We start from the raw sequence: 144,179 nt of genomic DNA on the forward strand, positions 1-144,179 counted from the left end.
TCATATTATCTAGATCCCAGAATCAATATTGTCATTCAAAAACTATGTTATAAATATTTGCTAGGGAATAAGCAAAAAAATGTTTTCTTTGGTCAGCAACACATTAAATGAATTACTACAGGCAAAATTGATGCTTTAACAGTAATTAAACAACTATCAATGCTCCAAAGGTTCGTGAAATACAAATGCTTAAATCTATTTCAGTGTGTGGCAATTTTTCAAAGAACACATCTACCATTTAATTATAGGAACAAATGTAAAATAATTACCAATTGTTTCATGTAAATACACTCAAGGACATGTCTCCCCCGAAAAAACCCTGTTATAAATCCAGGAATGTGTTTAGTATCCTGTATATATCTTGAATACTTCCCATCCTGAATAAATCCTGGTTTTCCTAATTTTCCCACATACTAGACACCCTGTGAAACTATCACTTTTCTTCCTTGAAATACAATACTAAATTTTATAGTTGCATTAGATTTGGTATGTTCAAATAAATATGTACAAATTATACACCAAGGCTATGCACTAAGAGAAAAAACCTCCAAAGTTTAATAGCAGGTTAAATAAATATGTTCCAAGGGATCTTACAATAATTAATATTCAAATATAAGGCCAGAAAACACACAAGGAAATACAAAAATCATCAACAACACTGAGTACTCTCCAAAGAAGACATTACCCCACAGCATACCATATTACCCAAAAGGAAGACAATCTCAAATTTAACTGTCTGCTACAAATCTTGAGGGCCTTCAAAAAATTTACTTGGACATCACTACAGCAGGTGCCCTAAAATATAATACGCGTAATTCAAAAATATATATATTTACACATTATTAAGATACAGTTTGCATAATATTCGCTTATACTGAAGAGCAAGAATAATAATTGTGATTAACATAAAATGGAGTATATAACTGTGTCACTTATCAAGGTATAAATGTAATTTTTTTTGCAGCCATGCAGATCATTACTTACTTACAACATACAGTAATCTCATACTCGGAGTCACAATAGGAATATTTTGAGATATTCACAAACCAAGATAGTTCTTAAAAGGAAAAATAATCCTAATAGCATTTCATGCACCTTCGAAAATGCTGAAATTTATTTTAATTTACACTTCCATATGTGGCATGAGAAACTACTAGATCCATTATATGTATGCTTAAAGGAATGAAAAAATATTTTCCAAGAAACCACATTTAAGGTATCATCATGAATTGCTAGACGACAGATCCTATCACTACTATTTTATAGCGAGTTTCCTGGATTTTATGAAGCATTAGCCATGGCTTTCAGGATAAGTTTGGTAAGGCGTAGTAAGCAGGAAACATTCAAGAAATTAAAAGAATGCATTAAATAGGTGGTTCAGAGTAGCACCTCCTGAAAGTAAAGGTGAAGATTGGAAACATTCATTGATCCAAAGTTTTCCATGGTGTTCATCTGTAAAGACCTCTACATCCTCTTTGGGTTCTCACAGTGTTGGCCAGGTTGAACTTCACTGAACTTCTTCAAATCAAAGCCATACCTAAGACATGAAAATGTTGACCGGAATGCCTATGAAACTATTTCAGCAAACTAAAACGCATACTGATGATCCAAAGAGAATGCAGAAGTAAACAAGAATCATTGATGCCAAAACCTCGAACGAATCTTGGAAAAATGAAACTTACCATATCTTATTATGTAGATTGCCTCTCAATTTCTCTCATTATCTTATGGCATAATAGACAAATTCCCTGAGCTCAGACAAATAAAAGTATGTATACAAGTTTCATTTCACTATGTTTTACTGCAATGGAAATGTTACAGTACAAAATATCATTTTTGCTGTTTTTTGTGTAGAAGAATCCTGTAAGCACTGTATTTTTAATGGTTTTCTTCTTAAAATGTTGGTCTGCACCCAGCCCTCACCTTTATATTTAATTCTAGGATGACTCCTTATTCTTTGATTATCAGAGAAAATCTCATCTTCCTTTCAGGTAATTATGAAATGCTGCGAGTGAAGCCTGTAAAAATGCTTCACAGATGTTCCTCTGCAATATCCCTACACTAAGTACATTCATTAATCACTCATGACTGAACATGATTCTAACCAGAAACCCTATATTGTCCATATATGATAAATACCAGAGCTTTTGAGTAACATATTTATACATATACACCAATCACTACACTTCTCAAAAAATAAAAATAGAAGCAAAGTACTATTAGGTAAAAAACACCTGTCTCAAATACTTTTGAAATGAGAGGAAAAAATCATTGCTAACTTTTTAAGTGTATATAAACCACATAAAAAATGGTACACGAAAAAAGTCTTCACATTTGTACATGTAAAATTAAACTCAATTCACCAACCTTGCAAGAAAATGCTACACATCACATCAAGAGCACATAACAAGGGAATTGAAGGAGAAACAGAAACATTACACCACGACTCACATAATAGAGACACACCAATGAGTTGCCCAGGAATAACAAAGCAGTGAGGTCCCGCCAAGGGACACTTGAGCAAGTTCCTCATCTTTTTGGGGACAGACTTCTATTTGATGCAAAATGGGAGACCAATCATTGCTGCGGTGGCGGCTGATAATTCGGGAATCTTCCCTGATCATAGCCACCATACTGCCCTTGTGAGGGAGGGGGAGGACCCTGCGGTCCGGACGGTGGGGGCATCTGTCCGGGGGCATGCCCACCACTTGCAGGTGGAGGAACAGGAGTGCGATACTGAGGATAGCCACCCCCACTGGGGCCAGGAGGGGGTGGATAGGATTGAGGGTACTGCCCATGGGGAGGAGGAGGATGTTGCTGGTGGGGTGGTCCACCACCATACCCACCATGGCCGCCCCCTGGGGGCCCATATCCTGGTGGAGGCTGACCTCCCTGCTGAGCTGGGGGTGGGGGCGGAGCACCCTGATTGGGTGGTGGTTGCTGCCCGCTGTACGTTTGGGCTGATGATGGGTGGGACTGTGTCGAGGGGGGCCCATAGCCCCCCCCTCCTCCTGGTTGGGGCCCTGCTCCAGATGTGGGGGTGGCACCTTGCTGGGAAGATGGTGGCAGCGATGGGGACGAGGTTGAAGGGGGAGGGGGATAGCCTGGCCCTGCCGATTGATTTGGTGGCTGCTGGTGCGGCGTGGGATGCTGCTGTTGGTAGCTCTGTCCTGGTGCAGAGGGGTAAGTCTGGGTGCCGGCCGATGGGCCACCCTGTGAATAGGGGGCATGCGAGGGAGGGTGGGGGGGGCCATTTGGAGGGCCGCTTGCACCACCGTGACTCGACACAGGTGGCCCATAGCCGGGCTGCGAACTGTAAGAGCTCTGAGCAGAGCCAGGGGGTGCATACCCGGAAGCACCACCGTATGTACCTTGCTGCTGCTGACCGGGATAGTTACTGCTGCTATTGGCTGTCGAAGCTGTCGAGACTGTGGATGCAGTCGTCGAGGTGGACACAGAAGTTGTGTATCCCTGTGAAGATGTTGGGGGGCCATATCCTGGCTGGGGTGCTCCATACCCGGCTTGGGATGTGGGTGGTCCATAGCCAACTTGCTGGGAAGAAGAGGTGGTCGAGTTTGGAGGTGTGGGGGCTGACGATGTGGGGGGTGGTTGTGCGGGAGGTGGGCCATAACCTGGCTGTGATGTTGGGGGAGGGGGTCCATAGTTTGGCTGTGGCTGAGAAGTGGCTGGAGGACCGTATCCACCCTGGGAAGGCTGAGGGGGTCCCCCGTAGCCCTGGGGTTGAGTAGCTGGGGGTCCACCGTACCCTCCAGAGGGCTGTGAGGATGGAGGGTATCCACTGGGGGGCTGCTGAGATCCTTGCTGCTGTTGTACAGGAGGAGGATATGACTAGCAACAAAAATACAATATCATCCTTGAGAGAGCCACTCTCCTAACAGGAAAGGATACTCCTGAAACCTGCATCTGTAAAATTATTCTTTCATGACAACAGACACTAACTGGGTGCCATGAATACGCAGTGCATCATGACTTCAGTGAAACATGAGGCAGATAAAAGAAGAAAAAGCAAATAAAAGTTGAGTTCCCCAAATTTTAATTTTTACTTATCATTATATTATAAAGCTTACTAAAATTTAAATATAGAAAACTTGAAGCAAAATGAATGCCAAAATAATTATCTTTTTCCACAGGAAATCCAAGGAAAAATCACATTTTTGGTATCATTTGGAATGAATAATGTTTTACCGCTATGTGGAGTGCTTTTCTTTGGCAATTTTTTTAGCATTAATCTGGTAACTATTTACTCACTGAGGCCGCCTGAAATATTTATGTTGAAGATGTTGTTCATATCATATCTAAAAGAATCATTCAATGATGAAAGAATAATTTGAAAACAAACATTTAATCTTACACCTAGTCACTTAAATTGCAGGAAATTAGTTTAAAAACGAACAGCACATTCAGTTATCAGCACAGATATCACTCTTTTCAGAGCCAATATCTTGTTTTACGAATTAAGTGTAGACATATTTTCATAAAATAAAAATATAATATGTGCCTACATTTATAGAACAAAAGCTTGCAACCTTAGTGTGGAAATTATGGGTCAGTATACAGTGAGTTAAAGAGTACATAATGTAACAAAAAATTGTGAAGTGGCTTCCTCTCTGATTTCTAAATATAAACAAACCTTGGCCTGAGTAGCTGTTTGCACTATTGTGTAACCTTTGTTACACAACTAAATTCACTGCATTTGGAATTAAACTTAACATCCTACAGTCTTCATATTCTACTGCTTCACTATTTTTCAGAATGTGATGAATATTAATTCATCGAAGCCTTACGCTGAGATTTCTTCATCTTAATTCTACCCATTAATAAATTAAACAAATGTTTCCTTTTCATTCATTGCAGTCTGATTCTCCTAATTAAACTATTCCATCAATCAACAACTGGAGTATTTAATTCCATAATACCAGGTACTCTGGTGCAAGTATGGTAAGAATCAAGATGGAATATATGGAAAGAGTTCACAGAGAAATATAATTTATGGCTATATACATATATTACTAATTTTTCATGAATACTAAAATACTTTCATAAGCACAATAATGTACACTATCCATAGAAAAAATATTCATATTCATCAAACAGTATTCATTTTATATAAAGTTTAATATCTACACGCCTAATCCAACGATAACCCACTATTACTTTGGGAGGAAATTACTTGGAATTAATTAGACGAGATTTCTGCTCACATGGATTTTTTACCCAGCATGGTACTTACTCGATAAAGCACTTCTTTAACAACCTTCTTGCCTGTATAATTTGCTAAATATTTAAAGCATGAACTGATGCATTATTATTAAAAAGCAATCTACTGGTTAAGATAAGTTTTGGATGGACACATCTACCAAATAAATACTTTGTAACTCCTAGCAAAACATAATCCAGCAACCTACTGTACAGCAAGTTCCTCTTCATCTCTGTGTACTTCCTTCCTCCCTTCATCCCATCTATCATCCCTATCCTGTTCCTGCCCTTTCCTCATTTGCCTAACATTCTCCCCTATATTACAGTCTTCAACATCCCACTGCCGATCAATATGCCCTTCATCCATTTTCCTGGTCTCCTTAGAAAAACTCCCAACAAACCCCTCTCCTCGCCCACCATACCTAGTACTTCCTCACTTGTTTTCCTTTCGGCCCATTTCACCTTCTCCATTCTTCTCCAAACCTACATTTCAAAAGCCTCCAATCCACTTCTATAATCCTGGTTCAGTGACCATGTTTCTGCACTGTACAAACTACAATCCATAACATAGTTTTCATGAGTCTTTTCTTAACATCCTTACTCAACGTCCCTGTCATCAAATCTCTCCTCCTTGTGAAAGCATCTTTGCCTACCGTGATTCTTCTCCTTACGTCCCTACTACTTTAACCCTGTTCGTTTAAAACACTTCCTATATACATAAACTATTCCACCTGCTCTAGTTTTTGCCCTCCTATTTTAATGTTTAGCTTGACCTTTTTCTTTCTGGAAAATCATATAACCTTTGTTTTATTAATATTGATTCTCATCCCATATCTATTACACTGAGTTTCAAATTCACTCAGCAATGCTTGCAACCCCTAGGCTGACTCACAAAATAGAGCTTGGTCATCAACTGATGCATACGATGAGAAATTATAAACATATTTACAAAGTGATAACCTTTAACATGCATTTTCTTACAACAGCCTACCTGTGGTGATGCCTGATTTTGGTTCTGGTACTGCTGGCCACTGTATGGTGGCTGCTGCTGGGAGCCAGGATACCCTTGTGGCCCTCGTGGATACTGCTGAGGTCCTGGAGTGGCCACGGGTCCTGAAAACATGGAACATCAAACCATGGATTTCACAGACAAATTCACCAATATTCTCTGTAGTCTGGTCCTTACACATTTTTATTAAAACATGTGTACATTATGGATGGTATAATTTAAGGAGGACTATAAATTACAGTAAACACAATGAACCAGCACACCGCATACAAAATAAGTGTATAAAAAATAAATATGACAATACTATTTCATAAAAATTAAAGAATTTTATTCGTTCACCCGGGTAATGCTTATCGATATGAAAAGAAAAACATTCACACACAAATGAAAGACTTACCCACAGCTTGATTATCTGGAATAAATCTCTTTTCTACTATTATTACTATTTTCCCATTGATAACACACACCTTATGTATAACGCGCACCCAGAACTTCGTAGTTATCATGAATTTGTATAGATACTGCATGTCCAGAGCTTCATAATTATCTTGAACTATAGATGATGCGCATCTGTATGTATATGTTTGTGTATGTGTATATATATAAGTATATATATATATATATATATATATATATATATATATATATATATATATATATATATATATATATATATATGTATATATATATATATGTATATATATATATATATATATATATATATATATATATATATGTATATATATGTATATATACTACCTTGATCAGAAAGTTCCCGGAATAACCACCGTGTGGCGCTCCCATCGTTCCGATTTGAGTTCTGTTTTTTTTGTTAAATTGGTACATCTGTTGTTGATATTTCCTTTAAATCTTAGGGTCATAACTTGACATTTGCAAAAGTTACGTAGCCAAGAGTACATCTATCTCTGTGTGTGTTGGCGATTTTTTACAATTGCAGAAATGGATTTAAATTTGCAACAACGAACTTGTATTAAATTTTGCGTAAAAAACGGATTTAGTGGCGCACGGACGTTGGAAATGTTGGAAAAGTGTTTCGGCAACGATTCTCTAAAAAAAACGGTCGTTTACCAGTGGCACGAGCGGTTCAGAAGTGGTCGTGAGTCAATCGAAGATGATGAACGCAGTGGCAGACCATCGACATCGAAAGTCGGTGAAAAAATTGATAAAGTAAAAGAAATGTTGGTCAATAACCGCAAATTAACCATCAGAGAAATAGCGGAGGACTTGAACATTGCCTATGGATCCGCCCAAGACATTGTGGTTAATGATTTGGGTTTCCGTCGTGTAGCAGCAAAGTTGGTGCCGAAAGACCTCAATTTCATGCAAAAAAGAGACCGTGTTGACGTCGCAAAAGACATGATTTGCGAGGCTGAATCCGATCCCACATTCATCAAAAGGATCATTACTGGAGACGAGACGTGGGTTTATGAGTACGACACGCAATCCAGACATCAGGCAAGTGAATGGCGTTCACCAAATGAGCCGAGACCAAAAAAACCACGTCGTTTTCAGTCAAAAAAGAAGGCAATTCTGACGGTTTTCATGGATTACAACGGTGTAGTGCATCATGAATTTTTGCCAGAAGGCCAGACAGTAAACAAAGAGTATTATTTGGGCGTTATGAGACGTTTGCGTGAAGCAATTCGCCGAAAGAGACCAGAAATGTGGGCAGAAAATTTGCACCATGATAACGCACCGTCGCACAGTGCTATCATTATTCGTAATTTTTTGACGAAAAATGCAACAAATACCATCCAACAGCCACCGAATTCACCTGATTTGGCTCCCTGTGACTTCTTTCTGTTCAATCGAGTTAAAAAACCATTACGGGGAACGCGTTTTAGCAGCCGAGAGGAAGTAATGGAAAAATCGCAGGAAGCACTGATGGACATACCGAAAACCGACCGTAACTTTTGCAAATGTCAAGTTATGACACTAAGATTTAAAGGGAATATCAACAACAGATGTACCAATTTAACAAAAAAAACAGAACTCAAATCGGAACGATGGGAGCGCCACACGGTGGTTATTCCGGGAACTTTTTGATCAAGGTAGTATATATATATATCCCTCCCCGGACTACAACCTTGACGTGGTGGAAGGGCTTGTGCGTTCCGATGACCCCTAGAGCTGTGCTGGCGGGAGTAATAATTATTGCTCCTGGTAGGGTCACCCATGCCAGATAGGTCGAAGGTTAGGAGCCAGACGAAAGGTAGTCCACGCAGCGTCTGTTCCTCAGTGAGGCGGCTGCAATGGCGTCTGACCCCAGTGGGGCGGCCAGTAAGTGATGGTGTCACGTTAAAAACACTATTGAGGAAGGCAACGGGAAACCACCTCAATTATCATTCCCTAGAAAAATATGATGGACAATAGAGATATTTTGAGTCCTGGCAACCACGGGGCTCGGCCCAATCGGCCGTGTGTCGTGCCCGGCAGCGGGGGAGGCAAGGCTTCCGCGGTCGTCATCCCACGAAACCCTTGCAAGGGAAAACCAGCAGCAGCAGGACAGAAGACGCAGGAGAAGAAGACAAAATTAGTTAGAATAGGAACGTGGAATGTTAGGACAATGATGAGGACAGGGAAATTGGAGAATGTTAAGCGAGAGATGGAAAGGGGAAATATAGATATTTTAGGTCTATGCGAGGTGAGATGGAAAGATAGCGGGGATTACTGGAGTGATAAGTATAGAATAATATACAGCGGTGGGGACGAGAGCCAACGAGGGGTTGCCATAGTATTAAATGAAGAGGTAGGAAGAAGCGTAGTCAACATAGAGCAGGTAACGGATAGAATACTACTAGTGGAGATAAAAGCAGAACCGACGAACTTAGTTATTATTCAGGTATACATGCCACCGAGCAACCATAAGGAAGAAGAGGTCGATAAGATATACGATCAGTTAGAGGACATGATCGCGTGTGTTCCCGCAGGGAAACATTTGATAGTGATGGGGGATTGGAATGCGACGGTAGGCGAAGGAAGAGTTGGTGATGAGGTGGGCGACTACGGTTTGGGCACGAGGAATGACCGCGGGGAGAAAGTAGTTGAGTTCTGTAGGAGACAGGGGTTAGTCATCACCAACACTTGGTTTAGACACCACAAAAGACGCAGGTATACATGGAAAATGCCAGGTGACTCAGGAAGATATCAGCTAGATTATATCCTGGTTAGACACAGGTTTAGGAATAGTGTGATAAATTCCCACAGCTTTCCGGGAGCGGATGCGGACTCAGACCACAATTTAGTTGTTATGAAATGTAGCGTACGTTTCAAAAAGATAAGGCAGGGGCGGCGAGTTAGAAAATGGAATGTAGAAGCATTAAATGGGTTGAAAAGGAAGGAATACAAACAGGCGGTAGAGAAAATCATGGAGGATGGTAAAGGGCTTATTACTATCGAAGAAAAATGGGAAATGATCAAAAAAGGGTTGTCTAAAGCCGCAAAAGACACTATTGGAACCGTTAACGCTAAAAGGACTAGGAAACCATGGATCACGAATGAGATGATTACAAAGATGGATGAGCGGCGAAAATGGAAGAATATAAACACAGAATTAGGCAAAATGAAGTACAAAGAATTGAACAATAAATTGAGGCGGGCAACAAATAAGGCAAAAGACGCATGGTGGAAGACGCAGTGCGAGGATATGGAAAGTCTGCAGAGGAAGGGTGAAATCGGTGCGCTGTACAGCAAAGTTAAATCGTTATCGGGAAGTAAGGAAGGAAGAGCTATGCTAATAGTTAGAGATAAGGCGGGTAAGGTAATAGTTGACGCAGGAAAGATCCAAGAGAGATGGAAGGAGTATATAGAAGAACTGTATAGTAAAGAACTCAGACCAACACAGTTAGACATTGAAAAAGAAAATGACGTAGAGGAAGACAGCTTAGGTCCAGGCATACTAGACAATGAGATAGAAAGGGCATTAAGGGAGATGAAACTAAATAAGGCCGTGGGGGTAGATAACATTCCCGTGGAACTTTTAAAATGCTTAGGAAAATGTGGGAGGAAGAGGCTATATGGGCTGATCCGTAGCATTTATGAGGAGGGAATCTGGCCGGAAGACTTTGTGAGATCAGTTTTAGTTCCGATTCCGAAAAAGGTAAAGGCCACGTCATGTGAGGGCTATAGGACAATTAGTTTGATATCCCACGCAGCTAAAGTTGTTCTCAGGATCATAAACAAAAGGGTAGAGAGTAGGGCAAATGATTACTTAGGGGATGATCAGTTTGGGTTTAGGAAGGGGAGAGGGACGCGTGATGCCATTGCAGTAATGAGATTATTAATCGAGAGCAATATAGAATACAACCAGGAGGTATTTGCCTGTTTCGTAGATTTCGAAAAAGCGTTTGATAGGGTGAATTGGGAAAAACTAATGAGTATATTGCAGAAAATAGGAATAGATTGGAGGGAAAGGAGGCTAATCCGCAACCTGTACATGTCTCAGACTGCTCAGGTGCGGGTGGGAAACGGGGAGTCAGGATGGGCTGTGTTAGGAAGGGGTGTGAGGCAGGGTTGCCCATTATCACCGTTGCTGTTCAACCTGTATGCAGAGGAAATGATTAAAGAGGCATGGGAAGAACTCGAGGTAGGAATGAAAGTGGGCGGGGAATTCGTAAAATCAGTTAGGTTTGCTGATGACCAAGCTTTAGTTTGTCAGTCAGCCAAGGGGCTACAAGCATTGCTGAGTGAATTGGAAATTCAGTGCGACAGGTATGGGATGAGAATCAATATTAATAAAACAAAGGTTATGCGATTTTCTAGAAAGAAAAAGGCCAAGCTTAACATTAAAATAAGAGGGCAAAAACTAGAGCAGATAGAACAGTTTACGTATCTCGGTAGTGTTTTGGACCAACACGGTCAAAGTGGTAGGGACGTAAGGAGAAGAATTGCGCTGGGCAAAGAGGCTTTCACAAGGAGGAGGGAGTTGATGACAGGGACTTTGAGTAAGGATGTTAAGAAAAGACTCGTAAAAACTTTGATATTGAGCGTAGCTATGTACGGCGCGGAAACGTGGTCATTGAAGCAGGAGGATAGACGTAGACTGGAGGCTTTTGAAATGTGGGTGTGGAGAAGAATGGAGAAGGTGAAATGGACAGAGAAGAAAACAAATGAGGAAGTACTTGGTATGGTGGGCGAAGAGAGGGGTTTGTTGGGAGCAATCCTATGGAGGCAGGAAAAGTGGATGAAGGGGGTGTTGACCGGCAGTGGGATGTTGAAGACTGTGATAGAGGGTAGAATGTTGGGCAAAAGAGGAAAGGGAAGGAACAGGATAGGGATGTTGGACGGGATGAAGGGCGGAAGAAAGTACTCAGAGATGAAGAGGGACCTGGTGTAGAGTAGAATTTAGGGTTGTGTTTTGTTAGTAGTCACAAAATATTTGTTTGGTAGTTGTGTCCATCGAAAAACCTACCTTAACCGGTAGATTACCTTAAAAAAAATATATATATATATATGTATATATATGTATATATATGTATATATATGTATATATATATATATATATATATATATATATATATATATATATATATATATATATATGTGTATATATATATATATACATATGCATGCACACATATATAAATATATATGTGTTTGTATACATATATATATGTGTGTGTGTGTATATATATATATATATACCTGTATATATAAAATATTTGTTGGTAGTTGTGTCCATCCAAAAACCTACCTTAACCGGTAGATTACTTAAAAAAAAAAAATATATATATGTATAAGGAAATATTTTTGCATTTGTGATCTGTTTGATTCCGCCTTCCCCACCTCTCCTGTGTTCGTCCTTTATGTGTATTCCTATCTTTTTTCCTTATATCTGTTTCTATATTAATGACTATTTGTTTGCCGTTTGGCGGGATTTCGTGTTTGAATGTTTATATATATATATATATATATATATATATATATATATACATAAATATTATATATATATATACATAAATATTATATATATATATACATAAATATTATATATATATATACATAAATATTATATATATATATAAACACACACATGCATATAAATAGAAAGTTTGCAGGGTGCCAGAGTGACTTTTGTAAAAAATGGATTTGAAAAATCTTTAGGCAATATTTCAACGCCAATGGTAAAAGAAAAGGAAGAGTTAACTTCGGAGAGTGAACTCAGTGATGTGCCTGAAGAGATAATAAATGCACTAAATTCATTCAATCGTAATTGAGGTGACAAATTTCTTGGATTCGAGTGATCTACCTATCCTATCATATATTTATATGCACGTGTATATAATACAACATACGCTACGTGTACGTGAAGCACTATGTTTTAGAATAAAGAAGTACTACATACTAGAATAAATGAAGTATAGAAATCATATGTTTCCTCTTTTTTTCATGGATTTATGAGATGAAATAACTGTACCAGTAGCAGATCTGTATAAAATACAATGCAATTAGGAAGCCATGCTCTCCAGACTAATTTATTTTTGCCAGACTATCATTTAAATCATTGTGTACATAGGCATGTAAATGTTTTCATTATTTCAATTTTCATTACATAACATGCATTGTCATTTTTGTCATTCACTTGAACATTTTTGTATAGATAATGGGCTCGTTATCGATGGGAAATTAAGATACTGTTAATACACTCACATTACACACAGGTATCAAACTCAGGTTTGATTTTCCATATCTCTACTAGAAATCGTTTAACTATAATTAACACCAAGTTTTATCCATATATATATATATACTTACATCTGTTGTGGTTGAAAACACAACAGGTGTAGGTACATATGAGGAAAATTCCAGGAGATATCAGTTAGATTACACTATGGTTAGAATGATTTAGGGTGGCAAGAAGAGCTCAATAAAAAAGCAATGATAGTCAACCTATTTATTGAAGATTCCACCAGTACTGGCTTGCAGGGTATTATGTCGATGTAGAGCTTACAACTAGGCAAACTCTACCCAAACCAATCCTCAGATTGAAGACGTGCTGGAGGCACTGAAAAGTTTCGATTATCCTATCAAAATCAGCCATTTATGTCACATGGATGGAATATGTTTGACAAGTACAACCAAAAAGCTGTTAGTCCCTAGATTAAATACCAGGGACATCATTGAAGATTCAGGCAAGATGGAAAGAAATCAGCCTGAAGACGCTGTAAGATAAGTATTAATTCTAATACCAGAAAGGCAGCAGTTTGTAATAACTAAGAGTTTATGTTTGATTTCACACTCACCTAGTGTAGCACTTAAGAGTCACCAACAAAAGGGTGAAGAGAAGTAAAAAACTGGATTACTTGAGCGGGGTCAAATTGGGTTCAAGAAGAGGAAAGTTGCAAGCAGGTAGAGAAACTTCCAAAAGCAGTACATCAGTTTGAGATTAAAGGAGAGAGTGCTCTTGGGCCCAGAGCTGTCATAATTCCTGGTTATCACCTCGTATTGAACATATTTCAGTCCAAATTACTTTAAGCCTAACCAGCTCGAACTATCATAATTTATGGTATGCAAAATGGTTTTAGTGCAAGTGAACTGCCATCTTGAAGAAGCTTACATCAGGATTCCATGATGATGAAGGAGGACCGGCCACCAGCTTCGGTTGATGTGACCACCATTAAAATTCTTTTCATAACAGAGATTTGGTAATGGTGGTCTCAAGAATTGGATTACTGCATGGCATTGAGATAGGGCGAGTTGGCAGTAAAACAAATGAATATGTACATGATCAAGAGAGTAAACAAGCTTTCCACTCAAATTAAAAAAAACAGAGCAGCGATTTACACTGCATATGAAACATGTTTATTGGCAAAATCACGAGGAATGGAAAATGAGAGCCAGCGTCACTTTTGATTAATTCCTGTCATCAGTCAATCTTTTGTCAATATTTGTCTTTTGCCAGTAATTTGTGCTTTCCTTCCTATTAGATTGGTTTATCTTCTTGACTAAATGTTCTGCTATTCACTAAATGGTAGTTCCATGTTCTCGTAAAATTATAATTTCAATCGGTTTATATCATGACCATATTTCCCATGCATTTCAGTTGTTTGTGCTTTATCATTCATCCATTAACTCAGATAATTGAGATTTTACTTTTGAAAATGGTAATAATAGAAAATACCATCTTAAAAATTCAATTCCAAAGCTTTTAAATTGAATATCAGACATAAAATCTCAATGCAAAGATTTCAGAGAGTAAAAATCATTCATCAATCATTCATTTGCAATCAATCATTCAATCGCATTAGCGGATGACTCCGTTAAAAGTCACTGTTGCGGCATCTCCTGCAGTTTCTTTGGAAATAAAATCTCAGACTTAACATTAGGTTGCTGGTATAATTACATTTTACTCAGCTTAGCACTTTGAGCCTGGAAGACCCAAGAGTGTGCCTAATAGGTACACGCTTCTCTGGTAGGGCTGGTGACACAAATGTGCATCTTAAGCCCTGAAAAGATATACCTTCAAGGCTGAATCACGCTCCCAGGAACAAGACCTCATTTACCAATATTTAATGCACAACTGTGGGTAATTCAGGGATTATTTTGCAAAAACGTGCACATACTTTGTTGCCCTTGCATCATTTGCTGTGGTCCTCTGGATCCATATTGGTTGGGATTACCGCCTGGAGGAACTTGCTGAGGACCAAAAACTCCCATCTGTGGTGGGACTGGAGGACCACTAGCGCCTGATGACACACCACCACCTGAGGGTGGTCCAGAGCCACTTCCACCGACTGGAGGGGATGTAGCTGAATTAGGGCCGTTTCCCATCATCTCTGGCATTGACATTGCTGGCTGCTGTCCCCCCACTGGCTGCTGAGGACCAGATGGCCCACCATGCATGCCATGACCACCAGGAAGTCCTTGAGGAGGCTACAATGAGATACATAGTTTGGATCAATGTCAGTTTTAAATAAATAATTTTGATGTATATTAAAAAGAGGTCAAAAAACATTAAAATCATCAGTACTTGCTTGTGGGGTATTACGTAGATGTAGAGCTTACAACCAGGCAAACTCTACCCATCAAACCAATCCTAAGATTGAAGACTAGTCCTGGAGGCACTGTTAAGTTTCGATTATCTTATCAAAATCGGCCATTTATTTCACATGGATGGAATATGTTTGACAAGTACAACCAAAAAGCTGTTAGTCCCTAGATTAAATACTAGGGACATCAAAAATGATTTAGCTTTAAAAATTATTTCAACATTTTTTTCCTGAAACAGAAAAGTTAAAAAATAGCTCCTACAACCCAGTGAGAGCTGGAGACCATGGTACTTAGTAGGATTGATGTGGTATGAAATGCCAAATGGAGAGAGTTCCTGGAGTTGGCTGCTTCAAAATCATTCCTCCAAAGATGCAGCATTGTATTAAGAAATATCATGTTATATAACATTCCTCCCAGAACATACTTTGGAAGTACAACTGTTCCTCAATTTGTTCCCAAGAAACTGGCTGTTAGTGAGTGTGGGATTGTTAAATGTGAATGCAGGAAAATGGAGGTAGGTGACATGGCTGATGTTAGACTACCAAGAAGGTAGAAATATGGGAATGTGGCATGTTAAATGTTGCACGAAATGGATAAATGGCCATATTTCCATTTCATGCAAAATTTATCATTAACATGTATCTTAATGTAGATTGAATTGAGATGATGTGATTTTGCCCAGATTATCTTGACTTTCTGTCAAACAGATTTAATATGTAGTCCTTCCAGGTAAGAACTGATTTTAAGTATCTTCGGCGAAAAGAACTTTTTATCTCATTTTATTGTATAGCCTCACATAATTCCAAGATTATTTAACAAAAGTATTACTTCTGTAATGAACAAATTAAAAAAATGAGTGCAACAGAGACATTGCATACCATAACACTTTTCCATTTAATTGTCATGTAGCAATTTTTGCAGACAAACCTGTTCAGTTTGTCTACAACCTACAATAAAGGGATCCAGATTCGAATACCGCTCAAGGTGAATGATTTTTACACTCTGATATTGTTGCAATAAAATTCCCTGATTATTATTATGTATACCACCACCAAATACATATTTTGTATCCCCAAACAAAACATCACCCAAAATTCTACTCTACAAGGACCTCTTCATCTGTGTACTTCTTCCCTCCCCTCCAACATCCCTATCTTATTCCTCCCCTTTCCTCATTTGTTGAACACTCTCCCCTCTATTGAAGCCTTTAACATTCCACTGCCGATCAATATGCTTTTCATCTATTTTCCTACCTCCTTAGGATTTCTCCCAACAAACCCCTCTCCTCTCCCACCATACCTACCACTTCCTCATTGGTTTTCCTTTTGATCCATTTCACCTTCTCCACACCCAAAAGCCTCCAATCTATGTCTATCCTCTTGCTTCAGTGACCATGTTTCTGTACCCTACATAATCATGCTCCATATCAACGTTTTGACAAGCCTTTTCTTAACACCCTTACTCAATATCCCTGTCATTAACTCCCTCCGCCCTGTGAAAGCCTCCTTGCCTCGTGCAATTCTTCTCTTTACGTCCCAACTACTGTGACCATTTTGGTCCAAAACAGTTCAGAGATACGTAAACTGTTCCACCTGCTCTGGTTTTTGACTTCCTATTTTAACGCTAAGCTTAGCCTTTGTCTTTCTGGAAAATTGCATAAACTTTGTTTTATTTATATCCATTCTCATTCCATATTTATCGCACTGAATTTCCAATGCACTCATCAATGCTTGCAGCCCCTTGGCTGACTGACAAACTAAAGCTTGGTCATCAGCAAACCTAACTGATTTTACGAAATCCCCGCCCACTTTCATTCCTATATCCAGTTTTTCCCATGCCTTTTTAATCATACGTATACACATATACATTGAACACATATACATTGAACAGCAACAGTGATAAGGACGACCCTGCCATACACCTCTTCCTAACACTGCCCATTCAGACTCTCCATTCCCCACTCGCACCTGAGCAGTCTGAGACGTGTACAGGTTGCGGATTAGCCTCCTTTCCCACCAATCTATTCCTATTTTCTACAATATACTCGTTAGTTTATCCCAATTCACTCTATCAAACGCTTTTTCAAAATCTATGAAACAGGCAAATACGTCCTGATTGTATTTTATATTCCTCACGATTATTGATCTAATTACTGCAATGGCATCGTGCATGCCTCTCCCATTCCTAAACCAAAACTGATCACCCCCTAAGTAATCACACAGTTGCACTACTCTCTATCCATTTGTTGATGATCATGAGAACAACTTTTGTTGTGTGGGAAATCAAGCTTATTGTTCTGTAGTCCTCACATGAAGTAGCTTTTACCTTTTTTGAAACAGAAACTAACACTGATCTCAAATAGTCTGTTGGGCAGGCATATGGGCTTCAAAACTGCTTATCACTGAAAGAGGGTAAGTCTCTTGTTAGACTTATCCTCTTTCCTCCCTTGGACCATCAAACATTATGATAGGGTGAGATAGGTCAATCTCAACATTATTTTTACCTAAGTTTTCCGAAACAACTTTCCTTTATTTCCAGGGAAATATTTTGCACAAATGCAATTGACTTCTTGAGTACAATATCCAAGGTAAATGCAACTTTTAGTAAGAGATATGTAAGAGAAAAGATGGTCAGGAGGTTGTGTCTAAATTTCAGTTTTCTTAAAAAAAAGAGAGGTCTTAGATGCAAGGAAAATTATTTACTGGGGTCATCATAATTAGTAGTCTGGTAGGCAGGTCCTAACTATCCTACTGTAGCAACAAATCCATGCCTTTCTCTTCATGTTCACTCAGCAATTCCCTTTTCCGATGCCCACAATTTTAAATCTTCTTCTTCCTCTCTTCACAGCTCTGATGACTGTTTCTTCCTAGATGTCCCTCATCAAGTAGTCACTTAACTGCAAGCAAGCATCTCTAAGCATAATCTTTTTTGTCTTTACGATGGCATTGGTCAAAGTTCTCTCTTCTTCATTCCTCCTTAGCACCACCTTTACCCTGCGCAACTACCCGATCTTCAACTTCTTTCTCAAAATCAACATTTCAAATACTTCTATTCTTTTCACATCACTTTTCCTCAAAAACTATCCCTCACGATTGATACAGCATTCCACTTCATTCACAAAATTTCAGAAATATCTTTCCAAAGAGTTCAAAATCCATCCTCATACTTGCCTAAATAATTATTACATCTTACAATTTCAGTCTGCTTCTTCTATATAAAACACAAACGTTTTTCGGGTATCTGATTCCCACTACCTCTGTTTTTTCTCAGCTAAGTCATACAACATCCTCATTCTTCGTTTTCAGATATTTCATCATATAAGTTAACTCCAATTCACTCTGCAATCAGAATAATGTAAACAACAAACTTCATGCACGCTATTTTCCTGACTTCTACGCATATACCCTCACCTTCTGCCAACACTCTATTACTATTTCTTCTACATAATATCAAACCGAGTCGAAGATGGACAGCAAACCTGCCTCACACCACTCCCTAGACCAAACCAGGCTATTTTTGGACACCACAGTCTCAATGATTCTGTCCACTTCATCTGTCCTTCTATTCCACTCCTCTCTTCAAAATTAACCAAGAACACAGTAATCAACCTGAAGGTCGGTTTGGTAGGTGATGGTAGAGTTTACCCAGTAGTAAGCCTGACGGCGTGTGAAATTCACACATCAGGGTATGGGAGCCAGTTCCTTTCCCTGGGGGATCGGGATTGGTGCGGTGGCTATCGTACTGGCTTCCCAACCAGAGTGCCCAGGTCCAAATCCCAGCGGTGTTGAATATTTTTCAGAGGTATCTCGGTCCCTACTTGAGGTGCTTTGTGGAGGGCACTTTGAGCGAGTACGCCTTCCGTCGGAAGGGACGTTAAGCTGCGGACCCCTTGGTGCCTTTCGTAAAGAGTAGGCCAATGCCGACGCCAGGTTTCTCTCCACCCTTCATCCTTTCCTGTCCATCCCCTATGGCGCAAATGACCTCAGCAGTCGGTCGCCTCCCCTAAATACTACTACTACTACTCCTTTCCCTGGGCTGGCTATGTTTTTCCAGGAAGTTCTGGTACCCAAAAAATCACATAGCTTGGGTGTGGCTGCAGGTGCCCTGAGTGGCTTGCCCGGGAATTGAACCCGGGCCCTCTGGTCAGTAGTCCAATGCTCTAGCCCCTGGTCCACCATGACCCACTCTCTTCAATATGTGCATGAACAAATCCCATTCAACATAATTAAATTCCTTCCACAAATCTACAAAATATGGAAATAATCCTCTGCATTACCATATAACTACCTGTAACAGCTCTTACCAATTCAATAGCATCACTTACATCAATTCCCTTTCTGAATATGCGAACTGTCCTTCAATGTTTTCTTCCATTACCTTAGCAACATTCTTGGCATAATTTTGGTGGCATGAAATATTAGGCATATGGCCCCTCAAAATTTCTGTCTCACTTATCTTTGCTAATAGATTTATTTCCAGTCCTCAGGAAGCTCTCATGCCACTAATCCATCTCGTATATTTTTTTACACAAAGATGTAATCTCCCCTGTAGAGTCAAATCTCGATACTATGCCACCTGTAGAGACCATGCATGAGTGGCATAGTAGCGAGAGTGGCATAGTAACGAGGGTTGGTAAACAATGGCTTTATTTTCTCAAGTTACCCATCAGTCCAAAGCTCTCAAGAATTGTTGGCCGGCACATCTTCTTTCGGCCGATCTCGTGCATCTTGTTGTCTAGCCGATCACATGCTTGCATCAACTGGGCTTCCCGCTTCTCTGTTTCATGAACTTCCGGACAGTGCTCCCAGTATGCTGAGCTTCCTCGACAGTTATCTTGTCATCTTCCCTTTCCACCAGCTCCGCAATGCTCAGTACCACCTCCGCAATCTCCAACAGAGTGAAAGACCCGCCAATCGTGAGGTGCTTGTCAGCTTCGAGAAAGTCAGACAGCTTGATCTACCTGTTCTCGGGCATCTTTTCCTAGGCAGGAGGAGCTCCCAGATATCGAGCAGCTCCGCATCCAGTACCTCAGTTTGGATCTCTTCAATGAACTTTGCCTTCCCAAAACAATTCCTGACCCTTGACTTGCCAACCTGCTCCCAAGCACGCTGGGCGACTAGTAGAGCGTCGAGCAATGTGAACTTGCTTTCCCTCGTCCATGGCCTCAAGCTGACAGCATAGCAGGAGCTTCTTGTAGTGGCAATTAAGGTTCTCTATGATTCCTTGATCCATTGGTTACAAATTGGCTGTCGTGTTAGGTGGGAAGAACAGGTGAATGTTGTTCAGCTGGAGCTCGGGAGGGTGGCCTGAGAAGTTATCAAGACAGACCAGCATTCTGCATCCCTGCTGGTTGAGTCGTCCTTCCTAAGCACACAATATGTCCTCGAAAAGCTCCGCCGTCATCCACATCCTTTGAGTGCGCCTCGTCCAGGTTGAAGACGTTGTCTGCTGAGATCTGCCTGAATAATGGCCGGAGAACATGTTATTGTCACTCAAGAAGGGATTGCGAATCCACCGCTCCAGCTTCGCCCTGCACCATCTTGAATGTGATGCCGTGGTGGTTCTTCAAATTGTCCAACCAACCGTCGCTCGCCATGAAGTCTGGGATGGGCATCAGCTCGGCCAGTTTCATCGCCTTCTCCTCAATCAGATCGCAGCTGACAGGCAGATTCTGTCCTCTTACTTGCTTCAGCCACATGAGCAATCCTTCATCAAGCTTCGGGTCGTGAGCCTGCGTCAACTTTATGCGCTTTGATGAAACCTTATCTTTGATTGCAGCCTTGATTGCACCCTTCTTGCTGAGAATGCCCTTCACGGTGGTTCTGTTAACTTTGACACCCCATTTCTTGCTAGTCTCCCTCACCAACCTAGACTGATTCGGATCCTTCTTCAAGGCATCCATGATCTCAGCTGGACTGTAGTTTGTCGCTTTGCCTTCGGAATGTGAGTGCAATAATACTGCACTGTGCAGAAATACAGACTTTTTCATGACTCGTGCCTTTAAACAGTCACACAATAGTGGCATAGAAGCGAGAATAGGAGGTGACATAGTAAATTTATTTTGCATTGGATTTTGTCGGGACCGAGCAAAAGTGGCATAATAGGGAGAGTGGCATAGTAGCAAGGTGGCATAGTAACGAGATTTGACTGTACTTGATTAGCTAAGCAGGAATGCCAGCCACAACTGGAGATTTTTCCTTCACACCCTTGATTGATGCTAATATTTCTACCATCACAATATTTTTCCCTTCCCCATCTCTATCTATATCATCTCCTTTTTCATATTCCAGAACCAGTAATATTTTCTTTATCTCTGCAGATTTCTTCTAGATACTCTCATCACATTTCAAAATATCTTTTCTTCATTTCAGCACTTTCCTACTCTTGCCATTTGTTTCTTTGAAGGAGATAACATAACTGCTTCTATACCAGGTTATGGCAAGTACTTTCTAAAACACTAAATTACTCCTTTTTTTTAAGCTCTACTGATTCTTTGAATTTTATCCTAAAGCCACCACTCTAGCTTTCTCAGTTCATTATTCAATCTCCTTTTTGCCTTCATTCACGTTTGTCCCATTACATGTACCTCTTTCCAACATTCTCATTATCATGTCTAGCTATTTTCATGGCTTTTTCTCTCTAACTTCCTTCACCTATCCATTATTCTCCACTGTAATCATGAGTACACCCTTATTTGTAAAACTCGAGGCGTTATTTATATTTTCTCCTTTTGAACATGACCTAAACTTCATCATCTCAATTTTCATTACATGTACTTTCCAACTTCATTAATCTCAATGTTCTTGAGTTTTCCTAGGTCACATTTCTTGTTTTCTCAATTCTTTTTAATTTTATTTCTACCTTCACCATCAAAACCACATGGTCACCATCTGCATTAGCCCTAAGCAGACAGGAGAGATAGAATATTACTGCAGTAAGTACACAAAAATATCTTCCATTCAATGGTTCTGCCTTGGAAACAAAATTAATGATCATAAAAACAATATGAAAAGTTAAAAAAAACTAGGTCTAGTCATTTTCATAAATATTTCTGCTGGAAACACAAAAATGAAAGCCAAGTAAAGTAAAATGCAAAACACATCTACTGCCAAAGAGACAGCCCACACCCCGTATTTGTGGGTCATTTGGTATTGTATCAGCACCTTACCTTTTTTGATTGCAGTAGAGAACAGACTTTAGGTTTTCACTTGGAATACTAGGGTCTAATTGCATGCCAGTGCATATGCGATGCCGCATCAAGACATTTTCCATGAGATTACTTTTTGGTTGCATGCCAGAGTTATATCTCTATAATAGAAGATACTATAACGTGGAACTCTAGCCTCCTTAATCCATGAAGGTGTTGGGTGTGAGTCCTTGAGAAGAAGAGACATTGAAAGCTGGGGTCGCCTCCTCCTCGAACACTTCATAGGAAAGTAATGGGGGATGAGAGTAAAGGGAGTGGAGATGAGGCGAGGAGAGTGAGAATGTTCCACGAGGTCTGTTTGATGCCACATTGATGTGCTGTTTGTAAACACACATCAAGTGAGTGAAAACTCAACAACAAAACCATAAAAACACCTGAGGCTGTGGGAACCATTTCTGTCATTCTAGATAAATGATCAATTATCAAATTGATATAAAATGTAATGTCCCTAAAATATTAAAAGGCTCAGGACTGCAAACCAGAACAGAAACACGTCCACGAGGGACCCCTACAAAACTCAAATGGGAACTCGCAGAACCCTCTGCCAGTCTGGACTATAGGACGTAAATGGAGTATTTTCATTGAATTGAATCAAATTTTACACGGTTATCCCAGTAATAATATAATTCCTTCAAAACAACGTGAAATTTATATATTTTTACTTTTCAGAGACAAAGGAGCATACTAAGGTCCTGCACAGGTAATTACTTGAAAGTATTCAGACACCAGACTGAAGCCAAAGGCTCCAAAGGAGAGAGATTTGTCACATCTGTACAGTGGCGCTAGAGTAACGTGTAACTTGCATATAAAGAAGAATTACAAAGGAAAAACAAGTAACATAAAATTCCACGACAATCAACCATTATCAAAACACGAAAAATTATATTTTCAAGAAGAGGAACGTTTCACTACTTCATATTAAAATGAACCACATTTAGTTTTAAAGGTGGAGAATTTGTTATTTTGGGTCCCAAATATTGAAAGCATACTTATGAAATCTGACATAGAGAACAAGAGACGTCTGAAAAAAAACCTCGGACAAAAATATCGCCGCTTAGTAAGGAGTCGTCAAATAACTAATGGTCGACGCTTCAAAAGATGGCTAAATAAGCCTCTGACATTTACATAACAAATGGATCGAGAAATTAAAACAGCCAGACTCCGTATCAATAAATCATGAAAAATGTAATGACTACTAAATGGACAAAGAGAATGTACTCACAGGAAGAAGCGCCTGTATATTCTGGTTGGCATCGGCTAACGAAGCTAAATAAACCAGATTCCGGTGAAGAATCTGTTGATAGCTGAAAAACATAGCATGAAATTAATACATGGAATGATAAACTTAATTAATAATTAATTATAAATATTCTTACTGCATGCATTCTTGGACTCTTCCTTTATTTTGATGTTCTTGTATGGTTTGTATGAGATGACTGTTTTCATCAAGCATCTAAACATAAAGAAATGGAAAGAATACGTGTTATTCATATTCTGAACATCACATCACCCATGCAAAACTTCATATTAATTTGAGTGGAATGTTAAACAAAAATTAATCCTGACTGACTGTTCATTAAGATATACTAAGCAAATTATGAACATATATTAATTACCTTTTGTATTTGAGCCGGACTCGGAGGTCCTCGACCGCGCTGAACAAAAGCTATGGACATTTCAAAAAAATATTGTTCGGCAGAGGGAAAGGTCTGATTTAGCAGGCGTAGTAAATCAGCAATATTTAGTTTCCTTCAGATATTGCTTCAAACTCCAAACAATTGTTTTTTCGATATTTTTACATCCTAACTCTTTAACTAGTAGTACACACGCAAAAAAATGCTTACTGCGCCATCTCAAAGATGCAAGCCGAAATTATGGTCACGTGATAACTTCAGCTGAGAGCAAATGGCGTCATCATAGGCGGAGACTACTTCGTCAAGATTTGAAAATGATGAATGAATACATCAGAAATACGTCAAAAGTACGTTATATTAGTGTTAAAACGATTTCGTAAGTACCATGAATATATATTTGTTGACCAAGAAGTTCAATGTTTTGTAGTTAACTCGTAATTTTCATTTTAAATTCACGTGGGCTGAAAGTTTGTAAACAACTACTTTCTGGCTGCGACGCTTCGGAACTTGAAACGAAACTTAAGGATACAACTCATAAATAAATTGATGAAGTTGTCATTATATCGTCTCTGATGGGTACTAAATCGTTGTCAATAAAGTAATAAGTGGAAATTATTGAGGTTGTTACATAAAAGATAGGTAATAGCTGGATGTTGACATTTGGCATTTTCATATCAAACTTTTCTTTATATTCATTTTCGCAATGATGCTATCGGTGAAAGCGAGCCGGAGTGGGTTAAACCATTCGATCCTTATCATACTGTAGTAGTTTTGACTAGCGTTGGTACAGGTTGATAAATAATTTTAGGCAAGAATTGTTACATTATATTAATGTCGAAGGGATTTATTTGTTAACTTGGTATTCATAGCGTTGAACCACTCAATGGTAGTACTTTTTGGATGCCTCACACACTTTTAAGGGGTTGTGGTTGAATCAATAGGGAGTGAATTATCTCTGATTTTGTTGTTTATGTTGTAAATAAGTTCATTTAATATATTTTAATATTGAATATTTAGTAAGGAACACTTTCGTAGTATATTGTCATTCAGGATATTGGATTTTTAGTAACTATTTACAATGTACAGCCTCCTCTATGTATGATACATCATTGGTAATTATTGTTATTATTTTTGTAATTTTGTATGATGAAGTTGCACGCCAAAAGTAAATACGTTATCTCATTTGTTTATTATATAGTGTGTTGAAACGGGCGACTGACCTTATACATGTCATTGGCACATGAAAATGGCAAGATTTATAATCGGTGAATTGATCATTGTTCGGCCACAAGATTCGCCCTGCTTACAAAATTTATTTGGTAAAATTATCCCTGCCCTGTCATTTTAACGTGTTATTTCAAGCTCTTTGAATAATGTGTGCCGGTTTTTGCATTTAAAATGGTCCTAAATTTCAATTTTTTGTTTTTAGAGGTAAAGAGCCAAAATGAATGAGATGAACCGTAAGCCAGAAGTTGTCAGTGGACAGGCAAATACCACACAATGGGAGGCAGGGGGTCAGCAACCTGTTGTAGGGACAGCAACTGCAACAGTGGGCCCTGTCGCACAAAACCAAGTGCGGCCAATCATCCCTGGGCATCAGATATCTCTACACATCCCACCACATCATATTCATCATCAGCCAATGCCATCGCAGAATTTGGCATCCCCTGTTCATCAACAGCATCCTCATATTCATCCAACAACACCTCAGATGTGTCAAACACCCCAGGTGAATATTTATTATTTAGTATCAGCAATAATTAACATAAATCTAAGAACTAGAAGAGTTCAGTTATATTGTCTATATTCTATTTAGAGTAGATATTTTTTTCATATTGTGTCCAAAATGTACTCCGTAATTTTTAAAGACTTATTCTTATTAATAGTCTTGATAATCTTATATTATACTGCACTGTGGAAAATAATAAATGTAATGTTTATTTGTTATTTTAAATACATTAGTCTGAATAAAAAATAAATGCTGGTCTTAGACTTTTTGACTGAGGAATTGCAAACTCAAGTTTCTTTTTGTTATTGCCAATAAAGGATCATTCAGTGAACACTACAATGCCAGTGATACACTCTTAGAATGTTTTCTGGTAATGATTGAAAAAATATTAGTTTTTCATTTTTATATTGTTTGCAGTGAAATGGTCTAATATTCAGCATTAATTATACTTGTGGCAATTCTTTTAAATCTGGAGAAAAAGTAGGTGCAGGCAACTCTGATATTAGGGAGCGGAAATATAAAAATACACTTGTGTATTTTTCTGATTTTCATATATTTCAGTTTCTGTTGAAAGTCTTATTTTGATACTTTGTTGAAATTTGATAATCACAGAAATTTCCCAATTTTAGGTGCGATTATTTTAAAAATATTCTTGCGTCCAAAGTTTCATTTTAATTTTTGTGTGCTATCCACTGGCCCTCTACTTAATCGTTTTATTATGCTCTGTATATTAGTTAACTTTCTTAGTAATACCCATCCCATATATTAGGATAACTATATTTTCAATAACAGTGGAACCTCATAGTACGAGCATAATCCATTCTTTGACCTTTCTTGTAAAGTGAAATATACATTTGGTGAATATAAATAACTGTAAAATACGTTAATGCATTCCATGACATAAAAGATTATGTGCAAGGTTAAGAAGATTCTATGGTAGTTCTGGGAATTATCATAACGTAGGTTGGCTTGTTGTGCCACAGTTTTGCCCCCAGTCCTGGAGGTGTCTTCAGGTCAAAGTAATCTTCATTGCAATTTGTATATATAGGAAATGTTGGGTGACCCAGAGTGCTCTGATTGGCTGTGTCTTGGCAGTAAGATGGAATTACCCTTTTCCACGTTGAAGTCATTGTGTAGCCGTTCAGACGGTAGAAATTATTAGGATTTTTCACTATTTCTACCATTTCTCTTATGAGTCTCGGTAAATATCATTTTTCTGTAGCCAGCACTTTTGTTTGGTCGAACTCTTGTCTTCCCTGGTTCCATCCATGCATGTTCGGCGATTACTGTATTGTATCAGTAGCCCTTTGGTGATCTTAAATTCTGCATCTAATGGACCTTTCTATTTGACCAGTATAGAATTCTCCACATTTGCACTGGATCTCATATACTCTTTCATGCATGAGATCAGGGATTCAGTCCTTAGACTTATGGATGATGTCACTGATTTTTTTCATTGTGGAGAACTTATTTATTGCATTATGCTTTCGAAGGATACTTACTTATCTTTTCAGCCATTCCTGCGACCTACGGGATTGTAGCATATGCAGTCAGTTTTTTCTTTTGAGACTTCCTGCTCTGTATCCTTGTCAGAATTGGGTTTTTTGTCAGCTCCATTTCAGGACCATTTACTCTGGGTATCCCGTTTTTTCCATAGACCTGAGATCAAGTGTTGCAGGCACGATGAACCAATGTATTGATTTGTGACCTCTTATGGTGATGTAATCGCGCATACAAATACTGGTCAGTACGGGTTTTCTTGCAATACACTGCATGGCCAAGGCTACAATTAGGTCTTCTACTCACAAATATATCCAGAAGTGTCAGGAGACCATTCTGTTCAATCTCAATAGAGAATTTTATGATAGGATGTTGCCGGTTTAGGTGTTTCGGGAGCCTATCTCCTTAGTCTTGTTCGTGTTCTTGAAGAAAAGGCCAATTGTCGATGTTGACTGATTCTTGATATGCATTCTAGATCAGCCTTAATTATACCTTGTTCCCCATTTTTAAATGATTTTTCTTTTCATTTCTACTCATTTGTTATTTTTGTTCTCTTATGGTTTTCTTCTTACGAATTTTTCTTCTGGGTCTATTTTAAAATTATGCACAAAATAATATTAAACATTGCCCAAAAAATCACTAATAATATGTTTGAGTGCAATTTTGGAAAAATGTGTAATCACTAGGTATGCTAAGATGCTAGTGGAATGAGTGCTAGAAACCAACTGCAGTAGCAGGCGCGCAGTGAATCATGGAATTCCCCACTCCTAATCACTCGTTATCCAAAAAGTCATTTTCCAGGACAAATATTTTTGTTTTTTATGCGAATTACTTGCTGTGCGAGGTGTTCGTTAAGTGAGGTTCCACTGTATACCACTTATAAGTGTATGAAAATTTATGAACAAATTTTTATATCGGCAGTTTTGGTAATTTTGTAGAAGACATAGGTTGCCTCAAAAAGGGTTCATTTTTTATCATAGTGTCGCGGGGTCATTAAACTAATTGGGGGGTTGAAAAAGAAAATCACTCTGAAATTTTTATGACAGAGAGAAAATGAAAAATTACCATGATATTGAACTAATGTTGTAGAATGAGAATACTTGTCATTTATCACATTTTATATTGGTGAATTAAGAATCTCTATGATTATCATAGTTTATTATATGAAAACAGTGCTTGTGCAGTGCCTTTAAATTCATTTCATGCTCATTTTAATATACAATAATTATTAAATCATTAAAAAATATAAAAACGTATAGTAGTAAAAAGGTTATATATGCAATAGAATGTGTAGATCTGATTTTATGTATGGATTTGTTTGATTCAGAAGGGGAAGGGGAGAATACCCCTGCAGGAAATGGGCATAATAGCTAGAAGTTGGTAAAAATTCTTTCTAACGTGGGTCGTTCAGTAAGTCCTAAGGTAAAAATAGAAAAGCAAATTATTTTGGTTCTTTATTTTTATTGTACAATTTTACATTTTAAGCTCGATGTAGTTTTTTCAGCATTTCTCCAACTTTTTTAATCCGTCCAAAAAGTAGGATTTCAAAATAGGTCCTCAAAATAGACCTCTGTGTTGGCAATGATCTCCTTGTTCAACGTGAATCATTTTCCTCGATTTTGACTGCAGTATTTTTCAAGAGCTGGTTCAAAGTTTGGTTTGTTTCTCAGGTCTGAGAATGGGTTTCTTGAAAAAGGAAACGTTATCTTTTAAGGTGGTATGATTGTTTGATAGTGCCCCTGGACACTCGGCTACACTGCAAACACCAAGGTACTCGGATACAGTATACGTTTAATGAATAGATAAAAAATATTTTCCATTATCGCCCCCTGGAAAAAGATATATTTTTGCTCTATTTAATTTGATAACCCAAATTTGTTTAATTGCTATCCTGTTTCCTGTCATCATACACACTCAAAATTTTACAGAGAAACCAAAAGATGTTTTCAATGATTTACACTGCATGATTTTTATTAATTTCAAAATTTTCACGATTGTTTTTGTTAAAGTTTTTTAACCATTCCAACTTCAAAAATGATGATTCAATTTAAACATAATATTTGACTGTCCTTGGCTGCAGAGTTGTCAGCATTAAGAATATGTAGAAGTAAATCAATAGCAATGACGAATTCATCATAGCAACTTTTTTTCGGTGTATTGTATGATGCCTGTGACAAAGTTCAACTTCTTTGTGAACTTTTGAAATGACTTGAATGGCACCAAAAATGATTTCTGTGTAAGAACTCTGACCTAAAAGATGACTAGTGGAAAGTTGAGGAGTGGCATCTTTATTAAATGTAGTAATGGTCATTAAAAGATTTGTTATGGAATACATTCAATTCCTCATAGCAAAATTTCTGTATATTATCGCTTGCCATTCATATGCAACAGTGTAGTTTTTGCTCACAGCGACAGACTCGAACAGTCTTCAATATGGACACTACTGAGTCCAACTCTGAAAACTGCCAGGTGCCATTACATGTGACAAGTGTTTCCACAAATTACAAATACTTAAGTTTTATAATTTATTCAAGTTTCTGCTAGTTGGATTTTGTACTTCTGTTTAAGTGAATTTAAAAAAATAAAGTCTGTTACATGGGGGCGTTGACAAATGCGTTCAGGAAGTGGTAGTAGCATTGCTAGGACATATAATACCGTCTTAATGCTTTATGTAATTTAAGTTTCTAATTATAATTTCTGCTAGCAACATATTTGTTTCTCCAGCAGTGGGATCATTAATTTACATAATATCTTTTGCCATTCAGGGGCCCCCTGCAGCTAGTGTAGGCTTCCTTGAGCATGACCTTCCTCATGAACTCTTGGTTCAGGGCTGGAGAAAATTTTGGAGCAAGAGAGAAAATCGCCCTTACTTTTGGAATAAGCTAACTGGAGAATCTCTTTGGGAAATGCCTCCAATGGTCAAACCTCAGGTAAGATGAATTTGATTTAAGGTTAGCTTGTTTATGCACTTAAACTTGTATGTTCCAGGTTCCACTTTTTTTGTCCTCTGATTGTAATTTTAAGAAATGTAGCAAACAATTTATTCAGGTAAAAAAAAATTTTACCAGTTGTTATTTTGCATGCACTTTTCAATTTTATCATCACAATTCTTTTAATACGTACTTTAAGTGACCCCATACACTTTAAAGTGAGCTTGTAATATTCAAAACGAAAATATCTCCCCTGGGAATACTTTTCCTTTACTATTTCAATTGCAGTGATGGTAATGTTGGTTACCTTATTTCACAACACAAATTGGGAATTATCTTATTACACTTATACATCAGGTTAAGTAATTATTTATTCCATTTAAAATGTGGTGGTGGCATTAGTAAAAATCTGCAGTAAATATGATCTACTAGTATCCTGGACCATGTTTTGTGATTGTTTAATTAAACACTAAATCTTCAATTATGTGGGTATTTCAATAAAAAATAGTCATAAAATTTTATGTTTGCTAAATTCATTCCACAAAAATTTAATTTTATGCTATATTGTGTAGGCTTGAAGTTTAATTTATGTTGTTTACAGGTTGCATTGATTAGACTCGTGTTGCATCAGTGGCAACCATTTCAAGTTGAAGCATGTTCAGGTCGCTCAGGGAATTGATGGAGATGACTCACAATATTACATTTAAATTTGCTACCCCCTTGAGAAGTCTGCTGAGGGCTACGTAATGCAATGGGATACTTCTCAACTGTCTGTTCCCCCATAGAGCACAGATAGAAGATGTTTTAAAAATGCCTAAAAAGGGGATGTAATAAATTTCAAAGGTTCCACATAACCCGCCACGGAATGGTAACCATCCCATAAAAATCAATATGATGTTCGCATCTGATCCCCCGTACAGTTCAGACCTAGCTCCATGTGACACTTCTTTTTGTTCCACTTAGTGGGGAAATGACTTAGTGAAAAGTGCCTTTCATCATCAGAAACAGGAGTAGGTGAACTGAACATGTGTCAACTTGCATTGGCTGCTGATGATTTAATAATAAAATCAAATCAATGAAACTTGTGCCACATATACTTTAAATATTAATCTAACAAGATAACATAACACAATAAGTTATGTATGTGTAAGAGTTTATGATCACTTTTTATAGTACAATCCTCATGATTATGAGGTTAAAAAAATTTGATGTCTCAGGCTTAACTTTATGGAATTTGCATAACATATTGAAATGATTTATTTCGTAATTCCACGCACTTAATTTGAAAAACACGATCCAGGTTTCGACGTTGAACCACCTGATGATGACATTCAATGTCAAAACTTGGGTTATGTTTTTCAAATAAAGTGTGTGGAATTACAAAGTAAATTATTTCAATTCAGTATATTATAAGGTTATTCTGTCTCCAGAAATGACTCATGGTTGGAGCTAAAAAATTCACCTTAGCAGGTGTTGGGCTTTTTGGTTGATCTAAGAAAAGCAGGTTTGAACCACACTTTGAGCATTGTGTGTATCAGTTAATATTTTACCATTGACTTTGAGGCCATTGCATTGCTTAATTAATCTTGCTATGGATTATGAAAATTTTAAATATTGAATGATCAGTATAGGTAGGATGGGTGCAAATAAAAAAAATCATATGGCTGATCTGATGACATGGGAGATTTGCGATTGTACATTTTCTTGGTCATATTATACTGCATTTTTTGCAGTCTGCATTCACTGTTAAAGGAGCCTTTGTCATTGGTGATAATCTCACCACTGTGTGTGTTTGCCAATTGTAGTTTGACCCTGTAACAGACCCATTGGGAATCCAATGTGGCCCAGGGAGCGGCGGTGTTATCCCACCAGGAATGGTTGGAGCTATGCCCTCTACCAATGGCCCAATGGTACCTCCTCCTGGTGGAGTCATGCACCCTGTAGCCAAGCGAAGAGCTTCTGAGGAATCCCTTGGGAGTCCAATGGCAAAGAAGTTTTTTCTTGCGTGAGTGTGGAATGGTTATTGAAATGCATGAGTGCTGTGAGTTTTTACTAGGGCTTCAGTAATTTGTACTTTATGTTCATGGTAAAAAAAATTGTGCTACCCCTTGATCATCTGTGATGTTCTCTGTGCAGATGTCTGCTTAAAATCCCATCATTCATTAAATGTACATAATTTTCATGATGCATCATTACATAACTGATACTAAAAAATGTCATTAAATATTTTGGCTTGAACCTCTGACTGGTGTACAAGTATGGTTTCCAGCATGATTTTCTGATGCATCAAGTTAACCATGAAAATTGTACGTAATGTACCCAAAAACCTGCGTACAAGTTGACAGAGAATCATTAAACCTTTGATACAGTCAACTTAAATGCTTAGTTATATTTGGGATGCATAAATCTTGTAATTTTGATAGAAATTAGCTGTATTAATGCTGAAGAATGCTGATGCTTTCATAAGTTAATTCAAATCAGTCACATATATATGGCTCGCCTATATTGAAATCATGCATTGTTTTCAGTATTCCTTTTTTTGCCACTCCATACTTAAGAGGATGTGGTCTGGTTTCTTAATTGTTAGAGGATATTTATTAATAGTAATTATGCATTGTAAAACCAGGCATGTATTTTACACTGGATGATGTTTAAATATATTGTCATGAAAGGATCTTCCATGAATTTTCATTTTGAGTTAGTGACTGAAGGAAATATAGCATCATTTGGATAATTTTATCTCTCTTATTGGTCATTTTAGGGGCCCTTGGGACTTAGAAGTTGTCACTAATGCAATTATTTATGAACGTCTACCAACGGCATTACCGCACCCCCATCCTGACATTGAGGCCTTAAGGTGCTCGTTGGCAACTAAGTTGCGGCAGACATACCAAGAGCTTTGTCATTCACGAGAGTCCATTAATGCTCCACGAGAATCTTTTAATCGGTGGCTTATGGAGAGGAAAGTGGCTGAAGATGGGGTGGGAATTGGTGCAGGTCTGGGTCTCCATGGCCTACCCCCAGCACCTGGACCTGGCAGCTCCCCATCATCCATCACGCAGCTGACTACACCACCAACAGATCCACTACTCCCATGCCGGTGTCCGCCTCCCGGCATATCTTTGTCATTGTACCGGGAGGTGATGAATGACATTCCCATCAAGCTCAATAAGCCTAAGTTCACAGCTGATGCAAGGAAGCAATTGTCACGGTATGCGGAGGCTGCAAAGAAAATGATAGAGTCAAGGTAATTTAATGGATTTGTCATTTGATATCAGGAAATGTCCTTTCATTAGTGACGGGAATAGCCTTTTTGGGGAAGTGCTTGGGGAAACAATTTTAATTTTTGATTTCAAATACAGAGTGCGGCAGTTAATTCCAAGCAAATGAATCTTTTGTTTGATAACAAATGTATTTAACAAAAACAAATGAAAATCCTTTAACATGCAAGTAGTGGTATCTGTCAAGAGTAACATTACTCAATTTAACCCCTTTCAGCTGTAATGACCGCCTCAAATCTTGTCCTGAATCGATCGCACCCACTCTTTAAAACAGCGCTGTTCATATTCGCGAATGCTGCTACGACAACGGTGTGTAAAAATCCGACAGTAGGGTGCCTCGTCTTATTGGTAACTCCTTCAACTACGCTGCAAGCATAATAGTCGAAGAGGTTCAAGTCTGTGCTATTCGAAGGCCAGAACTCCTTGACCAGAACATGTTAATGTTATCTGAGGGCCAGTTTTGGACTCAATGACTTGTATGAGCTGGTGCACCGTCCTGTTGAAAGACATATTGTCTCCCCGAGGCCGTAGTTACCATCCACGGTTTCACGGCATTCTTCAAAATTTGTAACTTTGCAAAAATTTGCAAGATTCCTCTGAAATCTGCACCTGAGCATTTCCTTTCCAGGTTAGCAAAACCTTCCCCAGTCTTCTCCAAAGCATTATACTTAGCCTCAATATCAGAAACAGTTGATCTGGGTTACCCAAAGAATCTATTTCACTGGGCGAACACTTTCGATAATAGCGTCTCTTCAATTGTACTCTGCACTTGTATGTAACATCTCGGCCATTTTTAGGTTATGGCTGTTTACTAGATGCCTATAGCTTTCAAGAATGCCAGTCATGACCTCCAGTGGAACTACGATATGGCAGGAAATTCAAATTGAAATTTGTCCGGAGATTACCGCCGCACCCTGTATATCATGCACGCAGCACTTATTGATAATTTTTCCCCCTGTTAGGAAAACTTTGTTGACTTAGGATCAAATTTGTATTGTGTAATAATTAAGTCTGAAAGTTAAATGTGTGACATATCTGTATGTGTGGGTGACTCTATATCTCCTTAGAATATCAAAAAGACGGCACTTTTATTATCAGAAAAGGTTTGCTTTTAGTAAGCGCTATCTCTCATTGAACTACTGTTGAAGTTGTTTTGTTTATTTAGAAAAATAGGTATGCACACCTATCCTTATCAATTCTATTTTTGTGTCCTGATACAATTTTGAATTAATTTTATTTTAGGAATGTGTCTCCTGAAAGCCGAAAAATAGTGAAGTGGAACGTTGAAGATACTTTCCAGTGGCTGAGAAAAACCATAGGCGCTAATTATGATGATTTCCAGGATAGATTAGCTCACCTCAAGGTAATAGGGAATTTTGTGACTTTTTCAAGTGATAAATATTCTGTAGTGAGTGGAAGCTTGTTGGGCTGACATACTGAGTTTTGGGGATGTCCATATTTTCTTCTACCCCAGGATCTAGCATCTTGCCTAAATTTATTGGCACATAAGTCAATGGCCAAACAACCAAGCAAGTGAAAGTTTTTGTTTTGAAAAAAGTGCCCTTCATTTGTTGTGTATTATATTATAAGGGAGAGGTGTCTTGGTGGCCTAGTAAATAAAAAATTCAGTCACTGACCAGGGGGATCTTGCGTTCAAATCTCAGATGATTTTTTTGAATGAGCACATCTAAATTTCAAGCAAGGCATATATCTGACATCTAGAAATCTGTGGAAAATCAAATGGAATGCAGGGGTAGAAACTGGGCACTATACTTACAATGTATATCCTTCATGCACCTTAAGGCTTATTTAACTGTGAAGTCTTTCCACGCATATCAAAATTAACTCTGCATCTTTGAATATTCTGAAAATTGTGTAAGGTAAGATGAATTTGTTTTTGTTTTGAACTGTTTTATTCTCTGACTGGAAAGTAGAACACACACCTTTCATGAAAATGTGCTTAAGTTTTTTTTATATAATTGAAAATTGACTGAATCCACTGGGGAAGGATTAAGTGGAGGACTTCAGTATGATCAGGCAACATTTTTCTTGGAATATTTTGAAATTCTGAGAAAATACCTACCAAGAACTTTACTTCTTTGACATTGTTAGCCATTTTCATGATCATTCATGTTTTCTTGACCTTTGATGCTCTTTCAGTTGGTCAAAAAATTGTTGAGCTAACTGTCTCACAATGTAAACAGAAAGTAATCAGTTGAAGGAGGAAATTGTTCAATGAAGAAACCTCATTTTACATTAATGTAAATATCATTTTATGGTAAACAATCATCGATCTTTACACTCTGAAATTGTTTTATTGAAATGCACATTAGCGGATAACTCCATTAAAATTTACTGTTGCAGCATCTCCCGCAGTTCTTATGGAGTTTTACTCTGCAAATGCCCCTGACATTATGGAGGGGAAATATATTTTAGCATTAGTTCACAAAATATATTGGAAGACATTTTAAGGAAGGTTTTGCCAGGAGATTTTAATCCATTGGAGCTAAGCACAATGGTTGGAGGTGCTTTTATGGAAATAAAAAAATACAGAATAAGATTTAGAGCTTGAGGGAGCAAATAAGGTCTTACAGTTTTGTGGTAGCGTTTTTCTTTAGAGCTCTACATTACAGAATTAGATTGAGAGTTATTGTGTTGTGATTGAGAGTTAACTCTCGTGCCCATCATTTTATGATGCTGTAAATCCCAGGAGGAGGCAATAGCTTGGTAAGAAAAGTGAAGGCCTTATAATAATGGTTATTTACTTTTATATTGTTTTCTCTGTTGTGATTTACAGAGGCAGTGTCAACCTCACCTCACCGAGGCTGTAAAATCATCGGTGGAAGGAATATGCTTAAAGATATATAATCTTTCATGTGAATATGCCAAAAAAGCACGAGAAAAACATTTAGATTTACTGAAGGAACATGGAATTACTGTACCAGGTTAGTATGAATTAGTAATTTTTTCCATGAATGAGAATAAGATATTTAAAAAATGGAGGTGTCAAAAGTATAAGTAAAGGGGCTCTACCAATATTATCGCTGTGATTTCCATAAAATGGATGAGTGTGACTCGTGCATTGATTAAACATTATTTTATGAATGGTAAATAATATCATCAAACTGAAGAAAAATGTGATAAACATTGTGCCTTCAATTAAAATAGTGTTGTAATTGATTTCAAAATTTTCAGAAGTGCCCTATGAGCATAAGTAACTGAACATTCTGGACACATAGTTGCAGTCAGAAATCACTTACTTAATTACTCCAGTAATCATTGATAAAATCCATGATAAGGTGTTAGATGAAGAGTGGACATGCTCAAGATTGATAATATCAGAGGAATTTTGAGTGAACTTTTATGTAATATTTTGCATCAATATTTGGAAGTAAGAAAACTCTTCACAAGATGGATGCTATCGTAGCTCACAATTGACCAATACATATATTGGGTGACATGTTCCGAAATTAGTTTTCAGCAGTTTCAGCAAAATCTTTGGGACTTTCAGCATCATGTAGTCACTATGGATGAATCATTGATACATCAATACATTCCTGAAGTCAAGAAGCAGTCCCAAGCTAGGAGTTGCCAGCAGGGTGTCTGCACCAATAAAGACAAAGGCCATTCCTTCAGCTAGGAAGGTTGTGGTGACTTTTGGGATTTGCAAAGAATAATCATTATTGATTAGTTGGAACAGAGTCCCAGTATAAAAAATGGATACTATGCATCTTCATTAAATTGTTTGTAAACTTAAGCTGCAAGAATATCATTCATATTGGCATACAAAAAAGTCCTTTTTCATCATGACTATGCACCAGTTCATTATTCTGCAGTTGTGGCATTAAAATCGATGAGTGTTACCAATCGAACTCATTACCCTTCCCACTATTCTCCAGATTTGCTATATGTTCTCAAATATGAAGAAATGAGTTAAATCAAGATTTTATTCGAAAGAGTCGGTTATCAAAGAAAGAACTGCCCATTTTGCCAAGTTAGCGCAACCCCATTATTAGTAAGGGAAGAACAACCTGGAGCAGTATTGTATGAAAGCTATAAACCTAAAAGGAGACTATGTTGTGAAATAGAAATGATTTATCTGTATAAGTTATGAAGTTTTCACTTTTGCACAGCTTTCCTAACCATTCTTGTACACATTTCCGAACTGGCTCATCAAAATAATTTTTCCCATCATATAATTCATGATCATAGCAAAATTACTTCAAGGTTGCTACCAAAATTATTTTTATTGATTCAAGACAGCTTACTTGTAAATGCAGGTGATGTTATTTTTGTCTTCATTATTTGAAAAATGAAATGTGAAAAATTACTGTATACTTTTCCAAAAATATGCATTTCATCGCCATCATGATAATGTTTGCTGTCATAAGTGGCGGATTGTATAGTTGATATTATTTACTTCTTGTGAGCTGGAAATTCAAAATGACTGAATACTAATAGTTTCGTGGCAAGAATTGGTGTAAATTTTATAAATTCAGTAAAATACTTAAAATCCCTCAGAAAAACACATTTTTGACTGTTAGTTGCCTGATTGGTTATTTTCAAGGTGGGGAACACAAAACCTGTGTCAAAAGTAAGCTGTTTTTTAAATCCGTCTTTTAAATGAGAACAGCTGTGAAATGTTCAAGTTTTTGCTCCCAAAGCCTTAACATTAATTACTTCCTTTTTATGTAATTACATGTCACAACTCTCTCACTTGCCAACTTTACAACTTCACCTTCTTACTTGATGTTCTCTTCCTTTCCTCTTCTCTTATTTACATTATCATTTTAACATAACATATAAAAATGTTTTCAGTATATGAATCTAAAGTAACAATTGGGCATATATGTAATCAAATAATACATGAATTTATTAAATTCTAGATCCTCCACCTGGACCTCTAATGGGAGGAATGTTAGGGGGTCGAAAGGTTTGGTGTTACCCAGTCCAGTTTTCCACTCTTTGTCCACGTTTACCGCAGATAGATTATCTGCCAGACAGAGATCATACATTACTCAGGTACCATGGGGACACTTTGACCATCAACACTTCACATCTTCAGAAACTGGTGAGTAAGACTAGACGTTAATGGAAGCTCAATTATTTTGATATATATGAATTAGGATTTGTTTTATATTCTGCCACCATGGGAGGTTTAGCAATTTGAAGTATCTACCTTTTTTTAGCAGCACTCTCAGAGTATTTTGGATTTTTCCCAGAAATGTATTGAATTCTTTCAGGTGTACTGCATTACATACAATATTACCTAAATGAGACAAGACTAAAGACTGATACAATCCCATCAGATTGATTTTTTAATGGTCATAGCAAGAAAAGATGCTCCATAGCTAGTTCCATTATTTTACAAATGAAGATGTAGTCAAACTTCCATTCCATTTCGTATGAATCTTGAACAGAAATTGTAAAAGCTAATTTGGCACATTTAAACCTAAATATTTTTGAATTACTGTCAAAGGTTTCCATTTCTAATTAATGTCCAATTCAACTCTGCTTTTAAACTTCAGTAGGGAATCTTAGAAAAAAGTGCAAATTACGGGAAACTGCAAATTGTGTGAATAGAAAAAATAATTTGCCATATGTTTTAAACATACCTGTATTTCATTCGAGTAAAGGTGAAAATGAGAACCTGGCTGAAATGTGAGATGTTTTCAAATCATTTCAATAATTTTATGATGCCAAAAGCTACGGTAATGATTGCGGTTTTCTGCTACATTTGACAAAGAATGAGCACTATCTATCACCATTAGTCCTTTTAGGGTAGATAACGGTGGCATTCTGGAATTAAAGGTCCATTTCTTCCTGTAATCACACACGGAATCAATACCTTTCCTGGTTTTCCAATAGCTTAAAATTGGGCCTTTGTTAGTCAAGTTAGTTTTTTTGGTAAAGGTACAGAAGCAATTCTTCGCTGTGATTCATAAACCCAAGAGCAATGAAATACTATTAGTAGTTTAGGTTATCTGTATTTTTAATCCTCTGATATTCGGTGCAAGACAGTTGAGAAGTTCGAAATAGGTTTTAAATATTCTGTCATCATGATGTCAAATACCCTTCTTGAAAACACTGATTATATTTACTAGTGTCCAAAAAAAACCAAAAGTACCACTACATATTTTCTTGTATCTGAAAGAGAAAACACAATTATTTAAAAAGAAAACTGTACCCTTGTGTAAAAGTTTACATCTCTATAAGGTTCCTTTTGTATTTATCTGTTAATAATTAATTTCTAAAATTTGTTTTTATAGTTCAGGTTGATTAAGAATTCGAAAAATAGCTAATACTTAAAAGACATACCTAAATATACAACCCTGAATCCAGTTTTATGTACTCAGTAGAGCTACATTGAATGTTAATATAGTTTTGAAAGGCTGACTGATATTTCGTATTTGTGTCAGTATATTTTGTATTTATAAAAATGTAATTATTATATGTGAAATGCATATTTTTATGGCAGGTCTTTATATACAAAAATAAATAATATTCTTCACAGGAGCACCTGTATCGCCACAATTGCTTTGATGACAAGAAATTTGAAATGTTCTTGCCTCGAGTGTGGTGCATGCTGCGAAGGTATTCAACATTCTTGGGTGGGGGGTCAGGGGCAGATGGAGGATCTGCTGATAGCAAGGATGGCGCAGGAGGAAGGGGGAGTGGCAATGAAAGAAACTCGGGGAGTAAAGGTTTACCAGGAATAAACACTGAAGGGCAAGCATCTCAGGTAAATAAATGTTTCCAGCAGAAATTAGTTTAGGGCCCCATGTTTTTTAGATAACTTTTCTTAAATATCAATAGCATAGTCGTTCAGTTATAACATTTTGTATGTTAAAGAAAACTGGTTTGCTAACTTGATAGCCCCATATCTTTTCTCAGTTAAATAATTCGATTCTGTAAAGGGAAACCTAGTGCGGCATGCCCCATTTAATGCTGTTTATCATAGATATTGTGGAACATATCATGTATAAGATGAATACAAAGAGCATGTATTGAACAACTTCATGGACTTGAGTGTTGCCATTGACTGTGTAGCGCACAAAATATAATATTTAAAAGATATGATTTACTGGGCATTAGAGGGGTTGCATTGAATTTATTGGCTACTGACATTTTTTGGCATCAGAGACTAGCTTATAGAAAAGATGGTGACTTATCTCTGTAATCATTCCAAGAGTTGGGCTTGGGGGTAACTGGTGATGCTCTTTCTTAGGGCTTAAAATTTTTAATTGTTATTTACTTGCTTATGAAACTGATGGTTCATCTGAAAAATAAACATCATACTTAACTGATATGAGCATTATAATTTTTAGTAAGATTTCGAAAAAATAATTGATTCAGGATTTAGTAACAAATGGCTGTTTGGTTGTGTTTGCAATGTAATGCAATTGCACTTTAATTTCATGTAGTTACAAAATGCAAGTAATAATTTTCTGCAAGACTTACTTGGCAATCAAAATATTTATGCTAAGATACATGATCTCAAGGTTACACTTTGTGTACATTTCAATTTATGTGGGGCATAAAATTACATATTTGAAGTGGTTAACTTCGAGATAGTACTATTAATTCTAATTTATATATTTAAGGTATTATTTAACATTATGTAATAGGTAAACCTTAAATTTTTCCAAAGTATGTATTTACTAGTTGTCTTTTATTATTTTTTATACATACAGGCATCTCTACCTACTGCAGTGTTTGAGTGTTTACATCGTGCTTTTGGTGTGACGTTTGAATGCTTTGCTTCACCTCTCAACTGTTATTTTCGTCAATACTGTTCTGCATTTCCAGATACGGATTCCTATTTTGGATCCAGGGGGTGAGTAAAATAGCTTCTTACATAATTTCAAGTGTTAAAGATTAAATTTTGTTTATTTTTTCTGAGTAAAAAGGGGATAGAAAATGTTTTGTGTGTCTTTTAATTTGGTCAGTTGGTGTTTGCTCTAGATGTGACCCTGTGAAATTGGCTCTTGAGCATTTTAAATTATCACTTCAATCCTTGTTACGTTGTGGTTCAAGTCTTGTACTTCAAATTTCATGCATTGACTCCCCACCTTGACACAACCAGAATTGACATTCTCTTAATTTACACCATGCGAGGGGTTTTTTCACCTACTATCCCATGTGGATGGTGTTACTGAGGCTATGGGCAAATGCTGTTTGCATCCCCCAGTATGACATTGCTCAGGGGTTGGGCAATAGTTTTTCCTATCCTTAAAATAAAAATAGTGCCATTTGAAGAGGTATGCATGTTGCATTCTGCTTGATAAGGAAGATTCAATCCAGGTATTTGATGTACCAGACATACCCACCTTGTTTCAAGTATCGTAAGAAGTAGTTGAGTGTCAGTAGTTGAAAGCTTAAGAGAAATCAAAGTAAATTTCTGGAACTACCATTTTCTGATCTAGGGTATTTTTGAGTTTTTAACTAATAGTTAGCTAAATAGATTATGTTCTATTAAACCATGCTAACACGGTGAAAGAAAATTGGAAGCTACTAACTAAGAAAGTTATGTTGTGTAGAAAGCCTTTTTAAATATTTTACTGAATTGAATGGTATGAGTTCGTGTCATGGATATCACCCTTGTTCTTATAAATGGTGATTGCTTTGGACACCTTAAGAGGGGATTGAAACACTCCTGATGAGATTGCAACTTAATAATGCATCTGAAATTCCACCTAATACAGAGCTATGTTTATTATGTAGGTAAACTACGTATGTGGTCTATCCAATAAATACGCAAACTGGTGCAATCTGGTGGCCATGGCACGGACTATAGCCCCACCCACTACCGGTGTTAGTTGCCTGAGAACCAATGAGCCAGCTGCCTGCACTTTATGGATCGTGTAGCTGTGTAAATGGTGCCAGTGATGTTAATTTCTGTTGTCCTAGCTTTTACTGTTTGTCAAAAATGGAAATTGACGAAATCACGGAGCGACGAATCAACATCAAGTTTTTGGTAAAAGTTATCAAGAAATTACTGATATTTTGACAGCTGTTTACGGTGATAATGCTATGAAGAAAACATCCGTTTTTAAGTGGATTAAGTCAAACCAAGATATCTAGAAAAAGCTGATGGAAAATCAAAGTCATGCTCCTGGTTTTCTTTGATGTTGAAGGTGTAGTTCATCATGAATTTCTGTCTGAAGTTCTCAGGCGTTCAAGTGGATTAAATGTTTCAAAGATGGCTGACAAGACCCCACGGATGATGCAAGGTCAGGACGACCTTCAACCACCTGTGTTGACGACAACATTGATCATGTGCGGTCCCTTGTCCTTACCGATTGCTGAAAAACTGTTCAAATGATAGCCGATTAACTGAATTTAGGAAAATCAACTGTACACACTATTTTAACCGAGCATTTGGGTTTTTCAAAAATGTGTGCAAAATTCGTGCCCAAGCTGCTGACGCCAAGTTAAAAGTTGAAAAGAGTTGAATCTGTCATTGACTGGAAAAATTCACTTGAAAATGATGCTGGATTTCTCAATAGGGTAATCACTAGTGACGAATCGTGGTTTCTCAAGTACGACATAGAACTAAATCGCAAAGCAAGGAGTGGAAAGCATAAGATGTACCTCGAACCAAAAAATTAAGAAAAAGCCGATCGAAAATCAAAGTCATGCTCCTGGTTTTCTTTGATATCGAAGGTGTTGTTCATCATGAATTTCTTCCAGAAGGACAAACAGTAAATTCTGAGTTCTACCTTACAGTACTCAAGTGTTTGAGAGATTGTGTGCGTCGTGCGCAACCAAATTTGACTCAAGGCTATGGATGGATCCTCCACCATGACAATGCACCTGCACATACAGCATTGATTGCTCGCCAGTTTCTGGCAAAAAATTCAATCACCATCCTTGATCATCCTCCTTATTTGCCAGTTCTCGCTCCTTGCAACTTTTCCCTGTTCCCAAAATGCAAAAATGTGATGAGAGAACATCACCGGAAAGATGTGGACACAATAAAGCCAGAAACAACTAGAAAACTATAAAGCTGAACAGCGGAGGACTTCCAAGGGTGCTTTAAACAGTGGAAAAGAAGATGGAATAAGTGCATAGTAACAAATGGAGAGGACTTTAATGGGGATAAAATCGATGTAGACTAAATTTTGCAAAATAAAGTTTTTATGGCCTCGGTTCGCGTATTTATTGGACAGACCTTGTATTTTAACTGAAACATAGACTTAAAGAAATAGGGGGAAAAGTCCTAGAATCTAAACTTTACAATGGCATGATAAAAGTGTGATATTTGTGAATTGATATGACATTTTCAGTATTATACGAGTCTAACTTCAGCAATCATAAAATAAGTTCTTGGAATGCACAAACAAATATTATAATTATTTATCCATCAGGAAAATGAAAGACCATTGTGAAAACTGGGAACAGAAGTAAATATTCAAGGAAAAATCTAGAATTTTTATCTTCAGGTACATTGTAACAAATGCTCTTATCTTCACAAGCAAAAAGTCAGCAGAGCAAAAAAGTTTGAGGGGAAGATATAGGTATTCAGAGTAAACTGAGGAAAATTCCTTGGCATAGTCCTTGTATTTTTTTCTTGTAATTATGGATTGAAAGGGGTATGACCACTAGAGGGTGTGAGCAAAGAAGGATGGGAAAAGAAAGTAAGACCCAGGAAGCAGCTAAGTAGAATGGCATTCAGCAGTTCTTTCAATGGAAGAAATATCAGTTGCTTCAGGGTGGAAAATTTGTTGAGAGTAGGTGAGAACACGGTGGAAAAAACTGGCATGTTAGTATATTCTCCATGCCCAAGGAGCATTTTTAAAAATATATTTTTTTGTAAAAAATGTTTTTCCAAGTGTTCAATTTTCTGTCTTTATGCCAATACTAAAAGTGAAAGCCCTTTTCCAGGCCAATTTTGGAGTTGTCTGCTGTTAGTGGCTCCTTTGAGGCTAATGGACCATGGTGTGAAGAACTTCTCGAAGAATCAGTGAAGCATTTTGAGAGACTTTTGGCAGCTTCCCATGAGCCCCTGTCCTTTGTGGTGTTCCTTCCTGACTGGGGAGGGGGCTCACCCCCTGGCTCCTGCAATGCCGGGCTGACAGTCCAGCACCCTCTCCCACCCTCCGTTTCCTCCCCACCCCTTTCATCTGCATCTTCATCATCATCATCAACTTCTCCAGGGACTGGGAACATACTGTCGAATCCCCCTCCGACACCACCGTCCCCATCAGCTACCAACAACACCGGGAGTGGCACTTTGCCAGCTTCCCCTGCACTCCTCCGTCTCCAGGGTTCTTCGTACAAGCGCCGTCAGATTCTCGTTCCCGCCCATGAGCACGAGTTCAGGCATGGCTATCAGCACCTGCTTCCCAGGTAAGTGATTTCCCCCTGAAGCATTGGCTTCCTTGATTAACAGTATTTTGTGCTGTTTATTATCAAAATGAATCAGATACAATTATAATGATAATTTTAATTCACTGCCATCACCTTAAATGGAGAAAATACTAAGTCATTCCAGCCCTTAAAGGAAGAGATTTCTCAGAAAATTTTGTATTGTAGAATGAACTGCGAGAGGAGATAATTTTAATGCTGTTCCTTCATTTTGCCTTGCAGTGGCAGTAAAGAAAACATTAAATGGACCTATGTAATGCAATAAGTTACTGTGTAAGAACCAATAGCCTAGACCAGGATATAAAATTGTATCCCTCTCTCCTGGCTGAGTGATTTAGCTAGTTAAATTAACGAAGCATCATCTTACACTGTAAATTTCTAAGAGTATTTAGCGGAACAATGTTTTGGGATGAATTACTGTATGTTCATCATTAAAAATCAATTACAAAAGGTGTTTAGCTTCATTGCATGAGGTTGAAGCCACACGGGTATTTTCCTTTACTAAATTCAAATAACCCAGTCATTCCATGGAAATCTAGGTCTATGGGATTGATTTTTAAACTCTGAAATTTTTGCATTTCAATGCACATTAGCAGATGACTCAATTAAAGTAACTGTTGTGACAATTTCCACTGTTTCTTGAATTTTTCAAAGGCAAGTATTCTGTTTAAATATTTGGCTTTAACCTTTTGGAATGTGGTGATTGCACTATGATTACTTTGTGACATTGTATGTCACGACATTTTGTTCCTTTGTTGTTCCTAGAAATCATAGTATAAGAGGATGCTTCAGGTGTTTAATTAGCTAAAGCTCTTGGCCAAATAATGATAAGTTACTGTCAATTAATAACTTGTGAGATAGTTTAGGGCGATACTTTGTGGAATTTTATTGTAAGGCACAAGGAGACCAGTGGAAAGTAAAAATTCTCTTCTGTGGTAACGCAAAGTTATTTGATTCTTTCAGGTGCACGTCAATAAATAATGCTAAATAGGTAGACTTATTGTTTTCATCCTATCTTTTTTGAGTGCTTTACCATTTCACGATGCCTCATTTTGTGATTTGATTCTTCGTTCACAGTTATCATCTTTCACTCTAGATTTAGATGAGATTGTTGGTAATTTGAATTTTCATTACTGCCCAATGACTTTAAATTATAAATCCACGAATGCCTGAAACATTTTTTTAATGAACTATTTTGCTCAACAAGTGCTGAATACATGCTGAATGGTGGACCTACTAATGTGTTAAGTATTTACGAGGGTCATCCGGAAAGTAGTACCCGTTCGTGCCGCATGAAGTGCTGACGACGCGAGTAGCCGCTGGACGAGGTCAGATAGCTTCAGTGGCTTGTCTGCCTTCTCTGAGCCAAGTTGTGTGACGCTAGCATTGCCTGTGTTATTTCTGTGATTGTTTACAATGTTTAAAAAAATTGAGAACGCCGCCAGTTGTGAAGTGAGGGCAGTGATTAAATTCCTCAATGCAAGAAACGTTCGCCCATGTGATATTCATCGCCAATTAAAGGAGGTGTATGGAGACAATGTAATGGACGAGTCGTCTGTTCGGCGGTGGTGTCGCAACTTCAACATGGGGAGGGGGAACACACACGACGATGAGTGTTCGGGGAGACCGTCTGTCATTACAGACCAACTGGTGAGCTCAGTTGACGAATTCGTGAGGAACGATCGGCGCGTCACAATTGATGACATCTGTGAGCATTTTCCCAATGTTTCTCGAACAATTGTTCATGAAATTGTTAAACACCATCTGCATTATGCAAAAATTTGTGCAAGATGGGTCCCTCGCGTATCTCAATGAGCTGGCGGCGAAGGACTATGCAGCAGGAATACAGAAACTTGTCACACGTTATGACAAATGCCTTAATTTGCTTGGAGATTATGTTGAGAAGTAGTTTAAAGTATCCTCTTTCAAATAAAATTTTTTATGTTTGTTAATATTTACTTTTGTCTTTTTATTTCACGAACGGGTACTACTTTCCGGATGACCCTCGTACATATTTTTCTATGTAAATATTTGAATTTGTGATGGTTTCCCCCTTGCATTGGGCAACTGGCAAATCTAATTCTCTGATTTACTCTGAAACGTCAAAATAAACTTCTATCTGGTAAAATTTTCCTTGCCATTTCATTGGAACCCTTCAGTTATGATTCATTTTTCTACCTTTTTATTTTGAAGTGCTAAATGAAGTGGAAAAATCTCATCATAATCATTTCCAGCTGGGATTGGAACCAAATAATGTATTTCCCAATAATTCTTATGCCGGTTTTGTACTCAGTGGGATTATCCAGAATGTAACCACCCCTATAGTTGAGGTCTACGTATACTTATTTTTGGTCGTGCAACTGAAAACCGTGTGGAGAAAAAGTTATGTGGTAGTCACATCAGATTTTTTTCTTAATTTTTACAGAGTAATTAATGTGTACTATTGCTTCAAACTTTGCAGGAGTGAGCTTGGAGTGAGATCCACGCATGGTACTCTGGTTGTGTGGCTGCAGAATGAGGCAGGGTACCAGAGGTGGGGCCCGTCTGAGGATCGAGTGGACGCATTGGTTGAGGCATTTCGTCCGGGACGTGAACGTGATAGGGACCGACAGGAATTACTCTCCCCGCAACGAAATAACAGCGGTGGCAGCAGCAGTGGTGGGAGTGCCAGTGCACCTGGGAACGCCACCAATGTGCCACCAAGTAACAATTGTGTCCCCAGTGGGAACAATGGTGCTAGTGCCCCAGTTGTTTCACCACCCACTGTGAACGCAGCTCCTGAAAGTGTTAGCAGTTTGGTAGTTGTGTCCCCTCAAGGTTCAGGGAATAGTGCAGCAGCTTTGCCTCAACCAACTCCACATGCATAACGCGATTACTTGATCTCAGTAGATGTTAGTCTACAACTTGAACAATCCCTTGGGTTGATTATTTTGGTGGTGCTTAAAAAAGATTGGAAGAGGTTTGTACATAGCTTTATGTATACATAGAAATATATATACATATTAGGTTTTACAGAATAAAGGAGTAGTAGCTTGAAGTTGAATGAGTTTTGTGGTTCAGGTAGGGATGGATGAATCTGATTGGCAAGTAAAACATCGATAAAATTGTGTTCAGCGTGCATGTATTTATGGCATTCGAAGCATTTATCAATTGTTTTGTTTTTCTTTGCCTCCTAATATTTTGTTTTGGGAATCAGCTTTATTCAGTTGATATCTTTCAATCTCTCCTTTATAATTTTATGACCCATGAAAGTTTTAAGGAACTTTTGTTGGATGAGTTAATGGTTGAAAATTCAATGTTTTAAATAAATGTTTCAGTTTTGTGAAACATGAAAATCAGAGAAACAAGTGTGGACATGTTACTAAGTTTTGTTGGTGCATAAAATTTTTATTTCAATTTTTTTATGGGGGGTGAAGATATACCCCCTTTTCTATATTTTTGAAAAGAAAATATTTAAATCAGAGATTTCTTATAATATATATAAGATGTACAGGTCCTTTATTTTTATTCCTTAGGCAGATGGAGTTTTGCCTATTTTTATTTAGTCTAATATCAAATGCCATTTTGTCAATTTTGAGTTTTACGTACATTTTTTTAAAAGTCCAAGGTATTTTAGTCAAAACCACATTTTTTTACCAGAGGTTTGAATAATTGCAGTATTTAGTTATAAAGAAATATGGTTATCCCTTTTACTATATTTGTAATCAATTCTTTTTCTCACTGAAGTATATAGTAGTCTCAATTTCATCCCGTGGATAATTTCAAGCACAGTAAATTTTAGTGTACACTTCTGGCATCAATCAGAAACTATTGCACTTGCCTCTCTACCAGTTCTCTAATCTGACAAATGTTCCTTTACTGTTTATTTGTGATAGTCTGCATTACAAGGTCTTATTGTAAAATCTTTCATCAGATATATTGGCTAGGTATTTATCTTCATCAGTAATTTCAACTGCTCAGAAAGGCTTTTCATATTTCATTGTATTTTCTTATAGTGAGTGATGAATTTTGTGCAATTTTGCCAGTCACATCCTTCCATGTAAAGTTCAAATATTCACCTCTTTTATCAATCACCACAACAGTCAAATTTTGTGATGCAGTGTTTAAAATGTTGTCATTAACTCTTGCGGTATGCAAAGTTTTGTGGTTGAGTGAGTTAATAGGGTGTGAGATTTAACTGTATTAATCATGCCGAAAGTCAAAAGTAATTATTAGTGGAATGCATCGTTGGGTAATTGGTTCACAGATTGTGTGTTTGTGTGTGTGTGAGAGCATATGTGTAGGTGAATGTGTATGAATGCAAGGTGATCATTGTATTCATGTGCTTAGGTAAATCAAGTACTTGATGAGTGTGGAGTGTGTATTAAAGTTTTCTTTTTCCTTTGCCGGGAGGAAAATGACTGAGGCGAATCATCCCTTCCAGTGATTATTCATGTTACTTGATGTGTTCATCTTTGTTTTTATGAACATGATTCAAGTTGTAACTGTGGTTCTTAATCACACCATATGCATAATAGCAATCGATAAATATTGTGACTTAATCGAAATGTATTGAAATTTACAGTTATTTGCTTGAATTAACTTGTTTTTATGTCTTTTTGTACATTTGGTATAAAATGATGTGTAATCCCCCCCCCCCAGTGGAAATCACATTCTTCACTATAAAGTACCTGACGTAATGAATTAAAATAGGTATAAGTGGGTCATGAGAAGTTAAGATCATGAAAATTTCTTAATGCACAAGTGTATATAAATTTAAGGTTGTGAGGGAGAAAGTTTTAAGGAGTTGTTATGGGACATATGGCCTACTTTTCTGATATAAAGGTTGCGTGTTTGTTAACTGTACATAATCATATTGAAATTCTCTCGGTTTTTAGAGGGAATGAGTCCCATAATTGATAAAAATGTGTAATGTAGATGTTTGTATGAATATGATGTCTGTCTGTTACTTTTGCTTATTGGATAGTCTGGTTTAGAGTTTGTATTTATCGTGGAAAGTTTCAGAACTCAAAATGTAGGCCACTCCAAGCAGGCCAACCATGTGACATTTCAATGGATACGTTTTTAGTGTCAGTATCTTCAAACCTGTTACCTATAAGTTTACTGTGCTCCATCCATGCGTGAATTTTATATTTTTTACTTCATTACAATGTAAATATGAATACCATTGCACTTTACTTGTTTTAAAATAGCAAAGCTTAACGACCTAATTGCCTCTTATACTTTCCCTTGTTCACAAAGCATATAATGAATGTAGTGTGCCATGGTTATGGGTGTGAACTCGATCATTAGGCATTAGATATTTGATTTAATGCTTCTAAAGTACTTGAATATAAAGATTTTTTTTTTAATCTGGCAAATATAACCGTGGAATGAATATACTTATATTTTATCCATTTAAAAATTTATCGAAATAGTTTCATGACAAATGAAAAAAAAATATTGTTGGTATAATAAAAGCAGAAATTCAATGAGTTAGTCAATGTTTCAGTTGGTATGAATCAAACATCTTTGCTGCCCATGGAATGCTTTTAAACTAAATGATTGTTAAAAGTTTTGTATGTATTTATCTGTGAATAGAGTTCATTTTTATTATTTTTTAATTCTAAGCTGTCATTATGGACTTGAAAAATAAATTCCCTGTGTCTAAGTGAACATGGATTTCATTTAATGGTTTTGCGATGGTGAAATGCCATGAGCTGTGAAGCAGATGGTGGCCATTTACACTAACCCTCGAATTCTCAAGTGATGCCCTATTACATCAGTGCACATTGATTTTCTAACATTGAAGTACAATTCTTTATCACTTCAACTTGTACATCTCAAAGTGTTGCAAATACATTGTGGTTTTCCCATACATAAAATAATACTAATTGGTTTTGTTATCATTATATGGTCAATTCAGCATAGTCGATAGTCAAAGTGGGTGAAAGAAATTTTCAGAGAACATTAAAACTACACCTAGTTTCATTGTGTTATTTTTTTATGAGTTATTTTCAATTTTGTAGCTAATATTTTTTTATTTAAACTATGTATGATAAATTTTTGTGATGCTATATGGCATCACTAGGTACTTCCTAGTCAATAAATTGGAGTGGTCGTATATCTTCTTTCGCATTTAGATTATTGTTTATATTGTGAATGTCATGATCAATTAAAAAAATATTTAATGATTTCACTCTGATAATTCTTGTTCTTTATATTAATACATTGAATGTTACTATTTTTATCTAAATGAAGATTTCTGAGTTAAATTTTAATGTGGTTTATTCCCTGCGGGAAATGCATGCATTTCAGTATTGAAACTAAGTGGCCAATAAATAAATGACTTAGGATACCAGATATGAATTATCATATTGTTTAAGGAACCTGAAAGAGTAACAACACGAGACATAGAAGAAAGATCACAAGCAGAAAAGATTACATTATTTTGATGTTGCAAAGGAAAACATGTATGGGCCAAAAGAAAACCTGTGAAAATGAAAATATGGATCGCAGACAAAGTACTGGAGTTTATAGAAGAGAGTACAGGAAACATCCAGCAGTATGCTGTGGAAAGGAGGTGGAGGAATGAAATCAGAGCCGAAAAGCAAGAAGAGCTAGACGGTAATGGAAGAAGCAGTGCACCATAACCTTATTTGTGGAAAAGTTGAAGTGGTTTGCCGAGCCATGAGATCTTTTGATAAATGTGGGGCAATTGCCTATGCCATTCAGGATAAATTTGATGAAAATGGAAGGAGAATGTTTACAATGGAATAGAAATGCATGCAGGAATACTGGAAGAAGAGAATGGTGATGAAAAATGAAACTACAACCTTGGGTCTGACTCTGCAGTAACTTAAGGGCAAAAACAAGCAGGGATTGATAATATACCCTTGGAACGTAAAAAAATTCTGAAAAGATTCACTCAACCTAATGTGTGAGAGGAGTAATATTGAGTGCGTTTAGGAAGAATGTAATTATTCCTCTATCAAACAAGAAAGGGAAAAATATGAAAAAACTTGAGAACAACTAGTCTGGCAACCCATACATTGAAGCCTGTGATTGGAACGACCTACTGCAGAATGAAGAAAAGAGTGGGAGAGTAATTGAGGGACCTATTAGAATTTAGAAGAAACATGCAGAGATATATGAGAAGCTAGTCTTACTCTCAGCTCTTAATAGAGAATATAGAAAGATCAATTGATCTACATTACTTTCTTTGACCTAGAGAAAGCCTTTGACAATGTGAACACAAATATGGTGCCACATATCCCAAAGGAAGTTTGAATCTATGACAGGATAATCTCTAACTGCAGTGACAGGAGATTCATACTCTATGTAGGGATTAGATGATAACGATAACATATAGTGAACAATGAAAGAAGCTAAAATAAAGAAGTATCCTAAAGGAGCTACAAGAGATTGGCAGGGAACAGACTAGTTTCCAAAGTTGCCACAAACCAATCCTTAGCTTGATAATATGTGACGATGAATTGATGACTGAAGTGATTCCATGAATTTTTAATTCAGGAAATAATGTATCAAAAGTTTACTTTAATGGAAACCATAATTTCAAATAAATCATAATAATAGAAAAATTCAGTGTTCACTAAGTCCGCATGAGAAACATTTTTCAGCGTGTACATGCTATGCTAATTTAAATATTAATGATGATTACCTTTAATTTACTGTTTCAGCAAGCATACATGTAAAGACATACATTTTTGCCCTAAAAACTTCACACTTGCATGCCAGGTGTTTAATGTACTCACGCAGTACTGTCAGTTTAATCAAAATGGTCAAGCCCAAGTGAAATGTCATGTTAACTTAGTAACCAAAAGCTAAGTTCATTGGGCTATTTTGTTTTTAATGCAATGGTTCACCTGATGATGACTTTAAGTCGAAACCTTGGTCGTGTTTAATAAAATATATGTGGAATAACTAAGTATTTCTTTTCCGCTATGAATCGCTTCCACTAAGTGATGCCTCAAACCATTCTATCATGGTTGTAATTTTTAAATGAAAAATAAAATGAACATAATTATTATTTAAAAAGTTAAACATTGACATTCTGATCACAGTATTAATGATAAAGGGCCATATTATAATTGTTTTATGCTTGTTTGGAAATGAAAATGCACATCTTATATAATTAGTGTTATTAATGGCATTTAAAAAATCAGTAACACACAAAAGCATGGATGCACTACATTTTAAACTTTCACATAGACTAATAGTTTACAATTCCAGGAAAATACTGGCAGCATCAACAATTTTGCAGATATGTAATCCCAAAGCTTTCATACAAAAATGGACATAGTCACAGCACTCAAGAATATTGAAAGACACTAGAGGCAAGCTGCCTCTCATCAATTTATGAGTCATTATATGGCTCTTCAACCAATGCAAAACTATGCCCACTTCCTGCACCAACAGCTATTACTTTTCCTGGTTGGGCAATTGTTATTTGAGAGGGCATCAACACATTTTTGTCATCCCCAGTACCACAGTTTCCATGCTCATTCCAGCCCCAACTTAATATGGAGCCAGATTCTGAAAAAAATCAAAGACATAATTTGATTAAGAGTACAGAAAATGAACTTTACTCTAAAAATGCATGAAAATTAGTTTACATTTCCCAGCACCAATAAAAAATATCAAGGAAAAAGTGAAGAAGCTCATTCATGACAGTGACTGTTGAACAAAAGTAAACGATAAACTCTACTCTCACTAATGGTTTACATGGAAAAGAGAAGCATGTACTGGTGATTTCCAAGTGAGTAGTGGCATAATTAGAATAATTAGCCATTAATACTTTACTTACACTAAATAAAGACTTACAAAATAACTTAATTCACAAATATGGCTTGATAATCCAAAGTTATTGAAATTTTCACCTTGATGCCAACAAACCCAAGTATTTCTGACCTTTTAACCCACTTACCAGTTAAAACCACATTGTGTTCAGCTCCAACAGCCATTCTACGGACACCTTCCAGTTTATCAATTAACTGAGGCTTCCATGGTTCAGGTCTCATACTTTCATGGCACCCCAATTGCCCATAGTTATTTCTGCCCCAAATGATCAATGCACGCGAGCCTAAGTTGAGAGCAATAAGACATGACAGAAAACCTATCTATGCATACATGCATTAAGTAAAAGAATTACATTTACACAAACTTTGAGCATAGAGAGTATCAATATCACCAACAAAATGGTGACAAATAGGAGCATGTATGTGTACATTGACACTTTATGAAACATTGCAGGAGAAAGTAAGGATAATTCAAGGTAAACAATTCCTATTCCCCACATTATGGTGCCAAACTTTACTGTTATCAGGATAAATCCAAAGTACATATTTACACACTGCCATTTAGGCATTTCTTGCGGGACCATAATTCATTGGTTTGCAGATCTGAAAGCTCAAATGTAGGGTCTTATCTATATGAGTGGCTTATCACACTGGATTTGATCACTTTTACCACTAGATTTATAGGTAAAAATGGAATTAATTTTGTATGAATGACAGACTATCATACCGATTAACACTGATACCTAGGAGATTTTGGATTTCACTCGGGGTCAAGTACAAACATAATATTTACATTGTGATTTTCATGACATTAGTGCATAGAACTTCCTGATAAGCGAGCATGGATGAAAAAATGATGGTGCTCTAATACGTTCTTCAAATTTTGACTTACTTGTACGAGCTGCCATGTGGGTCCAACCACAATAAATCTTTACAACTTTATTGGCAGTCAGAGCTGGGTCGAAGGTAGATGAGATGTTAAGACATTGGGGTACGTGAATATTTTTCAATGAAGCAGGGTCAATGCCCAGCTGACCATGATGATTGTCACCCCACACCCAAATCCGCCCCTTATTATCAAGGGCTGCGGAAAAATGTAGTCCACAGGCTATTTGCACAATGTCGGACAATTCTGGAACTGAAATGTTAAGGGGTTTAATGACCACAGTTCCACAAAGTGAAATGAATAAAACTAAAAATTTGAAAGTCCAAATTAGATTCACTGTGAAACATTTACGGAACGAAAAAACTAACCCAGCAATATGTCTTGCTGGTGCAATTGTCAAGGGCCAATTACAAATGAACCTCAAAACTGCTATAGAATCAGTGGATGGTGAAATATAATTAGGTAATTTTCTCCTCCCATTCAAAGGAATACCAATTAGTATTGCCCAAGACTATTTCTTTCACTATGTGCATCCAATACCAGCAGTTTACCTCAAAATGTTACAACACAAAGAAAACTACATTACAAGTAATGAGACTTTCAATGTTTAATCATGAAGTAAGTAATGGTGAGTAGTGTTCTGGGTTTGGGATCAAAGCACTTCAAAAACCTTGGCTCTGTGTTAGTAGTCAAGGAAAATTCCACAGGTGGTGGTGGTAGGGAATAAAAATTTTTTGTTCGTTGAGGACAGTACCCTCCCATAGACTATAACCTTGACTTGGCGGAAGGGCTTGCTTGTTCCAATGATCCCTAAAGCAGAGCTGGTGGGAACAATGATAATTGCTCCAGATAGGGTCACCCATGCCAGATAGATCAAAGGTTAGGAGCCAGACAAAAGGTACACAGTACACAGAGCATCTGCTCTGCTCAGATGTACACAGAGCATCTGCTCCTTAGTGAGGCGCAAAGGCATCTGACCCCAGTGAGACAGAGATCGAGTGATGGTGTCACATTAAAAACACTATTGAGAATGGCAATGGGAAACCACCTCAATGAAGACTTTTATGATGGACAGTATAGAGAAAATGAGTCCTAGTAACTACAGCAGCACAGAAAATGCAGAAGAAGAAGACCAAATCAGTTAATGAAATTAAGAATACAAAGTAACTTTCCATTGTTCTTTATTAGCGTACAACCGGTTTCAACGCTCAAGCGTCATCATCAGGTACCTGATGACGCTTGAGTGTTGAAACCGGTTGTACGCTAATAAAGAACAGTGGAAAGTTACTTTGTATTCTTTATTTCATTAAGATGAATTTCCACAAGGTTGAGCCAGAAACAATTGAATACCAAATCAGTTAGAATAGGAACTTGGAATATTAGGACAATGCTGAGGACTGGTAAATTAGAGAATATAAAGCAAGAGATGAAAAGAGTAACTATAGATATTTTAGACCTGTGCAAGGTGAGATGAAAGGATAGCGCAACAGAATATTACTAGAAGAGGTAAAAGCAGAACCAACGAACTTTGTTCAGGGATACATGCTAACAAGCAATCATAAGGAAGAAGAATTAATAGGGAATACGATCAGTTAGAGGACATAACCACACGTGTTCCTGCAGAGAAACATTTAATAGTGATGGGGGGATTTGAATGCCACAGTAGTTGAAGGAATAGAGAGTGATGAGGTGGTGGACTATGGTTTAGGTACAAGGAATGACTGCAGGGAGAAAGCAATTGAATTCTGCAGGAGACAGGTGTTAGTCATCACCAACACTTGGTTTAGACACCACAAAAGGCATAGGTATACATGGAAAAATCATGGTGACTCAGAGAGGTATCGGTTAGATTATACTATGGTTAGGCACAGATTCAGGAAAGTGTGACCCATTTGCATTGTTTCCTGGCAGTGGATGCTGACTGATCACAATTTAGTACTCATGAAAAGAATCATCTCATTCAAAAAGATAAGGCAGGGAGGTTTTTGAAATGTGGGTGTGGAGAAGAATTGAGAAGGTGAAGTGGAGAGAAAGGAAAATAAACGAAGAAGTTCTAGGTATGGTAGGCGAGGAGAGGGCTTTGTAGAGATAAATCCTAAGGAGGCGGGAAAAATGGATGAAAAGCATATTGATCGGCAGTGGGATGTTGAAGATTGTGATAGAGGAGAGAATGTTAGGCAAATAGGGAAGGGGCAGGAATAGGAATGGGATGATGGAAAGGATGAAGGAGGAAGAAAATACATAGATATGAATTGGGGCCTGTTTGTAGTTTAAGATTTTGGGTTGTGTTTCATAAGGAGAAACAAAACATTTATTTCGTAGTTGAGTCCATCCAAAACCTACCTCAACTGGTAGACTACCTAATAGATAGATAAGGACAAGGGAAGTTTTCCCGGTCAACCTACAAGCCTATAGTGAGCAGTTATTGACCACTTGGATTGAGGAGATCACAAGGGGAAAATGTATCATCTGTTGTACATTTACAAAAATATTTGTGCTTAATTAGGAAAATCCTCTCTATTCATATCTGCATTTATGTATTATTAACCTTATTGTTAAATAAGTAGTTGTTATGGTCATGTAAATAAAGAATTGATTATTTATTTGTGGAGTCACCTCAGTTAAACTTAAGCACATTTCTACTGAAAATGATCTGTTTAAAATACCTTCAGTTTCACAGTATCTCTATTAGAAACAAATTTTCGTTTGCCAGTAGCATCATCAAGCAGCCAGGCATGGTGGTACAGGCAGAGATTGAACAGATTGCAACTGCCTAACTAGGTTGTTACAGAGAAAGGTCACTAACTTGACGAAAACTCATCTAGCATCCACTGGACTCAAAAAGCTTGGTAGGATATCAGTGTGAATATACAGTAAAATTATGACAGGAAATTTTCTGGCTGAATAGTTTTCATCATGAATTTTTCAATTTGAAGAATAATTAATAACAAGAACGAAATCAATGTGTTGTAACATACCTTCACGAAAATGCTCCAGTTCTTTCAAAGGTGCTCTAGTATGATCTAGAATACCAAGTTGGCCCTTAGATCCATTGCCACATGCCAAGACATGCCCATCCTTTGTTAAAACAAGTGCATGTCGTTGACCAGCAGCAACTTGCTTAAGGTCACCCAATCTGGGTACCTTCATTGGTTTTACAATTGTAGGATGCTGTAAAAAGTTTGATTAATGCTGACTTTCAAGCAACAGAACATGAATAAGAATACATAGTAACAATAATTCAGTAAATTATTTTTTCATTGAAATATTCAAATAATTGGTGCATTAAGTTAGTTTGCATACGATATAGCATGGGGGATTGGGATGGTGTGGTGGTTAACGGACTGGCTTCCCACCCTGAGGTCCCGGTTTTGAGTCCTGACTGAGGCAAATTTTTTTCAGTGGTATCCCGATCCCTGCTTAAGGTGCTTTGTGGAGGGCACTTTGAGAGAATACGCTGCCCATGGGATGGGACATTAAGCTGTGGACCCCTTGTTGCCTTTTGTCAAGAGTAGGCTAATGCCAATGCTGGGTTTTACTCCATCCTTCCTTTCCCGTCCGCAGTGGTGCAAATGACCTCAGCTGTCGGTCACCTCTCTTAAAACTAACACCACAATAAAGCACGTTTAGCTGATAATCCTGCCCAATTGATTGTACCAGCACACATGACTACATGGTCACCAATGTTGGTTATAATCAAGTGTTCATCCTATTTCTTTATCATCCCTACCAAAGTGTAAATGAGCTTTGTTTAAAAATAAAGACACTTGATTAATTAGACAGTGAAGTTTTTTTTGCCACAGAATTCATCAGGGTATGGGCTCACTGTGATTTGTGGTGCAATAGGGGGTGTGAAAGCATTTCAGAACGACTAATTTGCGATAGAGCATTAATTTATGATATGCATAACATAAAGATGAAGCAGGAATGCTCCAAGATGAATTTTCCACTATAACTTATCAGAAATGACATATTTTCACAAATAAAACTACAGGCAATTCTTATAAGTCAGCAAACAAAATCTGCGGAACGTCACGAGTAAGTCAACAATGACAGATGAGAATGACCGATCATAAAAGAAAAACATAAAGATACAAGATGCTGAGCATTGAGGACAATCCATTAAACCATTTCATGCATCTTGATGATGCACATGAAATATAGGTGGCACTAAAAAGGAAATACAAATATTCTACATTTGGCAGCCATTTTTATTTGTGAAGAAAGTAATACACATTACAGTAGCAGGCCAAATGTGTGACAATGTTGATGCAAACATGGATGTGGTGACTTTTCTTTGTAGAAAATGTCTAGATGATGATGAGGATTTTTTTGCAGTTTTGCAGGTGAGCTAACCAGAATGATACTCAGGGCAAGTCACAGCACTTTACAGTCAAGATGAAACTGTTTTGAAGACATTGCCAGTAAAATAATGGATCAATCCAGAGGAGAATTGAGACTGGAAAATGTAGGAAAAGTAAAACAGGGAAAATAAGTAAAATAAGATGTCGTTTCTTTAAAATCTGAGTCATTCATGCATTGGCAAATTCTTTGAGCTTAAAAATAATGCCACTAAAAGGAATAGGTATGACATTTGAAAAATCTTTGGAAGCAGTACATGACACCAAGCCACCCTCTAAACATGAGAAGAAATGAACTAGATGTAATTTGAAGGTTGGTGTATTGATTTCAACTGGCAGAACTGAAACATGCTATATAACCCACAACTAGATGACAAGTTGCTATCATCTAAGAGGATCATCATTATCATCAAATGGTATTAAGCATTTGATTTTAAGATGATAATAGAATGCCACAGGAATCAAAATAACATCATGCCTGGAGAATGTTGTGTGTATGGATCTTCATTGTTCAACTACTATACAACAGCGACTAAAAGATATAATAGGGCTTGTCTGGAGTTCAACAATTCGTTACATAGGCAACCAGGGGCACAAACGTCTGACTAAGTAGTCAGCAAAAGAGATGATAACTGATCTGATCCAATCTTTGCAAGAGAACGTTCTTCATGACTACAGCCATTTAAGTTCGTTTATAAGCAAATATTGCCACTCATTTCCCATATTTGATACAAGGGTGTAAAGGAGTGCCAGGATTCAAAGGCAGTGATAACCCAACTTGACTAAAAAGACAGTTAAGTCATTATAGGCACGATTTAATCTGTAGGTTCAATTGACAGAATTTTCAATTTCTCTAAGATCAATGCATTGTAGTTAATAAAATTGGAGACCAAAAAGGGGTGAAGGCAAAACTTACTTCATTTTTTGGAATGCCCAACTGTCCATCTGTGTTACGACCCCATACCAAAAGTTTGTATCCCCACGTTATACAATAAGATGAATCCCAACCACAAGCGATTTGAATGGCACGATCCTCTTCCTCCAAGCTCACTAAACCAAGTTTTGGATCAGCATCATTTTTTCCCTCGCATTCTTTTCTTCCCAACTGGCCTTTGGAATTCCTTCCACACGAAAATAACTCTCCTTTGGAGTCCATAATTAAAGTGTGACCTCCTCCGCCAACTATTGATATGACATCTCTCATTGCGAGAGCTGGATCATCTGACACTACTTCCTTTGGAGAGAGGCAGCTTTCAGATTTCAATCCTAAACCTAATTGACCATAGGTATTGGCACCCTGTAAATAGATATCAATGTAATACGAGCCAGAATAAATTACAATGCATCGCAAAATATCTTCAAGATTCCTACCCAAGCTAGCAATTTAAACGGCATGATGCGATAAAATCTTATGTCAGCAGGAAGACAACTAAAAATTTTCTAATAACTCAAATGCAATATCTTCTCTTCTGTGTTTGCTACACTTTTGCTCTTATGCCTTACAGCATGGCTATAGTACGATAGGAATGACGGCGGTGACCCAATGCTACTGTTTGTAAACTTCATACACATTGCCTTTGTTTCAAAACCCCCACAAGAGATGGCATGGGATGACAGGATATTTTCATTCAGAGCGGCAACGTAGGAAGTTGATTAAATAAGCTTGCCATAAATACCCTTAAACGTTCTTTCAGTTCAACTCGGCGAGTTTTGTGGGATAATATGACTATCTAATTTTATGCATTTATATTACAATTATCGGACTTTCTCATATAGTAAAGGCTGTAAGATAAAATTATATGTTTTAAATATTGGATAACCTGCTTTTGGTGGGAATACGAAGGCGGGTTACGTTATTCATGTATTAGTTATGGGAGCATGGGTAATTCAAAGGAGCAAATGTTGTCTAGATTTATGAAATGTTTATAGAATAGTCGTTTTAGCCTGTCGCCATCTAGAAATAGCAATGGACGAAGGTTCGTTGTTTATCGATCTTAAGGCAGTTAAAGGAGATCTTCTAAGGGGAATCTATGAGTGTTCCCAAAGAGGATTGATGAATAGCGCCAAATGGTATGTCAATTGTGTAACTCAAATTGTAATATAAGATTAGATTTGGGAAACTATTCGAATTACACGTATTAACTCATAAATTCCAGGCTTTCCGAGTTAAATTATGCAGTAAGTGAAGTGAAATTAGAAGGCGCTAAACCAAATTACTCCCAAGATGAAGTTTCGACCGAAAGTGACAGCTACCTCCTTGCCAAGAGCTATTTTGATCTGAAAGAATATGATAGGTAATGCACTTTTTATTAGTTACAATCTTAAATTTATATTTTTGATCAAACTTTATACTTTCTGTTATAGGTGTGCTTTTTTTACGGATTCATGTCGCGTACCCAAAACGAGGTTTCTCCACCTATACTCAAGGTATATGGCTAGCGAGAAGAAAAGAATTAACAACATGACTGAAAAAACATGTAAGAAATAGTTAATATCCTCTAGTTACTTGTATATTTTCGATTGCTCTTAATGTACACTAATTTTAGAGGTAACCGTTCTTTCTTTCCTGATTACCGAAATCGGTCAGTCCTGTTATTCTGAAGGCGATAATCTTAAGATTTCGCCCATTTAAGATAGAATTAGATGTTTGACAACAATAGTGTTGCATTTCTTCAATCGCTAATTTATTTTTTAGATCTAATTTATCGGCTTTGTATTTAATGGAAAGCCACTCTAATCTCAATATGACTCAAGATTTACGTCGAATACTTATAATGTTTAAGTCGCAACAGAATATGTTACATTGATTAATTTTGATTTTGTAGTATCCGCAGTAATGGAGCCTTCGGAAATGGGTCCATTGCGAGAATTAGCATCTGACCTGCGACGGGAAAGATCGGAAGGTACTGAGTGGGGCTCCTCGGGTCTTGATGGTTTTGGACTCTACCTACTTGGCATTGTAGCTAAAAGACTTGACTTATTGGCTGAGGCTGAAGAGGCTTTGGTCGCAGCTGTGAATGCAGAGCCAACTCATTGGGGAGCCTGGTTAGAACTGGCATCATTAGTAACGGATCGTTCAAAGGTAATATGATAAAAAATATTAATTTCCGTCATATGACATTTGCTTCCAAAAGAATGCCACGGAAAAATGTAATGTACATTAATACTGGTAATTGAACCTTGAGGGTTTGGTTTGCAGACCACTTAAAAGATATTAAGTATAATAGTAGTATTAAGTATTAGATATTAACCTCTTTAATGTTCAGTTGTGGTATCAATAATTTAGTATCGTTAGCACTAATTGATGATTTATAAATATTTGAAAAATTTTATCATTTAGAAGTTTTTGAAATGTGACGAAGTGATTATACACATATTTTAAGAATGTCTTATTTTAATTTTTATTAAAATTTAAATATAGGCCATCTGTCTATGCAACCTGCCGTACTGGCTTTTGCTTACTTTTCATACAGTATTCTTAAAGAAATGGAATTGTGTACTATGTTTTGTTTAGGCATTAGTTTTACTCACCAAACCATATTATTTAATTTTGATCCATCAAAGATGGAATTAAAAACATATGAAATGGGTGCCGGAATATATAGAATTTTCTATCAAACATTTTATGCAAGTCAAAATTTAACTCTGGTTGAATTGAATTTATTTTTACATTGGATAATGCCAATGACACCATAATGTAACATATATAATAGCAGCTTATAAAAACAGCATAAACAGATAAAATTAAAGAAACAGAAAACAATTGATATACTCACATGTGTTATGAGATCACAAAGAAGTGTCAGAAATTGCTACCATTTGTTGTGTGATGGTGTGTGTGGAGGTTGGAGGTTGTGATTTTAGATTAATCATTGACTGTTACATATTTTTCTTTTTATATTATAAAAGATAGATTTGCTATTAATAAGGTAATTACATTCTGTAGGGTTGGAATTTAGAATAAATGCATCAGGGTGTTTGGTACCTATTTTATCATCAATTCGCTAAAAAAATTATAATGCATGGAAATTGTAGGAAGTGTACTTTTCAGTAAATAACATTTTTTTGGTTGCTGGGGTGTCTTTTTGCCAAATTGTATTGGTAAGGAATTCTCGCCATGGAGGAGGGGTTCCCCAATGGTTGATAACCTTTGCTCTAGTCATTTGAATTCATTCAAAATTTTGTTTCATAATTGTGATGTTCATCAATGCATTTGAATAATGTAAGCAACTTGTCTGTTAGAAAAATAGATAGGGCGCTGTCCTCCCATTTTCTAGAAAAATATTGGATTAGGTTTACCATTAAGAAGTTTACATCTTGTATTATAAATTTAAACGTACATTGAGCAATGGAAAACACAAAGTTCACCCTAAGAAGTATTTTGAGGGCATGATTAAAAATGCATATTAGGGTGAGCCAAAATTTTTCAGTTATAATTAAATTATTTTTTCTTTGAATTTGTGTTACAATTATTTTCCATTGATGCAAATGTTGCATTTGGCATGCATGCATGGCATATTTGGAGTTCATTGGGCAATTGCTGCCTGTGCTGCAGTGTTGGCCAAAATTCAATTGAGTTAAAAAAAATTTGTTAATAGTCAATTAATGATTTTTGCTGTTATACTTATTATTACTGAACTAAGTTTCTTCATATAATAATAATAATAACAATAACAAGTTTATTTGTCCAGAGACTGCATCATACAAAAAATTGTACACATAGTATAGGACACGTCAAGGGTTTAAATATGACTAGGCACGTCAAAACACGTTAAGGCATTAAAATGTTATATTATATTAAATATAACAAGGCACGTCAAGACACATCAAGGCATTAGATATCACATATGATAATTAAATACGAGGGTCATCCGGAAAGTAGTACCCGTTCGTGCCGCATGAAGTGCTGACGACGCGAGTAGCCGCTGGACGAGGTCAGATAGCTTCAGTGGCTTGTCTGCCTTCTCTGAGCCAAGTTGCGTGACGCTAGCATTGCCTGTGTTGTTTCTGTGATTGTTTACAATGCTTGAAAAAATTGAGAACGCCGCCAGTTGTGAAGTGAGGGCAGTGATTAAATTCCTCAATGCAAGAAACGTTCGCCCATGTGATATTCATCGCCAATTAAAGGAGGTGTATGGAGACAATGTAATGGACGAGTCGTCTGTTCGGCGGTGGTGTCGCAACTTCAACATGGGGAGGGGGAACACACACGACGATGAGCGTTCGGGGAGACCGTCTGTCATTACAGACCAACTGGTGAGCTCAGTTGACGAATTCGTGAGGAACGATCGGCGCGTCACAATTGATGACATCTGTGAGCATTTTCCCAATGTTTCTCGAACAATTGTTCATGAAATTGTTAAACACCATCTGCATTATGCAAAAATTTGTGCAAGATGGGTCCCTCGCGTATCTCAATGAGCTGGCGGCGAAGGACTATGCAGCAGGAATACAGAAACTTGTCACACGTTATGACAAATGCCTTAATTTGCTTGGAGATTATGTTGAGAAGTAGTTTAAAGTATCCTCTTTCAAATAAAATTTTTTATGTTTGTTAATATTTACTTTTGTGTCTTTATTTCACGAACGGGTACTACTTTCCGGATGACCCTCGTATAATTATAGGTAATTCACGTACTTTATTTGACATACAATTTATGCTTACATTGTGATACATATTGTATTAATACAATAATATATACAATAATACGCAATGTAATACATATACCTATTCTAAGTTTCATGTTCCATGAAATTCCTAATAGAACAGAACAAATTCCTTTGAAGAAAAGCTCTCAATTTCCTTAAATAAATAGGCAAATGTTTGTGCTGGATTTCAGGTCCTCATTTAGCTTATTAAACATAAGGAGACCCATAGATTTAGGGCCTAGTGCGGTGGTTCTAGTTCTTACGTAAGTTCGGTGCAGATCATTTTTAGACCTGGTCCCATAGTTGTGAATACCACAATTTGTGTCATACATTGAAAGGTTTACAAAAGTGTACACTAGTAATACATAAATATAAATACATGGCAAAGGTAAAATGTTTAATTTCTGGAATAATGGACGACAAGGAGCATTATTCTCTGCTTTGACAATTAGGCATATGGCTCGCTTTTGAATTTTAAATATTGTGTCTGCAAGCGGAGAAGAACCCCAGAAAAGGATACTATATACTATACAGGAGTAGATATTTGCATAATATATTGACAAAAGGACATCCATTGTTACGGTAAACCTGATGCTTCTAATAAGGAAGCAAATGGTGTTCAGTTTTTTGCCCAGGTGACATATATGCTCCCACCAGGACACCCGCCCGTCTAGAACTATTCCGAGGAATTTTGCATGGGGCGCTTGGGGAATTAGTTTTCCACCTGATTCAATTGCAAAAGTGGCCATGTTTTTGTTTTTATTTGCAAAATAAAGTAGTTGGGACTTTTCCACTTTTAAATTCAGCTGATTCCTGATATATTCTGCATATTCAGTGATTGGAAACATTTCTATTTTTATACTATTGAGTTAGAAATTATAATGTGAATTGGACCAATCACATAATTCATGTTATAACAATTGACACACCTGTTCCCTAATACAACCATTTTTTAGTCATTGCTTCAGAGAAAGGTATACATTTGTAAAAGATTTCATTAGAACAAACATTTTGGTTGTTAAATGTCGTTAGGATTGATCAACATTCAATACAAGGTGAGCTAATATGGTAACATTGCTGCCAATCTATTTAACCAGGATATTTTGATGGAATATTGACCACTCTCACCACATTAATATCAACCACAGCCAACCGTATAAAAATTGGATATCTAGGTTACAGCCCCCAAAAATTCTATCTACGCCATAAATATTGCAACATTTTGGCAGTAGTTTGTATTCACATATGCTATTGTCTCTTTTTGTCTCCAGGACAACATCAATTTCTTATTGTGTGGGCTCATCAATGGAGTTTTTGTAGTTCTGCAAGGCAGCTCAATTTTGGCCCCATCATATACCGGCATATAGTGATAAAATAACTGGTTCATCCTTCGTAGTGCCAAATATGATTTCTGAATGCCTTTGCAATTGCTGTTGAAATCATTGCATCCTCAAACTAAACGTACACTCCTTAAACATTAACCTCAGACTGTCTGTCAAGGGTTTCAACAGCCAATGGTGCAGAGAATCAAATTTACACTCCACGAAGAAGCAAAATCTGACAATACTTCCCTCTTAATGTGCTGATAAGTGGAATTAACACAAAACCTTAAGCCTAACCTAAGACTGAAGCCTTCCAACGAGCCTCTTTAACCTCTCTGGTGTTGAAAAGATGCCTCTTGTGGGAATATACCCTACCCTATCCCATAAATATCTTGGAGAGTTTCAGGAATTGTAGATAATCATTTCATGTTTAAGGGCATGGTAGTCCAGTTGGTTGAGCACTGGGCTCCCCACTGGAAGTCACTGGTTATATTCCAGGTGATGGCTTTTGGCACCCACATCATAACCCAAGCTGTTTAGTTTCCAGATGTGAAATCATCCTGCGAAATGTTAGCCCAGTGTTATTTAGGGCTTTGCCGATTTTCCGCCAGTGGTCTTTTGAAGAACAAGTGCAATCTATCCATAACAAAATAAGATTTCATTTAAAAACAATTAAAAATCATTCCACTCTTAATTTTTTGGCAAATTTTGTATTAATTTGCTAGCTCAGAAACATCTCAGAAAAAATGCATGGAAAAGAATTGGAAAAAAATGAATGATCAATTTCTCAACAGACATCAGCATTCTGAGGTTGGTCATGGTGAAGCTGTGAATTTTGTTGATACAAGTTCAACAAAAACTTGTAAAACAGCAAAAGCATAAATCATCTTTGGGTTTCTATCTGTAAAATCTTGAGTGTGTTTGATGAAAGGAAACAGGGTAAAAATGAAAAAATTTGGGTTATCAAATTTAAAAAGGGCTTAAACATATCTTTTCCCATGGGACAAAAAATTTTTCATGCACATTAATTAATGCATCAAAAAATTTAGATGAAACGTGTTTTACTGCAAATGAAATAAGGACAATTTGCACTTTTCCACAGTTTATTTAACATACGACGCGTTTCAACTCACAGAGTCATCATCAGGTACAAGACAGTCTTGTACCTGATGATGACTCTGTGAGTTGAAACGCGTCGTACGTTAAATAAACTGTGGAAAAGTGCAAATTGTCTTTATTTCATTATGATGAACTTCCACGACCTCAAGCCTGAATCTGTTGAACTTATGTTTTACTGCATTCAATCTGTGATCTAATTTGGAAGATACAGCTTCTCAATCCTACGTTTTTTTTACAGATAGTAGGGATTTTAATGAATGCCTGGGAAATGAAATCTTTTGGCCTTTTAAGTTCAAACTTCTAATCATATATTACATTCAAATTGCTTTCTTAATAACAACTTCAAAATTAGCATGAACAAAAGTTCAATAAACCCACATACAACGTGATGGTTATGGAGAGTACAGAGTTGCATTTTTGGATCACAAATTCTTGGAATTAATTAAGAAAGATATCTTATGGACATACAATAACCTATGTACTGAAAATAATTTTGCATGAATACCTATGTAAAGGGGCCACACTAATCCTGGAGCATAGCATTGGATTACTGGGGCCCTGGGTTCAATTCCTGGGCACCCTCAGCTCCACCCAAGCTGTGTTATTTTTTGGGCACCAGATCTTCCTGGGAAACCATAACTGGCTCAAGGAATGGAACTGGCCCCCTTATCCTGATGTCTGAATTTTATATGTCGTCAGCCTTAGTAATGTGTGAACTCTTTCATCTCTCACCAAACCCTAGTTACAAAAGTTTCTCTAATCAATATGTAGCTATCTCCAAATATTATGAAATCAATGAAAGCTGTGTCTGGTTACTTGAAGTTATTGTGTTCCAAAGGTTTAAAGATTCCTTCGCCAACTATTATTGAGATTCTTAATTAATGATCTAAATAGAATAATGGCCAGTACAGGAAGGCTGTTTAGAAACAGAAAAGTTAATGATGAAACCACAAGCAAAGGATTGCGTTGATATTAATTATGATATTTTAAACAATTTTCTAAACTCATAAATTAAAATACACATTTCAATTTTCATCAGCTAAAATTTTATTTAATCTGGGGCAATGATTTTTGCACCTATACTGCTACCATATGCCAATTATTGGCGCAGAAGAACAACAAAATTGCCGCAGTGAAAACATAAATGGCTGCATATTTATTGCTGTGAAGGCATAATATTGTCATTTTTTGGAAATATTGTCTTGAACTTGGGATATCATAATTGGTAGCATACCTCTTTCAAGAGGAATTTGTGTAATTTGGCATTCCTTCCTTCGATGCATATGTCCTCTCTCTTATGTTACAGCTTTGTAGTTCCTCACAGGCTAGTGCCATCCCGTCTTGCAATGCCTATACAGGGGAATGGTTCTTGAAATCATTAACAACCTAGTTACTCTTTGAGAGAATGCAGGCACCATTAGGAGGAGACTCAAAAAATTCTTCCTCGTTTCACATATGGGTATCTGTGCATATATGAGATGACTGGGGATCGAGATGGTGCGGGGGCTAACGTACTGGCTTCCCACCCTGAGGGCGCGGGTTCAAATCCCGGCGGTGTTGAATATTTTTCAGAGGTATCTCGATCCCTACTTGAGGTGCTTTGTGGAGGGCACTTTGAGTGAGTACGCCGTCCGTCGGATGGGACGTTAAACTGCGGACCCCTTGGCGCCTTTCGTAAAGAGTAGGCTAATGCCGACGCCGGGTTTCTCTCCACCCTTCATCCTTTCCTGTCCATCCCCTATGGCGCAAATGACCTTAGCTGTCGGTCGCCTCCCCTAAAAACTACTACTATGAGATGACTTCTGAGGGGCTTCATAAGTCTAACAAAACTTATTAGCGGTGGAAAGCAATTCATTAGTCTAATAGTTAATGCAGGTCCAACCCAAAAAAGAAGGCTTCTGTGATCATTTCATGTTGAATTCAGCACCAGGTCTTTATATTGGTGAAGGCAGTGGAATAACTGATGAAAGACTAAACCTTTTGAATGAAAATTTTTGCTCCCATTACATTCTCAAGATTATCAGCCTAAAATTTGCTTTCCTAGTCACCAATGTTACAGCCTCACTGCCTGAATCGCTTAAATGACTCCTGTATACTTTTTTTTAGAAATTAAACTACTCTTGGTGACCTTGACTTCTTTTATGTCCTAGACTTGGGATGCCATTTTTGATAATCATGTTCTGCTATAATTTACTTGGAGTGAAAACCTGAATTTCAGGCTAAATGATTTTTACGATGAGAAAATTTAAAAATGGTGGAAAATGTTCCTTTTTAAAAATCTGAAAGCCCCAAAACTTTATCTCTGCAGGGAGTGGTAGTCCTTTGCTGCTTTTTTGTTCCTCAGCAAGTGGGGCTAGAAGGAGGTTTATTATTATGCTCAGATATTTAACAAGGGAGGAGTTTCTTAATTAGTAGATCCTGTTGCATAATTCAAGTGTTCTTTCTCAGGGGAATAATATCTCTTGACTGGCCTTCCTTATGACCTATCAGAATAGAGTGATTACAATGAGCTACAAATATTAATTAGAATAGTTTATATTCCAGTTCAATGTTCAACTTGATCTACTAATTACTTCAAGTTAACAGTGTACATATGCTATGTGCCATATGGCTGACTGACTTTCCTCTCTGCCTGACTTGCAGTCCTGTCGCATGCATAAAGTACCTTCTTAGAAATAATATTATAGAAGTGTATGCATATAAGGTTAATGGAGTGATGGAATGTCTGAAAATGTTATTTAAATTCTTCAACAGAATTTTCTGTGCTAATTATAATGTACTTTTTTTCAGCTAGTTGATCTGAAACTGCCCAACCATTGGATCAAACATTTTTTCCTTGGTCATGTTTATCTGGAGATACAATTAAATGCTGAAGCATTGAGCACATATTGGTCTCTCTCTCATGCTGGCTTCAGCAAAAGTAATTACATTACAGCCCAGACAGCAATAGCTCACCACAATCAAAGAGGTAAAATACTGTTGTTTAACTTCATCATCCCTACTTCTGGATTCTGCATGTTCCATGCATGTGCATAATTGGGAAGAAATGTTTTTTTCATGATTTTATGAGTTCATTTTCATTTACTATTATAGTCTACTTATCTATGATGTTTCGTATCAGATCTTAATTTATAAATTTTTTTAATTCCTTGTATTTAGTTTCAAAAGTATTATTATGTTGAGAGGCATTGCATGTATCAAATATTGACCCATATGTAATTAAAGTAATAGGATATTAATGTTCCAGTAATGTAGTTAGCTATGTCCAAAATTGGAGTTTCAGTAGTCAAAGTGTTAATTGTAGCTTGGGAGTAGATATCTCGTGATAAAATGGGATATATATTGGCGGCACAGGATGGTCACAAACTTGAGAACTGAGAAAGCTTAAATTTACCACGTCCATGAAAAATCCGTTAAATCACCGGTTTTTAATTGTTTTAGAAAATACTTTGGTTTCTCTGATTTTTAGTATTTTTAGTGACGATACTGCACCAAGAGTCATTTCAGACAGTCACCATGTTAGTCAGTCTCATGAAATTTTATGCAGCCATCATACATTCACCCTTCAAGTTCCTTCAAGTTGTCTATGCCTTACAGCCTTATCTTGCCATCGGGTGTGCCTGTACCTATTATATCCTCATCTGCATGATAGTCTCTTTCTATATCTAACCTTGCTGGCTTAATGTTTTTATTATATTGATACTCGATGAATTCCTTCATCTGTCGTGAGAATTAGCTGTTTGAATTAATAATTTTACTGGCTCATCTTCGATTGTTTGTGCAGATGTTCCCTTGCTACCTTGTTGCAATGCTCTTCCGCATGGCGCACCATTTTCGCCCTTCCTACCGGTGCCCATTTCGTCTTTCTTCCATCTGCCTATTCTTCTCTCGCTCTCTTTTTTTTCTGCCTCAGAGTGCATTATTCTATTTCGTGATATGTACTAGAATATTTCTAAAATGAGAGATCTTTTCAGTTTAACATTAAAAGAACTCCATGTTGCAAGCTAAGCAAGCATGAGATCATTATTGCAGGACATGTTGTATTGACATTGGCTGTCTCTTTGCCAGCTATTAACCATGTCCTATGAACAGTTGCAGCAATCTTTTATCAGGCTTTTGTGTGTCTGAATTCTCCTGTTTGTTCCCTAGGATTAGATATGAATACCCATTTTGGGAAAAGCAATCATTGCAAGACACTCCAGTAAAAGTTGTTCTAAGGAAGAAATCTTTCGTCTATGTTTGGCATACTTCTAAATACTTGTCCTTAACCTCTGCTGCATGCACACAATCGGGTGCAAGCTGTATGAAAAGTAAATGGGCTTACTTTACAAATTTCATGTAATAGTTAGCAGTGGTAAGTTCAAATTGAGTACAGGCATGGAAGAGTTGTTTCTCTTGTATCCTAAAGTTCACCATAACAAATTTTTTCAATGAATACTGTTTTAAAAGTAAAGTTGAAAATTGTGTCAACTTTTTATACAGTTTGCACAGAAATTTCTGTACAGCATAAAATATTTTGTTTTACAGTCAAGTACAACTATGGAGGTAATTCTTATACAATTGAAATCTCATATGACCGGCATGGAAAGCAAGGAAATTTTGTTTTTTCGGGGTCCACATTTGGAATATTTTTTGTAATTTTACCTCGGTAAATGTTTTCAAGAATGCTGCATTCATTATTGAATTTTTTTTAATTCTGAATTTTCTTAGATTTTGGATAAAGATTGGTGTTGTGCCCTAGCTAAATTTGAAAAAAAAAACATTCTTTGGCATCTTAAGGCTAGAATATTTACTAAAACATACATAATATTAGTGTAGAAGAATAAAACCACTTTATTGTGTATTGGGTCATTGGTAATTAAAAAACTGTCCTTAATGGTTTATTTGTTCATAATTCCTATTAAGCTTTCCAAAGATTTCCAAATTCAGGGCCAATGCAGCAGGGGTGAGTATTCAGTGGTGTAAAATAATTGGCATAGATCCCAACTTTTTGTTCACAGAGGAAATTCCATCCGGAACAATCATCTTTTCATTATTGATATGTAAACCTAATATTTTTAATGTTTGTTACTGACTTTATTTTCCATGAGGTTTGCCAATATAAGGCATCTGCTATACAAGAAATTGATCCTATTTCTCTCTAATTTTGTCCCTCACTTCGTCGTTATCTTAATGGGCACATCAAATTATCTTGGTAGCCAATTAGTTGAAATTTGTGGACAAAATATTTCATTCCAGAGACAGCTGTGCATGTCACTGCAGTTGATATAATGTTGAAATTGAGAATATTTTTCAAAATATGTACCTACTTACCTGAATTGAAGATTTACACAAATAATTAATTCCAATTGATAAAATTATCCCATATTTAATGGTAGTGAAACAGTGAATACGCGTGAGAGAGTTTTCTTGGTGGCTATGAAATAATGAGGCAAATAATTCAAATGAGGTGACTAATCAAATCCAAAGTACAGCAACCTTGGAGGAACATGATTTTAGCCTTTGGAAAACATGGGGAACAATACCATGAGTCCATACTAAAAAGAAAGACTCTTACTTTTCCACAGATTTTATTATACGGTAGAACACGTTTCACCGACTTGCGGCATCATCAGGTAAGTCGGTGAAACACATTGTACCATATAATAAAATCTGTGGAAAAGTATGAGTCTTTCTTTTTAGTATGGTTATTAAATACTTCCACGAAGTGAAGCCTGAATCAATAGAATACCTTTGAGAAATAGAATCATGTTACCACCCTGTTGCAGTCATGCGTTGCAGATGAATACACAAATATAAGTTGCTCAATGAATGAAGTATTTACCTATGTATGTATGTTTACTATCAAAATTATTTCTGATGTGCCTCTCACATATTTGACTTCAAATAAATATGTATAAGGAAGGGAAATGGTTTAACATAATGACATTTTTCTGTGTGGTGCATTAACTAAATATTTAATTTTTGCGTAGATGTGGACCAAGCTATTGCTCTGTTCCAAAAACTTCAAAAGTCGGATCCATACCGATTGGATAATTTGGACTCGTATTCAAACCTCCTGTACGTGAAGGAATTGAAGGTGGAGCTAGCGAACCTGGCACACCACGCCACCCAAATTGATGAGTACAGAGCAGAAACATGCTGCATCATAGGTAAGTGGCAAGTGTAATTAGTATAGTTTTTCAATTTTTTAATTGCCTAACTAATTTAAGTATGGTGTAACATCTTTGTTGTGTTGTATTGTAAGCGATCCCATAGTATCAGAAAACTTTTATCAAATGCTTAATGTGGTCTCCTACGAGTAATGAGGAATTGCAAAACAAACACTAGATTATTCGACATGAGTTTTATGTAATCACAATATAAACTGATATAATCAAATTCCAACCGATGACGACAACAAATAACCAAATGTTTTGTAATAATTGATGTGTATCTAATCCACATCTTTACAAATGAGAGACTGACTTGCAATAGGATTTAGTGAAATATATTATGTTCAGGGGATATATGTTGTTCATAATTCATACCGATAACTGTTAAATATTTTAAGGTTTAAAAATAATTTTAATAATTATAGATGGTATAAAATTTACATTCTGAACTAATAAATTTGCAGAAAAGAGAATAAGAGGTAAAGAATTTTAGAACAATGTTTTTTTTTCTTTTTTAGTTGACCAAAGTTATCTTTAATTATTAGAATATTCTGTTATGTATAAACAGTAGAATATCAGACATATGTGGTGCTATTATGTGATAAAATTTCCTGCCTACAACATATTGTACACTTACCATCTTTGCATTTGGTCTTCATCACTCCTAAGGCAATTCCTATGTGACATTATCCAACATTACCAGCACTTTTGTTGAACATTTCCAAATAGCACTTAAATTCTAGGTAGGCAAGAACTTTTTGTAATTCGATTCTTAATTCCTTCCAAGGTGTCTCAACATTGCCCCTTAACTTCATTTTTGGGAACAAGGCATAGCCACTTGCGACTTCTGTCACAAGTGGAATTCTAGAGATGAAAGTTGAATTGTTATTTTCAGTTTCTCAATGTTCATGGCACATGCTTAAGTGTTGCAGTTTCTGTTTGTGTATCAGTGTGTGGGGATTAAGCTTGCAGTGATTCCATGTATGTTCAAACTATTTGCAAGGATTGCCTGGTAGGTTCCATAACGGATTCTGCTCATGTCTTAAATTTCTTGAAAGGTAAGAGGAATTGTCCTCTCATGAATGATTTGCCAAATTGTTTTGACATTTTCTGTGGTTGCACTAATAAGTGGTTATCCAAGTTGCTTGTCATTTTCAGCTGAATTTTAACCACCTTTGAAACATAAGTGGTAATTGAGAGACTGTATGGCCTATAGCTCCAATACCTTAACCCCAATGAATAATTCCGTTTGTCTCAGGTGTTGATTTCCTGAGTTTATGGAAAACTAGATGTACCCACATTACTTATTTTTTATAGCCTCCACAGGAGAGCCCCAAAATGAGTTCAGAAAAGCATAAACTGGTTCAGACAAAATCAGCTCCATCCTGCTTTACATACTGACTCATTAGACCTACCTCTCTCTTCACGGTTCAGAATAATGTGCAGTTCAGGTACCTTTAAATGGAACCTTGTGCAACCCTTTAAATGAGGGATGTGATATAAATTGATTCACATATGACAAGGCATTTTCAAAATCTGAATAAAGCTTGTTGGTTTTGAATGATAAATGTAGACTGAAATACTGTGTAAATTAAATTTTTATATTAGGGTCCTGCATTAGATTTGCAGATTTGATCATCAGGGTGTGATACAAGATATAGACCCCTACACTGACCAACTTTGTTCTTTCCTGGCATGGTACATTACTGTAACAAATTCAAGCTACCAATCCTGCATTTTTATTTCAAAATCTACATTTAAAGCTAAATTTTATGCATAAAAGGTTGGTGCCTGGACAATTACCTCTTCTCCCTGACCAAGTACCCTTGCAGTGGCTTGTGGAGTACTGTGAAGATTTACATTTGAAATATTCTCTAAATATTTTAGGACTTTCCCCCGCAGCCGGCCACGGTGGCGGCAGGGTAAAGTCGTCCTTGCCTACCAACCCATAGGTCGCGGGTTCGATTCCCACCTAGGTGGATTTCCCTCCATCTAGGTGATATTATAAGTATATACAATTGTACGAGGGTCATCCGGAAAGTAGTACCCGTTCGTGCCGCATGAAGTGCTGACGACGCGAGTAGCCGCTGGACGAGGTCAGATAGCTTCAGTGGCTTGTCTGCCTTCTCTGAGCCAAGTTGCGTGACGCTAGCATTGCCTGTGTTGTTTCTGTGATTGTTTACAATGTTTAAAAAAATTGAGAACGCCGCCAGTTGTGAAGTGAGGGCAGTGATTAAATTCCTCAATGCAAGAAACGTTCGCCCATGTGATATTCATCGCCAATTAAAGGAGGTGTATGGAGACAATGTAATGGACGAGTCGTCTGTTCGGCGGTGGTGTCGCAACTTCAACATGGGGAGGGGGAACACACACGACGATGAGCGTTCGGGGAGACCGTCTGTCATTACAGACCAACTGGTGAGCTCAGTTGACGAATTCGTGAGGAACGATCGGCGCGTCACAATTGATGACATCTGTGAGCATTTTCCCAATGTTTCTCGAACAATTGTTCATGAAATTGTTAAACACCATCTGCATTATGCAAAAATTTGTGCAAGATGGGTCCCTCGCGTATCTCAATGAGCTGGCGGCGAAGGACTATGCAGCAGGGATACAGAAACTTGTCACACGTTATGACAAATGCCTTAATTTGCTTGGAGATTATGTTGAGAAGTAGTTTAAAGTATCCTCTTTCAAATAAAATTTTTTATGTTTGTTAATATTTACTTTTGTGTCTTTATTTCACGAACGGGTACTACTTTCCGGATGACCCTCGTATATATGCTTGTACTTGCAGTGACATCACTCACTTGTCTTTTATTTTTGCCAGTAATGACAATGTGGTCATTTATTGTCATGAAATTTGATTCTCCAAGGAAAGGAGGATCATGATTGTTGATTTGTAGCAATATTAATTGTAATTTTGTGTGGGCATTTCGCGAATAATTATAAATCACTCTCATTCTCTTGCATGTGTAGGTAATCTCTACAGCTTAAGGGCTGAACATCAAAAAGCAGTGCTTTATTTCACCCGTGCCTTGAAATTGAATCCATATTTCCTCTCAGCCTGGACACTAATGGGTCATGAGTTCATGGAAATGAAAAATACTAATGCAGCCATCAGAAGTTATCGTCAGGCTATAGGTAAGAATTAACTTCAATTGGCATTTTAGTCTCACTATATTGCTGTATTTTTTGTTTGTATTAATTTTTCAGAACATCCTAACATTTGCCTTTTTCGATGTGAATTCATAGCAAATATGAAAGAATATTAGAAATAACAGAAGAATTAAACTTAACAGTAGTGCCGAAAAACTACTTCAGTCACAAAGAGTGATGCAAAGTTGTAATCATAAAAAATATTAAACAATGAGATGAGCAAATGCAGCACTAGGAGGACAAGGTTTTTCTTAGATGAGGGGTGAAGGGGATGATTGAGGGGTGGGTGATGGAGAGTGAATTTAATAATGTTAGGGGTTAGTAGAACACTGTTAGTAGAACACCTGGGGTAATATGAGCAGGTTTATGAATAGAGAGGCAGAGAGGGATATCATTGGACTGGGATTAATCAATTAGACAAAGTCGAAGAATTTTAGGTGTTTAATAGTTCTGCAGGTGGGCAAAGGGTCTCAAGTGTGGACATTATTACATAATGGGATGACTAAGTGGATATCTAAAATGTTGATAGACAATGGAGATGAAAAAATTTAGAAGGCCCTCAAGCAGTTTTACATTAGTGGGAAAAACCAAGTGAAAACCAAAAAAAAAGGTGACCAAATTACAGAGCCTTATTTAACTGTAGGACCCACACAACCAATGAAGTCAGTTTTAGGGCAATTGAGTCTGTAATCTTAGTAAATCTGTAGAGGGTTCCAATAATGGACTCTACTTAAGATTTTATTTCTATGAGGTGAGGGGGCAAATATAAATAAGCATATGGTCAAAGGTCCTTGGGGATTTTGCCTAATACCAGTTAACATTAGCAAAGAGATTTCATTTTCAAGAAAAAGTATGGGGACTGATTTCAAGGGTTTGATCTTGAGTGGCCAAACCAAACTGCAGCATGGCCAAATACCTTGCTAAAATCCTGGCACAATTTGTGGACTTAATGCCATCATCACATGAAAAATTCTGCTGAATTGGTGAAAACTCATAAAATGATTCAAGGTGAGGCAGTCCACTTAATGGTCCATTTTTATGTGCTCTGTTTGTTCACCTGAGTACCGCTTGCTGAATTTTGGAGTTTCTCCGAAAGAAAATTCGGCAGTGATATGCTGAAGCTGTTTCACTATGTTTTAACTTCTACCAATATTCTTTATGATGGGAACATTTATGGTTAGGAAGATGATGTTTCTATGGGATTCCAATGTAACTCTTTCAGGGTGTCAAAATCTTTCGCAATTTTTACACTCTGAAATTGTTACATTGTTGTGCATATTAGCGGATGACTTCGTTAAAAGTTACTGTTGCAGTATCTCCTGCAGTTTCATGGACTTTGCAATGGGATGCTTGATTTCACCAGCCATAGTGAACTTGTGTGTGGTATATTTGAGAGAAAAGCCATTAAAATCCACTCCTCAGCATCTAAAGTGTTTTTGCAGATACTTGGATGACACATTTATAAGCTGGCCTCGTGGAATGAACAGCTGTAACTCCTTCCTGGAACATGAGAACAACCAGTATCCAAACATCACATTCACCATGGAGGAGAAGAAAGGCCTGCTGTTATAATGTTGCCCTTCCTCAACATCCTAATTCACAGGAAATGAGACAGAAGTCAGGGGAATGGCATCTGCCACTAACCTACTGATACCTAACTATTTGAGCTGTCACCGCCACCACCATCCTTCCCAATAATGTCCCATCATATTATCACTTAAACGTTGTCTATTCTGTAACTGACATGGAGGGCTTGCCAGCCAATCCGCGAGAAGGCTTTCCTCCAGAATGATTAGTGAGTAGGAAATTCCTCTTGGCCCTTAAAAGGTCCTTCAGAGCATAAGAAAACATACAAAGGAGGTGGGAAAAAATCTATTGCTGCAGTCTGGTATACATCTCCAGCATATCTGAGAAAATCTCAGGATACATCATAGATTCAAAATTTCTATGTTTTACTGGCAACCAGACAAAATTAGGTCCCTGATAGTTGACATGAAGGGTCTAATTGGCCTTAAGAGTGTAATGATTTATTAAATCTCCTGCAAGCATGGAGAAGTGAATGTTGAGGAAATGTGTCGCATGATTGAAACAAAAAATTAAAGAACATTAAGAACCTGTTAGTGGGATGACTGGGGAGATCTGTGGTCACCAAACATAGCGTCAACTGATACCATATGAGACAAGGCAATATTACTCTGCTACTCGCATGGCTAATGAGATCAACTAGTTAAAGAGACTAGTGTGATTTACTGACTCACAAACTATATCAATGTGGATTCAGGTTTTCACTGCTCCATAGAAAACCTGCTCTGAAATGAAAACATGGAACTAGGAGAAATGGGCAGACAATGATGATATGCCTAGATGAAAGTTAGTCATTGAACTATAGGCAGAGATAGAAGGCCTGACCCGGTGGAAAAACAGGAATTTTTTCTGTAGATACATCAGGAAAGCATCAGATCTTTTGTCAGCATAATACCATGACCATAGGACATTAAGCCTAGTGGACTAATCCCAATTTTCTCTCAATGATTGAGATGGGTGCATTCAAATGGGTTGGATTTTTAATTTTAGTTCAAGATTCAAATTATTTTTTCTTCAAATTGTTAGGTTGGTATTCAAGTTTTTCAATTACCATTTGGCTTCTCATGGTCGAATTTAATTAAATTTCCCTTACTTATTTTCCTCCTGGTTTTAATAGATTTTCCTGGGATAATTGGTACAAATCCATTTATCGCTGTCATGTTAGAATTCAGGTACTTTCTATGAGCATCAAGTGGATTAAAATGATCCTGGAATCCCATTGAATATTTTATGGTACAATTATTTTGCTCAGTTAACGTAATGATTTATTTGCATTGATTTTTCACTTGTGCGTAACTGCTGCTTATACACTGATTGTATTTCAAATGGAAGGGAATATTTTACCCAAGATTTATAGGTGGGCTAATCCTACCTTGCAGTTTTTAAGGTATGTCCTTGCCAATTTGAATTTCTTCTCACCAAATAAGAGCAAGGTTATTTGAAAGACTTTCTGAATTATCCTGGACGTGGTGGTTTTCTTTCTCAATTCTAATAAAATATGCTCACCTCTTAAATGTTTTTTGAATTAATGTCTTATATGAGTTACCTAAATTAAATTATGTTATTCTTGCATTTCTACTTCTTTGTGCTATCTTTGGTCGTGAAATATACAGTAGCCTTAAAGAATTGTATTGTAACTAATTCTTAGAATGGAATTGTAACTGTTCAATGGTAATTTGTTTTTATTCATTCTCACTGTAGAAGTGAATAGGAGGGATTACCGTGCATGGTATGGACTTGGGCAGACATATGAGATCTTGAAGATGCCTGCTTATTGCCTGTATTACTATCACAGAGCTCAAGCTTTGAAACCCATGGATAGTCGAATGCTTGTAGCTCTGGGAGAGACTTATGAGAAATTGGAGCGAATGAGACAGGCACTTGGGTGCTATAAGAAAGCACGTGGTGTTGGTGACATTGAAGGAGGAGCTCTGTTGAAAATGGCTAAGTATGTGCAGATTTTTTTAGTTAAGCCTAGCAAATGGCAGTTGTCATTTGTAATTTAAGTTTAGATCATTCATTTCTTTTACAAATACATCTGAATCGAATGCATATGTGATTATTATTCATGAGTAGGATTGTGTAATAAGACAATAAATGGCAGCTTCTAAAAAAAGTTTCATTTTGATGATATCAAATCGTTAGTTGTATGTTTTCGCTCAATTGCACCCTCCCCTCTCAACCAAATGTTCAAAAACATCACTTTATATGTTACAACTCACAGAGCTCTGAATTTGGTTATAGGTTGTAGTTTTTAGGGGAGGTGACTGACCGCTATCATTTGCACCATTAGAGATAAGTGGATAATTTGATTTTTCAGGGAATTGGGAAAAGGTGGAGAGAAAGAGAGACAGTTTAATATCTTATCCAATGGACCATCAATTCCCCTTGAAGTGCTCTCCATGTACCACCTCTCCAAGTAGAAATCAGGATACCTTAGAAAAATGCTGCCACTGCCGGGATTTTAACCCAGGCCCTTAGGGTGGGAAGTCGGTACATTACACCAGTCTAATCCCCTGTTCTTAAATCTTCTCATGCATGTTGCTAATCAAAAGTTTCTGTGTTGAGTGCACAAAATTCTGCCTGGCTATCAAAAATGTTCTATCCAGTAAAGCCGAATGTTTCTTTCTCAAAGAATTGTGCCAACTTGCAAGCCGTTTATGCTGGTGATTATTTCCACTAGCATTTTTTTACAGTGGTGTAAGCAATGCTCTGTGATTTCAGACAGAAATGAAATGACAAATTTAAAAGAGCAATATCTCTGTGAAGTTTAGCTCCAAACTTATGAAAATGCTGTTGGTGATTTTTTTTTTTTAAGGTAATCTACCGGTTAAGGTAGGTTTTTCGATGGACACAACTACCAAACAAATATTTTATTACTCCTAACAAAACACAAAATCCATCATCCTACTCTATATCAGGTCCCTCTTCATCTCTGAGTACTTTTTTCCTCCCTTCATCCCGTCCAACATCCCTATCCTGTTCCTTCCCTTTCCTCTTTTGCCCAACATTCTACCCTCTATCACAGTCTTCAACATCCCACTTCCGGTCAATACCCCCTTCATCCACTTTTCCTGCCTCCACAGGATTTCTCCCAACAAACCCCTCTCTTCTCCCACCATACCAAGTACTTCCTCATTTGTTTTCTTCTCTGTCCATTTCACCTTCTCCATTCTTCTCCACACCCACATTTCAAAAGCCTCCAATCTACGTCTATCCTCCTGCTTCAATGACCACGTTTCCGCACCGTACATAGCTACGCTCCATATCAAAGTTTTTACGAGTCTTTTCTTAACATCCTTACTCAAAGTCCCCGTCATCAACTCCCTCCTCCTTGTGAAAGCCTCTTTGCCTAGCGCAATTCTTCTCCTTACGTCCCTACTACTTTGACCGTGTTGGTCCAAAACACTACTGAGATACGTAAACTGTTCTACCTGCTCTAGTTTTTGCCCTCCTATTTTAATGTTAAGCTTGGCCTTTTTCTTTCTAGAAAATCGCATAACCTTTGTTTTATTAATATTGATTCTCATCCCATACCTGTCGCACTGAATTTCCAATTCACTCGGCAATGCTTGCATCCCCTTGGCTGACTGACAAACTAAAGCTTGGTCATCAGCAAACCTAACTGATTTTACAAATTCCCCGCCCACTTTCATTCCTACCTCGAGCTCTTCCCATGCCTCTTGGATCATTTCCTCTGCATACAGGTTGAACAGCACCGGTGATAATGGGCAACCCTGCCTTACACCCCTTCCTAACACTGCCCATCCTGACTCCCCGTTTCCCACCCGCACCTGAGCAGTCTGAGACATGTACAGGTTGCGGATTAGCCTCCTTTCCCTCCAGTCTATTCCTATTTTCTGCAATATACTCATTAGTTTTTCCCAATTCACTCTATCAAATGCTTTTTTGAAATCTACGAAACAAGCAAATACCTCCTGGTTGTGTTCTATATTCCTCTCGATTAATAATCTCATTACTGCAATGGCATCACGCGTCCCTCTCCCCTTCCTAAACCCAAACTGATCATCCCCTAAGTAATCATTTGCCCTACTCTCTATCCTTTTGTTTATGATCCTGAGAACAACTTTAGCTGCATGGGATATCAAACTAATTGTCCTGTAGTCCTCACATGACGTGGCCTTTACCTTTTTCTTTTTCGGAATAGGAACTAAAACTGATCTCACAAAGTCTTCCGGCCAGATTCCCTCCTCATAAATACTACGGATCAGCCCATATAGCCTCTTCCTCCCACATTTTCCTAAGCATTTTAAAAGTTCCACGGGAATGTTATCTACCCCCACGGCCTTATTTAGTTTCATATCCCTTAATGCCCTTTCTATCTCATTGTCTAGTATGCCTGGACCTAAGCTGTCATCCTCTACGTCATTTTCTTTTTCAATGTCTAAATTTGTTGGTCTGAGTTCCTTACTATACAGTTCTTCTATATACTCCTTCCATCTCTCTTGGATCTTTCCTGCGTCAACTATTACCTTACCCAACTTATCTCTAACTGTTAGCATAGCTCTTCCTTTCTTACTTCCCGATAACTATTTAACTTTGCTGTACAGCGCACCGATTTCACCCTTCCTCTGCAGACTTTCCATATCCTCGCACTGCGTCTTCCACCATGCTTCTTTTGCTTTATTTGTTGCCCGCCTCAATTTATTGTTCAATTCTTTGTACTTCATTTTGCCTAATTCTGTATTTATATTCTTCCATTTTCGCCGCTCATCCATCTTTGTAATCATCTCATCCGTGATCCATGGTTTCCTAGTCCTTTTAGCGTTAACGGTTCCAATAGTGTCTTTTGCGGCCGATTGGGCCGAGCCCCATGGTTGCCAGGACTCAAAATATCTCTATTGTCCATCACATTGTTCTTGGGAATGATAATTGAGGTGGTTTCCCGTTGCCTTCCTCAATAGTGTTTTTAACGTGACACCATTACTTACTGGCCGCCCCACTGGGGTCAGATGCCATTGCAGCCGCCTCACTGAGGAACAGACGCTGCGTGGACTACCTTTCGTCTGGCTCTTAACCTTCGACCTATCTGGCATGGGTGACCCTACCAGGAGCAATTTTTATTACTCCCGCCAGCACAGCTCTAGGGGTCATCGGAACGCACAAGCCCTTCCTCCACGTCAAGGTTGTAGTCGGGGAGGGTGTTGGTGATTAAAGAAATTATTTAGTTAGAGTGTAGTGGTGATGCTATGGAAAAGGCAAGAATTTTGTTTGTTTCTCATTCATGAAGAATGGAAAAATATCAGTTGAGAATTCTGAACCTTCTGGTTGGTCTTAGATTTTCAGAATGGCTGAAAGGGTGAAAAGAGTTGGGCAGGGCCACCCATGGAATCTGCCGCGTGGTACTGCATTTGGACTGCATGCTGGCTGTGCAGCAGTGGCTGAGTATCACATGACAGTGATCCTTAAGCCCCCTTATCAATTCAATTCAGTCCTATTTTTATTACTCTAGTGTTCCCTAAAATTGTGGGGACGCAAGAATTCATTGAGTGTGAGAGACCATTCAAAACATAGTAGGGAATGGGTAATTTTCAATATTATCCTTAGATGTAAAATTTGAAATTATCTCATGAATGTTTTTTTCTCCCTTTCCCTCCTCTCCCCCTCAGGATTTATGAAAAATTGAAGGATTTGGATCATGCTGCTGAGTCCTACAAGGAGTATGTTCAAGAGAATGAGCCTAGAGCCGAGGGTAATTCAGTTGTCATTGGCAGTGGAAGCATCATTGCAGCCACACCCATTGTATCTTCTGCCAGCCCACGAATAGGAGGTTGTGGTGGCGATCGTGTTGAAATGGCACAAGCATACAAGTTCTTAGCAAATTACTACATAAGGCGAGACAACATTGATGAGGCTTACCTTTACTCACAGCGATGTCTTGAATATGATGAGGTAAGAGGAAACCCATGCTGTTGGAAGTTTCGACGAGACTTTCTGGTCATAAGAATTGTGTGTAATGTTAATTTGCACTCCATCATTAAGAGGCAGAGTCGTCATATTTTGCAAAATATTTTTCCAAATACATGTACTACGTTCATTGGCAATTGTCTGAAGTGGTAATGGCTGGTTTAAATTAATGACGGCTGCTTATAGGGATGACATCTGAATTAAATTGAAGTAAGGTCAAGGAGTGGAATGAGTCTTCAAAATGGACCACTGTAATGATTGGTCTTTGGTTATGCTTGCATTAAATATTTGAAATATGATCTTTATGCTTTTGTCTTAATATAAATTATATTGTGTTGAACCATAGCCATTTCATTTTTTAAATGGTCTCGAATGAACACAGTGCAATTAATGTGTTGTCATTGGCCATCCTCCTGAGAGATTAAAATGAAGACTACCTTTCTCTAGCAAAAATAATCTCACGTAGGTATTTGTTTTAAATTTGAACATTTTTAGTAATTACATACTTGTTGATTTTAAAAATTAATTTATTCATAGTATTACTTATATCTTGAATTGAGCAATCATTTTATAAATTTTACATTGGGAACCATGAAAATTATAGAAAATACTTTTTAATATTCAACTGTTGGCATAATATTTCATTTTCCCTTATTTTAATTGACTATGAGTTACAAGATAAATGGGTGGTTACCTAGGTTGTCTTATTAGTGTAATCTTGCCTCTCAGTATCCTGATCCATTGTGGAAAATGTCAGTTTTGTGCAGTTTCTATGAAATTAGGAGTGCAGTATCTCCTTATTCAATCAGTTTTTCTTTAATACAGGTGTGATATTGTGGAAGGCGAACATTAGCGAATCATAGCAATGATTCGTTCCTTATTACTGTCCTGTTAAGAAATTGTCCAATTAATTAAAGGATTGGAATTCATTCAGATTTTACTTATTTACTTTTTTGTTTTCCCTTATGGCAAACTCAAGACGAAAGAGGAAGGCAAGGCTCTCCTCCGCACAATAGCCCAAAAAAGAAGTTTGCAAGAAGAAGGATCGATGCAGGTAAAAAGTAATGTGGATTTATTTTAATTTAATTTTTTTAGTTAATGTAATGATTTTTCACTCTGCCAACCATTCACTTGATTGTGTTGCAACTATTTTAATTTCTCTGTTTAAGGTATATTCATTGCTATGTTTACCTTTGGTTGTATTTTACTATTATTTATTATTTTAAAATTATGTATTAATATTGGGCTCATGAATTAAGTTGATCGTGTATTCAGATCAACGTTCACGAAGTGAAAGAATATGACTGATGTCAATACCTATATACAGTGGAACTTTGAGTAATTAGCATAATTTTTTCCAGAATCATACTCTAAATTTTGAATACTCTTTCAATCAAACAATTTTTCCTTAAAAATTTTTAAGGTAATCCAGGAGTTAAGTTAGGTTTTTGGATGGACACAAGCTACCAAATAATTATTTGTTCTCTCCTAACAAAGCACAACCCAACATACTACTCTACAACAAGCCCCTCTTCATCTAGGTATAACTCCTTCCTCCCTTCATTCCTTCCAACATCCCTATCCTACACCTGCCCCTTCCTCGTTTGCCTAACATTCTCCCCTTATCATAGTCTTCAGCATCCCACTTTTCCCTTAAGTATTAAAGTGAAAAACAATAATGCATTCCATACCAAAAAATACTCAAATACTTATTGTTTAATATTTATTCAAAGAAAATGTATACATTGTTAAGTAGCATGAATCATCTTCATAATTTCTTCTTCAATTGCATATTGAACCAACCTGGAATGTGAATTCAGTTTTTGCAAAAATTTGAAATAATTAGTTTATTATTTATGGTTCATGCCTAATTCTTTTTTATAATGAAGCTGTCTAGAGGCATTTGTTTATACTACCTCTTCAAATTTTCTTGAAAATGTGACACAGCATTATCATTTCATAGCTTGGTAACATGCAAAGCCACGGTTTTTTTTGGGTGATGCTTCTCAATGTACAAAGCAACAGTTTCCATGCTGTCATAAAATCTGTAATTGTGCAAGAAGATTGTTGCTTTGCTGTTAGCTCCTCTGACACTCCTCCATGTCATCTTGCAGTGAAACACAATACAACACCATAAGCTCTTCAGTAGTCAGCTCTTTGCTTTGCTATGTCATTAGCTCATTGATATCATTGTTATCCACCTCCAGTCTCATGATCTTGGCCGAAGACACAATGTCGTTGACTGCAGGCTCCATAGGTACTGTCTCAAACCCCTTAAGTCACATTCCACAGCACTCTTCAGGCAAAGTTTCTGCCATGCAGAAGGGAAGGTTCTCTTGGTAACTCCTTCCCACACCTTTTCAAAAATCTTTAGGCAGGCAATGATGTGGAAGTGATATTTCCCAAACTCTCTGACAGTGAGATTGGACTCTTCAGTCACCTCTAAACAATGCTTTCATAATGCTTTAGTTTAGAGCTTCATAAAGTTGGAAATATCCTGCTGGTCCCTAGGTTGGAGTAGCTGATTGGTTTTAGAAGGCAGAAACTGGATCTTGATGAATTAAATTATTTTAGGTGATCATCTTGTAGGCCTGGGGAATGGGTTGGAGCATTTTGCATGACAAGAAAGATATGGAATTTCAGTGTCATCCCAAGCAAATATTTTTCATCAAAGGACCAAAAACTTCATTTATCCAATCCGTGAAAAGTTCAAGTCACCCAAACCTTTTTGTTAGACATCCGCAACATATTTAGCTTGCTCTCCTGGTCATTAATTGAAGACTGATAGAGTATCTTAATGGTAAACACAGTGCAATTGACATTTCATATTGCCACTTGCATATGCCCAAAACAGCAGCATGGGATAGTCTTTCATTGGCTTGTGGCTGGGCAATACCTTCTCCTCTGCTGCTATATAGGTTCGCTTCAGCATCTTTTTCCAGAAGAGACCTGTCTCGTCACAGTTAAAAACCTGTTGTTGCATGTGATCCTCAGAATCTACATACAAGTATCTTTAAGTTGCTGATGACGTTCTCTGCTACTTTTGAGTCAGAGCTTGTCAATACTGTAGATGCTGGTTTTTCTCTTGAACTTCTTGAGCCAACCGCTGATCCCCTTGAATACCTTGTCTTTGGACATTGATGATCCTGGCATCTTCTTAATGAGGTCGGCATAAATCACTTTCATTTTCTCACAAATGATGTTCTTATACGAGGCATATTCATAAAGTAAGGGCCGTTTGCTTATATTTAAATATTGGTGCTTCAAAACACAGTTTTACTCCTGTAGCGTCATCTAGTGAATCATTGAGAAGCTATAGCAGCATTTGTGTTGTTTCAGAAGTCGTTTGCTTGTCCGTGCATGCAAACAACAATGTCCGTGACAATCGTTCATCCCGTTCTGTCATATGAATCTTGTATGCAAAAGGATTTTCGGCTGCTGAAATTCATCGGGAGTTATGCCTAGTTTATGGACCTATAGTTATGAGTGAAGGAAAGATTAGACAATGGTGTCGTGGTTTTAAAAATGGACAAACTAATGTCCATGATGAAGAGCCAAGTGGCGGGCCCAGTATTCTGACCGATGAAATTGTTTTGCAAGTGGAGCAAAAACTGTGATGTGATCATCAATTGACAATTAATGGCCTGGCTGAACGATTTCCTCAACTTGGATGCACTACTGTCTACAATATTGTCACGGAAAACCTCGGGTACCATAAATTGTGTGCAAGGTGGGTACCAAAAATGCTCACTGACCACCACGAAGAGCAAAGAATATCCAGTGGACGAGAGTTTTTGGGCCGTTATCAACAAGATGGAGATGAATTGTTTTCTCGCATTGTTACCATGGACGAGACGTGGATATCCTATATCAATCCAGAAACAAAACAGCAGTCAATGCAGTGGCGACACTCATACTCACCAAAACCAAAAGAGTTCAAGCAAACTCCGTACACAAGTCGAAAATTGATGGCTACCGTGTCTTGGGACATAAAGGGTGTTCTTTTAGTGGATTTTATGGAACATAGGAAAACAATTACAGCTGATGTGTACTGCGAAACACTCAACAAACTGAGATGTGCGATCCAAAACAAACGATGCGGGAAACTGTCATCTGGCGTAATTCTCCGCCACGATAATGCAAGTCCTCACACTGCTGCCAAAACCAATGAAAAATTCAAGATATTCGTTGGGAACTCTTTGACCGCCCACCGTACAGTCCTGACCTTGCACCTAGCGACTACTTCCTCTTCTTGCACTTGAAACAGTGGCTTGGTGGACAATGTTTCGAAACCGAAGAGGAACTCAAGAACGGCATTGTCAATTGGTTCAACTCTCAGGCAGCGACCTTCTATGCTGAGGGGTTAAAGAAGCTGGTATGGAAGCAGTATGAAAAGTGCTTAGAAGTGAACAGTGATTATGTAGAAGTGAAGTAGGTTTGTGGCTAACTAAAAGTGCCAATAAAATGTTTCATATGAGTATATTTTTTCCTGTGACCAAACAGCCCTTACTTTATGAATATGCCTCTTAAATAAGGTGTATAAGAAATTAAAGGTATGGTATTTGATATATTGAGTGTGGGCATTGATATAAAGACAAAAGTGATTAATTGATATATGTGCTCCCAAAATCCTCCCATAATGTTCATCAGCCTCTGTAATTTGATGCATTAAAAGATTTTCCAGTAAAATATATTGATAGATGTATTGTATAAAGGAGAAGAAAACAAAACACAAATTGAATTAGAAGCTATGTTGGCATTTTAAATTTCAGTTTCCATCATTATAATTCATTACAAACCTGAAAAAATACAATAGGTTACCAGTTGATGTTTTATCCATTTTTTGTTATAATTTGGAATGAAGGAGAAACTTCTACCAAAATGTATGCACGGATGTAGTTTGTTTTAGAATATTCTGAAAGATCTATTTTCCTAATTTAAAATGACATTGCTTAAACACTGATGGTATTTTCACAATAATATCATCTCATTAAAAATCATATAACATGCATGGATCTCAGAGTGACAAAGTGAATAATGGATCCAGTAAATATGATGATTGATATCCAAGTATTGTCTTTAGCAAAAGCATATTGAAGCTAACCTGTATGCAAATGAGACCACCATAACCAAGATAATATTATTTGAAAACTGAAGCATATATTTAAGTAATGTCATCTTTAACAAAAATATGATCTTTGTCATCATGATCTTAAGTCACAACTTAAGATGTGGTTATGTACATGGTTAGTGTAAAAAGTATCGGTAAACGTTTTGGAGAAATAGATTTATTTCAGCTATTGCTACAATGCCTCAAAATTCTTCAAAGTGCAGAGTGTTGACACAGTTTTGCCAGTAAATTTTCCATGACTCAAAGGCTCCCTAGTTGGCAGATTCCAGAAGATCCTTAAGGGTATGTGTACAAACTTCTTTGGCAACGCCAAAGACGTCCCATGGTGGTGTTCTTTTTGGAAGGATATCACTTTAGGGAAATGGAAATAGTCGCCTGGTGCCAAGCCCGGAATGTAAGGGGGTTGGGAAATCGATGGAGTTGTAGGTCTTCACAAGCAGACACTCGACTTTGCTCTTGGTCATCCATCAAGACTATTAGGACAATTCTAGTGCTGAAATTTCACATTGCCAAATTTTCAGTATTAATGGTAGTATCATCTTATCAATGTCAATATGATCTGCATTCTTGCGCACATTTGACCAACAGTCTAAATATAGAACTTGATGCGCAAGAAAAATTTTTACTGATACTTTTTATACAAATCTTGTATACCTGCCTTGGTATCAAAATTAATACAGAGAGAACAAGTACAGCAGGAATAAAGTATTGTATGATGCAAGAAAAGAAAACAACAAAATAACTCAATATTGCAGGATGCCCAGATAAAATTTTTCACAGGAATAAGACTCTTTATGATTATTTTATATAATCATAAAGAGTATTGCCACCAATGATTTAGCATAATTTAAAACAAGACAAGAGATAAAAAGGAGGCTTGAACTTAAAGTGCATATACTTGTCTTATTTCTAAGTAAAATGTGTGGTGTTTGTGATAGTAATTTCTTGTACAGTTAGTTACTAAACTTCCTCATGGACTTAAACAATTGGACACTGATTTGAGACTGGTGGTAGTATTTGCAGTTTGCAAGTGCATAACTTTGTTCTCCACCTTTTTTTTTAATATTTTCCATATTTTTGCCTAATATATATTTTCTTTCAAATTTAATCATGTAGGCAATGGGCTTAATGCATTCAATTCATCGCTGGTATCATGTGAACTCTGCTATCCTGTCAATCACCCAAGCATGTAAAAATATTTACTTTGCCATAGAAAATCATGACATTTTGAAAAATCAATTTGGCAGTCACCATGATATATTTTACTTGCATTTTTTATCCTTGGTGAAAGTATTTCTTTAGGTAAGCTCTTAAGAATGAAGACTCCCCCTTATGTATGAATGGTTGAGAAAATGTGGATCACCAATGGTAACTATGTTTTGTTATTTGTTTTGAATTAGAATTCCCATACTCTGTTGACAACCAAGCACGTAGAAATCATTCCAGAAACTTTCCACTCTCTTAATCTTTGTGCTGGATAACCATTCTGACCACAAATTTCTTTTATGTTTCTCCTTTAAGGTGGAGGAACCGAGTTGCACAAGTGGGGAGTTGTACCTTTCCGAGTCAAATCTAGACTGGCAGGAGAAGAGGCATCGCCATCTATGAATGAGTCATCTCCCATGAACCTGAGTTTTACTCCTTGACATGTGGCAACCTTATTTGCTGTTGCATATAGAGGGAGCACCCAGACAAAGTTTTTGTATATGCTGCAAAAACTAGCATGAAAATTGTTACTCTGGCTGAGATGCATTATTTACAACCATCCAGTGCACTTGCTTAGTGGTAGGAGTGTATGCGCATCATGATGGAACCTTGGGAGCCCCATTGGGTATGTGAGAAACTGTTTTAAAATGAGCAGAGTAATGACTTTAAGCTCACCATCAAATGTATCATTCCAGCTAAGAAGGCACAAGCTTTTGTAAAACTTCTAAATATACATGGAAATGATTAATGAATGTCATTGATGTGTGTTATTTGGGAAAGTCAGCAGAAGTTTATTGCATCAAGGGAAGCTGTAAGTATGTTGACTCTTGGTTTGAGTTCACAGTTATTTTCTCGCAAGCCACGTTGAGGAATTATTCTGGAGAGAGTTGAAAGTTTTGGTCCTATATTTTTTCAGTTTGTATTCCCTATGAAATTGGAATGCAAGATGAGGTGATGATGCCCCGTCCATCTTGTAACTTTTGAGAGTTAAATCGCACAAAGATGCTATCTTGTTCCTAATACCAGTGTTTTGAATTTCCTTCATAAACTGTGTTTGATAGAATAAGTTGAATTATTATTAGTCTCTTCAATAATAGAAAGAAACTAAATAGACAAAACTAAATGTTACCTCATGAAGTTTTAAGTTATTATCCACATTGTGTGAGAAACCAACAATCATATGTTGCGTTAGACTGCTACAATTGTATTTTTACATTTACCAGTGGTGTAGAAATAGGTGGAAAAGGGGAAGCAGATGCTCTCTACCCCTCACAACCTCTTAAGTCCAATCCCATGTATATAATGCAGAGAAGCACCAAATTTCAACATGGATTTCTGAGGGTAAGGGTTAGATGTCTTGGTATAATCAGTGTTGAGGATGAGTACAATTTCTTATTGATGTTGCCATTTTATGCAGAAGGCAAAAGCTTCAGGTGAGACAACTTAGGAATCAGAAACTGTCTCTACCAAATTTTCTCCCCAACTCACTAGGTCTAATGTCTTTGTCACCAGTCTTACGCTTCTCTGACCTTTCCCATATTACTTTCCACAGCTTTCAGTCACTACCTATGTAGTAACCCATGCTCTACTCTTTCTCGGCACCTGGCCACTATCAACTCCTTACAACTTAAGTCACTTTGTTATATATCCCTGCTGTAAATATTCCATCATACTCCAAAATGTATGTGTGCTAATATATAATTGCACAAATGCGGATTGCAAACGAACCATTTCATTTTTGTTACCAGGGTGTTGGTTGGCAACTTGTAAATCAACTGCAGTCTAATACTCTTGTATTAATTCAGGGTTTAACCCCTTATCTATGAATGGGGAGTCTCTTTGACTCAATTTGGTCTCTTAATTGATTTACTGGAGTTTGTAATTACAACATTGTGTTTTAAACAAATTCTTCTCATGTATTGTTTGTATGAATAATTAAATATAAATATTTGTATATTTATATTGAAAATCAGTGTGTAACAGCATGCTAAGTTAAATGAATAAAATTTGAAATTTTCAGTTGCATTTAGATTGTAGGCAAAACACAAGTTTTCTGCTGTATTCATTGCACACACATGTATTGCATTGATGGAAGAATTGTTTTTGCATTCCACTTTTAGCTGTGCGACATTTGAAACATCTCTTTTGTTGGATTTTAATTGGATGACCCTGTACCTAAATTGTCATGAAATATGCAATGGCTGCTTTAGTTGTGGTACGAAGGCCCTAAATGAATCTTGGTTGAATTTTTGGTTTGATTAGATATTCTTGAAGGGTTAGAATTAAAATATTCCTTCTGTGCTTTTTACCTGTATCATTCCTTTGAGAATTCAGTGTGCAGCAACTCCACAGAAATCTATTATTCATTCATAAAATATGCCAAAGGCCGGCAATTTTAATATCTCAATCTTGTACTCATGGATGGTCTCGAGGCTCAGCACTTCCCTTAGTTTCAGCATAACTTATAGTTTACCATTTTCAACGATTAAGACTGAATTTTGAATAGTTGATAAAATTAGTACACCTTCGACAAATTCCAAGACACTGGGGGAGATGCTGTGACATTAACTTTTAATGTAGTCATCTGAGTGTAAGAGGACATAATGGGAAGAGTTCATCCCAGCCATACTCTTATAAGAGTACGGCTGGGGTGAACTCTTCCCATTATATTTATACGGCCGTAGTTACCGTTCGCTTTGTATGTAAGAGGACACTTCGATAGCTTAATTGGCTAAAGCACTATGCCAAACATTCAGGGACACGGGTTCAAATTCTGGTCAAGATGAATCATTTTTACACACTGAAATTGTTGTATTATATCTTCATTGTTGTTAGGAACAAATAAATCTAATGCTGAATTTTCTCTTAAAACAAATACTGTTTTGTAATACCAAACCCTTCTGTTTAACGTTATTGAAAAAAAGTGAATGGAATCAATTTTTGTTCTTTCCTACTGTTCCTACGTGTGTTAGTCTTTTAGAAAGATGAGTGCCGTACTTATTCCAAATTTTAAATTAATTGTCATGAGTAATATTATGACTAACTCTTTTATCTCCTTTACCCTATTATCAAATTCAAACATGTAAGGGGTAATATGTTTATGAATGGCATATGCATACAATTTTAATGTCATATTTCTCAAGGTTTAATGGTTTATATTGCCTGTATGGGCACCTACCCTGAGATAGTTCTAACTGCTCATCTACTGTTCAATTCTCTCTGGCACATATTATACCCTCCTAGATTATAATTGTTTTTACCCCTTGAGTAATGGATAGGGGAAAGTTTATCATTTTTTTATGTCACGTAAAGTATTTTTACCATCGAAATGCATAAGTCATAAAAAATTACTAACTATTTATACCCATTGTTAGCCGGAAATTGGAGTCATAACATTTATTGCAAAGAGAAATTCATAGTAGTTATATTTCAAGTGGCCAGTGGTTAAAATGATCCAAAGAAAGCATGCATCCCCTGTCTTTAGCATGGCTTCCATTCATTCATATTTTAATTAAGATATTATAATATATATATATATATATATATATATATATATATATATATATATATACTAATAAAAAAACCATAAACACTCTAATCAACCTGAAGGTTGGTTTGGTAGTTGACGTTAGAGTCACCCAGTACTAAGCTCGATGGCGTGTGTATATATTTCACATATCAGGGTGGGGGGGGGCAGTTCCTTTCCCTGTGCCGGTTATGGTTTACCAGGAAGACCTGATACCCGAAAAATCACATAGCTTTGGTGGAGCTGCAGGTGCCCAGAGTGCCTTGCCCGGAAATTGAACCCGGGCCCCTCCAGTCAGCAGTCCAATGCTCTACCCCCTAGACTACCGCAACCCCCATATATACTTAATATATGTGTGTGTGTGTGTGTGTATATATATATATGATCATAATAATATATTTTATTTGTCCAGTAATCAACTAATTGAAACTGTTACACTTCATATTAGACACGTCAAGGGAAAGTGACAAAATACATTCGTAGATACAAGACACATATCAGGCATAATCAAGAAATTAAGCAATTGAATAAAACATTTTTAATTTTAAGAACCTAAGTAGACTGACTTTAAATGCAGCCACACTTTTTTGGGCCTTTATCTCAGCTGGGAGTTTATTATAAAGTTGAAGGCCCATAAAATTTGGGCTAGCAACTGCATTTTTTGTATGTACATATAAAATGTGCAGCTCCTCATTCTGCCTCGTAGAATATTTGTGGGTATCACAATTTTTCACATAATCAGAGAGATTTTTGTATGTACTACTACATGAAAAATATAAATACATGACACTGGCAATACATCTTATTTTTTGAACAGGGGATGGCAAGGGCATTGTGTTTTGCAAAACTCATTAGCCGAATGGCTCTTTTTTGGACCCTGAAAATAGCCAAGGCCTTAGATGATGAACCCCAGTGAAGGATACTATGGGCTATGTGAGAATAAAATTCACCATAGTATAGGATATTCTTATGTATATAATCATTGGGATATTCTTCAAATGATGGAATCAGTGGATTGTCTAAATGTTTTAATGTCAATCCTCCCTTGCTGCAGATAGATTTAGTGAAGCAAACTTGAAAATCTTATTGCATCAACATGAGGTTGCTGTATATATTTACTTGGGAGGTGCAGGGTAGAAGTAAGACAACTTACACATGAAACAAAGTGGATCGTTTTTCCAATTGAAATTGATAGGTATTGTATAAAGAAGCTTATCCAAAGACCAGCACATTGCATATTGTTTTCTTGAGAGTCAAGGGAACGTGAATGAAAAGCTTGTATTTCAAATTCTTGTGCAAATCAAATAAAGAAAATGAAATTCATTGTAATAGGAAACTGTGTAGGGTTATGAAGAAAAGTGATACATACATTGAATATTATGTCTTATAGACTTACATTGCCCTGGTTCCATGGAAAGTAGTAGTCAAACCTAACCTATTAAGCCTAGCTAATACGATATGTGCTAATAAGATCCTCCCAATCACAGAGGCTTATCTACTTCTTTTCATGGAACAAATACAATCCTCATTGATGTGATATTTTTCTTTGTGAAAAATATTTAGGTGTTCGAATAGAAGAAAGATGCTGTTTAAGCTCAGAATAATAAGTAAGTGTGAACTGGAGTTTTGAACTTTGACATAATTTTGAGATTCAGGTTGTAAGTGCACAAAATTAAATTTGCATTTTTACATTTTTTGTTGCCTTGTACATTCATGGTCAACTGTTTTAACTGCAAGAAACATATGCATAGATATAATTATTTGTTGCATAATCAAACAATCAATTTTTGATAAAATTTTTTTCACCTTGAATGGTTTCTAATGTAAACCTTTTTGATTTGACATTATACTAGAGTTATTTCCTTTGCATGACATTCAAGATTTAGGGAGAGGGATTACAGTACAATGAATCAATCGGATGTGCTGAAAGTAATGCATGTTCCTTATGATCAATTTGGCCATCTCACAGGACAAAGAATTATGAGGACTGCTGCTGGAAGCATATAAGGCAAGTGCCAAAGCAAAAGTATATGGTATTATAAGGGGTTATAGTGTGCATTGGTAAGTTTATTTGTAATGGTTTTTAATTGGTATACCTCCATTAAGATATGTGGTGTAAATTTGATCTGTGGCGCCTCAACTCGGGAACTGAGGGTAATGGCACTATAAGAGACATTTTCCTTGGGTACAAATTGGGTCCCTTGAAATGGTGATGCCCTAAATCTTTCGGACGTGGAGCTAAAAGAACTTGATGCAGTCCTACCAGCAGGGGCATCTTGGTTGTCTATAAATCCCCTCGTCTCAAAAGTCTATTTGCCACACCTCAAAGTTAATTTGTTCAGACCTTCTGATGGATATTAATATGTTCTAGCACTTCTCATGCTTAGTGTTAAGAGGTGTGGTTGAGAATGCTTAATATTTCACTTCCAGTTATTATCAGAGGACTTTAAAATTGACTTGTAACAATGAGTAATGAACCATTGTGTGAGGAGTATTTTACCATTAAATGAAGCATTTAAAATTTTCATTTATTCATAATATAATCCATTGCATATACTAATAATCTGACCATCGGTATTTGAAGGAAAGCACAGTTATAAGTAGAGTAATAATCCACTAAAAGTGCTCTTCTAACAGTAATTTATTGAGTCTTTTGACCAAATATACATGTGTACCCTTAACACTGTTACCTTTTGGAGTAGGCTAATATAAAAAAACTTTATTTAACCCTCTTGGTAATGCGTGGTGCTAATGGTACTAGCAAAAAGTGTGTTGGGTAATGTAATCAAATGTATCATCTGAGGGGAAATAATATTTTGAAAGACACAAGGAAAGATGGATTCAAGAGTGTTTTGATTGACGATGGGGGGATGAAAACTGTGATAGAGAGGAGAATGTAAAGTAAATGATGAAGGGGTAAGAATAGGATGGGATGTTCACCCGAATGGAAGAAAGAAGTTAGTGGCATATTAGAATGGTTTACTATATTGTCGGATGTAAGGTTTTGCATTGTTAGTAAAGGCATAGAAATTAATCATTGTTACATTTTATAGTGTCTCCATTCAAAACCTACCTAAAAGGATATAACACTGATAATTATAATTATAAAACTTTTCTTGGTGTGTGAAAGTGATTACTACTTGATTGTAAGACCTATGATGATAACATTTAGATGCTTAAAGTGTTCAAATTTTTTGTTTAAAATAACTATTTCCTAAGATACTAAAAAGTGTTAAATAAATAGGAAATTGGCAACTGCATTTGTTGAGCTTATCCTTCCTAATGCTTTGCAATACATAAACCACTGGTACACACACAGCCCAGATGTGTTTCCATTTCTTGTGAATGGCAGTCTGGCTGCATTCTTGTCATTGCATTGGAGAAAATCTATTTGGTATTTCTCAAGTTATACCTTGAACCACCTTAAAAGCTCTCAGTCTTGTTACAGAATGGTAAAATTGTGGAGCTCTACAATGTAAAATTTTACTTAGCTGTAAAATAATATCTCAAATTATGAATTTGCCAATGTGATATTTACCATAGTTATCAGCCTGAAATTTGGTTTGATAGGTCCCTATGCCGCTGATGGCTTCCCAGGAAGGTGTCTTACCCAGAAAAGCATATAGCTTGGGGGAAGCTGAGGATGACCAGAGGTATCACACATACTTGAACCTGGGCCCTCCAGTCAGTAGACCAGCACTCTACCCACTGGACTACCATGTCCTCATACCAATGAGGCACAGAACATTAATTATTTCCTAAATGACAGCGGTTAAACTCTATAACTATTTGTAGATACCTAAGTTTTTTGAACATATAAGTTATTTTTCTTCTTCAGATAGCTCCTAACCCAACATTCCCTTATGGTGTGATGTTCCCATGTAAGCTTTTTCATTGTCTACTGAAATGATACTACTGTACATTTTTGACTTTTATTTTTAATCTATTTGGCGAGTACACTAAATAAAGCCTTTATGAATTACGTGTAAAGGCTACCCAAGTGTTAGACCTGTCAATAATTGAAGTGAATGGGTCACGGTTGTTTTTGGGTAGATGATAATAATATGTTGTTGTCTTTAAGAGTGAATTTTCATAAGAAACCAATTGCGCAGTATTTATCTGCCTTTGTTCCTTTCATAAGAAAACGCTTGTCGTACTTTCTCAAACCAAGCAGGGTTATCGTCAACCAATTAATTCCAGCCTTAAAAATCTTTCAAGAATGGACGTCAATGATTCAGTACGTTCCTAATATAATTTGCCGTTAGGGAATAAAAGATATACATCGCTCGATAAACACCGCATTGTGAACACTAAGTTTTGAAAGAATTTTTCCATCAAATTTTGTAATTCGGTATGTCGCGACAACGATGGTAACAATCGTCGCGCTATTTCCCCCCCGTGGCAAGCACGAGCAACTACTTAGTTCCGTAGTGCCTGAGCCATACCATTCATAACGTCCTCCGCACCATCCCCTTCCCCTTAGAGAACACCGCCCAAGAGCGCCATACGTCATTCGTATCTCAGTCATCAGGTGGTTTCAACAGTGGCCATTCGTGGTAAACGAAGAAGTCTCATTTGGTTAACGACACCTCGTTGCTCCTCGATCTACCGCTCCAATTCCATCAGGAAGAGCATGGCAGATGACCCAAAGGTGAGCTATTGATAGTAACATATTTATTTATGTAATTAGTTATTTTTGTGTCGCATAGTCATGATGCGTAGATTCCCATAGTCCCTTGAATTTCTGATAACTTCTTTTCCAAACGTGATATTTCTCCCGGAGGAGTGCCCCTTCCTACTCCTCGCCTCGCATGCAAACCATCTGGTATTTACGTTTTGACCAATGTACGTATATCCTCCTGGATGGCAATGGGTGGGACAAGTACGATCGACTTTCAGGTGACTTTTCCAGGAAAGTATAGTTGTCTTCGCTTCATTCTTTTTCTTCTATGAAAGTGTAAACGCTCGCGAAAACATCTTGTAGATGTACCACACACTGTAACGACGATTAGTGAGGCGATTCATCAGGGTGGAAGAAATTCGGCGTTAGACAGCTCTTAAGTGAATGGGGAAAAGTTACCAGCGAACAGTTTAAACTCCCACGAACGCGATCTCAGTACTTCCAGCAATTTGCTCTCGGCGTCTAAGTAAGAAAATGAACGAACTAATTAAATTGCACTATCCGAGCCTTACTGGATAATTATTTCATAGTTGCAAGTGCGGTGTTGTTTCCGCAGAATGTTGGATATAATTACGACATCCAGAGGTGGGGTGTGGCTGAATATTGGGATCATTCACCTTAATAATACGAGGTTTCGGCTACTTCATCTACGTCAATTGTCATGTTTTTTGGTCAGAAATAAATTTCGTTTACTTTTTTTAAACCTTCGCCCTTGGTTTCGCATCAGTATTTCTGAGGTTATTAAAAATGATGCGACGAAACTAAATTTTTGTGAAGGATTTTAATTTATTGGCCACTAAGTTTTACGTGTAACTTTTCTTCTCCTATTCAAACCGAAAGGTAACGAGGGCATTTGTAACTTCTCTTAAATGCAGTCTAATCCTCCCTGGTGATCTAAGCTAAGACTCTTTGATACATGTAACACTGGCGACTGTTGGGAGCGGTGGTTCGCTCTCTTGAAGTATTGTTTCATTGTTCCCTGCGAGGCGTTTTCTGTCTACATTATGATGACGTCGGTCAGAGGCGAGAATTTCGTCGTCTTTGGGGCGACGTCCTCAAATATGATAAACTTCTATTTAATTGATGATGGCGATGGCAGTATGTACAATTTTTTTTTTCGAAACGGGAATGGATTTTCTTTGCGATGTAACTATATTTACTTCTCTAGCGCCGATTTTCGTATCGGGAGCCATGAGAATGAGGATTATTTTCGAACCCAAAGTTTAAAATATTTATTCTTTACTGTCTCCGTCAGCGGAAGTTTATTTTTTCAGAGTTTAAAATAAACCTGAGTGATTCATTTCCAACTTCTCGGTAATGCCTGCCAAAGAAATACTTTTTTGCGATTGGAGAGTTGCTTCCACCGTCATGATGATGTGGACTGACGGATTACGGATTAATGTCAAGCATTGAAGGTGTCCGCGTTATTTATAATGGTTTTTATGAGGAAATATTTTCGATTTCAGGATCGGTGAAGTCTTAATTGCAACTCATCGCTTCCATATTCTACGGAGTCCTGACATTTTCACTATAAGCTCCGCTAAAGCGTTTGTGATATTAATTAATTTTGCTTCGACTCAGCTGCATTTATTTTTTGGGTGTAATCTCGGCCTTGTCGCTATTCCCGCAAACGATGATTTTTTCCAGACGAATTTTTAATTACTCAAGTAGGGATATAAGGAGAAGAATTGCGTTAGGCAAAGAAACTTCCAAAAGGATAAAGGCAACTGATGAAAAGTGTATTGAGTAAGGATGTTAATAAAAGTGTTCTCTAAATTTTAATATGAAGTATGGTTTTGAAGAGGTCGGAAACATAGTTGTAAGATCAAAGTGAATCGTGTAGATTGGAGGATTTTGATATATGGGTCCGGAGAAAGATGGAAAAGGTAAAATGGGAGGAAAGGTAACCAATGATGAAGTACTAAGCATGGTAGGGTGGAGAGAGAATTCTAAAGAGATATCCATGGAAGGCAGGAAAGGTTGATGCCAAATATTTTGATTGGAGTAGATGGAGTGGATTGGACTGTGTTTGAGGGGAGGACGTTAGGCAAGTGAGGTATGGGAGGAAAAGATAGACCTGTTGTACAGAATGAAGCAAGATAGAAGGTATTTTGCATTGAAGAAGAGTTTGATGTAGATGTCAGGTTGTGCCTTTTTAAACAAAGTTAAAATTTTTAGTAATGATCAGTCTGTGCCCATCCAAAGCTTAGTTAAACCATAGATCACTGATAATGATAATATATATGTGTGATAAATTGTAAGAACTTTTGTGTGAAATTCTCAAAAAGTTGTCATATAAGATATCATAGAGATAACTTGATGAAAAGTCATGATAAGCTATTAAGTTGCCTCCATGAAGTATCTCATAGCTCAACTTTGTTTGATGCAGGATTTCTAGTGGGTTTAAAATAATAAAGTTGATGTAATATTATAATGTCTTCCTAGCATTGCTAAATGAGACTTAATTGGAGTCCCCTTGAGAAGTTTCTAGAATCTACCCTGGTGTTGTGTAATATTTGTATCTAGAAGGTGGACTTTGTGGTAGATGGTTTGATTACTGGAAAAGTAGGATTTTTCACAAGGATCATCTCTCTGAAGCTAGTGCATCTTTCTGGGAACACCACGTTAGTCATTCAACTCTCTTACCTCGATGGGAGCCATTGAAGTTTTCATGACTCACCCCAAATTCACTGAGATGCCTTTTCTTGAAATGTAGGAATCTTTCAGATTTCCTGGGGGCATTAGCCAAGGAAAATGATTTTATGGCTGAGAAAATCTATTCCATTGGGTCATACAAAACCTATGACACATAACACGAAGGGGGAACCTTCTGCTCACTTGCCATTGACTAGCATTGGCAACCATGATTATTTTTATTCTCTCAATGTTGTCTGACAAAATACACAAGCATATAACAATAATACTTTATATATTTTGAAAAATGGCACAGCCATATTAAATGTAGTCAATTTAAATATTACTTACTGTATAAACATAAGTTCTTAAATGTGATGAAGATTGTCACAAAGAAATTCATCCAATGAGTAAAGTGGGTGAGCAAGCAACCAGGTATCTACCATATTCTTGAAACTGGATACATTCCAATTTTAATTGAGTATGCAGATAGTCATGCAGTCGAATATTCACATTGTTTTAGAAAAGGCTTGCAGAAATCATGTGGTGGTATATTAGCTAGAGAGTGAAGAGCTCTCTTTTGTAGTGGCAATCTTTGTCTAACATGTAGGGAATGACCCCATAACTCAGCACCACGATTCAAATGACATTGAAAAAACGTATGGTAAAGTGTTAAAGGATACTCATTTGAAATGAGAAAGTTTAGCTTTCTTAGCATATAAACAGCTGTACTCAGTTTATTACAGATCTGACTGATAAGGTTCTACCGGGTAAGTTTTGTATCAATGTAAATTCCTAGTATTTTAGCAGTTTCAATATCAGTTATTATTGATTTAAGACTGCACATAATATGCTGGGTTTTCTTAGTATTTAAATGGAAATGATTAATATCAAATCATTCCTTAGCCTGTCTTTGGGTGGTGCTAGATCATGCCTTTGCATCTTCAAGATGTTGACATTTTTGTACTTAAGTGGTGTCATCAGCATATAAAAGAGACTAAGATTTCATATTACTGGGCAAATCATTTATCATGATGATGAAAAGTACTGGGCTAAGCACAGAGACATGTGGGATACCACATTTTACTTTTAGAGCTGCAGATCAACAGTCATCAAGTTCAACCAATTGGTGGTGATTCCAACACCCTTAACACCATCATATTCTAGCTTTGATAGTAATATTGAATGATTAACACAGTTGAAAGCCTTACTAAGATCGCATAGTGTCACAGAGACTGATTCCTTCTCTTCAAATGCATTAATCACATACTTAACTATGTACTCTACAGCCATAATCATAGACTCGAAAGCGATACTGTGATTTGGAAAACAGATTACTTGACTTAAAAAATCACATATTTGAACTTTCATAAAAGCTTCAAAAATTTTACTTTAAACAGGGACTATGGAAACTCCTTTCTAAAAAATTAAGTTGAGTAACATAGCTTATGGTTCTGCAATGAACGCAATTATGTCCTTGTTTAGGGAATTACTAGTGGACCATAAATATCCTTACTTTTGGATTTTAAAAACTTTTTAGAGTCGTTATAATATCAAATGGTCTTACAATAATCCAGTTAAAATTTAAATAATTTGGAGGAAGATTTTGCAGCATATTGCCAATATTGGCAGCATCAACTTTTTGAGGGAACAAACTGTCCTCAACAGCTTATAAGATAAAGTTATTTAAAGTGTCTGGGGAAGTTTTTCGTTTGCATTGCCATGACCAAATTCTTCTTTGATTAGTCTCTACACTACCTTTTGTTTATTTTTTGGATTGAAAATAAAATATTAATAAGCTTTATTTTTTGCACACCTAATTGAGTTATAATGATCTCTTTTGCATTTCAAGTAAGCGTATTTGTCATGCAGGTTTCTACTGGTTTTTTAAAAGTGGTAGTAACTATGTAAACATTTCTAAGACCTAATAACTCCCCAGTATGCCAGAGATTATTTTTAGTTTTAGTGAGCATACAGTTTAGTATTTTTTTAGGCAAGGAATGTTCAAAAATGTCTAGGAAATCACCCAAAAAACTGGAAAACAAAGTTGCTCAATAGAGTCTGTGCAAATACCATGCCAATTGATACAACATATAAGCAGTTTGAAACTCTCTAAATCTTTTCAATCATCAACCAATGGACCTAACTATCCTATGACTCAAGACTAGAAGACTCATTACATCAGCTCACTCTTCATGTCTTCCTAATGTCCTGTGCTCATGTAGCATCTGCTCATGAGAAAATATTTGTACCTACACATCCGTACTGCCCTGGTGACGTTTATTTGTCCACGGTGACTAGACAAGTAATGCAAACTTGCTTTAATAGCCTTGAGGAGATATTTCTCAGTATTGCAATTTTTCCAGTATGAAAAAATAATAAATCCAGTATGTATCCATTGGACAGATCACTGATGATCATGGTTTGAAAGAATATTATTCCAACCAGGTTATTAAAATCTGAATAATGTTTACGTTTGTTTATAAAGGGTATTAAACCATTGATTTAAGTTTTTTACTTGAATTTCTCATAAACTGAATAACATCTGTATGATTTGTACTCATGTTTCCTAAGATGATTCCTCCTCAAAGATACATAGTAAGCTATGAGGTAGCTTAAATTTTTTTCCTGTCCATGAGATGCATCCTGATTTTTCAGGTTAAGATTTATGAAAAATACTTGGATCAGAAAGAAACGGATCAAAGTATTTTGATTTTAACTCTTAATATGATGAAAATTTAATTGTTACATTAACAAATTAGCAGTGACACATATAAAAATGTATTCACCGTAAAATTCCAGAAATTCATCATCACTGGGTAAAAACATCTTTTAGCTACATTGTTTTGGTTTTATGAAGCGAAATTCATGAATTCAAGTAAAAACGTAATACTGTATGACAACCCTCTCTCTTAAGAACCCATGAAGTTATTATCATTTCAATTTTTTTTGTGATGCTTAGTTCCTGTTATTATTTTGATATTATGAAATTTGTATCAAAATCAATCATTTTCTATGCCTTTATGACACTCTCATACTACTTAACGGAATGCCTGTAGACTCTGAGTTTATCGGGAGAGATGCAATATATGTATGCATTAGCAGACAGGTAGCATCCCCATTATCCCAATGCATATAAAGTTTCACAAACAAATAACAGACAAAGAATAAATATAAGACAAAAAATACTAAATAGTATTTTTCTGGCGAATCCACTTGTGCTTGCGTGTCAAAGCTGTACCCATATACTCCTGACCCATAAGATGTAGAATGATTTAAGAGCACAATTTAAAGTAAAAAAAGTATATATTATGGCCCAGGTAATACAGTATTTTTGAAGATCATGTTTTTCTTCCTTCTTTTGCAGAAAGAGGTTGGAATGGGGTCTCATGCTACAAACCAAAGTCCTGTGACTACACATGGCAACACTGGGGAAGCTGTCGTTAAATTCAGAGATGATAATGCACAGCCCACAGCAAGGGCTAGTTTTAAGGTAAATTTTTTTTCCTTTTTATGAGGTTATTTGTAAAGCCATCTCTCTCACATTTCAACTTCATTATTAGAAGTACTATTAGTGGTATTTAAAAATAGTATCTTTAGTGAATATGATGTTAATCTTGTCTGCAGGTGGAAGAGGGAATCAGGAGGTATGCAAGATCACCAAACCGGAGACCCGTGGCTCCACGAGCCATTGAACCTCGCTCAACTTCTGTAGATAAAAATCCACAGCAACTAAAGCACAAAAGCACAGCAACATCCAAAAAATCCACTAGTTGCATGGTCAGTTTTTTCTGCCTATCAGAGATTGCTTTTAATTGCAGCATCTTAAATTAATTCTGTGCTGGAATCCCAATCATTTGAAAAGAATTTCTAAATTTGTTAATCCTATATTCTTCCTTTTTTTTGCAGCTTGGGAAGGGAATGAGGAGATATGCCACAACTCAAAACCGCATACCTCCAGCTGCACCAGCCAATATTGTAGTAGCTCCATATGCCACTCAAGATACAAATTCAAAACCCCTGGCATGGGGTTATCCTAAGCCCCATTTTGATTCTCATAACCATCTAAGGAATGTTGGTGACTCCACTACTCAGGATGAAAGATTTTTCAGAACATCCTCTATGCCATTGAGCAAAATTACTCAGGAAGGTAAAGTTAGGATCCACCGTTACCAACTCGAACAGGCTGGCAATCCAGAGGCCATTAAGAGGTCATCTTCAAAGAGTCCTTATCCCCTGGGCTCTTCTGGTATCCCAGTGACACAGGTACCTCCAATAGTCTCATCAATTGCCAGTCCTCGCAATTGTGCATTGACTCAGGGTCCTACCAATATCAATTTCCAATCAACTATGGATCCTCTCAATTTCACAGCATATAATGGTCCAAACAATGTTCAATTCCCAATGACTCAAGTTCCACACAATTTCCCACCAATTCAAAATACTCAGAATATTCAATTCCAAATGACTCAAGGCCATGGCAATTTTCCATTGACTTTGGGCCGACCTGATATCAATTTCCCTTCAACTATGGGTTCTCCCAATTTCTCATCTGCTACTGTCAATCTAAGTTCCAAATTCACATTGACCCAGGGTACTGACTACTTCCCATTGACTCAAGACCCTCGTGTTACCTTATTCTCATCAACTAGCAGCCATCACATTACCAAATTTCTACGGACTCCAGGCCATGAAATTATCTCTTCAAATCAAGACCCTCATAATATTCAATCCCAATCAACTATGGGACGTCCAATTTTCTCACCAGCCAATGGCCCTCATAATACTACCCTACACTACGCCAACCGATTCCCAATGACTCAAGATCGTTATGATATCACACCAATTCAGGACACTCACACCATTCAATTCCCAATGACACAGAATCCTTATGATTTCCCTTCAACTATGGGTCACCCCAATGTTCTACCAACTAATGGCCCTATCCGATTCCCCCCAACTCAAGACCATCAAAACTCTCCATTGACTCATGAATCTTGGAATTTCCCTTCGACATCCATGCAAGGGCAAAGGCTAGGTGGTCCAGCTGTGGGATCCCAGAACTGGATCCCATCAATGGGCAATGTACCAGGCCATATGAACCATGGTCAGCATCCACATGCAACCCCTCATTATCTTGAAATGACCCAACGAACACAGTGCTCCTTGCACACATCTCAAACCCATTGGTATAGGCAAGGCAATCACAGAAATAGCACATTTCTAGAAAGCAGTCATGTCATGTCTGGGACAGTGCGAGGACAAAGTCCACTTGTTTTCTTTCCATATATTAATGGCAACTTGGGTTTCAATCAACATCAACATGTCCATTGTGAAAACATCGTTAACCCTGGCCACCCTGTAATTCCAGGTGCCATGCACCAGAATGCTCTAGTAATGCCATCCCCATATCATTTGGAATATCCCATCGTGGAGAACCGCTATTTGTTACAAAATTACTCCCAAGCCAATATCATTCAATGTGGTGACAAAATTCTTGAACTTCGGTATTTTGAAAAGACTTTATGTTTGCTACGAAGCCTTTCAAATCATCCGATAGAAACCCAGTGTGAGCGTGCATGTCATATTTTGCCATCAGTAGAAACTCATGAGGTGGTGCCCTTACATAGATTTGATAGTGCCCATCCTCCCCAACCAAACATTACTTCTGTGGGCACCACACTCAAAGGAGTCAATGCTTTTGGCGAACCATTGTCTAATGACTCCATTTGGTGGCCACAGCAAAATTCTCAGCATCACTTGGTCGGTGGAAATCCAACTTCTTGCATTGATGGATTTGATGATCAGTCATTGGATGTCTCCTCATATGCAAAAAGTGATGGTGAAAATTCTAATTTGGGCCTTCCAGCTGATGTTCATATAAACCCACATCATGAACATGGTGAAACCGCCAGGGGATGCACATCAACAGGCATGGGTGACAATTGCTTGATTAAAAAAGGAAAAGGTAAGCATAATGCTATTCAACAAACTTAGATGGAGGTATTTTTCCAACTTTCAATCTCCTTTTAAGGCTTGTCACTAAAAGTCACTTTCTCATAACTTGAACTTCTAAGGTCCCTTTCCTTATGGTTATCTTTGTTTTGCCAGCCTACCCATGTTTATAAATGTTTCAGGATGAAACATTGAAATGCCAATTTCTATGTTTCTATTTCTTTCAAATATCTCTATGTTTGCAACATTCTCACTGCATGAAGTAATGATGTCTTAATTTTGCCATGGAGGAGGTAGCAGTTGTTGATTATTATATTTAATTTTGCAATTCTATAAACTTAAAAAGTGACTAACATCTGCAGGAGTGCCAGGGATTGATCAAATCCTTGAAAACTGGTAGAAAAACATTATTGCAAAAGATCATGAAAAAATTCATGGAAACACCTGGAATTGAACTATCACAGATGGAATTTCAGAGAATTAATGTTATTTTACCAGAAACTAGGAGGTAACTAGGGAGAAGGTTAAAGGGTATCTTATGCATTTGCTTCATTGGGAGCTATGATAATTACTACTGGTTGGGTCACCGATGCCAGATAGGTCAAAGGTTAGTGGTCAGATGAAAGGTAGTCCATGCAGCATTTATTCCTAGGTGAGAGGGCTGCATAGGTATTATAGGAGCCACTCCAAAGGGTCAACCTTCATGGGGATGGTATCATGTAAATATATGGTAGAGGAAGGCAATGGGAAACCATGCCAATTATTAATCCACCAATTTCTGATGAACACAATAACAAGAATGAGTCCTGGCAAAGGCAGGACTCCCACCCATTGGGTTGTGTATCATGCCTGTCAGCAGAAGAAATGGCTACTTTGAACATCATCTCACAAAACTCCTTGAGAGTGGAAACAAAGGACCAAACTAGTTAAACTAGGTACTTGGAATATTAGGACATTATTGATGACAGGGAAGTTAAAAAATATAAAAAGGGAATTGGAAAGTAGAAAACCAGCTTACTGGCTAAGCAACTGGAGTTGTTAACTCCATATTTTAGGATGAAATTTGCTAGAACTCTGAAAAACTCAGGTGACTTAGCCAGTAAACTGATAGGGGTAACCCTCCCAATGAAGTGCATCCTAGTATCCCTTGATGTAAGCAATTTATTTACTAGAACTCCTTATAAAGAGGCATTAGTGTTAGTGGAAGCTATACTAGTGAGTAAAGGTGTAGCGATCCCAGTGATTTCAGAACTGTGTTCATTTGTGGAAATTCGCGTCTTTCAAAATTATTTCAAATTCAACAACCAAATTTACCTACCACTCTGTGGACTGAGTCTGACTCTCCTTTACCTCCATTGCTTGCTAATTTTTTAAAAACAATTTTGAATGAGAACTATTTCCTTGTGACATGAAAGGGCTTAACTGGTTGGTTAGGTGGTTCAGCTACATGGGCAAATTTTTTTGGGGTGAGGAAGAAAGCAAAGGTGTCAGGCTGGACATTCTTGAGCATTGCAAAATTGTTAGTTGTTCACTAGATTTGTGTACTAACTGGGGTAGAAATAATGTTAATGGATGATGTTGTGTTTACCTCGCACTCCCATCTCCACATGGGGGGCATAGAACTTAGTTCAAAGGAATCCCTCCCCTGGCATATGCCACTCTGCCTTTCCCCTTCCCCTCTCCTTCCTTCATCCTAAACCACCCAATCAGCTAAACATTGCAGTTTCTAGCATTGCTTTGTGGAAGCGATCCATGTCTCAAAGAATGCACTTTGTATATCCTGATTTCCCTAGATTTACCTGATGATGATGTTATGTGTTGAAACCTAGGTCATCTAAATAAATATTTTATGTGGAAATAGAAAGTGCATTTTTTAAGTCAACCCAATTGGCTGTCAAGGATGGTGTCCCTCCCTTAAGTCTTGACCCACTCCTCTTCCAATCACTGGCCCACTCCCGCTGCCAATAATATGTATACATATATCTGTATGGATGTCATTTCTTTGCCTTATGATAATGCCCCACAGTTAAACCTAGATCGCATTGAAGATTATTTTATATGTGGAATTACAAATTTTCATTTTAATATTATTCACTATGAGTGAGACAGGGAGAGTGATACAGTACGAAAAAATGGGAACAGAATGGGCTCAAACTTTAATAGAGGTATGCAGTGTAAAGACTCATGAGGACAATATAACATGTGATTTTCCTATTTTATGTGATGTGCAAAAGCTTTTTCCTCAAAAATCCCATTCCTTCATTCTCCTGTGCAATCCCAAAATGCCTTCTTTCACCCCCCATACTGTTGCCCCATGACCCAAAGTATTTATATATATACATATGGAAGTTAAAACTTGAAAAATTACCTGATGATGATACTATGTATTGAAACCCAATTTGATTAAAACATCAAGGGGAATTGATGAAACTGTATTTTAATTTTATAGTCTAATAATTATGATAATATAACCAATATGTATATGAATTTAAATATATTTTGTAATATACCTTAAATAATAATGAGGCAACCAATCATTCCAAGTCATTTCTGAAATCTCAGTCAAAAATGACTACACCACCAGTATTTGCTGAAACAACCAGTTTACAAAACATTGGTTCCTTGATGACATTGAAAACTTAAGGAATGATTTGATGGTTGGCAATAGATAGCTAGAAATAGATTTGATAGTTAGCAATCAATCATTTGATTCCACAGCAATGTATTTCATGTTAGTGCATAAATATAATAGTTGACATTATCTGATGAATATGTGTAAATTATTTCAATGCAAGTTAAGGGGTGATATTATCTCACATTCATTGGACCTCACTTTGAATGAACTTTTAGCATTTTGGATCATGCTTAGAAGATCTTCAATTATGATATGAAAGAGATACAGAGTAGAGCAGCACATTTATTATAAATATTCTGCATGTGCTGAAATTCATTCATACCATTATTGTAGAGCATGGGTGGGGACCCAGTAACTTATGATGGTTGCATGTGCTACTTAAACTAGTACCTATGTGCATACAAATCGAATTATTGTAATGCTCTCTCAGAGGAAATATTTCTGCATGATGATTGCCAGTTGTTAATTTACTGTCAATCATACAAGTGTAAGGAATTATTTTTCTCTTACACCATTCATTATCTCAAGATTGAAAGATTATGTTCGTAACTTTGAACTACTGAAAAGTAATTAAATCTGCCCAGCATTAACCGTCAATAATTACCCAAAGGGCTGATGTGCTAAAACCCCCTCTGACATACACCCTTGTTGTCGCATTTAAGGTTAATAAATAGCTGTATGACTGATGACTCTTATGGTAATATGTAGATACAAACTAACTGATTCTTTTGGCATTCAATTTTTCATTCAGGTAAACGATTGACTATAGAGATCCCTATTCATCCAAAGATTGCTGAAGACAGATTGTACAAGGATATGTCACCAATTGAAGAGCAAACAGAAGATGAGGAGGATGAATAAGATTGAAATAGAAGCATGGTGAAAATACTGAATACACAGTATCATTGTGTATTCAAAAGGAATGATGATGAATATGTTGTTGGTGGAAATCAAAAATGATGTGCCATGAATGGGTAGGATATTGCCTCTAAGAACTAGGGCATAATAATGGTGAGGTATCACTTGAGAAATATTTCACACTCCTAGATGGAAGGCATTCAAAATGTCATTAATTCTGAACAAAGGTAGAAAAATTGTGTAATGTGTTTGGTGGGCAGAGTCCAAAGATGTGGAATGCAAAATGTGTTGTAAATTTTAAATGCTTATATTTGGAGAGCGTTCATTCATGAATGGAATTGTTTATTTCTTCATGATTCTTTACTTTCACTGCACATCTTGTGCACAAAACTTTGTATTTAAAGCCCTCTAAAAATATAAGAATGATAAAAATTTAAATATTTCAATTTGATTGATTCATGGTGTTTAAAAAGCTTACTTTCTATAACATAATATTTTTTTTATTTCCAATGAAAATTGGCCTCAATCAAAATAAACAACTGTTCAAATTAAGATAAGATAGTAAGTACGCATCTGTATTATTATTATTAATGTAACTAATAGTTTGGTTGACTATATGTACTTTGGGTTTTTGTTAATGAAATAAAAGAAGCATATAAAATGGTTCATCAAACAAATTTAGCTTTTGTAATGAATACCTTAACTGATGCTTACATAACATTTGATTGCAGGGAACTTACTCCGCACCCTAGTTCACTGCTTTTGTCCAAGTACTGTTTAGTTTTTATTATCGTACCAGAAAATAGCTGTGCTTAAAAATTAATTGAGCATCTACTAGCCAATAAAAAATGAAAATTTAGAGTTTACTTTACACTCCCATTCCAGAGGAACAGCTTTGGTGGTGATCAGTTACATTTATTGGCTCAACCTTATTAAAAGTAGCTAGAGTGCTCAATGGTTGAAATCTAAACGCTGCCATGTCTAATAATCTAAATTTTAAAATCATGCTCCCTGAGGCAAAAGACCCCTACAACAAAACTAGGCTGGAGCAGAGTACAATTATGTATTGGCCCCATGACTCTTTGAATCTACTTCAATATAAATACGATAGTTAGAAAGGAGCATTTAAGTCATGAAAGCCGAATGCAAGCACACCTTCAAAAGGTGATTCACACTTGCAGCTCACCGACTAGCTAATGGTCACCACTTGCACTCCTGACAGGAGGCTCTACACCTGAAGAATATTGAGTGGACATTTACAGCACCTTCACCTTAGTCTGTGCTCAGCAAAAAGAATAACACCTCACCAATGAATACTTGTTCCCCTTCCTGGAGCCCCAGAAGTTAACCCCATCCATAGCTCAGAAAGTAACCCAATCCTTCCAAGTCTCTACTGGAATGCAATCTCAACACTTTCCTCCGCCAACACTTCATCCTTCTACCCCTCTTTGTGACCAACTGTCCTCTTTCCCTTTTCTCTCCACTATTGAAAAACATTACTCCCCACCAGAACTCATCCCCTTACTCTCTGTACCCTTACTCTGAGTGACTATATACCTGTAAGTTCATCATTACCTTGTGCTGTACCTAAGAAGCTAAAGTGTACCAAAACTGGTTGGTAAGAGAAAAAGTCAATGCCAATGAATTTATTCTTCCATGTTCATCATGGATTTCCCCACAGTTGCAGCTTCTAAATTCATTTATACTCTACCATGTCACCAATGGTAGAAATAATGTTTAATTAAAAGTGTAGCCCTAAGTTCTCAATAATATCCTATGCTAAACAATACATGCAATTTTTCGTATCAATTCAAATTCACAGAAGTGTGTCTAACTTTTACAATATATATATGTATAAACAATAAACACATTAATAAGGGTTGGTTTGGTAGGTGATGGTAGAGCTCACCCGGTACTAAGCTTGATGGCATGCAAAATTCATGCATCAGGGTAAGGTGGTCAGTTCCTTTCCCTGTGCCAGTTATGGCTTCCCAGGAAGACCTGGTTCCCAAAAAATCACATAGCTTGGGTGTGGCTGCAGGTGCCCAGAGTGCCCTAACCCGGGAATCGAACCCGGGTCCCCCTGGTCAGCAGTCCAAAGCTCAGTCCAGGGGTAGAGCGTTGGACTGCTGACTGGAGGGTCTCGGGTTCCATTCCCTGGCAAGGCACTCAGGGCACCCAAGCTTTGTGATTTTTCGGGTACCAGGTGTTCCTGGGAGACCATAACTGGCACAGGGAAAGGAACTAGCCCCCTACCCTGATGTGTGAATTTCACATGCTGTCGGTCTTAGTACTGGGTGATCTCTATCATCACTTTCCAAACCGACCTTTGTGTTGATTACTGTGTTTATGGTTAATATAATTATATATATATATATATATATATATATATATATATATATATATATATATATATATATATATATATACATATACACGAAAACTCGCCATCACTTATTCATTCACATGGAAAAAGATATAAGGAAAAGGGATAGGAATACATAAAAAAAGACGAGCACAGGAATGAATGGGAAAGGTGGTGCTGAGCAGATCACAAACGTTTCCTTGACCAGGGAGCCACGGATCTTCGACTTTCCGGGCCATTTCTCCATCCTCATCCATTTCTCCTTTGGTGGGTGAAACAGCTCCCGAACGCCATCTCCTTGCCAAATAATCGGAGCACTTGGTTGCATTAATTCCATGCAGATTTCAGTGCAATTTATGTTTCCTCGATGTCTAAGGCGGATAGGATCATCGGCCCCGCAAGTTGAAGTTCGTGGTTCAACTGTCGCTCTCGGCAACTTTTTTCCGCTTGTAAATCTGCTGAATTTCACCTTCCCTCTCCTTCCTATGTTCGTCTTTCATATATGTTTATATTCTAAATAGTCACATATCAATTTATTATCAATGATTGTAATTTCACAAAAAATGCGTAACACATGCATATAGCTTGATATATGTATGCGCATCAGTTAGCACAAACACATTCTTTGTTAAAATAGTATTATAATAATAAACAGGCAAAATTTGATACAATAATGGGAAGTCAGTGGCAACAGATTATTTTTGTATAATAATAATAATAAAATTTTCTTATTTACATTTTAGGAGAGAATTTTGATTAGGAATAAAGTGCATGGAATACGTATGTCTTTATTCCTATTAAAAAAATTCTTGCCACCTAAACAGCCCAGTGGTTTTCTTCAACTGATGAACTTTTGACTCGAAACTGTTTAAGGGATAGAAGTTCATACGTTTCTGATCTGGCGTTTGGAAAGGAATCATATTTGATCTAAAAAGAGCATATTGAGATTAAAGAGTTTTGAAAGGGATTTTCCAACATTTCTTGAAAGTCGTCATGTCCCGGCAAGGGTAAAAACAAACGCCGCGCTTCATTTTCCCCCGCGGCAGTACGAGCAACTTATTAGTCAGTGCCTGAGCCGCACCTTCCATCCCTAGCGTCCTCCGCACCATCCCCTGCCCCTTCCGAGAGCACTGTCCAAGCGCCGTACGTTATTCGCCTCTCCGTCATCAGGTGGTTTGCTCGGACTCAAAAGGAGGACAAGACAGCTGGTGGACGACATCCAATTGCTCTTCGATCTGTGGTCCAGCACCATCTTGAGGATCATACGAGTTACCCCGAAGGTGAGTGATACTCGTTTAAGTATTTATTCATGTAGGTGGTATTTCTTGTGTCGTGGAATTATGATGGTCTCCTCTCACCCCTGAGTTGTTCTTCGTTTTTTCGCTCAAATGAAAGTTCATCGCGAGGTTCATCACTTCCTTTTCTCCGTCTGACGTGGCCACAAGTCTTACGTGTGGGCTCTTTAAAATTTACATTTTTTACGGAACTGTTGCCATAATCCAAGAGGTCTGTGTGAATGCATTTGATGGATGCGATGGGTTCGGACAAAAACGATCGAATTTCAGAGCACTCCTCTAGGAGACATAAGTGTGATTGCATTGGTTTACCTTCTTTTTCCATTTATCGAGTGTGATAAATTATGGTCAAGTTGTGTCACTACAATTGATGACTATTATGAGAGATCTTCGAGGATCATTGAGAAGGGACATTTCATCTGACGTGAAATGTGTAGTTGATTAATGGCTCTATGGAGACGACAGATTATTGCTCTCGTCTATTCGAGCTATGCGCTTAAAATACTTTCCACTCGGTGCCTAATTAGGGATATTAGCGAAGTAATGTCACCGAAAAATACGTCGTTGAAAGTCAGTACCCAGAATCATGTTTGTGGCGAGTAGACCAACAATCAAAACAACTATTCCCTTCGTTATTCAGTACTATGAATTTTCTGTAAAAACGCGTATTTTCTAGCAGTATTTGGATGAGGTGCACTTCAATCTCTACGAACAATTTCCTTGGTCAGGGCTTTACTTCTCAAGTTACGGCCGCAGGTTTGATTGGGCACAGTGAAGTAATCTGATCCACCATGAGTGTGAACTCAGGGCGGGTTTTAAGTCCAGGAGCTCCAATTTATTTAACTTTACGGTGATTAAATGCCTTGCCGAGAGGAAAAACCTATTGTTTTGAGTTTTGTGAAATCAGAAATGGTAAATATTTCCTTAGTGGAATTCAGGATTCGTCGTTTCATGGGTATTTCATTGGTCCGAAGTGGGTCCAGCAGTTGACAGTTGGACAGTACATTCGTAAGCCAATTTGCATTTGATGTATCCTAGCATGTCAATATCTTTCTCTTTGGCGATCATAATCACGGGAATATGGCAGTGTCGACCATGCCAACCGTTTTCCGTGAAACACTGACACATAGTGAAGGAAATGACATAGTTATTTTGCTTCGCCGAAATTATTTTTAGTCTCATATGTGATTCGCGTGTTCGTGGTTCCGAATGAATAAATCTATCCGCGAGTATGTGCTATGGTAAGGTAGTATGGCGGTACTCTACTGAAGAAATATTTCGCGTTACCAGGCGTGGTGTTGTGTCCATCTTCAAGTTGGGGACGACATCCAGAGGAGGCGGGGCATGGCTGAAGGTTGGGAACATTTACATTAAGAAATTCCGAGGCGTTGGCACTGCCAACGAAATTTATCATTCATTTTTTGAAACAGCAATAAATGCCGTTTTTATGTTTTCAAAAACAATTCCCGTGTATGTCCTGCTGTAGCATAACTGAGAATCTAAATTGTTTTAGCAAAGGTTTGTTTTGCTGATGAATTTAATTTTCTTGCAGGATTTTTAAAAATTTCTATTAAATGAGCCCGCTCGGACGATCTATTGGAAATGGTATTTTTGGAAGCAGTGAGCAAGTATGAGGAGCGGTGGGCCTCTCAGCTGAAGTAATATTTAATCTGACCCAGACGAGCGTTTGTTTCCTTCGCAATGATCTTCGAATTTTATGCCTGTAAGTTACCATCTATATCAGTTAACAAGAGGCGACACTCTCCACGACATTTATTTTTTTTTTTGGAAACGAGGAGAAGACGATCAAGGGTTTTACGCCACCTTTCGTATCGGTATCCGTAGATTAAGGGTTATTTTCAAATCGCAAATTTTATACAATATGTACTTTTTCTATCCCAGTTTTCTGATTTTTATTTTTTCCGGGCAACATCTGAACTTGAGTGCGTAAATTTTATTTTGCAGTGCTAATTTTTAATCTCCACGATATTCACCGCGTACCGCGAATGGCGGCCTACTGGGGTATAGGAGGGCTTTCAACTGAAAAAATATTTCATTTTTTCATATGACACGTTGCTCCCGCCGTCATGATGTCGTGGGTGGTCCGACGAGTGCAGCAGACATCTTTATCTCCTCCTAAGCTTCGTGAGATTTACTAATTGAGTGCTATCACTCAGTCGCATTTATTATTTTCTAGGTCACCCCGGTCCTAAAATGGGGGGTATATATGTTTATTTTACTTGGCTTTTATGCCCTTTTTAACCTTCGAAACGAGCACGCACGTCTCAACCCCGAACGATGGGGGGATGGGGGCAGGGAAGCTCGTCTCAATGGGCGCTTCGAAAGGGAGTTGTTCTCGCCGCCATGATGCATGACGTCATCCCGAGGCTATCATTCTTCGATGCTGCGAATATTATAATACTCTTCTTTCACTGAAGGCACCGCAGTTAACCAGGTCAATTGTCCCTGTATTGGAACAAAAATATTATCGACGATTTCATACGGAATCATTCTTTTGTTAAACCATTCGCCATTCCAGCCACACTCACATTTTATTGAGTGTTTTTTCAACCCGAGTTTTTTCAATGTTCAACTTCTCCGTAATGAGTGTTTTTGTCGAAGGCGATGGATCTACGGTAGACCTCTCTCTGTGGTAAATGGTAAAAAATGATTTTCGAATGTGCTTCATAACCTCTTGGCTCGGACCGAATAAGGTGGACCTTCCCTTCGTCCCCCCCTTCTTTGGATTAAAACGCGAGGTTTTACTAGGCTTTGATGCATGCACAATTATATACAATTGTATTGTTGCTCACGACGCTAAAAATGTTGGAATTGTTCATCTGGTTGTATGATAAACCTTACTAAAAGCCCTCATCGTTCGATATGGTCTCATCCTTGGGTGCAGGAACGACGATGCGCACTTCAGGAAGAGATTCAAATCTAGATCCCGGACGTGGACTGCGGTAAACCCTGACTAGGGTAGTAGAGCCTATTGAGTTCCCATTCGCTATTTGGGAATCCGTTTTCTCTTAGAATACCCCTCCATATGAGTTCATGTTGGGTAATGAGCCGGTCGTCGCCAGTCATTTCATACTCTGCATTATTTATTTAGAAGCAATTTATCTGTACTAAATAATTATTTTGTCCTTGGGATTCGCGGCTGGATTTTTTTTTCAAAATGATTCGAATGCATTTGAAGGAAAAACTAAAAATAGTCTATGAGTATTGTCTTGATCAAATTGGCGATTTTAAATAGGAAATTAATATCGCAATGACGGTAAAAAGTTAGCTCATAACACATAAATGTTGAATCCATGAATTTCTGTAATAATTCCAGAAGTATTTGGCCGTCCTCGACAAAAATATTTAATAATGTTTTATCGTCACGGGGAAATATTTACTCGTCATAAGAAGACGGTTGTTATTTGGCATGACAACATTTTGACTTTTTAAACTCATTTACATTTTCACGCACTGGCGAATATCGGTAAAGTCACAATAAATACCCCCCTTGATTGAGGAAATGCTTTCTACATTCAGCCACTCCGTATTCTTCGTGCTACGTAATTATTGTGTCCAAGGATTAATGCGTTTTTGCCTATTGTCACAAGATGATGTACAATTATCAATTTACATGCTATTATTAAATCGGCGAGAAAGGAGAGTGAGGAGTATCGCAATAGTTCCTCTCATCCGTCTAATTCAAGTTTTTTATTATTATTAGGTGATTTACCGGTTGAGGTAGGTTTTTGGATGGACACAGCTCCTAAATAAATATTTTGTGACTCCTAGCAAAACAAAACATCCAGCATCCTACTCTACATCAGGTCCCTCTTCATCTCTGAGTGCTTTCTTCCTCCCTTCATCCCGTCCAACATCCCTATCCTGTTCCTTCCCTTTCCTCGTTTGCCCAACATTCTCCCCTCTATCACAGTCTTCAACATCCCACTACCGATCAATATGCCCTTCATCCACTTTTCCTGCCTCCATAGTATTTCTCCCAACAAACCCTTCTCTTCGCCTACCATAGCAGGTACTTCCTCATTCGTTTTCCTTTCGGTCCATTTCACCTTCTCCATTCTTCTCCACACCCACATTTCAAAAGCATCCAATCTACGTCTATCATCCCGCTTCAATGACCACGTTTCCGCGCCGTATCCATATCAAAGTTTTTACGAGTATTTTCTTAATATCCTTACTCAGCGTCCCTGTCATAAGGTTAGTAGATGTTCCACATAAATAAATGGCGCTTTTATTAGGGGTTAAATTCTGTTTTTATTAAATTAAAGAAAGTTTTTCTCGTATATTTGCAGACTTCAGCAGCAAAATTGTGTGTCAGATTAACATGCATCACGCCTCTAACTATTGACTGCATTCATATTATATACGCTATAAGCGCAAATTTTTGACTTTCAGATTTGCACGCGGAGTATACACGTACTACGAATGGAATCTAGTAGTACGAATTGAATTGTAAGGAGTTTGTATAAGGTTATCATCAAGTATTTATTTAATTTTTCCTGTATGATTCGGAGCGCCTTTCTAACCCATAATTTCACTACAGAATTGAATTATCAAATTTATACAATGAATCCCCTGGAATGGAATTTTGCCTCCTAGTCCTGCCATCTTTTGCTGTACTACCACGGTGGCATGAGGATGTAGCAATAGGGAAAGAATTTATTCTTAGGGGAAGTCTTTATTTTTAGGGGAAGAATTCTATTCCCGGGGATACCCCTGGATATCCTCAGCCTTAACTCATTTGTGTGATTTTGCAGGTGCCAGAACTTCCTGGTAAACTATAGGCGTTACAGGGAAAGAAACTGCCTCCCTACCCTGATGTGTGAATTTCACCTACCTTTGGGCTTAGTACTGGGTAACGTCTATTATCAAACCGAAATTCGATTTGGTTACTGTGGTTAGGTAGGTTTGTCTTCAGTTGTATTCATTTTTTTTCTAAGACGTCCCGGTCCTAAGATGTGAGGTTTATATGTGTATTCTCCGTCGCCGCAATGTCTTTTTTTAACCTCTGGCAATCTGCAATCAATAAAACGCACGAAGGAATCTCTCTCGAAGTTCTGCCGAAGCGACAGTTCGTGTATAAAGTGACGATGTCCTCGCGCGCCATGGTAGATGACGTTATCCAGAGACGTACATTTGCTGATGTTAGGAATATTAGAATACCATTTCATAAAAGGCGTCGCAGCTACCCTCGGCAATTATCAGTGTTTTTATAACTGATATTTTTACCATAGGAAATTTGAAGAGGAATCATTATTTTTTTAAATCACTATCTGACTTTCCATCGAACGATGATTATATATATATATATATATATATATATATACATACACATATATATACATATATATACATATATATACACATATATATATATATATATATATATATATATATATATATATATATATATATATATATATATATATATATATATATATAGTGTGTGTGTGTATGTATTTACACACACATACTCGTACATACGGACACACACAATATATAAGGATAAGGGGGATTAAATCTTAACATACAATACGCATATACCGGATATACAAGGGTTTTCGCTTAGTTTCAGATTGCAGCCACCATCCGGGTGAGAACTAGATGGATGGTTCACATAAGACTAAAGAAATCCTTCCTCGCTCAGGGTATTAATGTGATCCATTCATGACTCCTTCCCTACCTCTGCACATTCCGATCACGCCAATTCCCTTCACTTGCCCCTCCTGTTGCACGACCCCCCCCCTCCCCTCACAGTCCCTCTGTCCGTCACCTCTTATCTCCTCAACGTCGCACTCTCTCGCACTCACCCCATCCCTCCCTCCATTCGTCATGTCCCGTCTGACGGGGGTCATGTCACCGTCATCAGACGGTGACATGATCACCGAATCATCAACCGGGCTCTCGTATGATTGTCCGTTTAATATTTTCTACTTTTAACATTTATATTCTGTTTGCATTGTGTCGCCACTTGTCGGTATTTTCTGAACGTGTTTCCATGCACAATCTCCACATGGTTTAAAACGTTAACATGGTGGAAGGGCTTGCGGGTTTTGATGACCTCGAGGGCTGTGCTGACGGGAGTAATGATATTTGCTCCTGGTAGGGTCACCCATTCCAGAAACTAGATTGAAGGGTAGGAGCTAGACTAAAGGTAGTCAGCGCAGCGTCTGTTCCTTAGTGAGGCGGCGGCTGAGGCGTCTCACCCTAGTGGGGCGGCCATTGAGTGATGGTTTCACGTTAAAAACATTATAGAGGAAGGTGACGAGATATCACCTCAATTATTTTTCCCAAGACTTTTATGATGGACAGTATGGAGAAAATCAGTCCATGCAACTACGGGACTCGGCCCAACCGCGTGCTGTGCCCCGCAGCGGGAAAGGCAAGGCTTCCGGGATTGTCATATCATGAAAACCTTGCAAAGTGAAACCGACATTAGCAGCACAGAAAACACAAAAGAAGAAGACCGAATTAGGAAGAATAGGAACTTGGAATGTTAGGACACTGCTGGGGACAGGAAAATTAGAGAATATTTAGCGAAAGATGGAAAGAGTAAATGTAGACATTTTAGTTCTATGCGGGGTGAGATGGAAGGATAGCGGTGATTACTGGAGTGATGCGAACTTATAAAATAGTATACCGTGGAAGGGAAGAGAGTCAAGAATGGAAATAATACGAAGAAGAGTAGAAATACAGAGTAAGCAACTGAGAGAATATTATATATTATTATAAGTAGAAGTAAAAGCGTAACCAATGAACTTGGTCGTTATTGAGGCATAAATGTCACCTATGAATCATAGGGAGGAAGAGTGCATTGAGTTTAAGGTGGTATTAAGGTGGTGAGTTAAGGCGGGTATTTCGGGAGGAAATCATATCATAAGGATGGGGGCTTTGAACGCGACGGTAGGCGAAGGTAGATTTGGTAATGAGGTATGGGACTATGGCTTGGGAATGACTACGGAGAGAATGCAATAAAGTTCTGCTGGAGACAGGGATTAATTATCGCAAACTATTGGCTTAGGCACCACTAAAGGGGTAGATACACATGGAAAATGCCAGAGGACTCAGAAAGGTATCCGTTGGGCTTTCATGGTTAAGAACAGGTTTAGGAACAGCATGATCATTTCGTAGTTTCCCGGGAGCGGATGCATACTCGAATTACCATTAATTAATTATCAAGTGTAGCGTTTGACTCAAAAAGATAAAAAACGGAAGACGGCTTAATAAATGGTACGTAGAAGCATTAGCCGGGTCGACAAAGAAAGAGTATCAGCCGGTTGTAGAGGAAATCATCATTGAGGACAAGGAGCTTGGCACTACAGAGGAAAAATAGGAACAAATACAAATAGGGGTGTTGAAAGCCGGAACCGAAAAAATGTTTTTCAACCTAGGGGACATTCCTGAATACGATTTCATGATGATTGAATTCTCGAGGAGATAATGATTCATCTCTGTCACGCGCAGTGGCGTTCACGTCCTATCGAGACCGGGTACACGTCACTCCGATTTTACGTCCGGAAATTCATGGATGGGCGTTGGCAAATTTAATAGAGAAATATATTCATAATGATATATAGATTTATGAAAACATATTTTCGAACTTACATCTATGAACGGGAGTGATTGCTTCAACAAACTTTTGCTTTAGTATTCACACGATGACTATTCTTCGTCAAAAATTACTCTCCACCAAAGAAAATAAAATATTTGGAATAGGAATTAAACATTAAACTCAACGCTTTTAAACTGGGAAAATAGTTGCAGGTAAAACTGCTTGTCACTTTCAGCTTTTCCCTGAAAAATGTAAACTACTTTTTAGCTATGCTTTTCATAATATATTTCTCATAAATTGTGAAATAAATGTGTTCTATTTTAAAACTTGCTGCCTTTGAAGATTCCATGATGCAGATATTTGCAAGCCATAAGATAACTTGAGATTTAATTCGTTTATGTCTACATTTAATTTTGTCGAGGTCTCTAAGTGAGTCCAAAAGTATTCAATGATTTTTTAAGATAATATGCTAATTTCTTCTTTTTCAGAGAGGGGACAAAATGGAGACTAATACCACAACTGAAAACCGAAGACCTCTAGCTACACAAGGAAATGCTGGAGAAGCTGGCTTAATACCCATGGATGAAAATCCACAGCCCACAGCAGGGACTAGTTGCATGGTAAGTTTTCCATTCTATGAAGTTGTTTGAGTATGCATCTCTTTCACTTTATTTTGAGCAGTACTATTGGTAAAATGAAAAAATAATATCCTTTGTGAAGACGATGATACCATTATTTGTAGATAGGAGAGGGAATTGACTGCAATACTAGATCCCTAAGAAAAAGACTCATGCCTTTGCAAGCAGGTAGCATGGAATCTCAATCCACTTTTCTAGATAAAAATCCACAGCCACAAGAAAGTGCCAGTGGCATGGTAAGTTTTTCTCTATTTTTTGGTAATGTTCGTAAATGCAGCCTCTTTTATATCTTTAATTTTATGCAGGAGCCTTAGTCTGTTTAAAAATGTTTATTAATGCTGCTTTCTCCTTTCTTTTTCAGACTGGGAATAGAATGGGGACATATGCTCCATCTCAAAGCCCCATACCCCAAACTCCGCTAGACAATACTTCAAATGCCCTCTATGCTAGTGGGGAGCAAAATCCACATCCCCCAGCCGGGATGAAACAGGGACATCCTGAATCCCAAATAGGTTGTCCTCACCATCTCAGAAATGAAAGACCCTCCAATGCTTGTCTTGAAGGAAAACATGTCAAGCAACGCAGATACTCAGCACCATTCACAAATATAGTTAAGAAAAATAAAGTTAAGATTTGCCATCGTCAAGTCCAAAAGGCCAATGTCCCTCTTAGAAATAGGTCAACTTCACAGAATCCTAATCCTCAGGGACCTCCCCAAGTCCCATTGGCTATGGGACCAACCAATTCCTCCCCAACTCAGGCACCTCCCAATATCCAATTCCCATCAATCACCAGTCTTCCGAATTGCACATCAACTCAGGGCCCTTCCAATATCGAATTCTCGTCTACAGAAGTTACGAACAACTTTCCATTGACTTATGGACCTCCCAAAGTTCCTTCATCTATGGGAATAGCCAATGGCCTTCTGATTAAGATCCCTTCCAATATCACGTTCCCATCAGCTGAAGGTTCTACCAAATTCGTATCGCCACAGGGACCTCCCAGAGTCTTTTCATATATTGGACCAATCAATTTACTTCTAATACCAAGCCATCCCAATACTATAGTCCCACCAACTACCAACACTCTCAACTGCACATTAGCTAATGCCCCCCTTAATATCCAATTGCCATTTAATCAAGCTTCTCCAAACTCTTTACCCACTCAAGGATCTTGGAATTTCCCTCCGATATCCTTACAAGGGAACCGGCCAGGTCATCCAGTCATGAGATCCCAGAACTGGATTCCATTACAGGGAAATTTAACAGCCAATATGAGCCAGAGTCAGTATTCACATGCTACCCCTCATTATCTGGACATGGCTCAACCAACACATTGCTCCTCATACACACCTCAAACCCATGGGCACATGAAAAACAACCTGAGAAATAACACTTTTGTAGAAACCAGTCACTTGCCAAGGGTAGTGCAAGGGCAAAGTCCACAATGTCATCATTACCATTGTGAAAACATTGTTAACCCTAGCTACCCTGTACTTCCTGGGCTCATACCCCAGAAGGTGTTAGTATTACCAACCATTTATCGCTCGGATAATCCCATAGCGGCAAATAACAATTTGGCTCCAAATCACTCACAAATATTTGCCATTAATGATGACAACAACATATTTGAAAATAGCAATACTACACAGTTGGTACCAAACCTTTCAAATCATCCAACAAACATACAACAATCTGTGGGCACATATCAAAGTTTTCCATCAGCAGAACCTCATCAGGCAAGGTATGAACATAGAGTTGACAATTCTCATCCTCCCCAACCCGAGCGATTTTTTCAGGACATCGCCATCAAAGAAGTCAATGAGATTGGTGAGCCATTGTCAAATCACTCACATTTGTGGCCACAACAAAAGTCTCAGTACCACTCAGTCAGTGGAGATCCAACTTCTCTTATGGATGGAGTTAATGATCAGCCATTGGATCTCTCCTTATATGCAGAAAATGATTACAATAAATCTAGTTCGAACTGTCTAGCCAATGTCCATGTAAACCCACATCATGAGCACTATGGAACTACCAGGGATTGCACATCAACAGTCATGGGTTCCAGTAACGTGATGCAGAAAGAAAAAGGTATTAAAGCATGTTATGCTATATTGACAGAATTTGGACTGAGGTGGTATTTTAACTTTCAGTCTTTTTTTAAGGCTAGTCACTAAAATTCAATTTTTTATCGCATGGTCTTCAAAGTCTACTTTTTGGTTATTTCCATTTCTATCAGTCTAATACATTAATTTATAAATGTTTTAGGATGAAACTTCACAGAGGGGCCAATATGTGTTTCCACTTGATCACAACATTTGGTCTCACTACATGTAGAATTGATATCATAATTTGCAGCTGAGGTTACCGTAGATTTTAATAATATATTTAATGTTCATTGTAACCTTTGATAATGACTAGAATCTGCTGGTGGGACAGCGATACTGAAACCCTTGGAAGCCGGGAGAAACAGAGGAATAGGAAAAAAATTGAAAAAATTCTCAATAGCACCTGGAATTGAGCTTTCAGTACTATAATTTTGGAGAATTAATGCTATTTTGTAAAAAACTGATTTGCTGAAGTGGTAGATTCGTATTAAGTTCCAAACTAATTTATTTCCCTCATTTTAATTTGATATTAATGATCAATATTTTGCATAATATCTTTTTAACCAATCCATTTCAATGTGCTATGTTTTTTCCAATAAGTTCAAGAATTGTTTCACATATGTGCAGTTTTCAGAGGAATTTATACTGTGAAATGGTTAACATTCATGACTAGGTAATTAAATAAGTTAAAAAAATATGCAGGACTACATTGCTGCAAGTAAGGTTATCTCTCTACCACAAGTACGATTTTTATTATTGGAGCAATCAAATTTAAAAAATTATTTTAAATAATTAATTGATATCTATGCTCAGTGGAAAGGTATTTTTTAGAATTCCTGGAATCAGAGTCCATCTGAGTTTTGAACATGGCGGTTTAACACATTGTGGCCCATTTCCCCCCTAGCTTATTTGTATCTATGAAACTGCCTAGAAAAAAGTAATTTTGATTATCTCTAACATGACAGTGTGTGACAATTTGAACTATCCAAAAAGAATTATATCTTCCTAGCTGTATCAGTCACTGATTACCTAGATAGCTGATGATCTATACCCTTGTTTGGGGTGGCATGTGAGGATAAGACTTAGCTGTAAACCATCTTGACTTATAATAAAACATTCTTCTTCCAGGTGACAGATGCAATATTGAGGTATCAATTCATTCAAAGCCAGCTGAAAACAAATTTTATGAGCATATTTCAACAGCCAACGAACAAATGGGAGAAAAGCAGAATGATGAATATTTAAATAGTGGCATGGTAATGTCATTAGAAGTACCAGACCATTGTGTACTCAAAAGGAAGGATGACGAAGATGATGCCAGTGAAAATCCTAAATCATAATCCTTGATGGAATAGGATATTACTGTTGAGAACCTGAACATTGTTTTACCTAGGGGCTACCTAGAAGTAATGAGCATTTATAGATGGATGGTGGTTGAAATGTGATGAGCCCTGATGAAGAAATTAGGTGTTGAAAAATTGTTCAACTCAATTGGTTGTCAGACGCTATAGAGGTGAAATGGGTTGGAAATTCAAATGCCTATATTGGTTCCCTCATCAATGTTGCTACGTACTAATTTGTGATTATTACTACTGGTGTACCTCATGTGCACAAAACTGTCAACTTTTACAGGCATCACAAATTTTAGACTCTTGAAAAATTTTGGAATGGAAAGTAAACAAGCTTATGTGTATGCAGAAATGTACGCTAGAAATTAATATTCTGCTAAACAGTTTGATTCAAAGAACAACTATCATGAAGATAAGATAGAAGAAGAGGAGTTTTGACTTAGATTTGTTCAAAGTGCACAGTTATTATAAAAATTTTTGATCCTACAATGTTTGCCAATTGTAATGCATTGGAAACTTCATTTTAGTTTAATATGTATGGTAAGAAATCTATGTTGTTAATGCTACATTAAGTTTTATTTTTTGTTTTATTAGAACCCCTAATATTATATTTACTTTAATAAATAATAAGTTATGACTAAGATTGGGGATACTTATAGCAATACATCGTATCGTAAATTTTACTGTTGTCTTAATTTTACTCTTTGTCAATTTTAGTTTTTAGATTTATAAAATTGAAGGAAATTAATATATATTTCATAAAATAAGGCTCGCTCTAAAATTTATATATTTTGTTAGTCTTCAAAAGTTCAATTATTTAGATTCATGAGGAATAGCATTTTATGGTATTAAGCCATTTATTAAATTATTTTGTTTGAACTGTATTAGATCTCTCTTTTTTGGTCATCATCATGTAAATTCATTGAGTGGTTGTACATAATTTTAAATTTAATGATAAGTATATTGACATTTATTACACAAGATTATTTATCCAGATATTAAAGCATGTAATACAGAAATAATAAAGGATACATAACAATTATAAAGATTGTAAAGAGCAAATATCAGGTTAAAGTTATAACATCAGCAAGGGCTTATGAAATGTTTTTGAAAAATAGTACTCCATATACTCCTGAATAAGAAAAATCTTTAAAATATCTTTAATATGGCCTGTTAAAGTCTTTCTAGGATCTGCCTCGTAAGATTATACACCTGATTTTTTACATTAGATGATCTCAAATTGTTTTTAACAAGAAAAAATAAAAAATGTATGCAAGTTCAGGTAGTGCATATATTAATTTTTTTAATAGAGATCAATGGAGTGTGCCTATTCACTCATTGGCAATCAGTCTTATGACCTCATTTCATTTTTTTCAAAGTAAATTAAATATTCTGAGACTATCACTCATCATTAAGAGGTAATCAATTGTCTTAACACAAAGTAAGTAATGGCTGGACTACAGCACAGCTACATGTAATCTTTATTTATGAATTAATAAAACTTAAAATATGCAATCAAAATTAGCAATAAAAATCCAAAATTAACAATAGGAAATTTAAATTAATTGTAATATCTTCCAGAATTTTATTCACAAAAATTATAACCCGAAAGCTTAAGCAAATTCTATGGTTAACATAATGACACAGCTGTAAAACTTAATCTGTAAACATTATTTTGACTGGAAATTTTTATGGAAAGAAAAATAAAATAAGGATACATGTTCTATGTCACTGGTTTTAAATGCACAGTTGGTTATTGTTTGTCACTAAACTGTCAGTATTGCTATTTAATATTTGGTTTGGATAATTAGAATTTAAGGAAAGAAATATTTTATGGTGCTGTTTTTGATTTTATTCCGATGATTCTCTCCAATGAGGTCTAGTAGTGATTACATAAACCAGGAGATTGATGAACTGAAAGTTGAAAAAGATGGAATTGAGTTGAGAAGGAAATAAAAAAAACTTTTCTGTTTTTGCCTGAAACTGTTTAAATCCATAAATACAAATCACCAATTCAATTAATGTACATGTGTGGCAACATTTGCATAAAGTGAGTTAGTATGTACACAAATCCAGGGAATAACAATCAAATTTTAAAACACCATACGGTGAGGTAACTATTTCAGTTCTTTTTTCCAAGAGGTATTAGATTCCAAGTGACAATTGATCTCTGGTATTAGTCAATGTTTTGGAGTTGGAATCAGTAGTTCAAGTAAAAGATAAGAGAAATAAAGTTTTTTGCATATGTTTAAACCATAAACGTCCAAGTTGAAGAAATAAATTCCTGCAGCGTTTGGCTTTCATTTTGGTTTGGTTTTTCCTAATTTTCATCACACTACACAGTAAAATTGCACTGGTTCCTTTAGATACTGTGATTTTTCCATTACTTGATTAACATTTTGGAGAATGTGTGATTTTTAACTTCAATTAATACATGTACTTGGATCACTCAACCCTGCATCTCTCTCTCATTTGTGAATAAAAACTTTTAACAGCCAGCCATGGTGACAAATCAGAGCATTGTTTCTTCAATTCTTTATTTCAAATCGACTAGCATAATGCAATTATTGGTATGCTATAAAATCCAGAAAATGAAATAAGAACCCCGTAAAAATCACCAGTTTAAAATAAGTGTCAAGAATGGCTATTACCCCTTTGGTACAGGCAACCCTTTTAACAATTACCAAAATTATGCTTACGGGAGCACTGTGGATATTAGGCGAGAGAACAGCGCATCGGGGTGTTTCGCCCAAGACCTAGGTTTCTGCAAATAGATTTTTATGTGTCCATTGTGTTTCTTTCCCCTACTAAAACCAGTTTGTAGAGCAGTTATTAAAAGTTAGAAGGCATTAATTGAAGATGTTTTGAAAGAAATATTTCTTAGGAAAGAAGCGGTAAAAGGATTGCATTAGATTGATTTCATCATGGCGATACAGTAAAAAAGAGGAACCTGGGTTTGAATTGTCGGAGGAAGTGGATCTTGATGACGGCATGGTCCGGCACTGATAATATACTTTGTAATGAAGTTCTTTTTTCTGCCTGGAAACTGAAAGATAAAAACCTTTCTACTCTCAAATAAAGTTGAAATTTATCTGATTATTTTTCTTACAATATAAGATATAGTATCTTTTAGGTAAATTTTATACAAATATTCGATCTGAATTTTGGTAGGAATTGGGTACTCATAACATGGTGTTATTTGCCTGTTCAAAATTGGGTACTCAAAATATTTCCAATTCCCATATTTCATGCATATTTTTTAAACTGAAATTTTCGATGCTTTAAGTTTTCTGGTGGAGTTATGTTCAGGAAAACTTTCAGAAATTCATTAATCGCCAGGAAGCCTTAAAACACACAGGTAAGATATTATTTTCTTAAATATTTTGTGTAGGCTGACTTTCTTGATTCACCTTTAAGAGAGACTGTTAATCACGAACTCATTTCATAGAATATCTTTTTGCATTCGTCATTCTCATAAGAACTTTCTATTTCGATTACTTTTCAAAGTTCCCAAGGCTTTACCTTCAACAAAGAAATCTGATGGAAGCCAAGGACGCTCCTTTTAACCCCGCGGCATTCGGAGGAACTTCTTAGTTAGCGCCTGAGCCATACCTTCTTTCCCCAGCGTCCTCCGCACCCTCCCCTTCCAGCCCACTATCCGGAAGCTAGCCACTATTCGTCCCTCCCTCTCTTCAAGATTGTTCCAGAATATTCCAGACGTCGGATAGTTTTGACAGTCGTCGGACGCGAAAGGCGTAGGAGACTCCATTGTTGGACGAGACCCTGTTGCACCCCGATATACCGGACCAGTACCATCATGAGCGACAACTCGAAGGCGAGTAATACTAAATAACTCATTTATTTTTATTGGCCGTCATTTTAATTCGTCGCGGTGTCGTTGTAGAGACCTCTCTCGTCCTTTAATTTCGTGCCCACTTAAAAGTTCACCCTGATTAGACTCCTTTCATAAACCCCGCGTGGCGTGCGTAACCTTCAGAAATTTACGGTTGAGCAAACATTTTCGAGACCTTTCTGTTTTCCAACATAGTTTTTGTTATTCAAAATAGTGGATATAGTCTTTTTATTTAATTTATTTTTTCTAGGTTTAAAAGTTAGCATGAGGCCGCCATTGATCCGCCATTAATGAACATTGGGAGGGGCGCTTCATCGGGTACAAAGAACGCCCACGCTATTAGTCCCTACTTTTCCTTGACTTACCATAACATTGAAAAGAGGTGAGAGAGGTGTCTGTGCGATCGAGGTTGCGAATGAACAAAAACCGGGGATCTCCGCGTTTATTTCATTGCAAGGGGGTCGCTGGTCACACATTTCCAATAAAGGTGCTGTTTTCGTCGTGGCGTTGGCGCCGTTATCGAAATGAGATTCATGGCCGATTTAGGATGCATTAACACTATTTATTGCGAAACATTGGCATTTTTCGCGAAGTTTATAATTTTTTAATAGAAATGAATTGCGTCAGCATTAAAAAAACAACTCTGGGTTTCTCATCGGCAATTTTGAGGATATGAAAAGATTTCGAGTCAAACGAACTAGGGAAATTTTTAATTTCTCCTAAATAAGCTCTTGTCTCCCAGGGTATTCTAACCTAAGGCTTTCTTTGCCCCATGTGTGAGCGTCTGTGGGACGCTCTGTCATATTTCCGCGGAGAACTTTTCTATCGGTCGCCATGATGGATTGCGTCATCAAGAGGGGAGGACGTCATCATAAATATGGCGACATCCACGAACACTATGCTTAAATATGTACTGCGTACCATATCATATTTATTATGGCGATGCCGCTAGAATTTTGCTATCATTCAAATGGAAGTGTATTTGATCATGCGATTAAATAGAATTATTTCTTTTGCTCTTACTTTTTTCGGAATGAGGCAGTGAGGATTATTTTAGAATCGAAAGTTAAATAAAATTATCATTTTTTTGTACCCTTCGGCTGACCTTAATTATTTCAGACTAATCATTGAATGAGTAAATTAAATTTCGTAGTAATTATTGCTTAGCTCCACGGTATTCACCGCGCACCGCGAGTAGTGTGCTCGTTTGGTTTAGGGGGACATCTTGCTGAAGAAATATTTAATTTTTAAAAGTGGGTCATTGCTTCCGCCGCTATGATGTCGTGAGTATTCCGGCGTGTGGAGATCTCTCTATCTCCTCATAAAGTTCATGATATTTACTAATATCGCTGCCACCCAGTTGATTTTAGTTGCTCCTTAGGTCACCGTGGTCTTAAACTGTAGGGTTTATATGTTTATTCTATTTCGCCCTGATGATTTTTTTAACCTTCGGAATGATCACGCTCGTCTCAACTCCGAACGATATCCGAGAAGGGGGAGGGAAGCTCGGCTAAAGGGGCATTTCAAAGAGCCGTTGTTCTCGCCGCCATGATTGATGACGTCATCCAGGCACGCTTTCCCTTACGAATTCAACATTCTAATTTCATGAAAGGCATCGCAATTACTTTTAAAAAATCGTAAAATTTTTGGAGCAGAAATAAATTTCATCGAAGTGGTACTAGTTTAAGGGGAGGCGACCGACGGCTGAGGCCATTGCGCCGTTAGGGATGGATGAGAATGGATTAAGGGTGGAGAGAAACCCGACTTCGGCTATTAGCCTACTCTGAACGAAAGGCGCCAAAGGGTCCGCAGTTTAATGTCCCATCCGACGGACGGTGTACCCACCTAAAGTGCTCTCCACCATGGAGCGGGATAATTTTGAAAAAAAGTAAAATGGCGGTCATATCACACTCTGCGTTATTTAATAGGAACTGAGCACGTAGGGACTTCGTCTGTATTGTGTAAATATTTTATGTATGGGATTTGTGGCAAGAGTTTTTTCCTACACAGTTCGTATTCCTTTGAAGGAAAAAATAATAAAATTTTCAAAGTATCGTCATGATTAGATTATGCCTTATTAAATTAGGAAATTATAGTGTAAAGACAGCTCATGCCATCTGAATATAGAATCCACGAATTTTTGCAACCATTCCATTAGGATTTGGTCATACTTATTAAAAACATTTATATTATATATTTCGGCCGCGGATGAATACCTGCTAAACATCTGAAGAAAGATATTTTTTAGAATGAGAACATTTAGTCCTTTACATGCATTTAAACAAATTTCGGCAAAATGTTAATAAGTATTGTTATATTATGAGGTAATCTACCGGTTAAGGTAGATTTTTGGATGGAAACAACTCCTAAATAAATATTTTGTGACTACTTGCAAAACAAAACATCCAGCATCCTACTATACATCAAGTCCCTCTTCATCTCTGAGTGCTTTCTTCCTCCCTTCATCCCGTCCAACATCCCTATCCTGTTCCTTCCCTTTCCTCGTTTGCCCAACATTCTCCCCTCTATCACAGTCTTCAACATCCCGCTACCGGTCAATACGCCCTTCATCTACTTTTCCTGCCTCCATAGTATTTCTCCCAACAAACCCCTCTCTTCGCCTACCATAGCAGGTACTTCCTCATTTGTTTTCTTCTCTGTCCATTTCACCTTCTCCATTCTTCTCCACACCCACATTTCAAAAGCCTCCAATCTACGTCTATCCTCCTGCTTCAATGACCACGTTTCCGCACCGTACATAGCTACGCTCCATATCAAAGTTTTTACGAGTCTTTTCTTAACATCCTTACTCAAAGTCCCCGTCATCAACTCCCTCCTCCTTGTGAAAGCCTCTTTGCCTAGCGCAATTCTTCTCCTTACGTCCCTACTACTTTGACCGTGTTGGTCCAAAACACTACTGAGATACGTAAACTGTTCTACCTGCTCTAGTTTCTGCCCTGCTATTTTAATGTTTAGCTTAGCCTTTTTCTTTCTAGAAAATCGCATAACCTTTGTTTTATTAATAATGAGTTTCATCCCATACCTGTCGCATTGAATTTCCAATTCACTCAGCAATGCTTGCAACCCCTTGGCTGACTGACAAACTAAAGCTTGGTCATCAGCAAACCTGACTGATTTTATGAATTCCCCGCCCACTTTCATTCCTACCTCCAGTTCTTCCCTCTTTAATCATTTCCTCCGCATACAGGTTGAACAGCAACGGTGATAATAGGCAACCCTGCCTTACACCTCTTCCTATCACTGCCCAACCGGACTCCCCGTTCCCCACTCGCACCTGAGCCGTCCGAGACATGTAGAGGTTGCGGATTAGCCTCCTTTCCCTCTAATCTATTCCTATTTTCTGCAGAATACTCATTAATTTTTCCCAATTCACTCTATCAAACGCTTTTTCGAAATCTACGAAACAGGCAAATACGTCCTGATTGCGTTCTATATTCCTCTCGAGTTAAAAAGTATATGAGTAGGTAATAGCTTTCCTCATTCAGCTACTCCGCGCACTTTGTGTTACCTTATTATTGTGGCCTAGGATAGACACGTTTTCGTAAATAGAAATTAGGTAACGGAATATCATCCAATTCGCATGTAATTATCATTAAGTCGAAAGTGGTGGTTATAGAGTTGTGGGATAGTACCTCTCACCCGTCTGATCCAAGGTCATGAGATATATAAATAAAAGTGCTCTATAAATGAATTCGCTTCATTTGGGAATTAAATCCTAAAATCACAATCTATTTCATAAAATCGCAGACTTCAACAGCCACATTTATGCGTCAGATCAACATCAAGCACTCCTGCAGTCGTTAAGTACATTCGTATTAATTCCACAATGTGCGGGGTGTTGCAGAATTTCACGCGCGTCTCCTACGAATAAAATCGGGCAGTCTGAATTGTATTGCCAGGAGTACAGAGTTAATGCCAAGTAAATTTATTCCCCATATTCCGTTCGGAGCTGATTCATATGCCACCATTCCATTACGAATTGAAATTTCGAAGTTACCCAATCCATCCCCCGAAGCAGAATTTTGTCTCCAAGTCCTGCCTTCTTCCACTACACCATCATGTTGAAGACGTCATTTTTAGTGCTGCATCGCAGATTTTAGAATTCTTTTCTTTCGTATAATAGTAAGTGTAGATTATATTCACATCGTTTACCATAGTTCAAACTCAAGTGAATTTGATGGCCGATAAGAAATATATCCGAATGTTGATGTATTTTATCTCCGTTAATGCATAATCACTTGGTGATCAAACGGATAACTACGATAACGATTGCTCTAAGTTTCTATTTCTCATAAGTTATAGAAAATTGTTACCTAATGCTATTGTCAAAATGCGAAACAAATGTGATTGCAGCCAAGGTCGAATTTTTTAGCCAGCCTGATTTGTGATCAGCTTGAGCGCTATAATATTTCCCCATAAATATCCGTTGGTACCCTCTTTCCATGGATGCCAGTAGTACGAAAAAAGTTATAAATTGGTATTTTTTGAGAAATCTTTGTCATTATAATTTCCAGTTTGTCTTTTGACATTAATCCAATGCAAGTAAGTGAGACGACGCCTAATAATATAATCTTGATTATTTTAAGGAGAATAATGAAGTTTTCCTCCCGGGATTCTAAAATACCAGGAGGCGACCATGTTTTTTTGTTAGCATAATTTGGTGCTATTGGAGCAGTAGTTATTGAGCAGAAGTTTGAGGAGTTAATAGAAGCATAGGAATTGCCTGGTGTAAACGAGATTGGAAGAGAATGACGGGAATAGGGTAATTTTGGAAAGGGATTGGAAAGCTGGTGATTATATATGGCTGTTCGAAGACGATAGTCGTATACACTGTGGAATTCCACTAACATCAATCTCCCATGGGGCAGTCAAGCGAAATGATACCCTCGATTGGAGGCCGGAGAATTTTGTGACCGATTGCAAGATCCGTATCACATCATGGTCGTCCTGTTTCTGTTTCCCATTTTTGATTGATAATTAGTTATAGCGTTCCCCATTACGTGCTTATAATGAGAAGTTAGCTGAAACACTATCGGGTCGTCACCTTATTCCCTTGTATTGCCGTATTATCTTTTTTTATATTTACCTCTTTGGCGAAGATTTGCGATTGCGCATGATTGAGTTATCCTTAGTTTGTTGTGCATTGCTATCAAATAAATGTCTTCGGAGGCGCGTTAATCCATAATAAATTAGAATAGGTTAACAATTTAACTTCAGTATTACTATTTGTCTTCAAAACTGAATGGGAATGAAAAACAAGTTTGCCAGCATAACCGGGATTTTTTTTATATTGGTGCAACCAACAGGTGTGGATGTTATGCTGCCTCCTTCTACCCTTTTCATTCCTTCGAGAAATTCTTAGGTGGCGACTGTCAGCAACTGATACTCGTAGTTCATTCTTGGTCTTCTTCCTTTAGAAATCTCATCTATGGTTGCTTCACTTATGGTTTTCATTCCTATGGAGATCTACTAATAGTTTTCCTCTTCTTCCTCTGTCCTTTTCTCCATGCCTATTCTTCAAAGTACTTTTGAATTTGTTCACATGTTTCTTCATTTAATTTTGTAGCTTCACCATGATCTTTTGCGTAAAATTAATTTTGTACAAAATCTTTCTGCTGCTTCCGTAGGCTTAGTGTTAGAACCGTAGAAAATAAAGTTGATGTTGTTTTTAATCAACAGTTCTCTTAACTCCAAATCAGTTCTTTTTGCTTTTTACCCTGAAAATCCTCTGAAAGTTTTCCTGAGGAAATCGTATTCAATTATTCTCCTGTGAAAATAATACAAATTAAGTTGTGCATAAAATTTTTTTTTTGGGGATACTTATTGGTTTTTGCAAATCTGGTGCTGTAAATAATATCCCATCTGTTACCTATAAAATCACCATCTGTTAGAATTTATGTATTTATTTGATACAGTTCATGTCCCTACTTAGTTTTGTGTACAGTAAAGAAACCTGTGATTTATGAAAAGTATGTTCTCTTTGCAGAATGTGGAAGGTGCCTCAACTCAAAATCCAAGACCAGTAGCTACAAAAGGCAACACAGGAGAAGCTGGCTTTATGTCAGGAAATATAAATACACATCCCAAAGTGAGTGCTAGTTCTGAGGAAAATTCTTCCCTTTTACTTGAGCCTGTTCCTGAACAGAGTTCTGTCAATATCTTAACATGAATTTTCACTGGGCATTTATTGGATTTAAAGGAAACAGGTTTTTTAATATCATCTTTTTCCTTCTTTTGCAGAGAGGGGAGGGGATATGGATACATGACCCAAAACCTGTGGCTCCAGAAAGCAATATTGTTAATGCTCGCTCTGACACCACCAATCAAAATCCACAGCTCCCAATTGGGAAAATCCTGGGTCATCTTGAGCTGGAAAATGGCTCTCCTCACCCACTCAGGGTTGTTCCACAATCCACTGCTCAGAATCCTTCCGAGATCACATTGACCCAGGGCACTCCCAATATCCCATCAACCACTGGCCCTCTCAATAGCCCATTCACTCAGGACCCTCAACATGGCCGATTCCAATTGCCTGCAGGACCTTCCATTGCTCCCATGACCGAAAGTCTTTCTAAAGTCTCATTGAATGAGGATCTTCCCAATTCCTCATCAACTCAAGTTCCTCTGAGTTTCCCATTTACAAGCATGTCAGAGTGCAGTCCAGGTAATCAAGTCATGAAATTCAGGAACTGGATTGCATTGAGGAGAAAGGTGCCCACCCATACGAGCCATGATCATAATTCATGTATTCACCCTTATTTACATCCTACCAAGGTCAAAGGTGAACAGTGCTCCTTATGCAGACCTAAAATGCATATGCACCTCCGATATGATAGCACTAAAAATACCATGCAATCAAGTTGTCACTCAACAGAGCCCATCCCATTTAATTGTGTGAATTTGGACTTTACATACAGTGATTCTACTTCGGGTTGTGATCCTCATCGCTATTTCCATGATAAGATCGTTTTTCACCCTGGTTCTATATCATGTGCAGGCCCAGTTGGCTGTTCTGATCCTTGCCGACCAGGTGGCATTTCTGTGGGGCTCTCTATTAAAAAAATCACACCGTCTGATGAGCCTTTGTCTGGTAACTCTGTTTCTCAGCCACAGCAAAATTCTCAGTTTCCTGTGGTCATTGGAAATCCACCTTCTCACATTGATGGAGCTAATAATCAGCCATTGCATCCCTCCTCATATGATTGCAATAACTCTAATTTGGCCCAATCAGTCAGTGTTCATTTGTACTCAAATCATGAGCATTGTGAATTGCCCAAGGGATCCCTGTCAACAGATGCAGTTTTCAGTCACATGATGCAGAAAGAGAAAGGTACATGTCATTCTATTTAGCAGCTTTAGCCTGAGGTGGTCAACATACCTTCAGTCTCTTTTCTAATGCTACTCAGTAAAAAGAATTACTGTAAATTATGATGAGTTTTAAGGATCTTTAGATGCCTATAGGCATCCTCCTGAATTGTTAATCAAGCAGGGAATTATGATTTCTAAAAGGCATTTCAAACTATTGAGTCACTCGATTTTATTAGTCTTTAATTAAGGATTAGCCAATTCCTTGTGTGTTTTTCCTGGCATGTCATCTTGTTGCCAAAATGGTGCATCGCTTCATTTCTGGTTTCACCTGGAGTATGATTTGAAATAAATCATTGAAGAAATTACACTCTGATCATCACCATGACTATTTATTTTTTTTATTCTCAAATTTGGAAGAGATGTGCCAGGGAATAATCTCAGTACATTCAACAATAGTATACCTAATATATTAATTGAAGGTTAAAAGTACTCATTCTCCTATATGTGAATATATTAATTGAGAGACCACAAGCAAGCAGTGCAGTTTTTCTGTACAGTACAATAAAAATGAGAATAAACACAACCGAAATGAAAGTACAGGTGTTTAATAATGAGGATAGGTGAGTGCAAACATAGAAAACTATGATCGGGTTGATGATCTTTTAAAACATTAGCAGAGTATATGAGGAAAAAGGGGTGCATCAAGATATTAAGTTGAGAGTGTAATAACAGCTGAGATTATATTGTCAGTATCATTACGTATTAAGCAGTCTACAATTGAATTTAGGTTTTGAAAGGACACAAATTAGTCTTTTTAATTATGGCACCCATGGATTCAATGGATTTCATAGCCTTGCCTTACAGAGTAATCAACAATTCACATTACAATGTCCTGAGCCTCAATTCAATATACATTCTCCATCCTTTCAATCCATTTTACACGCCTACTCTTTTCCTCCTCCTACCTAGCATGTACAATATCCTCCCATCAATCACATTCTCCAGCATTTCATTTTCAATCAAAATGCTCCACATTCACTATTCCTGCCTCCTTCGATTTCTACCAACAAGTATCTCACACCCATTACCATTAATTGTATTTCTTTGATTGCTTTCTTGTCTATTCTTCTCCACAAACAGTTTCAAATGCCTAAAACTATTTGAATCATCTCACTTCAATGATAAGTTTCTAAGCAATTCAAAACCATGTTCTATACCTTAGTTTCCACTTGTCTTTTCTTAAGATCCTGACTCAACATCCCTGTCATCAACCCCATCCCCATGTGAACGTTCCATCGCTAGGTTGTATCCTATGTTCTTCTTTTAGTGACTTCATCATTTATATAGTCTACATATATGAGGTTTTGAAGGAAGTGTTGTAGGTTTTATGAGCGAACTTCCCCTTTCCTCCTGCACTAGTTGTTAGAACCATGGTTGATTGAATCTATGATAGAGTGTTAAGATGTCCAAAAGGATCGTATGTAATTGCTGGTCATGGTCAGAAGACATTGAGGTTGAGAGGCATGTCTGAGCTCATAGATGTTGATGCCTCGGCAAATTTGTAAAGACTGAGTTTTGAAGGAGAAGTTGTACCAATGATGAAGATTATAGTCTAATTATCAAGGTCGATAGCTCTAGTGGCAAAAAAAGAGCAAGAGACACATTTTTATAATCACATATACTTATGATTGGTGCAAAGAACATGTTGGTAATTCCAATTAATTTCAATGTTTATAGACTTTTAAAGAGTAAATATATCCTTTGTAATGTGCTATTCGGGGGCTGTTCAAAACTTTCCCTGATACTCTTGTCAGCCTCTGGCACATATTTGGCAGAATTTCTCTTTTCCAAATTACTTTTTTACACAGTTTTTAGGCCTTAATTTGACCAATAGAATGATAAATTTAAAAATGCACTAATATTATACTGCCCCTGCTATTATGGATAGTCTTTCTGAAGTGTACCATTTTAGTGAAACAATGCATTACAATTCAAGAGGGTCTACTTACAAAAAATCATAATTGCAAAAGTATTTATATGCTGGATACTGTACTTTTTTAGTACTCTCCATGAATTCATATACATTTTCATCCCACAAAATTATATTTGTTGTGCACTCGATATCACAATGAGATTAAAAATTGTTCTTCATCATTTCTAACCTTGAGTTTTATATAAATTAGAACTTGACTGAGAGGCACTGAAACATTACTTCTTTTTAGATGTGGAATGAAGCTCTTGGAATTTATTATAATGGCTGGATATAGTGGAAACCATGTGGACTCCTTAGCATAATATTTCATGTTTTTCTGTAATAATAATTATTTTATTAACCCCCAAAGTAGAACACAACATAAACATAAGCTGTGTCCGGATAAGAATGCTAACATGGAGTGATATAAATTACAAAACTCAGACTGTTTTTCCTTTACTCAATATACTTGACCCATGCAATGATTGTTAAGGTGGGAAAACATTGTTTTGAAAGCTAGGGGATGGAGATATTTCGCACTCGTTGACACTTACATTGCATTCACTGTTAACATTTTAGATAGTAATCTGAAGCACCTTTATTTTGCATTGATCTAGAAATAGACCAAAGGATCATATTTCCTTTAAAATTTATTTGATTTAGTGGAAAGAAACACACAATTACCATAAATCCTGAGTTGGGTCCCCTGGAACTCCATATGAAGTATGCATGACTCCAAATTATAGATATAAATTGATCAAAAAATGTTAATAATTTTATAGAAGCAATAAATCTGCCTGACTATGACCAGTTGTTAAGTGACATTGGCTGCCAGGTATTCCAATCAGAGAAATGCTTTTTCCCTAAGACCACTTATGACCACACCAATAGCAAATCATGCACTGAAGTTAAAACTATCTAAAAATTATTAACTATGCCTAGCAGCAACAGTTTCTCATTACCCAAATGGCTGATGAGTCAACACCCTCCCTCTCCTGACACTTATGGTGGCATTCATGGTTAATAATTGAATGTATTTGTGATGACTCTTTTGGGACATTTTCTCCCTTCCAGGTGGCCAAGGGAATGTTGAGGAGCATATTCATCCAAAGACTGCTGCAGATGGATTATTTCAGAAAAATACAGCAACTGGTGAGCAATTTGAAGATGCGCAGGATAATAAAGATTGAAATAGCATTATGGTGAAGATACTGAATACACGGTATCCTTGTGTATTCAAAAGGAAGGATGATGCAGATGATGTTGGTGGAAATCAAAAATGATGTGCCATGAATGGGTAGGATATTGCCTATAAGAACCAGAGCATAATGGCAAGGTGTCACTTTATGAGTATTTCATACTCATGGATGGAAGACATTTGAAATGTAATGAATTCTGATTAAGGTAGAAATGTTTCATGTAATTAGTCACTGGGATATAAAGATGCCGAATATAAAATCCTTTAGAAATATAAATGCCCATCTTTGGAAAGTTTTCCATAAATGTGACTGTGCTTTGATTTGTGATCATTTTCTTATATTTGATCTGGTGCGCAAAGAAATATAGATGTAGCTAAGTGATGAATTTTTGACAAATGAAAAATGTTAGTATCTGCAAAAATTAAGTATAAATATATAACTTTTTACAATTAATAATTGACAACAGTAAAAAACTTGGCATTATAGCCTGAAGTATAATTGAGATATGAGGGAATTACAACTATAATCACTTTGTATTTAGTATATCTGCACATTTTCAAAAGGTACTGAACTTTTGAACAGTAATAATAATTATGGAAGGAATTTTGTACTCTATTACTTGGACAGAAAGAGGTTATCTTTTTAGGGAGGCTTTATAGAGGTTATCAGATATATGCTGCTAGTGCTATACTGAGTTTACTTAGGTCTTTTAACATTCTACATGAATATATTCACACAAATGAATAGTGCATTCAAATAATTTATGATACATGTGAAGCCTTTTTCATGGAAAGGCAGATATAACTTTCAAAATAGCGCACTCAATTTATATTCAACAAAAATTTGCTGCTGTAGTACTTTATTTTAATTTAAGTCAAAATTAGAAATTAATTGCATTTTTTTAGTAATATTTCAGCCAAAAGGGCAGATTATAGAAGTAAAACTATTTTCATTGATTAGGTTTTAATAAAATAAAAATGTAAAAAAAAGAATTAAGAAATAGATATAGTAATTTCTTATCACATTTTTTAAATTACTTTCTTTTAGTTTTAGTTAGTTTTTGGTTTATGATAGTGATTTCAATATAGTAATATCTTACCACATTTTTAAAATTACTATTTTTTAGTTTAGTTAGTGATTAGTTTAAGATAGCATAATTCACTTTAATACGTATTTTAACTTGAATATTGTTGTGAAGGTTTTTTAAATATCCTCAAAATTGTATTCATTGGATTATTAATCATTATAATTATTAATTACAATTGGAATATTAAGGTGGAGGTTTTTTCTCATTCTTCAGATCTTCTATTAGTTGTTTAATGATGTGAGGGTTATGTTATAATTCTTCAAAATTTGCATATAAGGAATTTGATGTGAATGCTATTTTATACAGGTCTTCAACAGTTGTTTTAAGAGTATTAATGAGGGCCGATGTTATCAAATTATTTACTTGCTACTTGAGCTTCATCTATTACAATTGGCATTTTCTACTGCTTAAGAGAACTAATTTTTTTTAATGAATTAGTTTGTAATCATTTAATTAGGCTATGTTTTGTGACCTGATAATGTTTTGCTTTCATTTGGTATCTTTATAGATATGGCAATGCAAATTAATTACCATGTGATTTTTTATGGCTGTATTCCTGCAGTTTAACATTGTCACTATTTCTGAAAGTCATGCTTATTGTAAATCATCATCTGTGAAAATATATGGTAGTTAAAAATAATGGATAATGTGATCAATTCTATGTGCTGCGTTCATTGTAATGGAAATAAAACATTCATATAAAATGAATCGCTAATGAAAAATTACTTTTGATAAATCCTTACCTTATACAACAACATCATATGATTGCAATAAATGTTCATATGATTTCACACACTAGTATATGATGACCAAGTTTGTTTAAGCAGAAGTCTCTCAACCCAACAGCAACATTAAGTTTTATCTCAATCCTCAATCATGGTCGCTGCACAAGTTGAATTTAACAGATTGATCCTTGGAATCTGAGGACAAAAGGAAAACTAAAAAAGATCCCGGTGAGTAAAGGTACATGTCATTTAGGTAAGCAGTTATGTGTATTAGCTTTCTCAATTCTATCAATATTATTTTTTTTTAAGAATTTTGTATTAATATTTGCATAATTTTTAATGTTACCATACACTCTAATCCACTAAGGATCCATAATTGATGCAGTAAGATCCCTCTGATTCTTTGAGTGGAAAAAAGTACCCAATTTTAATATAATATAATTTATTTTCAGAATTATCATATCGATTGATAACAAAGATCTATATTTCAATCAAAGCAATGATTCTTCTGATGGAATCCCTTCAATGATCACATTTAAGACATTGCCATTTGTAATGTATAGTTTTGGATTTATTAGACCCATTTAATGAAGGCCCACTGAAAATTCTTTCAAAATGTGAATTTCAAATGTATATAAATTTTAGAAATTTAAGTAATAGCCAGGAGGTTCATATGAAAAACAACAGTTGGAGCTCACCTATTACTAAGCCTGGTTTAATTAATCAAAGTAACTCATCCAGGAATGGGGGAAATTTCCTTTCCCTGTGCTGCATATATGTAGTTTTCTATGAAAATATGGCAATCGGAAAATTAAATTTTTTATGATGCCGAGGGTGCATGTGATCATCAATGCTATCTATCCAGGCAGGCAGATAAATACTATGCAAACTAGACCAAGAACCTACCAAGAACCAGCTACCTACTTGGGTTTGATTTTAACATTTGAAAATATTTTTGAATTTTTTTTTCAAAATTTTACAAGTGTTTACTGAGTGTTTATATGACATTTTTCGAAGTGAAAGTAGCCATTCAAATTTGTTTCAAAGAAGAAAATGTTAGTTGAAAGAGTGGGCAACATTTATTCCTTATGTAGTTGCAGGGAGAGAATTGCAGAGGACCGGTGTGAGGTGTGTTTAATGTGGATTTTAGTATTTCTTGGGAATTTGCTGAGCCCTCAAAAGAGTCTTTGGGGCATGTTGGCTGGAGGAAAGTTGTGGACTCATTATTTTTTCATATTGGTTAAAGTTTCTTTGGATTTTGGCTATTTATTTGAATACCAGGGAAAGGAGGTGATAAAAAGGCTGATACTATGAGGGTGGGTTTGCTGTGGTCTAAATAATGTAGCACTATGGAGTAAGATTTTTCTGTGGAGATGTTTGTTGATGCAGCCAGATTTACCAAGGGAGTGGTGGAGACCTTCTGCATATTACCTAAGGGGGAGGCACTATCAGGTACTTGTTTGGTGATGGCAATGGGAGAAAGAAAATTGAATGGAGCATTGACTGCAGGACACTTGAGGTATTATTGACTTGGAACTCTTTGTTCATGGATGGTATATTTTTTTGTGGGCAGATGTGGCATATGTATTAATTTTAAGGAGAATTTCAATGTCTAAGATCACTGAAGAGAAGTCATAGATGAAAGATGTCAAATATATTGAGAGGGAAAAATGGAAACTTGCAGTGAAAGGGTACAGATTTCCATGTTAATGTGTCCAAAAAGGAAGATATTGACACTGTGGTTGGTTTTCAGAAGGGATATTGGAGGTTTTCTTTTAGAAGGAAAGTATATTCGAGGTGGCCCATGAAGAAGTTCCCATAAGAAGGGGCCATGTGTGTGCACATAGCAGTGCCTTTTATCTCAAGGAACTATTTTATTATGAAGGTGATAACCAGTTTAAATGAATACTAAGTCTTCTATGTTGCTTAGAAGATCATGTAAATGAGTTAGTATGAGCATACACATTACAAAATTATATATAGAAACATAAAATATTTATTTACACCTGGGTATGATGGTTTTGACATATTGCATGACCAACTGATTTGATTTTGGACAGATTCCAGCCTCGGGAATAGTTCAGCGGGGTAATTTTTTTCAAACTTCGTCAGTCCTCTCCCTATTGAAATAATAATAGCAAAAAGAATTTTTGTAAAAATCCTATCCTCTTTTTAATGAAACAATCACAATATTTGAGTTAGGAGCAGTAA

General features: G+C 37.0%; 4 protein-coding genes across 7 annotated transcripts; 2 read left to right on the plus strand and 2 right to left on the minus strand.

Annotated features, from left to right (window-relative positions):
- Nucleotides 1-525: 525 nt before the first annotated feature.
- LOC139693713 (protein SSXT-like) lies at nucleotides 526-24,274 on the minus strand. Of its 2 annotated transcripts, none has more exons than XM_071591972.1 (6): nucleotides 24,059-24,274; nucleotides 23,819-23,895; nucleotides 23,665-23,746; nucleotides 14,809-15,118; nucleotides 6,209-6,330; nucleotides 526-3,825 (listed from the first exon to the last, which is right to left on the minus strand). In XM_071591972.1, exons 1-6 carry the CDS (start codon nucleotides 24,116-24,118, stop codon nucleotides 2,578-2,580), a joined length of 1,899 nt encoding a protein of 632 aa, XP_071448073.1. In that variant the 5' UTR covers nucleotides 24,119-24,274; the 3' UTR covers nucleotides 526-2,577. The 2 variants fall into 2 exon arrangements, with proteins under 2 accessions (XP_071448073.1, XP_071448072.1); XM_071591971.1 differs by having other exon boundaries at nucleotides 526-3,849.
- A 75-nt stretch (nucleotides 24,275-24,349) lies between these two features.
- Pcif1 (Phosphorylated CTD-interacting factor 1) lies at nucleotides 24,350-50,647 on the plus strand. 2 transcript variants are annotated; one of them, XM_071592465.1, is made up of 12 exons: nucleotides 24,350-24,423; nucleotides 25,506-25,805; nucleotides 30,071-30,235; nucleotides 32,041-32,240; nucleotides 32,997-33,482; nucleotides 34,759-34,879; nucleotides 36,314-36,461; nucleotides 38,403-38,587; nucleotides 40,031-40,258; nucleotides 41,211-41,353; nucleotides 44,404-44,868; nucleotides 47,348-50,647. In XM_071592465.1, exons 2-12 carry the CDS (start codon nucleotides 25,521-25,523, stop codon nucleotides 47,751-47,753), a joined length of 2,832 nt encoding a protein of 943 aa, XP_071448566.1. In that variant the 5' UTR covers nucleotides 24,350-24,423; nucleotides 25,506-25,520; the 3' UTR covers nucleotides 47,754-50,647. The 2 variants fall into 2 exon arrangements, with proteins under 2 accessions (XP_071448566.1, XP_071448565.1); XM_071592464.1 differs by having other exon boundaries at nucleotides 24,352-24,452.
- Nucleotides 50,648-53,041: 2,394 nt separating this feature from the next.
- Nucleotides 53,042-60,530, minus strand: LOC139693844 (secretion-regulating guanine nucleotide exchange factor). The gene is made up of 6 exons (XM_071592147.1): nucleotides 60,303-60,530; nucleotides 59,848-60,228; nucleotides 57,549-57,741; nucleotides 54,577-54,822; nucleotides 53,813-53,968; nucleotides 53,042-53,421 (listed from the first exon to the last, which is right to left on the minus strand). The coding sequence occupies exons 1-6, from the start codon at nucleotides 60,324-60,326 to the stop codon at nucleotides 53,243-53,245; spliced, it is 1,179 nt and encodes a 392-aa protein (XP_071448248.1). The 5' UTR covers nucleotides 60,327-60,530; the 3' UTR covers nucleotides 53,042-53,242.
- A 287-nt stretch (nucleotides 60,531-60,817) lies between these two features.
- Nucleotides 60,818-90,941, plus strand: Cdc23 (cell division cycle protein 23). 2 transcript variants are annotated; one of them, XM_071591772.1, is made up of 11 exons: nucleotides 60,818-61,001; nucleotides 61,088-61,225; nucleotides 61,296-61,408; nucleotides 61,757-62,013; nucleotides 69,812-69,989; nucleotides 72,994-73,173; nucleotides 76,156-76,320; nucleotides 79,621-79,867; nucleotides 83,550-83,832; nucleotides 84,827-84,908; nucleotides 90,500-90,941. In XM_071591772.1, the coding sequence occupies exons 1-11, from the start codon at nucleotides 60,898-60,900 to the stop codon at nucleotides 90,622-90,624; spliced, it is 1,872 nt and encodes a 623-aa protein (XP_071447873.1). In that variant the 5' UTR covers nucleotides 60,818-60,897; the 3' UTR covers nucleotides 90,625-90,941. The 2 variants fall into 2 exon arrangements, with proteins under 2 accessions (XP_071447873.1, XP_071447874.1); XM_071591773.1 differs by having other exon boundaries at nucleotides 84,827-84,901.
- Nucleotides 90,942-144,179: the final 53,238 nt, after the last annotated feature.

This window comes from Hetaerina americana, unplaced genomic scaffold, assembly GCF_022747635.1.
Source record: "Hetaerina americana unplaced genomic scaffold, ioHetAmer1.1.p SCAF_5, whole genome shotgun sequence".
Lineage (NCBI taxonomy): Eukaryota > Metazoa > Arthropoda > Insecta > Odonata > Calopterygidae > Hetaerina > Hetaerina americana.

What these genes read in the sequence shown, in the direction of transcription:
- LOC139693713 (XM_071591971.1), bottom strand. Translation starts at nt 24,118, where the DNA reads ATGTCCATAGCTTTTGTTCAGCGCGGTCGAGGACCTCCGAGTCCGGCT. An exon ending in GTCCGGCTCAAATACAAAAG is followed by an intron (nt 23,896 to 24,058) that starts GTAATTAATATA and finishes CTTTATGTTTAG; the next exon opens with ATGCTTGATGAAAACAGTCA. An exon ending in AAAATCAGGCATCACCACAG is followed by an intron (nt 3,850 to 6,208) that starts GTAGGCTGTTGT and finishes TTTTGTTGCTAG; the next exon opens with TCATATCCTCCTCCTGTACA.
- LOC139693844 (XM_071592147.1), bottom strand. Translation starts at nt 60,326, where the DNA reads ATGCCGTTTAAATTGCTAGCTTGG. An exon ending in ACTGGAGCATTTTCGTGAAG is followed by an intron (nt 54,823 to 57,548) that starts GTATGTTACAAC and finishes TTAACATTTCAG; the next exon opens with TTCCAGAATTGTCCGACATT. An exon ending in ACACAATGTGGTTTTAACTG is followed by an intron (nt 53,422 to 53,812) that starts GTAAGTGGGTTA and finishes GATTTTTTTCAG; the next exon opens with AATCTGGCTCCATATTAAGT.
- Pcif1 (XM_071592465.1), top strand. Translation starts at nt 25,521, where the DNA reads ATGAATGAGATGAACCGTAAGCCAGAAGTTGTCAGTGGACAGGCAAAT. An exon ending in CTCCAATGGTCAAACCTCAG is followed by an intron (nt 30,236 to 32,040) that starts GTAAGATGAATT and finishes TGCCAATTGTAG; the next exon opens with TTTGACCCTGTAACAGACCC. An exon ending in TCCTATTTTGGATCCAGGGG is followed by an intron (nt 41,354 to 44,403) that starts GTGAGTAAAATA and finishes GCCCTTTTCCAG; the next exon opens with GCCAATTTTGGAGTTGTCTG.
- Cdc23 (XM_071591772.1), top strand. Translation starts at nt 60,898, where the DNA reads ATGGACGAAGGTTCGTTGTTTATCGATCTTAAGGCAGTTAAAGGAGAT. An exon ending in AGCTCACCACAATCAAAGAG is followed by an intron (nt 69,990 to 72,993) that starts GTAAAATACTGT and finishes ATTTTTGCGTAG; the next exon opens with ATGTGGACCAAGCTATTGCT. An exon ending in AGAAACATGCTGCATCATAG is followed by an intron (nt 73,174 to 76,155) that starts GTAAGTGGCAAG and finishes TTGCATGTGTAG; the next exon opens with GTAATCTCTACAGCTTAAGG.